Raw genomic sequence first — 144,179 nt, 5'->3', positions numbered from 1 at the left:
GCAAGGCTGTCTGAATTAGACTAAGTATTTGCACTATTCTGGCCCCTGGACCTCAGTAGAACTTCCTGACTGACAAATTTGCATTTGATCTTCTCCTTCTCGAGTGTCCTCCTTCCTCACCTTGTCTACACCAACATAAGAAAATAAAAAGTACCAAGACAAATGCGACAAATGCTTAAATAGAGTTCCTCCATCTCCCATGTTTATATTTTCCCTATTCAGATTAAATAAAAGAATTTAAGCATGGGTGTAAAAGCATACATTCTCAGCCTCCAAACCAGGGAACGTAACTTGGCTCCTTTCATTCACTACACACACAAAGGCAGTTAAAGGTTAAAATCTCATTCTGTGACATTTAACCATCTTTGCAAGGCACCCTCAGAACAGCTTGAGAAGGTCTGCTGCCCCGTAATGATTTCATAGTTAATAATACATTCACATGTGTGTCCACATTTTTGTGTCTCTGTGCATACACAAAATGTTCATGTCAATGTATGGAACAGCTACAGCATCATTTTCAACCTTACTTAACAAGGCAATCTAGTACAGATGACAAGTTTCAGGACTTTGAATTATGTCTCTTCTTGTTCTTAGTACGGTTTTAACTGTCAATGTTAGTAAGTCGTAAATATGAGAATAATGCAATAAGGGCTACCACAGACACCCACTTCTGTATTGCTTTATTTTTGTTCTGTATTTAAAGTGTCTGCACATCTTCATGCATTTCCTTCCTCCTCACTGTCAGACACTGAGGCTCTCAGTTTTTATCTAGGTAAAAAGGACTGGCATTCTCTAAAAAGTCCTAGGTACTTTTACTGAGTGAACTTCCATGTATCTGCAGTCACATAAAGACAGGGAAAAATGGAATTTTAAAACATGCTCTCAATATTCCTAAACATTCTCTTTACCCTTTCTCACTGCTTTCTCCACAAACACTTTTGCCCATTGGCCACAGAGAATATTAATAATTTGCAATATTCCATAGTGTTAGAATCAGCCCCCTAAAGATCAGTGGTGGTAAATCTTCCTGAAGAGCTTCTCCAGCCTTTCCTGAACACTGACACACAGACAAGACACACACAGAGACACAGACACTCACACACATCTGTTTTACAACTAATGTGCACAGTACATATGCAGACCTGCCATGACCATGCCAAATACCCTCAAGTACATGGGATGCATGAGGGTCATGCTGGAGATTTGGCTTTCAAGCCTTCTAAAAATACTTTGCTGGCACTGTCACATCTGTTTTAGATGCCCAGTTCTCATGGCTGACACAGAACTGACCACAGATATTATTTATGTTCACTCACTCTCCACATAAAAACCCACGGTTTTGACATAGAGATAACTTTTGAAATCTTCAAAGCAACTTGCTTAAAGCTGCTTCTCAATCCTCTCAATAATCAAGAAAGTTATTATCTTAATAATCAAACAAAATCCAACACTATCCTAGGTTAATTATGGTGAAACCAATGGGTTTCTGTGAAACCTGAGATGCAATTGGATTTTTATTTTCCAGGTAGCAATGGACACAAGAAAAAACAACACATAAAGCATTCCTTCCTATGCAAAAGCTAAACAAATCTGCCAGAATTTAATTGCGCTAAGGAGACTTTAAAACATAATTTTCTGTCTTCACCTTGGGATTACCTGGAAATAAAAATAGATTAAAAATAAACCAATAAAGTTTGACATATAAAAACACTATGCATGTTCAAAGATAAGAAAACCATATTTTTACTGTTTCATATCCTATACAATCTGTTGACTTCAGAATGCTTGACACTGGTGTACAGGATTTTGCTGCACATCCTGTAGGAGCACTGTGCAACAGAAACTCCATGCAGAAATGGTTGCATGCTGCCTGGTCTGTCTGATATTGCTGATACCTTTGACAGGAATACTTATTAGACCAGGTTAGCAGTACACAAGAGACTCCATTTATACCTATAGTTGTCTTCAGGACACTGATCATATGTTGTAGACAGCAGTTATAGTCCATCCACCACATGCAATCACTTGACACTTTCTGAGAAATTATTAAAATCATTGCTTGAGAATGAGCAAAGAGACAAAGAAAGGAAACACCCTTTTAAAAATGGTAAGAATGAGATCACATCCTAGATCAAAAGTACATGGGAGCAAATTGTCTGACCCCAAATTATAGGAATAATCTCTCTTTACTTCTCCACTATAGTCTAGCTTGACCTGTGATCCCTGAAATCAGCAGGAATTCTCATAATTTATTTTATAAAGGGAAGGAATCAAATGTTGAGCATGTCTCTTTTACGGGCATCAGTAACTAATGTTGAGGGGAGATTCTCAGCATCCATCTTAGTTCTATGTGGCAGTTTCATGAAGGACTAGAATGTTCTATCTCAGCTCAGTAAACACTAAGGACTATGGTCCTACTCCACAAGTAGGACCATACACCTACTAAAATTTTGCTACCAGGGATAATATCTCCTCAGGGAAATGTACCATATAGGTACATTTGCTCAGGCTAAGGGTGGCAAAACCTGCTCTGCAATCTCTGGATGTGATTATGCTCTCTAGTTTATTCCTACACAACCCACTTCAAAAAGGTCAGGAGATTCTGTCCTGATTCTGGAAAGTATCCATTAGCACAGAATTAGAACCCTGTTCTTGCTATACATTAAAAATGAAGGAAATTCCTCCACTATGAACTACACCCACAGTAACATCTGTGTAAAGTAAAAAGAAGTAACTGATGTATTTTCTTCAGATCGCAGTGGTGCCTGTCATTTTCACTCTTGAATTCTGGTACCTGAATGAAGTCTCTCAATGATCTTTGCTAAGATGGATTTGCCTTTTTTATTTGTTTGTGACATTTAAAAGCAATTTAGAGTTGCATGAGACTGCTTTGAGTTCAGCTTTATCATATTATGGAGACTCAGGACTTTGTTGCATCTTTCCATTCCCTGTCAACAGCAGCCCACAACTACAGGTGACTGCCTATTTTCCAAGCATAAGCACAAGAGAAAAAGAGCAGAGGTGACTGGACGGGGGGCAGCAGAAAAGTAAGTTAGGTCATTCATCAAAATGGTGAAACTCTTGACAAGGTGAACTCTTTAAAAGCCACACAGCTCTGTATATCTCCTTGAGCCTTTTCTGGATACTTTTCACTGACAGTGCTGAAAAAAGTGTATATGCTGTGAACAGAATCCTAAGGCAAATTAAAAGTTTAATTAGAAGATCAGTTTCTCAGGAAAACATGGTAACTTGGAAAAATGTCACCATATCCTAGATCACTACAGATAACAAGAAAGCAGAATCTAAAGTACAAAATCATAAAGGAGAGAGGAGAAACAAATAGTTACTAAGCTATTAGGGAGAAAGGCTAAGTTTGCCAGCATCTGAAGCTTTTCATGCTAACAAAAGGAAAAGGATTTTTCAGCAATTTTGAAGTGTCCAGATCTTTTGAAATCAACAAGTTAGACATCTAAATACTTATATTGGCCCACAGGTTTAACCAGCCTTTTATGGAAGAGCAAGTGAGAATAAAGATTATTAATTCACTCAATGGGGCAGCCACGATAGTGATGGGGAGCTGTGATGATTTCACAATCTCAGGGTCCCAGCCTATGTCAGTGTGGTAGCAAGGTATGACTTTGCTTCTCACTACCTTGTAAGTGAACCCACCCATTTTTAACAACCATTTTTTCATAGCAAATATCTGTTTCTTAAGTCTGCCAAGATCAATTGAGAAACTCCATACAATTTTCTTTTGGGAATTGATATCTTTTATGCTCATGGGCCTCTTTGAAAAAAAACCAAAGACATTAATTAAAAAAAAAGACTTTTTGAAAAAAACAAAGACATTTATTAAAAAAATCAGTCATCTTCCCAACACATAACATACAATGCTCCAGAAAAATTCTAAAACCTCAAAAGGACTTCAGATTATCATGACAATAATGTAGTGGGATCCAACCCTAACTGTGTCTGTATTTTAAAGTCAATAGAATATAATGTGTAACATTTAATTATTCTTTAACTAAATAAATGCAATTATTATTTTCCCAGTAATTTTTCTGAACAAGCTGAAAAATATACCTCATACCTACCCATGCATTCCTGCAATTACTGATGGGGCTGTTGACGGAAGATTAGAATTTGCTGGGTGAGTTGCTGACCAATGAACCCTGCCAGAATATCCAAGAATATCTGGAGTGCTAAAGGAAATAGTTAAAAGGGGGATGGGATAGAGAAAAGGTAAATTAAATGACTATAGGCTTGACATGTGACTTATAGATAAGTTCTAAAATGGATAAGGTTTATCAAAGATGGATGGGGTAAAATCTCTTAATAATAAAATGAGAAGTGCTTAGAATGTATAAAGTGTCATAGCTTCTTTAAAGTCAGGGAAACAACTTTATAATGATCTTGCTGAGATCTGGGCTCAAATCTCTGGTTAGACATTATAAAGTTGAGCTCTTTAAAGAATTCCTTTTTCTTCAATCTTTAGGTTTAGTATCTGTATAATATTCATGATTAGAAGCAATATTTAATCACAAAGAAGAAATGAAATCACAGAGTTTGCATAGACCACAGAAAGCAAGGACATATTCTTTAAAAATGTGATACAGATTTAGCTCATATTTAGTTTCCAGCTTCAAATATCAAATTTACATAACAGATTTCAAGCCAACAGGTGTGATTTCTCATGAGCTAAAACATAAATGATTTCCCAAATTATTCTAAGGTTCTCTAAATTTTCCTTAAGAATTTATTAGGGTGTAGTAGTAACAACACTTCTTAGACATCAACTTAAATTCTAGTGTGAGTGAACCACTGATCTGAGACAGTATGCACCACATCTTGGAAAATGAAAGTCTTTTGTTAATTCTGATGCTGTTTTAATGTGTGGAGTAAAAAAACTCTACTTATCTGAAGCAGTACAAAGAAAATTTTGATAACAGTTGTTTCAAGATGAAGCAGAGATGCACAAAATTAAAGAAAAAATAGGTAATATGAATTCAGATAAACCATGAGTATTAGAAATAAAACAATATAAAGCCTCAATATAGTACTGTTTTTGCAACTAAAAGTTTTTCAGAGTATCATTGATATTGTTCTGTGTTGACATCTTAAAGTAGGACATTGTTGGACTATACAATTAAACATAGGACACACATATGCATATACATCCAGATTGCCCATACCCATGGAAGTAAAGGCTTACAACAAGCTGTTTCATCAGCTGACTCAACTAAATATTTGGGATTATACACCTCACCTCTGTTAGTCATTTGTGGGTCTTCACACCATGTAGCACTGATAGCAGTGCTTCCTTTCAAATAATTTCTCAAGTATTCTTCATCTTCCCTGAACTCTGTGTAAAAACAAACAATTTCTTTAATTATTAAGTGCATAGAGTTACTACTATCATGCATGTATTACAAGTATCATGCAGCTGATGAGCTCCTACTCTATAACTAAGTTCAGCAGGGGATGCAAAATGGACACATGTGAGAGATACAGTTTATCAGACTTTGTGTACAATCTCTGACTTTTGTAGTGGGAAACTTGGCTCTGAAATTCCTCACCAGAATAGCAGAGGTGATGACAAAAAACTGTATCTACCTACCATAGTTATAACACAGGACTCTGTGTTTGGCATGGGAGCATTGGTGGTATCTGTTGTACTCCTTGCACCCATAGTTAGCAGAAGGACCACCTAATTATCTATTTCAGTTTGGAGTAACCTTGCACTAGCCCATATCTTCTTATGCTGCTACACTCCCTGTGCCCAGCTCCAGTCTATGATTCTCCAGAGAGGATGGCTTTGTAGAATCAGTACAGAGGTTGTGGAGCACTTGGGAAGCTGTTGCCTATAGGGAATCACTGAGTAGTTGGCTGGGCAAGGAACAAATTTGCTCTCTGTCTTGACAGCAGCTGTGCAGGGGCAACAAGTGGCTTGTAAACCTTTTACAGTAGTAGAACATGTTTTCAGAATTGGCCAAAATGGGTTGCATTCAAATTTGCTTTTTCATGTCAAAGTAGACAACTGTTAGGTTAAGTGCACATTACATGACTGTAGAAAATTTTTTCTGTATATCAGGATCCCACCAAGGGACACAATGGATATTGGGTTGTTGTGACTGCAAGCACACAAATTCATCCAAAACTGAAAATCTATCTGAAGGAATATGTACCACTCTGAAGGAATCAGTCAAACTATGAACCCAGTTTTATTACCGTGGTAATAGGCTACGCAGCAAGATGTGTCTGCCACATGTCATGAAATTCCAGTGATTTCCTTGGAAGTGTATGGGGGTCACAGAGAAGTAGATGACAATAAGAAGTCCGGTAGTAGCTCCCAGCATTTTATGAGCCTATTTGAAGTTAAATAATATAATAATTATACTGTTATATTATGATAATTTTACATATTATATTAACTATATACTTTAATATTCTATAAAATACTTTTTATATTTTATATGCTAATATTTCTATATTAATATATTAATTGCATTATTATGCAGTTATATTATTATAATTATAATAATATAATTGTAACTATATAACTGTGAGGAATCTGATTGATAAAATCTTCTCACCTTTGAAACTTGCAAAAGTAAAAGGTAAAAGCGTTATAAATGGGTAAATGTGACCCAAAAGTCAATCTGAGAAATGACCCAAGGTGAAGACTTGTTCTAGACTGTCTGTTAGAAACAACTGACAGAAGCTGGTACATTCATAAGGTGTGGGATGAATGTGGATCTGTAAAAGAAGAGAGCTGAACACAGAGAGGCTAAAGGCAGCAGGAAAGTGAGCAAGGTTACACTACAGCAAAGCAGCTGCTCTCCTGGGAACCTGCAGAGAAGATGCAAAACTGTGCTGCGGTTATGTAGGTGATAAAGCAGAAGAAACTGAGGTTAAAAAAGTACCCCTTTGTGTTTTTGTTTTTTTGGAACATGCCGTCTAGCTCTTGTGCACTTTCTCTGATGACCTGCTAACCTATTGCTGCTGCTGAAGAAAACAACTAAGTGCCAGCCTACCACTGGGCAACACACAAAACTCCTCTGTGGTTGTGCTGCCGTCATCAAGCTTTCTTTCTGTAACCATGACATCTTTCTTGTTCATAACTTCCTTGTTATCATCCTAGCAGCTCTTAGTCAACAGTAACAAATATATAGTGCTGACAGTTGAATCTGTGCAGGCATTTAGATTTTTCAAGTGAATTGTAGTGATTCTGCCAGCCTCTGTGTTGGTGTGCTTCTGCTTTTTATGTCCATTGAATCATGGAGTCACTAAGGTTGGAAAGGACCTCTAAGATCATCAACTTCACTGTTAACTCAGGACTGCCAAGCCCACCCTAAACCATGTCCCCAAGTGCCACATCTACATATGTTTCAAATCTCTTCAGGGATGATGGCTCCTTCACTTCCCTGGGCAGCCATATTTTCTTATCCTGTTGCTGGTTACCTGGGAGAAGATACTGACCCCCTACCTGGCTTTTAGGCAGTTGTAGAGAGGGATAAGGTTCCCCCTGAACCTCCTTTTCTCCAGGTTAAACAAACCCGGCTCCCTCAGCTGCTTCTCATAAGACTTGGTGCTCCAGATCCTTCCCCAACTTGCCCTTGTCTGGACATGCTGCAGCACCTCAGTGTCCTCATTTAGTGAAGGGCCCAGAACTGGACAGTGGATTTGAAGTGCAGCTTTTCCATCTTGGGATGTCTTTGTAGATTTTTATTTCCTGGCAATGATCAGGAAGATCAATATGAATTTAATTTAGTAGACCCTCCATACTGATATTTAGAGCTATTTGAGACCCCTTAAGGTCTCTGAGATAATTTTCTGTAACACAGGACTCACAGGGGATACATACTGTTCAGAAGCAGCAGCTGGAAGTGATGGTCTATAGTGCCTCCAGGGTATTGGATGCCCAGGTTTGCCATGTAAATTCCACATCACCTGTTTGTATGGGAGTAAAATATAGATTTTCCCCAAATAATCTGTAATTTTTGAAAACCTTGGATCTAGCACTTCAGTTTGAGCAATGGAGGTATCCCAGCTCTTTGTGGAAAAATTCTATCTAGTGGGATACCCAGTAGATTCTTACCTTAACACTTACAAGCAAAGAGTTCCTAACATCCTTCTCTTCCTTATAAACACCCCTGTAAAGATGCAATAGAACTAAATCACCATGTGGAGTCATTATACTTCTTTTGGTTTTTGCTACTATAGAATAGGCCTCTCAAATCTCACTCACAGTATATAAAGCTGTATAACAATTGGTTTCCACCTCAAATTCTCTTCCAAATGTAACACATTTGTGCCCTTGTACATCCTTTTTGCCTCTGTGATATTATTTGCCAAACAGAACAACCTGTGGTAAAAATGTCTCAGGCATGATCCTGTGTCAGGAAATTCATACACTCCTTTGTGTTGTGAAAGAACATATCTAAGATTACTTGTGAAGACAAAACAAAGTGCTTTAATGCAGAGCAGAGAATAGGACCGACAGCATTCTGGGTGTCATTTCACACCCATCTCCCTCAGCCATCAAAGCACAATAGGGAATGGGTACTTAAAAATGGGTTTGGGGTTCCTGAAAGATAAAAACATCAAATGGCAACTCCCCCAAATATTTTGAATCATGTTGGACTGGAAAACTTTGTTCCTACAATTTCAAACAATTTTATTCTGCTTTCAAAATTTTCAGTCCGCCTTTGTATTATGGGGCAATATTTTTCAGACACAATAAAGGATTTCAAGGCAGCAATAAAATCTCATTTGGAAAAGGCCAAAGTAGGATATTTCAACACACACTTGCCTCCACAGTCCCCTGAACGAGTCAAACTGGAGAACTACTAAAAAGGCATGTATGGTAGACAAGCTGTCAGCTTCTGAAGAAAGAATACTTTGTGAGAAAGCTCCACAGCCACCCTTGGAAATGACTGTGCAAGGTGCAGGACAGCAGAGGGTTCTGTTCCCAGCTAATTGAGGCCCCTGGGGTTTTTGATAACTTGAATTTCCAAGGGATACATGCACATAGACAGTTGGAAACTGAATACACTGAAGAAATATGTGAAGTCACTACAGATGTACTGATATGATAGTAGCATTTTGCTCAGTGTACTCGAGAAACCATGAATAAAGGGTAGTTTCAGAGAATATCTTTGTGCAAGAACTGCAGGACTTGAAACACTTAGGACTTTGTCTTCCTAGCAACTGCATGTTTCCCATTTCAATCAAATGCTTTTGATCAGATCCTGTTGTCTTCCTCACACACTCAACGCCTCTGGCACTGGACAGGTCACTTCAGTCTTGTCAATCTGTACCTGTCAAAAACCAGCATTGTTACCTGTTTTACCAGCGTTCTGGCAATGCATTAGCTGATGTTTCAAAAACACTGCTGTGTAACTAACCCTTGGTGAGAATGCTCATGCATTGTGTAAGCACTGCCCTCTACCGTGGATTAGGAGAGCTGAAGATTGAGTAGAAAGTTTTGAAGAGATGAGACTGCCCCATTTTTTACTTAATTGAGGAGGCAGAGGCTTGTACTGTGGAACAAGAAAACATAATCACTGTCCGAACTGCTTTTGTCAAATGCCAAGAGCAGATTCCAGTAGGCACAGCAGTGAAACAGGAAGTTGTTGTAACACCAAAGACATACTAGAGAGAGAAGCACAAGTCAGATATAGGAAATAAACCTGGATTGATATGAACTGTTGCTGTGCATGCTGGAACGCACTAAATGTGCTACACAAGTACTACATTAAGTTCTGCCAGCTCACTGAAGGGTGAGGGAGCTCTAACATTATCAGGGAGAAGAGTTATCTGCGCCTGTCAGGCCAGAGCCCAGCCCCTGAATGCTGCAGAGGAAATCCCCACCACCAAAGCGTGGGAGGCTTTTTTCCATTGACCCTTAAAACACCTGCAGAATCTAAAATACCACATAGAGCATAACCTTGTTTCAGTAGCTGACTGGGGAAGAAGTCGACAGAGGAAAAATGCTGGTGGCCAGGGGTGAAGTAGAATTATACAAAATAAAACATGCATATAAATATTTTTAAGAACAGCAGATGATTATGTTGGAAACCCACATGATCCAATAAAAGCAGTTCATCTACAGTTTTCAAAATTGTTCAGTTCAAAATGCACTTCTAAATAAGAAAGACAGTATTTCAAAGTAGTTGTTTATAAAAAGAAACAATGATTTGGGTCATTAGTTATTTTCACTTTTCAATAACATGGCACCTCTGAAAAGTGCTTAGAGAATTTATCAGTCTGAGCCTTCCTGGAAGTCACTGTAGCTCTGCTGCAAAATTTCCTCTGAAAACACAATGTTTTTCCAGTATTTGGGCTGTCCTCCTCTTCCTTGGTGCCTATGTGGGTTGGAGCAGCAGTTAGACACAGGAGATCAGATTGTGGTGTTTGTGGTCAGATTTTCGCAGGAGCTTAGTGATCAACGTGCACCCAGAATGTGAGCTCTTTCAGAATTCTGGTTTTCATGTGTGGTTGCTGAACTATTTTTGAAAGCCTGGCTAGCTGCACAAAACATACCCATTTAGCACTCAGTTGCTTACCTAGCTAATATATGGGTAGTTATGTGACATATAAAGCCAAATGCTGTATTTATCTTCCACAAATAAATTAATATTATAAGGGAATTATTAACAATCAAATTACTAAGAAACAAAGCAAAAATAACCAAGGAAAACAGACACAATCACTTCAGAGTTTAAAGTCTTGTAAAAGAAATCCAAGAGGCCTCAGCTCTGCAAAATATGTGAACAGATTTTCAATCCTATCCTTGATCAGGAAACCTGGTTAAGCAGATACCTTTAATTCACTGATTCCAATGGAATTTACACTTCATGGGTTTGAAAAAACAAGAATGCAAATATAAGAGATTTTACGGTTGGCAGACAAGTAGAGAGGGTAGGAAAAAAAAGAAGAAAAAGAAAGCATGGATTGATAAAATGGTGCATTTCAAAATACCACAAAAGGCACTTGAGCCACTGGGCAACTGTTATCCAGTACATCTATAAAAATCACACAAGCAACATACGTTGAAAATAGAAAAATATCAATGTATTCAGCTTGGAACATACCTCATTAATTGTTGGAATAAAAAGATAAGTTTCAAGCCTACACCACACGTATTCTGACAATGTAACCTGCTCAAGCACTGAGCTGTACAATGGGATTATAAGTTTTCTTAAAAATTTTTTGAGGTCTTTTGGTGAAAGAGGACTCCATCAGAGAGAGATTTTCAGAATGCTCTCCCACAACAGCCTCCTAATTTTTTGACTGCCACTTTCAAAAAAATAACTTATCTCTATCTTACCCTTGACAAAGATATGGTAGAAGATTCCAGCTTTTAGGCATACATTGCAGCGTATCTGGGGATGAAAAAAGCAACAAATTCATTGTAAAGGAAATTCAGTACTGCATATACAAACCATGGATATTAAGAATGATGCTACATTCCAGGGCTAGAACAGACCTCAAGAGACTCTGCCATTCATTATTTTCCCCAAAGACAGGTTTTAATAAAAGCCTGGAAGAGAAAGAGAAGAACTGAATTATGATGCAGGATTTTTGGTCAAGTGCAAAGATGACCCAAAGCTCTCTTTGGGCTATTTTCACTGATTATTCTAGACTGCCACCAGATTACCCACACAGTTATTAATAAGTTCATATACATAAATTTAGCACTTCTAGATGAATCACAATATTTATGGCATGGCTTTTTACATGTGCTGCAAGCTCCCACAGTTATTCCATATCTGAACGACTGAGAAAAGCTGGATGACACATGATTATGATTCCTAAATTTTCATTTTTATTTCAGCCTAATTTTTAAGAAGTATGACCATCACTTTGTCCTAATTGATATTATATGAAACCAAGTTTGAGCAAAGAAATATTTTAAAAGCATAAATATGATATTTCAGTTTAAAAAACAGTGTGTTTGGGCTTAGGATATGTGAAGCCTTTTTCCTAACTGTGCTACAGATTCCCAATGGGAATTTGGTGAATGACCTTATCACATTGCACCTGGATTTACATCTGTAAGACTTCCAACTTGCATGGTAAGGACTTCACAATATAATCTAGAGTGCTGGATATATGTACAGCAGCTCTTCACAACACTGATCTTGTATTAGGGGCTTTTAGGCTCAACTATAGCTCAGGTTAAGACTTTTATCTTTTTTCTAATTCCTTAAGAAAAAAAAAAAAAACAAAACAGAAGATGGTTTCCTGTTCTGCCAAAAGGAAGAGAGGGTGGGTGCAAGGCTACCAGAAAAAACATGCCCAGGTTCACCACTCTTCCTGTTTGTCTCTGCAGCTACATGACAGATGACTCTTAGTGACTTTCAGCTTTGCTTATAATTTGAATGGCAACCACTTTCTTGCATGGTTTGGGGAAGAACAGTGTCTCACTCTGGAGTAATGCCCGGGCACTGATGCTGTTGCCCAAGTGCTGCAAGCAGGAAGTGCTGCTGCTACTCTGTGAGAGTGAAAGTGACTATTTACTAAGAGAGCTTTATACTTTATATTTACGAATCATATTTAGACTTCTCAATTCAAAGTATATATCTGACTTTTCAAGGATTTTGGTTGAGTTTAACAGCCCCTACACACGTTTCCAAAATTACTGGCAAACACACAAAGTGAGAAAAACAAATTATAGGCAAAGTTTATGCCTTCTACTTCCTTCTTTCTTCTGCTCAAAATCACGGCAATCTTTATGTCTGACAGTCATGGATGGATAACAAATGTGAAAAACTTCCATTTTGCAGATGGAATTGAGTTTATTACGACTGGGTTTTTTTGAGCTTTGAGATGTCATAATCCTTTTAATCTCAGAGATCTTGGTCTCCCTGTTGCAAGAAATCAATGAAAACAGAAAAATGAGATGCAAGATTCCAGAGAAGGCAATACAGAATCACTTGCTCAGACTTACAAATCCTCCATGTGATGCAAATAGTCCCAGATAGGACGTCTGCCTGCAGCAGAGTGCACACATCTGCTTCTCTTCTTCAAAGTTCCACCATAACAGCAGTACAACCTAGCAGAACTGAGGGTTAATGACTCTATAACTTCACCGCAACCCAGACAGCACTATGCTGTATTCTGTATGTGCTGCATTTTGAAAGCACAGCCATTTCTCAATAACCATTTAAAAGTGTTTTTGTCATAATTCAAGCATAAAAGTTAGATGTAGGCTCTGAGAAACCAGATGACTTGTGCAGAAGGTGAGATAAAATAATCAGAATGGTGCATTATGTCATAAAAACTTGGGATTAATAGCCTTGTTTGCAGTAATATGGATCAAATGTTACCTTATAATCTTACAATAATTAGCACCTCATTTTACCTGTGAATCTGCTGCTGTATGAAGAATGATGTGCTGTTCCTCACACAGGTAACAGCATGTGATGCACTGCAAAAGGATATACATTCACCCTGAAACAGATGTAAGAAACAATAAATGAACAGATCCAAGCTATAGCTCAAAAATTCCAGCTAGTCACAGGGCAGCTCCCAAGAAGCAGGAGTGTTTAGTACATGCTCTGATGTGAGTAATACCCAGCATCAAGTCTTTCCTTCAGAACAGGGAGGGCAATATTTCTACAGCTTCTGACCCTCTACTTTACCCAGTGAAGTATCCTTCCTGTACTTTCCTCACAAATGTGAACTGGGGAAGACCATTTTAAGGACACATAGGAAAGGCTGATGCAAAGAGAAATCCTGTTTAAATAAAAAAAAAACAAAAAAAAAAGTCTAGTTTCTCTTTTGTTTTATTATTTTAACTCTTATCATTAAGCTGCTATTTTGCCATTTCTCAAAAGTTTGCAAATAAGCACTTAATATCAGCTCAAGCTACTAAAGACAGGTTTAGGAATGGCTTAAAGTGAAAACCTTCAAAGTTAATGATCTAGCTAAAAATATAGTTTTCCAATAGCACTCAGGGAGCTTTTGCACACTCAAAGGCCATCTAGTGACTGAAGTTAACAATCACACACTTTTGACACGGCAATATTCAAATCATATTACTCATCAAACATGCAACAGACCATTATACTAAAGAATTCTGGAAACATTTGAAGTATGAAAGTATGGCACAGTTTCTAAATAAATATGTTTCCATTTTCTTCACCCAAGATCAGATTTTTACCAGTTTTTCCCTTTTCCCAAGTAACAAGAATGCAAGAGGCAATGTCAAAATCATGCTAAGAAGTGAAACACAGTGTGCAGTGCTTGTGTAGTGAGGTTTGGAAGTTTGAACATGGTTAAGTAGGACTAAGTCTACATCAGCATTGCCTTCAAAATTTACTGCAGTAACACAGCAGATAGAAAGTAAATCAAAGGCATGTACATTATTCATAAGACAGCTGGTGGAGGCAGCTGAACCATACGCTGCATGCTCCAAAATTCTAGTTATTTATTAAAATGGTCCACAAGAAAAGAACACAGAGATGAACAACCCTGTGTGCTTGGCATGTCCCAAGATGAAAGCAATCATCTGCTGAACTTGCAGCACATAAAGACTGACAGCTCTAATGCATATGTTCAGAGAGGCTTTGGGGAAAATGGAAATGAGATAGAAATGTGTTATCTCTCGTCTTTCTGGCTACTCTTATCATCAGACGGGGCTACTCTTACAAAGTGGACATAACAGATTCTGAGTTCTAGTTTGGAGGTAAAAAGTTGGAGATACCCACAAGCAAAGGAGACTTAGCATACACTCTTCTCTGCCATCAGAAAATGCCTTCAGTTTAAATAACATAGTTCAGGTACAATTCTTGTGTCAGAAAACGAGAGAGGGACTGCTTGGGCTTCATAAAAAATGGCAAAAGTTGAAACAACCCAAGGACACTGCACTTACATATACAAAGGGATTTGACAGGTTTGAGCACTTTGGCTTACATTTTTAAACACAAAATGGATCAATCACTTTTTTTTTTTCACCAGACAGAACATTCTGATGGAATATTTATGAGGTCCCAAAAGACAGGTGGTGACAAACCAAAGCTTTGCTCTTGGAATGATACAGTGCTCATTTGAATTTGGTAAAAGATTGTGGCAAATATTTAGTTTGGCATATATGCTAAATGAACCAGCTCAGCAGGCAGAATCTTACCTTTTAACCTCTGCTGATATTAGGGCTTCAGTAAATTTCATAGGACAGTATAAGCAAGTTGTCTTTAAAATTTAGCTACTTCCCTCTGGCAACACTTATTTCATTGAGTTCTTGAGAACACAGGACAATTTAACATCAGGTCTAAATTTCTTTCTTGGTCTGTCCCTGCAACCAACTCTCACCGTCCACAACTACATTCCCTTGAAAGAGCGTCATTCAAGAAACCATGATAGCATTATTTATCTATCATCTATCTATCTATCTATCTATCTAATTATCTATCTATCTATCTATCTATGCTTTTATTCCGTCCTGCTGAGGTAACTGTCTTTCCCACTGTATGCCTGACTCTGTCCAGAAACTCACCTATCCATTGAGTTTGCCTGAGCAAACCTTCTGGCTCATATTCTGGAAGGGAGATATATTCTTATTTTTCTATCATACTTTGACCAACTTTTCTTTATTTGTCTCAACTTAGCTCTTATTTGACCTCTTTTAAGACTTCTGTGACCTTTTCTTGGACTCATCTAAAATGCTTCACTCTGAGATAGATTTGAATAGATGAAATACAGAGTAAATAAAAGACACCAATGTAGAAGTGATAGTTTTGGACAGACAGCAAAAACTCCCTTGAGTTAGTGCATGGGTATGATTACCATGGTGTTTTCATAGATGTCATGTCTTAATGCAAACATCAGATGTAGGAAATCATTCCCTTTACACGTTTCTTCTGTTCTGCTTTTTATATTTAACTCTCTCACAGGAGAAGCATGCAGAAAATATTTTTGATACAGTCATTAACTGAATATCTTAATTTCTCTAGTTGCAGAATGCTGCTGAATTTAGTCTGCTGTGATAATTAACTGTCCACAGACCTCGTAAAAGGACTGTTCAGACAACTCCAAGATTCACAAAACCTGAAATTTACAAACCACCAGATCTCTGTGGAGAGGTAAAAGATCTTGTTTGAAATCTGTCCAGAAGCTTCCGACATCCTAAAATCATAATTACATGCTTCTTGTATGCAACATTAGCAAATTAATCTGACTTAACAATTTCTTCAGGCAGCAATCAGAATCAATTGCAAGAATGAATTTTAGTTTTATTAAAAATAATAATTGTTACTGTTAATAATCACACGTAAACCAACTTAATGTGAGATTTGTTAAGGTAGATAATTCGTATCAACCAATTTTTCACCAATATCCTTGTACTTTGTTTTGACATTCTGCATGCATGTCTTCTGTATCAATTTACAGGGAGGGCCAGGGAAAAAATATGAAACATGAAATAATATGAGGCAGTTACTGGCATGTGGTGGTGACCCTTATGTGCACTAGGGATTATTTTTACTTGAAAATATTTTTTGTGCATTTATGTGTATGTCCTACACAAAATTTAGGCTCCCTTTCATTAGCACACCTAAAAACACAGCAAGAAAGAAAGAAATTACAAAGAAATTATTCACTGACTTGGCTTATTTTAGGTTTGGAATTGTATCTCCTTTTTGTGAAATACTGGGAAACAGGATCATCCAACACCTCCCCTGTTGATTTTGGTGTCTGTATTTTGGAAGAAAACATATTATCCCAAGGAACTCCTGTGTAAGCCCTAGATCAACGAATTTTTTAAAGATTAGAGAAAAATTTCCCATATAATCATTAATGAATGACACTGGGAGACAGATATAAGGACTATGTGATGCAGATGCAGAAAGTAACAAAAGTATAGACTTCTTTTTTAATGGGAAATTAAAAGCTGGGGATTATATGTTGCTTGTGAGGGAACAAGTAGTTACTGCACAGGATTTTTCACAGGATTGTCTTCTTCAAAATGGTCTCACTCCCTAAGTGAAAAAGGTGGCTTCCTTTCCAATAAACTTACAGTGGTGAAGGGATTTATTTTGTCTGAACTTGAATAATCAGTTAAGGGAGAGGAGACATAAGTAGAGACTGGATACCAGGCACAGCGTGCTCCTGACAGGTGCTGAAGACAGATGAACAACATGCTCGTTTGGAAATTACAGTTTCTCTTCCCTGTCTACAAGGGAAGTGGAGATGAAAGGCAAAGACTGGATACAAACTTCTAGATAACTAAAGTTCATAGATGAATCCTATGCTAAATGCCATTAAACAACAGAAATTCTGATTGCTAGAAAAGTTTTTTGTAGTCTTGTATATTCTGCTACCTAAAAGTGCTTAGTAGCACCTTATAATATAAAAAAATGAAGTAAAAACAAAAGCAAAAACTGTTTTAAAAAGAAAGAGCTAGTATTTGACTTGTAGACACTGTGCATTGTTTTTGACCCTTGTATTTTAAAATTAGGAATGTTAACTTTAGTAGGCCCAGCAACAGTTAATGCCAAATAAAAGACTTTCAAATTACTTTTCCAGATTCTTTCATTTGATTCTTTGGTTAATTATTCTATTTCTCTTTCTATAAAAATGCTAAAGATATTACCATTACTTCTTGTCTCTCTTTTAGTCTTTTGAAAGAAAAGGCTACAAATGACTCGTTGAAAACTACTTGTAACTAAGCATAAACCTCACTAGTTTATATTGGAGAGAACATGTGTGGCAAAATAAGCAACAGAAAAAAACCTAAGTTGTTTAATTAACAACAAATTATTCTGCTATTGGGCAAGGAAGAACAAATGCAAAGTGAAATATATGAACTGTAAGCATGATAAATAATCTAACCCTTAGTGAAAAAACCGTTGTTTTATTCAATGGCACTCAGCCTTAAAGAGATTATTTCAAGTTTTTTACATTATTTCCAGATGACCTATTAGCTTATTAGGCAGTATGCTATTACACATTTTCATTGTTTTATGGGTATTTAATAGCACAGATATTTTTGAATATGCTGCAGGACATTTTTCACAGAATCAAAAAATAAACTGACTTGGAAGGGACCCTCAAAGATCATCAAGTCCAATTCCTGGCCCTGTACAGGACCATACCCAAGAGTCACTATATGCCTGAGAGCATTGTCCAGATACTTCTTGAAGTCCCTAAGGCTGGTGCTGTTACCACTGTCCTGGGGCCTGTTCCAGTGCCCAAACACCCTCTGGGAGAAAAACCTTTGTCTAATATCCAACCCAATATCCCCTGACTCAGCTTTAGGCCATTGCCTCAGATCCTGTCACTGGTCACCACAGAGAAGAGACCAGTGTCTGCCCCTCCTCTTCCCCTCATGAGGAAGCTGTAACTGCAATGAGATCTCCCCTCAGTCTCCTCCAGGCTGAGAGACCAAGTGACCTCAGCTGCTCTGCAAAAGGCTTTCGCTCCAGACCCTTCATCATCTTTGCTGCCTTCCTTTAGACGCTCTCTAACAGTTTCATTTCTTTTTTATATTGTGGCTTCCAAAACCCCCAGCACTCAAGGGGAGGTCACCTCTGTGCAGAGCAGAGCAGAGCAGGACAATCCCCTCCCTTGTCTGGCTGCAATGCTAGCCCTGATGTCCCCCAGGACACACCTGGCCCTCCTGGCTGCCAGGGCACTGCTGGCTCATGTTCAGCTTGCCATCAAACAGGACCGCCAGTTTCCTTTCCATGGCACTGCTTTCCAGCATCTCATTCCCCAGTCTGTTCATACAACCAGAGTGCAGATTCCATCACTTCCCCTTGTTGAACTTAATTTGGCTGGTCATTGTCTGGACATCTAATTTGTCAAGGTCTGAAAGTTTGTAAATAGTTCACTTGTTGTTTTTCAAGTTGCACATTTCTTTTCACTTTACTTTGCATTTTTTTTGTTTCTGATTAGACTTTCTTCTTTCTATTTCTACAGGCAGTCAGAACTTTTAACTTACTAAGTACCTAAATACTGCCTAAGGTAACTTTCTATCAATATTTGAAATGGAAAAGAGGCTAGAATCCTGCCTTGAGATACCTCTCAGTCACTGTGATGATTACATCTCTAGAGTAATGATTACTGTGGAGAAAATGCTTACTGCTTCAGCAGAGGAACCACTGGGTTCCCTATACAAAGGCCACAGGGAAATTAATATAATGTGACCACAAATATTTCAGTAAGTTCTGCATTAAATTCTCCAACTAAGCCTCTTAAAGATATAGTAGAAGAAAAATAAGATTTTCTCATGGATAAATAATTGGTTAGAAGATCACAAATAGAAGGAAAGGATAAATAATCCCCACCTAGTTTTCTAGGTGGGGAGAGATCACTGGTAGAGAGACCTCCAGATAATCCATCTGGGCCTATGACATTTTTGCCTAACATATTCACAAATTAGCTGTAAGTAGGGAGCTGGAATGTAAGTGATGTGCTCAAAATACAAATGCATATATTCATGAAGACAAATCTTTGAATCCATGACTATTAACTAAAACACACAATCTCCTGGTCATCAATCCCTGCTCAACAAATCATCTCATGACAGCAAAACATTTGGAGGAAGGATGATGACTTTATCAAATATCCACAGTCTTGGATAAAATGCTGGACTACATGGGCTTTTGGAGAAATCAAAAAATCTAGTAGCAGCATGAGTAAACTACTTATATCTTTCAAAAATGGTTACTACCAAGTCTATAAGTTAACTATAGTATTTCCTATTTCTCATTTCCCAGCTTTGGAGAAAACTGTCTCTTCAGATGTGTTAGCTTCCAGCAGGGGCAAGAAATCATCTCTGCTCCTTACCAGACTTGTCAGATAACCTGGTTCATTCTGCAATCCCCATAACCTCTGTGTTAAGGCCTACAAATAGAACAATATTTACAAACTGGGCGGGGGGAATTAATCACCAGGTCTTCAGTACAAATACACCTGCATGGTTAAATTCTGAGGTCATCCTCCTCCTAACCACTGCAAAGAAAATTTGAGACCACAGAGAAAAGGGTAGAAAATTCTGTTGTCATATGAGTGAGAGAAGGGGACTCTACAGGCAAACACTCTTAAGGCCTGGTCTTCTGGCACAGAGCACCTCCCCTGCATGGAATACATGGAGAATAGCTCCTCAGCTGTTGTCCTTTCTCTGATTCTTCAGTCTTAGAGCAACCTTCTTCAACAGCTTCTCACACTTGCTTTGTTATTACAGAACTTCACAGAGTTTGCTTTGTTCAGCAGATGCAAAAGTCTGCTAGAAAAGTTCAAAGTTGTGGACTGCCAAAGCCACGGTGCTACATCTTCTCACAACAGAGAACTCTGTCTGCTGCAGATGTTTTATATACCACAGCTCATCTGTCTCAAAGGCTGCTTCTCTCTTTTTTTTTATGTTCATCCCAGACACCGTGGAGAAAATGACTGTAGAATTTGCTTACAAAATGCCTGACTGATCTCTCTTTCAGCACAACTTCCCCAAATGACTTAGCTGTGGAATGTCTTGGGACTGGTATCTAGAAGGGTAAGCAACTTACATCACATGCCTGAGGGCTGGTAGTTGGGGTCTGAATCATACAGCTAAAATCTGGAATTTGTTTATGCAGTCACATTAAAAATAGTACCTAAAACCCCATCTACTTTTTATATTACTATTTACACATTTGAAGTTAATATCTCAGCATCACAAAAAAAAACCCTTGTAAATGCATATTAGGTTTGGAAGAGCACTTACACCATTTGCTTAAGAAATTTATGCTGCACTATATCTGTTTCAAGGTTTGTCCCTGAGTTCAGTTTGACTTTTCCTGACAACTTCAGCAGGGTCAACATTTCAGTCTAACAGTGACCTTTCCTGAACAAAATAACATCAGAAAGCCACCAGACAGTTTCTATCTACTTCCTGGAACTACTGTCCATTTCAGAGCACTTTCTCGACTGTACCCCAGATTACTGACTTGATGTCACTCAGTTTTAGGTTTTGTCTGTGTTCATTTCAGGTGTGTCTCTATGGGCCAGAGTATGTCTCTCTCTGCCTGCTTTTCTTTGCATTGGAAAAATTATTGGGCAGATAAATTGCTTATCTCAAATCTTCCTTCCTCTTCACTTTTCCAGAGGCTTGCAGAGAAAAACAGAGGAACATTTTTGACTAATGTCTGTGGTCTAATTTTCATATGTAAATGAAGAAAACAGTAAATGAAAAATAAGAGTGAAAATTACATGGTATGGGAAAAAAAAAAAAAGGAAAAAAAGAAAGGAAAATTATGTAGTTTATTTTTTATCCCTTGTGGTTTCTTAGGTTCCTTGCAGTTCTTTTATATGGCTGTATTAAGCAAGAAGTGATTTAAAATGCAAAGTTTGTACAGAAATCAGGAACCAAAACCACTGCCAGAATTTATAGTACTTAAGAGACTTTTTGATTGCAATAACGTGCATAAAGTATTGTTAACTGTGCAGTAACTGCAATATTTTGTAGCAAAATGGAACTAGGAGTTTATTTACATTTTGCCACCATGTTCTAGGAAATGCCTCTCCCCATCTATGAGCATGTAGCACGACATAACATAAAATTTTGTTCTAACCTTAATGAGCATTTCTCTATTAAAGTTCCTGAAATTAACTTCACCATATTGCTTATTGTTAATTATGTCCATCCTTATAAGTCCTGGGCTGGTATTTCTGCTTTCCACTATTTTTGTCAAAAAATTCTGAAACCATCAAGCCAATTTTATTTTATGTTATAAGGAGTGAATTTCCATTTTGGTGCTACAATCGCTACAAAATAATCAGACTCAAATTTATCTCTAAGACAATGATATAAAACAAGAGGGTGATGTGGTACTTTGACAAATATGTAATGGTAGTCTTTAAAAACTACGGTTCTCTGATCAGCCAGACACTGGAACAGATCTCTAAATGTGCTGCACTGCGACTTGTCAGGAAATACTAAAATACACAGAAATATCCAGGGGATTTCCTAACTTTGGAGTCATTTGAGTTTCTTAGTTTGCATTAAAGTGGGTGTTCATTAGAACTATGATAAATAATTTCACATTTTACATAAATAGATTTTTTAAAAAACAGTAATTACCTTTGAAGTTGTTTTGGGTTTTTTTTTTTTTTTTAGCATTATAATTCTCATTATAATTTGCTGACTGGTACCTCTTGGCTACAGCAGGAATAATGAATCATAAAAACACTTTACTGCAGTTGTTACATTCAGTTTCACAATGTAAGATTGTTCCTTTAGTATTGTTCCTTAAACATAAGATTGTTCCTTTAGGACACTGGGGAATGGAGTTCTGAAACTCATTTGATTTATTTGTTAAGCACCACCAGTTTCTTCAGTGATTAAAACACCAGTTTACCTCTGAGTCATACCCTGGACTTCCCCCTTCTGTCCTGGCTGGTTTCCTCCAGGAGGTCTCCGTGGTCAGGCTGGGCTCTCTCACCTGTGCTGGGGACACTGGGGAGGTTCCCTATCTCTGTAGTTTGCCAGGGATTCGATTGCTCTTCCAACACTGGGCTGCTGTTGGTGTGGAAATAAAGGGTATTTGCCCCTACTGGAGGGGTGAATAGATAGAATTTAAGGAAATAAGTACTGTTCTCTCTTCAAAGATGGCACAACTGCGATTGCTCTCAAGATCCCTCATAACAGACATACACATCTCCTTCAACTTGGTTACCCTTGGTGATCATCTTGTGAACTGGTTCAACTGGCAAGGAAGTTGAGGACTTTCCAAAGGCACTTTCCTGCCATTCAGGTCCATCAGACAACAGTCATTCTCTTCTGTTTTCCTTGTGTGCAGTAAACTTAAAAGATGCAACTTGCTCCTGTTTCTCCAAGATTCTGAAGTCCCAGCCAATAAATCACAGTAAAAGCAGAGGCCATTATCCAGAAAAAACAGTGTACAGAAGAGCATGGCAGTGTTCAAGTACTGGATTCTTTACTGAATTCTCTGAAAAGAGATTTATCAAGTATGGTACAGAAAGAACTGGGCCATTGAGTGCTCAGCTTTTTTTCTGTTGCTTGGTAATGATGGAAATCACCTCTTAATGAAATTTCTCCTGGTGTGAAACTTGGTTCATGCCTACCACTGTAATGCAGTCCTTCAAGGGGACACACATAACAAATTGTAGTGACAGCAGAGAATGTTTTATATGCAGTGTGGGCACTGTAAGCCAACACACTGAAAACACAGAACTCTGTCTGACACATCCTATGTCCACTTTCCATCATAATTCTACATTTACCTGAGTGAAAAAAAAAACCTTCCAAAATTTGACTTCTACCAGTAACAAGCCTTTAAATGACATACTGGTGTCTATATTTACTGTCTCTTAGCAATTTCCATATCAAATATTATTAGTTTCACACTAAAAATTACATTCAGTGGTGCAGATTGACTTTACCCTCCCCATCTTCTTACTTCCTCCTGGAAAGCTTTAGAAAGAGACAGCAGAAGAGGTAAAGACATCGGACCTAGGTAAGGCACAGAATGGTAGACATCACAAGGATGGCTCTTGTTTTGTTGCATTCATCTTGTAGAATGAAATGCAATTTAAGCTGTCTTGGATTTTATTGACAGGGATTCTATCCTGTTTATCCTGGTAAGGGAATTTGCCAAGGAAGGCTGAATTACCTCTACTGTCAACATTGTGAAGTGATCCATGCCTAAAGAAGCACATGGATGAACTGGTTTTGTGTCCAAGCTAGTCCTCTCTGCTACATCTGCCTTTTACTTTGCTTCAGGATTCCTGTGGATTATTCTTGATTCTTTGATATAAAGAACTGCTTTCATTCTCTAGAAAAGTAGTAATATACCAAATCTTCCACTAAAATGACATTTTTCCGTCAGACATTATTTGCTCCCCACAGAATTCCTTGTGTCTCTCCCCTCTTTTCCTTGCCTCCATCTTTCAGAAAATTCCTTCTCTCCTGCAGCACAGATTCTAAATACTCAAATGCCACAGGAGAATGCAAATGCCCTTGGATTCCAGACATTTTAACTGTCTTTTTGTAGCAGTGCAATGAAGACGGAGCAGCAGAGCTACGGATGCCCACAACAGTGTCTAGTTTAGCAGTCTAGTTCTTTAGCTCTGCAGCAGGACTTCCCTGTGTCCTAGGGAGACATTTGATGTTTGTATCCCCATTCATGTGTGTTCTATTTATGCTGGATATTACGCTCTCTGCCTTCAAGACTGGCTCTGAAGAGTGAATGGTTTTTTTTGGTTTCTTATCAGCCTACTCCCCCACGGCTGGTGGGACACACAGACGGGGCAGTACATAGTGCTGCTTTTGCTTTTTGCTTTGCTCTTGCTCTTGCTTCTGCTTTGCTTCTGGTCATTAGTTAGTTTAGCTAAGCAGTCCAAATTTTTCCTGGACTGTTTCTCCTTTCCCTTTTTTGGACCTACTCGAACCTGCTCTGGACTGGGACCTGGGAACACCGAGGGTTTGCACCCTGTGGCTGCAGCAGCTGCCCCAGCGCCGGAGGGACTGATAACAGAGTGACCACCCCCAAGAGAGACTTTCTGAAATTGTCGTCTTTTTCAGAGCGGTGAAAGAGTGGTGTCATCCGGTATTGTTCATTTTGTGTGCTGGGGGGTGCTGTGCCTGTGTAATAAATAGGTTCTTTCCATTTCTCTCCAAGGAATCCTTCCCGAACCGGCTGGGGGAGGGGCCGTGTGGGTTTGCTTTCTGGAGGGACCCCCTTTTGGAGGTTTTTTCCCAAATTTGCCCTAAACCAGGACACCCTGGTTTATATTATTTTAAGAAAGAGCTGCCGGGAGCAGCCCGCGCTGCCGCAATTCTGGCTGCTCCAGAGGAGCTGTCCCTGGAGTGGGGACGGCTTGGGACAAGTTAACCAAACCCAGCTGCGGGGCGATTTCGGATGGCACCGCGGCAGCAGCAGCAGCAGATGTTTCCCTGGGCTTTGAGGATGTGAAACCCTCTGCTCCGCTCCCCTCCCTTCCCTGCTTTCGCCAGAGGTGAGGGCAGAGCTGGCGCTGCGGCCGGGAAAGCCCCATGGCCGCCCCCGCCTGGCGCTGCTGGGCAGGGAAGGACAGTGGGCCTGCCCTGAGGGGCCGGGCGGGCCGCGGGGCCGCCACCCCTGCTCCTTCACCTCCTCCTCCTCTTCCTCCTGCCCGCCCTCCTGCCGGCAACCCACGCAACCTGTTCCAGCACCTGACAGCCCTTTCAGTGAAGGCATTTTTCCTGTCATCCCATCTGAACCTCCTCTGGTGTAGCTTGAGGCCATTTCCTCTGGTCCTGTCGCTTGGGAGCACCCCTTGGCAGCCTTGCAGTTTAAAGGCTTTACCCATCTATGCTCACCCAGAGGGATAGAACTTCCTTTCCCTGTATAATTTGCAGGTGGATGCAGGTGTAGCCGTGATATTTTCTGAAAAAGCCTTTCCTTAGGATTTTTTTCTCCTGAGAAGCTGAAAAGCCTCAGGAACAAAATGTAAACAATGGTTGTCTGCTGCTGTGGAATGCACCAGGTGGATCTGTGATTGGTCTCATGTGGTTGTTTCTAATTAATGGCCAATCACAGCTGGCTCAGACTCTCTGCCCAAGACACAAGCCTTTGTTATTCATTCTTTCTTTTTCTATTTTTAGCTAGCCTTCTGATGAAATCCTTGCTTCTATTCTTTTAGTATAGTTTTAGTATAATATATATCATAAAATAATAAATCAAGCCTTCTGAAACATGGAGTCAGATCCTCGTCTCTTCCCTCATCCTGGGACCCCTGTGAACACCGTCACATGCAGAAAAGCTAAAGGATTATTTAATTTGATTCCTTTCCCCTGCAAAAATGAGAAAAGAGTGCTGGAGAGAGGGGTATTTCGCCTTCCCATGTGCCAAAGAAGTTGCATGCCAGGGTGGGGGTGACAGTCTCTGCTTCTAGTGAGGTTTGGAAATTCAAACACAGTAAATTGCTTAAGCTTTCTGGTAGTATTAAACCAGGTTATTTAATTAGTGTACATATGTGCTGGATCTTTTTATTCTATAGTCTGGTTGTGATCAAAGATGAAATTCAAAGTTCCACTTTCTAACAAAAAAGGCAAACCCACAAGCAGTATTTTAGTACATAGTCACTAAAACATCCGAGTATTTATACTATCTTTGGTTTGAGTAGGCATGAAAAACATTGTCTGCTCCAGAAAAGACATTTCCATATTATTGCACTGAAGTGTTATTAGTACAATCTGAGTTTCAGACTGATGTAAAGAACATGAGACTTTTAATTTTAGTTTGTTTATTTGTAGGGGGTTTTGTTTGATTTTTGTTTGTTTGGTTTGTTTTGTTTTTCCCTAGGGGTTTTGTTTGTTTGTTTGTTTATAACTTACTAAAGTTGACAGTCTTGCCATTATATTTTACCCTAATGGAATAATTAACCTTCTTGAGGACAATGTAGAGTGTGTTTCTTCAAGTGTCTTAATTACATTTGAGTTTTCTACGACATCTAAAGGAAGTTTTGGTCTTACTGAAAAGATACTGCATTTTTAACTTTGGCATGCTATATGATAAAGAAGTTTCTTTTTGAACTTAGGAAACACATGAGTGGTGTAGTTGTTAGAAAGAAAATACAGAGATCCACTTGCAAAACATAAAACAGCTTATATCTTGCAGGCTTTTTGTCTAAAGGGTTACACTTAGATGAGACAGATTAGAAACTGAAATAATTTCTCCTGTATGACTATAAAATGACAAGTAATAGTAATGGTAATATTTCTGCACAGCACTTAGCATGAATAGGCAATTTAGAAATGCCAGCAGTCATTAAAATACTTGGATCTAGAAAACCAATCTTGACTATTAGCATGATTGAGAAAAAGAATTTAAAGTAAATAGAATTGCTATTAATATAATCTTTTGGTACAGAGATCTCTTTACTAAAACTATCTCAAAATATATAAAAAACTTTTGGCAGTTACCATGACTTAAATATTTTCCTCTTACTTTATAGAATTTTAATTTCTGAATACATGAATTAAAACAATGCCAATTGAACACTATAATATAATAATACATCAATTTATTAATTAATAAATTGACTTTAATTATTTAAGGCTCATTCTAAACTGTTTCCTGCTAATGAAGGTTCAGACTAAATTTAATTTTCTGATAAATTATTGTGAAGATACTTGATTTTGCAACTCTAATGCTGATTTTAAGATGGAAAGATTCAGAAAAAAATATTTTATGAAATATTAGGCATAGGAATAATGTGAATTTGGTCTAATATATCCTGGTTCCTCCTTTGGACAAGAAGTAGGATGCACTTGATGTGAAACTTTAAGGAGTGAATGGCATTTCCTTTCAACTCAATGGGCATAGGAATAATGTTAATTTGGTCTAATATATCCTAATTCCTCCTTTGGACAAGAAGTGGGAAGAGAGCCTTTTTTACCTGAAGCTGTTGTATCTTATTCCTCAGGATGAAGCAGGAAGGTTTGTTTTCCTGTGTGGGAACAATCCACATACTATTTCTCATCTTGGATTGAGACTCCTCCAACATGCAAAACCCCTTAGAAATACAAGAGCTCAATTTCTCTGTGTTTCAGTAGTGTCTGTACTGCTGCCCAAGTAAATTTTAAATGCATTGAACAGGATGTTAGCATTTTTCACTTGAATTTAACTCACTGCAGGCTCTTTTGGTCTGTTTCCATGTCATAAATTGGTAGCAAAGCAGTTGAATTAACTCAGTCTGATTTTAAAGTTGAGCAAGGAATCCTCAAACAACAGGTGCTTTATATGTCAAAAGTACCTTTTGAGGGCATGATCATATAAAAGTGGGAGGTTTGAACTACCCTGGACTTGGAGTAAATTGCCCCAGACTTCTATGTGTCTGATCACTATGTAAACTGTTTTTCTTCATATATGTTCTTCTGCAAAAGGAACTGCTGTTCATACTTTCTATAATGCCTGTAAAAAGCACAAGCCATTGAGGAATCAGACCCTATATATTTCTAGTGTATTTGGCTGATTAAAACACTTAATTAAGGAGTTAATTCAGAAATTCTTTTTTTTTTTTTTTCTCAGAGAGTACTGAAACAGAAGATTTTTCCTGCTGCTTGCTCAGGATGGTTTCAGACAGAAGAGATGGAATAGCACATTTAATTACTTTAAAATGGGGTTAAAGCAGTTCCCTTGTGCTTCATTTTCTGTGGCTCTTTCTGTGGGACTTACTGAGTTCTTGATACTTTATTTTTTCCCTATGGAATGGGAGTCTTTAACCTAGTCACGTTCACTGTTTAAACAGAGAGAAGGAATGGGAAAATAATTTGTACTAGACACCGCTGCAGCAAGTGCCATTTCAATTCCAAAGGAATTCCAGTAAGAAATCTAAATAAAAGTTTTAAAAAAAAATTTGAAAGACTGTCTCAAATGTGAGGAAAGAAGTGTTTGAGAGTTGGAATTCATTTGTGGACAGGAAGATTTGCAGAGTGAAATGACTGCAATGCGAGTGAAATATGTGTGCACATGAAAGAGAATTTAAACTGACTTCTCACAATATAGCATGCAATGCCATTGAAGATGCAATCCAGAAGTTCTACAGTATCTTCCTTGGGTAACTATATTGCTTTCACTTTTTCTGGTTCTTTTTAAATAAACAGTTCAAGAGCTCCATCTTTGGGTTTAAGGTGTTACTGTAAAAAAATATTTCTTTTTGTATTAATTACTACCTAAACCTTCTACAAGTTATGTAATGTACATCTTCACATATCTTGTCAGTTTGCAGTGCTTAACATTTCTAGATACATTTATTTCATTGCAATTTGGTAAACTTTGAACACTCTCTTTTTAATATTATTGTTTTCAGTTTTTCTTTCATTAACTCACTTGGTTTTGGTGGATTATTTTTTCCTTTTCAATTATGATACATAAATCAATTTGACATTTCATAAAATATTTATGAACCATGACAGAAAATAGTGGCAGATGGAATTTTAAAACAGGCTGTTTTTCAGGTAGGCTTTGTTATTTGTTAGGAATTAGTATGCTTTTATTAAAATGAGAACATATGCTGATTTTTGTCAATGAGGAATATGTTCAAGTTCCTTTGGGAGCAGAATTTTAATGAAACAATAATTTTGCTTCTGCCAGTGGAGCAGAGTTCTAAAAGACTTAAATATTATAGTGAAAAAAAATTTAATCAATTTTATTTTTCAATAAAAAGCATCTAATATTCCACGAGGTCTTTGGGGAAAATAAAGTTATTAGAAAAATTTTGCTCCTCAAACAAAGTTGTGAGAGTGGTACATAACAAAATCATACTGTGAAGCAAATTGAACTGTTAATCACAGAAATCCACCACCTATGAGATATTCTTATCAGTATCTTCTGTCTTTTTTTTTTTCCTTCTCAAGTGAAGTTTTATTTCTGCCTGCGTTCTAGGTATCTTCAGTGGCATACTTTGCTGACATTCTGACATGACGAGTACAGGTGGTTCTTTTAACTTACCCTGTTTGTTTCATCCTTAGAGCCAGAGAATTTGCCTTGCTTCTGTTTTCCATAACAACACTGTAGAGAATTACAATTGCAATTTTTGTAATAGGGGTGGCTTGATGGTTACCCATTATTGCTAAATTATTGTTCAAATCAAGATAAATCATACCTAAGTTGTGATTTGACCCCGTATTTCTTCCTGTCCCCAGCAAATACCTCAATCTGTAACCAGTTCATGTGACTTTTTATTTTTGCTATTAGTTTTTGACTACTGAATCTAAGTTAGCAACAAGCACCAATCTGGTGTCACATAACTATTTAACCTGCCTTCTTAAAATAATGGGAAATATGTTTAGTATTTTATTGTTGCCCTTTGTATTTGAGAGGCTCTCCTCCATTGTTATTTATTTTCTTTTCCAGATTTTTCCAAATGAATTAAAAATCGCAATGCCTTAACTCCCTGTCACTGACATTCTTTCCAAGCAGAAGGTGGAGACAAAGAACACAAAATGCTGAGAGGTTGAAAGCTGTCCTTGTCTTCCTGCTGGCTCCAGTTCTGTACCTCAGAAAACTGTCAGAGAACCTCAGATCTGACCTGAACTGGAATGCCGCCTGAACAAAATGTCAGTTTTCTTCCAGAAGCCTTGAGCATCTTCCAAATCTCTGCAATCTTTAGCAACGTTTTTAATTCTATTTAAAATAAATGCAAATTACAGCAGAAATAAAATACCTTATGTTTCATCTCCTGAAGAAATTAAGAAGGTCACAGTCATGACAGAACCCAAGTTGATTGCTTCATTGAGGGCTGATGTATAAATGGATTGACCTGCTGACTGAGGGTATTGGAACAAGGCAGCTGAATTTTATCCGTGTTTTGGACAGTGCTTTTTCCCCTTTTCCTCATTATGAACAGTCTTAAATTAAAATGTGACACGTCTTTCTTAAAACATGAATATATTTAAAACAAAATTTAATCTTAAGTGTTATTTAGAATAAGGGTGATTTTTTGATATTAGGCCTTTGGCATTGTTTTTTGTTGCTGCAATGAGTCATGGTTTCAAAGATACTAAGCAGACATTAACTGAATTGAAGAAAACAACTATTAAAGAGTGTAGATTAACCTAAAGTATGCTGATCATTTTGTCTTATAAATTAGGTAGTTGTATTAATGTCATTGTTGTCTCTTCCAAGTTCAACTCTTAAAGAGTTTCTAAGTGTGGCACCAGGACAAAACAGCTTAAAAATAGTGGGATAGGTTTAATTTCCACTGTTTTTCTTTAAATATAAAGTAACAAATTCAGTAAGACTATTTTTAAAAGAAAAGGCTCTACTTTATCAAATCCCTTTTTACTGAGTGGTTTTAAATTATTTTAAGTGTTTTGATTAATTGCAATTCTGAACTGACTGATGTATGCTTATTAGGTCATCCAACAGAATATAACTATTTTTTAAATATTTCTTTGGATTCATGCTCATAATTTTAATGAAACCAAGATAATTATTTTCTGTGATTGTTGTAACACCAACATCCTTCTCTCCACTCTTCCACTTGTCTGTAGGACTGCTTCAAAATATTGCTTTTTTTCTACAGTAGGTATTCTGACTTCATCTAACTTGTTATATTCACAGAACCTGAAGCCTGAAGTTTATGTTATATTCTGAAAAAAAAAAAGAAAAGGAAGAGTTAACAATGTATTGCTTTCTAAGTTGCATGTATCTAACTTCAGAATACAAAGTTACCACTTTATTGTCTCATTAAAAAAGCAATTACTGGAAAATCTGACAGTTAAATTTTTCTTTAAAGGTGAAACAATTCTGGGAAATAACTTAAAGATTTCTTTTATTAATTTGTAATATTATTTAATGTTCAATAATGACTCTTAGTGGTGTAAAGGTTTGTCCTATTAGTGTATTTTTTGCCTCTTCTGACTCTAATACCTGTAAACATGACTACTACTTGAATGGCTCAGTGAAATTTGAAAGTGACAAGGTAAGATGTAAATGTTTTATACCAACTCTGTTTCTAAAGAATTTAGTATTAAGAAAGAATATTTTCACTATATCTGGAAGAGACCATTGTGAGTATTCTAGGCTTGGATCCAGCGTTCTTTTGAGATGCAGGGCAGCATCTTTATTTGACAGTGTTTTTTTCCTTTTCCCCCAAAAAATTTGGTTAAATACAATCCTGCACTTTTTAAATCCTCTAATTTTGAAATACCTGACACCGATGTTCTTTTTTTGGAACACTATCTAATCTAAGATAAATATTTTTATTATGTTGAAAATATGAACAAATAAGAACCATAGAAAAGACCTTTTAATTAAAGAGTAAGGCTTTATTTTGAAAGGAAAAAGAAAAGGTTGCAGTTATTTCTTTCAGCTTTCATTTTCTATCAGATGCCCTTCTGTATCCTATGATACATGCTTACAAAACTGTCATGGAAATTTACAGTGGTATGCTATAATTTACCACCTTGGCAGGTTGTGATGATAATGACACAATAATTTTGTTACTTATGGATACGTAGGGATTTTTTCCCGTTGCTCCAAGAGAGAACAAAGTGACTTTGAGGAAATAAAAAAAACGTGAAGAGGGAAACGTGCAACATATAAAATTTTGCCCCAATAAACTAATAATAAACCTGCTGGTTGGTAAACTTTGAGAAAAAGTATTAAAGATTTTTGCATTGGAAAATGACTAATTCAGATTGGCAAATGCATTAACATGTAGAATTCCTAGTACTTTTCATGCCTCAAGGTTAAAAATGGACATCTGTAAATGGCAGATTTTTCCATTATAAGGTATTGCACAATTGGAAATGTATAGTATGCTGTTTTCTGCATTATAAGGAGCAGTAAAAAAATCTGATTATTAGCTAGGGTGGCCTCCTGATCTTAAGAATATCAAAATTCTTTTTCAGAAAGATACCTCTAATTATATCTGAATAATCTAGTATGGCATGAAAACCCCATATCATTGTTTCTACATGGAATATGTTGGGTTACTTGAATATTTGTTGTTTTTCTCATATAATAAGGAGATTGCTTAGAGATCATGACTGCCTCATCAACAATATCTTTTGAAGTCTGAGCAGGGAACCCAAGTTCTGCTTTTTTTTTTTTTCCTTCTATGCATGTCTCAATTACCCTTTAGTGTAATTTCATTTCTTACAAAGAATAAGAAGAATGTTATGATTAAATTATAAGCCTGTTTAATCTCTTACTAATTTTACAATTTAGAATGTGAACCATTAATCCTTTTACAAGGCAAATCCTATCCTATTTGCTTTCCTCTTAGTCTATACTAGCATCTATCAGAATTCTTTCCTTGGTCTGATATTTTCCTATTACACAATCTGAAAAACCATCTATATCATAGTTTTTATTCGTTCTTAATCCTGTACATGACAACCTCCATGGTAGAGCATCTCTCATTTATGTAATTTTTATCTAATACTGCCCTGTGTTTTTGCTCTCAATCTGATGATGGACTTTGTCTTCTGAATTTTTAGCATTCTTTCCTCAAAATGGTTTTGTTTGTATTTAAGGCTGTGGGCAATGTCCTTGTAGTTGAAGCTGCCAATCTCCCTTTGGATGCACACACTCTGGTTTTCTGAGTGCCCTGCACTGTAACTGATATATTTTGATGCCCAGTCTGCAATGCGTGACAGACACAGCCAGGAGTGTTGTCATGTGTCTAAGAACTGAACCTTATCTGATCTGACAGAAGAAAACCTCTGATTCACAATTAACAAAAATTGTCCATTTCACTCCTCTGGCTTCTGTTTACTCAAACTGCAGTTTCATCTGTGTAGAACAGAAAACCATGGAGACCTCAGACTTCTTCCAGTTGACAGGGTTAAATCCCTTAGGGCAGATTGCTTGAGTAGTATCCCAAGTTGCTATGCCAACCTTGGTTCAGCAGCAAAAAAAAAAACCTATGGTGGCAGGGATTCTTGGCTTTGTGGCAACTTCAGGTGTACTGCAGTCAGCAGCAGGAGGGCAAAAACCACTTCAGTAAGAGAAGAAAACTTATGATTCCCTGAATTAACTTTGAATGGGGATGTGTTAAGTTTGGAAAAAAGTATTTTTTAAAAATGTTAATCAAAGGACTTCATCTTCAGCCACCACAACTTGGTAAATACCATGGAGACACTCCTTACTTTGGAGCTTTGATAGATTTTTTTTTAACTATTCAAAGAAAATATAAACAGACAAAAATCTATTTATACTTTCTAGCTCATTAAATGTTTGCTATATAAAAAGAAGAATTTGATCATTTGGCCTCCTTTAACAATGGGTGTAATCCTCTAGTAGTAAAAAAATAGTAAAAAAATCTGGGTTTTTGTGTGACTACTGAGTCTTCTAATACTTGTTATAGCAAGTCTCCATTACAATAAAAAATTAGGATTCATAAACTTTGCTTGATACATCATTTTATTTTCAGTGTGGTTGTAGGAAAGAAAAAATGGAAATGATGAATTATGAATCAAGTTTTAGGAAAGAGTAATAAAATACCTCTTCTTGGGATGCTTTAGAATAAATAAATGCAATTGTTTAAGCATAACATCAGCAGGAAGAGAGCCTATCCTTCATTGTACTGTCAGAGTTAGAAAAATCAGCTTCTCTTTCAGACACATTAGCTCTTGAAACATACACTCCCTAAGAAGGTGTTTTTTGCCCTAAAAGTCTGTCTAGCTACATGCATTCTAACATCATGACTACAATAAAAGCCCACAAAGTGCAATAAACACTTTCCTTTCAAAAGCATTAAAACCCAGTTGTTTTTTGAACAAGCAGCTTTGCTCACATATTGTTCCAATCCTTGTATAGAGTTATGAAAAATTAAATACTGCACGAAATTTAATTTAAAATCACTAAAACTTTAAAATTAGCAAACCATTTTTCTTCAGCTTGCATAGTGGCTCTTTTGTACTGAGATCTGGAAATTGTACTTTGAAGTTTTTGAGCAGCTGTTGGGCTTGCTGAGAATAAGAGGTTTTTAAAATATACTTTGAATGGAGGGAAAAAACTCTTCAAAATAATTGCTTCTTAAGTTCAGGATCTTAAGAGTTTTACTGTATTAACCAGAATTTTTGATCTTCTAAGCAGCCCAAATAGAACAAAGAAAAAGATAATGTTTCACTTTTTATTTCCAAATGCAAACATTGGAATAGGCCTGTTCCAATTGGGTGAAAATGAACATAGGAATTTAGATTTACAGGAAAGCAACTGCTTTTCATACACATCACCCCCAATATATGCATGGAAGGAATATATGTGTGGCAAGATTGTGAATGTCCTTTCACACTGTAAAAAAGAGCATCCTAGTATTTTTTTAAAACAAAGCAAATGAATAACTGAGAAATCAAACACCTGCAGTCAGCTTCTCAAGTACAAGCTAAACCCCAGACATTCTAAAACTTTCTATTACTAAACAAAACAGTTCTTCTGTAGATAGGATACAAAAGAGAATCAAAAAAATATGAAACAGCTTATAGAAGATGGGTCTATCTGTATATTCATTTTATCCTAATAAATTGTACATGAGTTATTTCCTGATAAGACTGTCAGAGTCCTACAAAATAGAGTGTATTTCATCCCTAAGACGCTTTTCAGTTAACTCAAGTGTATTATATATGTACATAAGTACATATATAAATATATACGCACATATAAGTTTTATATGTACATGTGTTACTACATATGTTATGTTTTGTTTCTGCACATGAATAATTAATCACTGAATTTAAAATCTTTATTTATTGATTATTTAAATTTGAGCATGCACAATAGTTTAATCTGAATTTATGGTTTGGATTGATAGCTGTTTCTAAATGTCTAAAAATTCTAATTCTGAAAAGCCTATCAGCGTGATTCTGTTGTCATTTAATTTTGTTCTTATTGTATAATTTCAAAATACAAAAGTTGATCTACCATAAAACTGGTCTGAATGAGAGATGGGGTGAAAGGATGGGGAGTAACTTCATTTTTTATCTGAAAGAACTGGAAGAAGAATCATTCTGTTGGCTTTAAATTGAGTAAACACATAAACTAAAAATAGGAACATTTTCTTCAAATAAAATTATACAAAGTTAAGGGATTCATAAACCTTTCTTGATACATCATTCATACTTGTTCAGTGGGATTTAGAATCCATAACAGAGTTCTCACAGAAGCAGCTCTGCTTTGCATCTTTCTAATTCCAGAGGGGCCTGGGAAATGGTCTAGCTCCCGCTCTATCATTAATTTAAAAAAGAATTTCAGTTTTAAAACATGCCAATTTCCACCAGCTCCAGGGAATCTGAATTTGCATTTGGTCCATGGTGCATGTGAAAATTGTCCTGTGTAATACAGACGTATTCACAGAATCACTGGGTCACAGACTAACCTCAGTTGGAAGGAAGCCACGAGGATCACTGAGTCCAGCTTCTGGCCCTGCACAGGACCATTCCCAGGAATGACACCATGTGCCTGAGAGCACTGTCCAAACATTTCTTGAACTCTGTCATGCCTGGTGCTGTGACCATTTCCCTGGGGAGTCTGTTCCAGTGCCTGACCATTCTCCAGGTAAAGAGCCTTTTCCTGACATCTACAGGAAATGAGAGGCTACATGTAATCCCAAAATCTGCAAGACAGGTTTACCTAAGAGAACTGCCAGAGGTCCATTTCTAGTTTTGTTTTTCTGTCTCTTACAGTGGCATATAAAGGATTGCCAGGGGGAAATGTAATAACAGACCAAAAATGAAATAAAATTTTCATGGTGTTGACTCTTGCTCTTGGCAGTCTGCAGTTTAGAGATACCCTGAACCAAAGTCAGTGACATTAGTTTCTGACATTACTTTTATAATTTTTAACTGCTTTTAAAACAAAACTCTAACAAAAATAAAAACCAACCAAACAAATCAACCTAATAATATAATAATATAAAAAAAAGAAACTAACAAAACAAACCCCCTCACCATTCAAGTATGTATAATATTAAAAATCAGTGGGTTTGGTTTGCTTTAAACTTATTTTCAATTGGTACCCCTCTTTTCTACAGCAAAACAAGTGCTGAAAAAATGTTTCCTTTCCTCCCTTCCTCATTTAGTTTTACAGTTAACAGCATCACAGAATGAACTCAGTTGGAACTAACACTCAAGGGTCATCAAGTGCAACTCCTGGTTCTGCACAGCACCATCTCCAAGAGTCATGCCATGTTCCCAAGAGCATTATCCAAATGCTTCTTGAACTCTCTCAGGCTGGGGCTGTGACCACTACCCAACAGGGGAGCTGTTCCAGTGCCCAACCACCCTCTGGGAGAAGAACTTTTCCCCAATATCAAATCTAAGCTTCCCCAGACTCAACCTCAGAACATTCCCTCAGGTCCTCTCACTGGTCACCACAGGGCACTGCTCACTCATGTTCACCTTTCAATCGAATATATTGATTAATATTTAATCAATATTCACATCACAAACCTGCTCATTTGTACTACTGAACCTACTGCAGAGAAGTAACATGAAAAAAATGCTAGATTTTAGGGAAGGGTGGATACCTTAGTCACTTTAAAAAATTTGCTTTAAAAATAACTGTATCTGAACACAAATTCAGCTGAGTAGGCAGTATTCATTTAGATAATCCCATGGAATAAGGCATTTTAGGTCTGGTTTCCTTTATAGAACTGGAGGGAAAAAACCACATAAACCAACAATGTAACAGGCTCATAATTACATGATACGAAAGGAGATCCCTTACACTCAGACATACCATTAAAATAATTATTGGTTCCCATGCAGAAATTCTGATTTTTTCTGGTATATGAAGCACTCGCTGTTCTAGGTAGGATAAAAATTCTACAATAAAGTCAGGAACTCAGTCCATCAGAAGAATAGTTTACTTTTACATTGCTGCTGATGTGCATTGAAAAAATATTTCTGATTTCTTCATGGATTTCTAAGCTTTGTCTTTTGCAGACTTCTTGCCATTTTTGCAGTTCAGTAACATGTTATAAGTATAGCAAATCTGTCCTTCATACATCTTAAAGGTGTTCCAGCCATCAGTCAACTAACAGTGCTCTAGCTTTTAGCCCACACAGGACAGTTGTGTATGTCAAAGATCAGAACTACATGTAGTTCTTAAATCTGTGCAGTTTTTCTGACAATGTGAATCTATCTCAGCTGTTGCAGCACACAAGAGAAAATGTTGTCTAGCTCACAGGCAGAAAACCAAATCATCATCCAAAACATGAAGAACAGTGCACCACTATTGTAAGAGCCTAGGCAAATATGGAATCCCAAACCATTCTTGCCAAATAACTTGCATTTTCTTTTTAATAGTGCTCCTTTTTACTAGCACTTCAATTTTTTTTTTTAAACACAGTCATATATATATATAAATAATTAAAAGCTTGGTTTCTTGTGGAACAAAGTTGTTGTATATCCTCCTGCAAAGTACTCGAAGACATGCATTCAATTGTGTTATTTTTATTCCTCAATATCTTTCTTAAAATCACAAACCAAGAGAACCAGCATGTGTCTACAGTAACATGTTGTTTTGAATAGGAGTGTGACTTTGAAGTGAATTGCTTGATTGTACCCACTTACCACATTTTGTTTGGATCATTGTCTGGTTTCTTGAGTGCACAAACTGGAATCATTTTGGATGAAGCTTATTGAAGAGGTTTGCTTCAAAAAATATGTGGTCAGCCTGTAAAACCAGATTAGGACTGGTCTGAAGTAAAAGCCCTAAGATATGTGTGATACAGATATTTCATTGATTTTTTTTTTTTTCTCAGTCTAAAAATACACAGCTTTTGCACCACACTAACTGTCTGAGCTTGTGTTGTCTACATAAAAGGTCTGAATTATTTAGATTGTTAAAAGTCTTGGGAGGAGTTTGGTCTGAATATGGAAACAAAATATTTTTTATCAAAATATTTTATGAAAGTGATAATTTTACCTTGAAATCTATTACAACTGAGTCAAATAAAATCTAATATAAGCTTTTTCAACAACAAGATGGGCCGCGTATCATTATTATTAAACCTTTATTGTTACTGCCTGAAGACTTTTGAGGAAAGGATGCAACAAGTGTCATCAAGTGACCCACATGCACGGTCAGTGCTCAACCCAGACCTTTAAGAGTGCTTCTCTTTCAAAGTAAAAACTCAGTTAAGGAGCCATGCTCATGATCTGTCCTTTGAAGCAGAGCCTACTTCCTCTCTGCCTTGAGCTAGGGAGATGTGTTAAGGCTTTGGCCTCCATGACAATGAACAGCTTTTTATTCAGAAGGATTATTTTACAATATTAAACACATTTCTTATTTTGGCATAGAAATACAATTTTTGAAAGTCCATTGTGCAGTACTTGCTTAACATAAACTTCCTGTCTTCCTCACTTTGAGGTTTACTGCATGTTAAACACCACCAGCAGCTAGCTTGTAAAGCAATTCTGAAGACTGAAAGGTTGCTAGTCTGTTTTACTTTATACTACAGAGATATAAAGAGATTATTTACACACTTTGTCCTTTTTTCCAGTAACTTTTTTGAGTAGAGTCTGCATTTTTCCCATTATTTATAAACAGCAGTGAAACCTGATAGAACCCTCATAATAAACTACATCGCTTATATTGTGTTGTCAGTCTAGGTAAGTGGGATGGTCTTGCCTTGAAGAAGTTTTACTTTTTAAAATATGTCTTGTTAATTTAAAATAAATGGGCTTATTCAGAATTTAATATGCAGAGATAGGAACATTCTGTTTCTCTGGGAAATAGTTTTTAATATTAGCCACTACCAGGCAGCTCATTTAATGCCATTTACACAGCCTTAAGTGAAGCTCAGTGGCTGAGAAACTTACGATACAGCTCTTGACTAAAAAAAGAAAAAAACCCCATTAAATGTAACAAACTGAATAGGCAGTAATCCTTAATAACATTAAAATACCATAATTTTAAATAGTTACTCTTTAGGAGATTAATTTTAGCACAGCCACATGAATTCATTTCACACATGTTAATGCCTTGATTATTATCTGATTGTGTTTTTAAAGAACGTATAATTTAATGATGTAATACTTGTAGCTTTTTTTCCTGCTCTGATTAAATTTTCTTCTGTGAGCAGGTAAAAAAGTCTCTGATAAAATGAAATACTGTAAAGGCAACATTATTTATTAATCACTAGCTCTTATTTTCTTCTTTAAAGGATATTGTATTCTAGGGGAGATGTAGGAAAGAGCTTGTGTTGCCCTCAGCAGGAACTACATCTGTTCTTTAATTCACAATGCATACCAGTGCTCATTTAGAAACACCGTGCAGCCCAATAACTTCAGTTAACCTCTGAGGAAGTTTAAAATTTGGTCATGTAGCCTTCATTCAGAATAATCATGATTTTAGCATCTTGACAGAACAGGATAGGAAAAGTTTTATTTGAAACAGTTTAGACAGAAATATTACAGTTTTCATATATACAGCATGTTTCAGATAGAGGTTCTAAAAAGCTGCCTTAATTTGGTACTATGTTTTTGGTGTTCTGTTACTCCTTTTAGCTGATTTGTTTTCTATTTCTTTTATCTTTCTTGACACCCCTTGTTATTTTTGTGACTGTATCCACACCATGGTACCTCTTCTTCATTTACTTATTTCCTTATTTCTGTTTAGCAATGTGTTGGTCTTCAGCTTTGGATAAGTAGAGTGGTTATCATGAAATAACTAGAAAAATGTACATGGTACATTGGATTATTTGTAAAAGATGCTCAGTATGCATTAGCTTCACAGTAAATGTGAAATAGCCAATCCATCCATAAAAGTACATTTCTTACCTATACAGAAACAGTTTCAGTTGCTCACAGAGAAGGAATTCCTGTTAATTTATTAGTTCATCTAGTAGTTAATCTTCTTGCTCTCTGGGAAAGAGGATTCAGTTTTTACGCCTCTGAAAGTACTTTTGTGGTAGTTGACTAAAAACATGTACTATAACTGGCCAAAATATGTGACATGAAATACTGTGCCACATACTAAAGTTTACTTTGCATGTTTCTTAACCTTAGAGTTCATATTCCTGATTCTCTTACTGTAATCTTCTGTTAGTTTAAAAACTATAAAAGAAAAATAACAATAATAAAGAGTAAGACTTACTTATGCATGTAAACAAGAATGCTGAATTGTAAAAATCTCTTTAGTGTTTCCAACTGGCCCAGCATATGCTATTTTATAATTTAAAATTCTGTATGCATTCAAAATAAGTTTAGTTTATACATTGAGGATTTAAACTGAAAATTTTATTTTCAAATATGCAAACACTTTTCTTCTTTTGATTTTATATTTGTTCCTCATCATCTTCCACATTTTTTCTTGAAGCTTATTCTGACTCTAAAATGTACCATGAGTTCATAGCCTGGTATCAAACAGCCCTCTGCAGCAGTTTCCATAACACTTCAGTATTGCTTCTGATACTAAGGAAAGTAGTTTCTGAACTTTGTTAGTGGCCATTAATTAAAGTCAACTTGCCATCATATAAAAATGCAGAGAGGAGGTCTACAGCACCTTACATATTCAAGTCAAAATCTGCCTTACTTTAAAAGCATGATTAGAATTATTATTTTTAACAGTATTTACTGCTTACATGCAGAAAATACTGTAAAGATTTAATAACAAAGATTAATAATAAAGTTTCTCTTTGTAAAAGTAGATTGTACATATATACAAAAGATTGTAAAAGTACATCCCAGTATTGAATGTGAAATTCATGTCAATAGCAAAAGGATAGTTGATCTAGTCAAAAGTGCATATTTGACATTATTTCAAATAGCTTTAGAACTTCTTATAGCTGTGGATAGATGAAGATGTTTCTAATTTTGTATCATAAACCATTATAATGTCCCTTGTAACACAGGAAGGAAAGTGATACAGTGCATTCTTTAACTGCCCCCAGAGCATTCATCCAGCCACGTACAGCAGGTGTATAAATCACTGCATGGATGCACCTTGGTCTTTTTAAACAGCTTCCCAATGATAGACCACGGCTGCATGTCTGATTTTCAAGAATTTAGTTGAATTAGATAAACCTAAATAGTTTCCCCTCTTGAAGTGGCACCAGTCAAAGAGAGAGATGTTATAATTTTACATTTCTTTAAAACAAAATGAGCTTAAAGAAGACTTGGATAAAAATGAATTGTCAGAAATATTGAGTTGGCTTGATTTATGGCAAGTGATTAGGTGTCCTGGGAATATGTCACCAAATTACAGGATATTTAAGGATTCTTAATGAGTGTGATTGTGTATTCTAATAGTTATAAAACTTTATATTTGATATCTGGGTATTTTGATGTTTGAGTTTATACATAAATGAAGACCCTTCAGTGTCTTAGTTATTAATTCGCCTCTGATAGTGTTGTTAAAAATACATTTTTGCTTCAACATGAATTTGCTTTTATAAAATACTTTCATTAAGAGGTTTTCACTAAAGGCTTTAAGTGTAGAAGTCAGAAATCTCAGTGCCATGTCAATCCAAAAGAGATTTTTTTCCCTGAGATTTTTCTAAAACCCTTCATTCTAAACACTGAAGCCACATGAAAAAAAAAAAAAAAGAAGTTTCATTTATGCTTTGAGTTCTGACGGAACCTGTAACAGAGTTCCAATGTAAAATCAGTTCATTGAAGTGCTTTGTTAGTAAAAGAGATATCTAAACCCCAAGGAGGTGCTACTTAAAATTTTTGAGCTGAATGTACATTAGAACATCTGCAGTATTTTCTTGGACTTACTGTTTCTAATTATTTTAGTTCTAAAAAGGCCATTGTTTCGCTATATTGCATTAGATTAGTCACTATGCATCAAGGTTTGCAATTTGAAAAGATCTCTTTCTAAACAAAGTGCACCAATTATCATTCATTTTTTTTCATTAAGGCATTGAAATCTTTAGTCTGTTGTGTTTCTCTGAAAACTGTATTTGTAGTGATGTACTTGAAAAATCTGCTTCCTCTCATAGGTAGTTAGTTAATTCTAAGGTTTTTGAGACTACATAAATGAGATCTGGCCAATGTGCAGGCTTTACAGAATATTGGAATGTTAGTAGGAGAAAGTCTTCAGTGAGAGATTTTGATGAATGTAAACTTTGACATGAGCCAGTCATAAACTGCATGGCCAGCTTCAAGTCTTAGGAAGTATTTCTTGATTTCTATTTAGCATTTGGTATTTCAGAATAACTTCTGTGACAGAGAGAGGTAAAGCTTATAATATAGAATTAAATTCAAATGCTAACAGTTTATCTCATTCTTAATATGGCAGCTTACTTTATTGTCGGTCCTGGAGAGCAGTCCAGCAGCTTAGTTAATAATTCCCCAGGTCTTGACCACAACATGTTGGTACTAGCCAGCTGATAAAGGAGTGTGGGGCCACACAAAGGGATTTCTAAAATGTAATTGTGCTTCTTCTTCAGTCTGTTCTTGAAATCTCCCTTTGTTCCTATGTGTCAGAGACATTCCAGGGAGAATATAAAGGGTTGAGTGCAGGAGGCTCAAAACTGATATGTTTGTGTAGGGGGCTGGAGCAGTGAAAGTCTTTAAAAGCACTAGATATTAACCTGGTTGATTGTTCTTGCGGGAAAACTTGAGTCCATAACAGAAACAGCTAGGAGCTGGAACTGTTATGGTTCCTCTATAACTGCCTTATAGAGCTGAATCTTCATAAAACCACAACAGCAGGGAAGCTGAGAGGGAATAGTTTATTTTTTTAAGCAATTCTGATTATATAAATCTGGGGAGAGGCCAAAATTATACAGTTCCTTGCCATTAGAATTTGCAAATAAATGACAGTTCCCATTAAATACTTAAGTATACTGAAAATTAGGTGTGGATGTGAGATATTTATTAGAGGGATAGATTTCCTAAATACTTGCATCAAAGCTGACTAGAATCTTAAACAAGTAAATAAAAAAATAATATTTCATTGAGTTTGTTCTTCTATAATCAGATTATGTTTTGTTACAGTTGCCTCCTTAGATAGAGAAAAGAAATCAGCCTGTGTCAGCAGAGTGCTTGTGATGCACCTCAGAGACTTAGCAAGGTATTGTAGATGGAAGCATAAAACAGCACCTAACATAATAAGCCACTCTCACAATAAAGAAAAACAGCACTAAAAAAATGAAACTGCCTTTGTTTAGTAAATTAATAAATCGATAGAAAAGTCCTAGTGGATACATAGTTTTATCAGTTACAATTGCTAATATTCTATTGCCATCATGGGTAAAGCAGATCACACTATCAATCTATATTAGGAGCATAAAAAGTGGCAAGCCAACCAGGAAACTTTGAACGTGGGCTATCTTATAAATAACCAACATGCTGTTCTGCAGTGCCTTTCCATCACTTCAAAGTGATTTTGTTATTGATTGGGCAGAATTTTAGCTGCTTGAGGGCATTTGGCTGTTACACTGAAGAAGCAGAAACCAGAGTCCTGCTTACCAAGTTAAGTGATAATTCAAACATTCTTAAGAGGGGAAAGTACAAAGGGGAAGGGAAGTATGGGCGGATAGCAAGAAAGAAGTATACTTTTGTATACCTATTGTGCTTTGGGATTCCAGCAGGGGGGTGAGGGAGTCTAAAATAACATTGTAGGCATTAAGCTGCTTCCATCTTGCCCACTGAAAAAAGTCTAAAAAAGTCTGTAGGGAAAGCTTGCAACCAAACTGAAACTTTTCAACAAAAAGGGATGAAGTTAAGATAGCATGAATAAATTTGTGTATGCCAATTTGTGTGTGTACTGAACCTTGTAAGCATTATAAAGATTTTTTTTTTTTGCTTTTTCCTTTTAGCTTTCTCTCTACATAACTAGACACTTTATACAAACAAAGCACTGTGTGGATTTGCAGCACCAACAAGTTTTAATGTCACTTTCTGTCATATTGCTTTTTGTTTTGTTCTGTATTCCATGTATTTTAGTCAATTGGAAGTCATATCTTCAAATTTAACTGCTATGACTTCAAACTTTTAATATTCAAATGTAAAATAGTGTATAAAAATAGTCCAAAATTCATAAGAAAGTAAAGCATTTTTAAAAACAAACATTGTTTTTGGCTAGGGAGATGGAATAGATGTGACGGAATAGAGCTCCTTTGCATTCTAACATTTATGTGATTCTGTGCTGCAGACCCTACTCTGGTTGAAATGAATGTTTTTCATATCTAGGATTGTATTTGTACAAATATTTTTGAATAAAGGCATTAGTCTTCCATGATTATATTTGATTAATTAAGCATTATCATCATCAACATCATCACCATCATCATCTTAATTTAACTTGGCTTCAAGAGACTTCTGGCATTTTTCTTCATTGAAAGAAATGGCTAATAAAGATGGAAAGTATTTCTGAAATATAAGTGGACATAAACAGTAGCATTTATGCAGATGGAAAGCTCCAAGTCTACCGAGGGTGGGCTCCAGCTCTCTAATGTAGGCAAGGTTGCCTCAGATGAGCTTTGAACGTTCTATTTATATAATTCTGAACACTTTCAAAGACATTGAACTACTTGATCAAGGTTTTTCTAAATTAAACCAAACATATCCAAGAATATTACTTGTCCTGTTTCCATTTAGCCACAGCCCAAAGATTCAGTGGTACATCCTTTACATCCTAATTCTAACTCATACCTAGATGGTTTTGTCTTTTCTTGTATTCTGACCCCTTTAAATCAAAGATTTTAAAAAAACAGTTTGCTTCAATTTAGGCAAAACACTGTACAGAGATGTTTTCATTGTGGAACTGCCTGAAGTCAGAAGGGAAATTCCTGATTTATTCCCTGTAATACACCGCACTGAAGCTACCCTACAAATGGCAGGAGTTGATTGCTACCATCCCAGGAGTACCCAGGGGATATCCATGGAATGAATGTTTTAATACATCCATACTGTTGTCTTAAGTGCCAAATTAATTTATCATTGGAAGTACTAAATGGTACAATGCTTTTTTTCCCTCTGAGTGGACTCAGTACTTTGATACTTCATAAGATTATTATGCCAGACTCTTTTGGGACAAGCCTGTCAAGGTAACAAGCACTAGATCAGGTTAGAACTTAACTAGAACTTTAATAAGACCTTGTTGATTTAGATTTCATGCCAGACCCTAAATTTCTATGGCCTGATTCTAATTAAAAGGAATCAGATTGAGTTCAGACCTCTAAGTAGCAATGATATTTTTTTGTAATTAAGATATAAAATCTGCAATCTGACAAGGTATGTTTCAAGGTCTCTTGTACAATGAGACAAACAAGATAATTATTTTTGTTCTTGAATTTATAAAGGGGATCATGATAATGCAATGCTTTCATCTAATTACAAATTCAAATGCCCCATTCCAAATCTAAGTATAATAAAGATAATAGGTAAAATAATTGCTCTGTATAAATTTGCAAAATAAATCTAAATTTGAAAATCAAGCTTAGAAAAGTAGGGTTTTTTTAGGATCACTTGCTTTGCATGGACTGCACTTTTGTTTTGGGCTTTCCCTCAGAATATTTTACTCAAGACTAAGCTAATTTGCATTCCTTTTTTCTTCAAAACACAACTTTCATATTAGCTCTGGTGGCTGTTTAACATAAGTAGCAAAAAATAACACTGTTTTCTTAGCTTCCATGCTCCATTACATCCTGCACTAGACAGAAACATCACACAGCCCTACCCCAGCATCAGCCCAAGGAGCTGATTCCTGTTCAGCAGGGATTGCAGCAGACACATCTTTGGCAGAGGCTTTGGCAAGCTTTCAGATTTGAAGAACCCTAGAATCTGAAACTGCCAGTCCTGAAACCTGAGTGCTGCTACTTCCCATGGTTGAGGATGTCCCATAGTCTGAAGGTCAGCACGCTCAAAAATTCACCAGTTTCCTCAGCTGACGTCTTGGTAAAATCAGGAATTTCCTTCCCCAGAATACAAATCACATTGCTTATCATCCTCTGCTTATCATTCTACCTCAAGACAAGATATGAGCTTCAGTTATATCTGAGAGATGTATCCTCCATAAGCTTTAAAAACCTCAGTAGGCTACACAGACTCCCAAGGAAATAAAACTCTGTACTGCACCTTCTCACCATTGGAAAGCAAACCTGTATCCTGCATGTCATGTTTGATTTTAATATCCTCACCCAGGGATCACTAGATTGTAACATGGTGTTTCATATGAGCTCTTACCAGTGCCTTTTACATCATTAGTTCTTTTCTCTTGGTCCACGGAACCTCTTTTGCCAAAGATGTCACAGCACACGCTTCCCCTTTCCATTGTGACTGTTTGTGCCCACAGTCCTCTTTAATCAAACAAATATACAGGCCACTCTCATTCTTCTGTTCCTTCCTGCCTATTTACACACTGTCTTTATTCATGGCTTCTCACATTTTTGTGAGGACTGTCAATTGGGACTTTTTCTGATAATCGTGTTAGTGGAAATATTTAGTAAGCCTCTCTAAATTGCCCATTTAGCAATTTCTCTCTCTCATTTCCCTTTCAGGATCATTAATTTTTTAAATGTCATTCTAAACATTGTCTTTTTTGTTTAATTACATGTATATGTGATGCCATACCTGGCACCTTCAAATTAATTACACGTTTATCTTAAATTAAAACCACATCAGATTGTATTTGCTTTACACTTACCTGCATGGTTTTCAGCAGTCATTCATGAAGTCTTTACATATTACATAGGTCTGATCAGCTGGTGTGTGATTTCTTATTTTTCCCTATTCTGAAACTTTTATAGTACATTTCTTATCAGTCATAGGCTATCACCACAGATACATTGAAAACCTCATATTATCATCTGTGGGTCAGTCCCACTTTGGAACATGCAAACAGATGTCACTCAAGAATTTCTAAAGTACCCTAAACTTTGAGTATAGCATCTTTTTCTAGTCTCCATGTCTTGATACGGACCTGAGAGAAGGAAAGAGGTTACGGAGTAGGCCCAAGAGCATGGAAAAATTAAAAAACCTATCCATAGTCTCTGCAGGTTTCATAACCAAGGGTGTTCTATTTTTACTTCTTAATACAGCAAAATAGCTTGATGTTCAGTTACACCTGTTCTCTTTCCTCTATTATTTTTAGAATATCTCTTTCCACGTGGTGTTTCAGCAGTTCTGCTCCTGCATACTGTTGGGCAGTGCTCTGTTGTGCAATGCATCATTTATTTCACACTGCCATCACACAATCCGTGCACTAAGCACGAACCCCTTTCACTTATGCATCATCTGCCAATCCAAGTCTTTGTATCAGAACTTACATTCATCTTCTCCATGCATCAGCCTTGTGCTCCTCAGTATCAAACAACATCCTGATTTGTTTTTTCACCTCTACTTTTCTACTAACATGGCAGGAAACCCTGAGCTATTGTCTCAACTTCTGTTTTCTAGTCTAAATCTCTTTCTGAATCAGTTAAATGTGTTACCCTGGTTAGCCATTGTGTGCTGTACCTATCCATTGAGAAATCTTTTTGGCAGAAAACAGAGGTGGTACAACATATCAAAGTTTTGTTCATCCAGTACTAGATAAGCCTCAGGCCAAGCTTTTACTGAGCAGTTTTGAAAATGCAAAATCTTAAAGACATAGAGTTAATGATGATTAGTAATTCCATTTAGTGTTCTGCTTCTGTAAAGCAGTCTTGAATAAACAGAATTGATAAGCACAAGCATCTGAGAAATTATTTAATATAATTTTGTATTAATTTTAATGATTTTCTACTTTTAAAATCCTGTTTTATGTTAAATAAAGAATGTTATTTTAGAAAAAGTTAATTAAATATTTTGGCAACGTGTTTGATCCACCATTAAATTTTACTTAAGATAAGCAATGGAGTCACTTTTCATGTCATCAAAACTTTTAAATATAATTTGTATGCTTTATAAATATATATTATATATATAAAAATCATGTGCAGCTGTGAGATGAATACAGTACAAAATGTCATATGTTTCTTAGGTCTTCTCTGAGGAGAAAATTTTATATGAGATGCCATAGTAACTTAATGAAATATTTTTATTTTACAGAGCTTGATTTCGGTGTTATTTTTAGTAGACCAGATACTGCAAAGTCAGTTCTAATTTGGTTTTCTTCAGCTCCTGCTCACAGTATGGTGATTATTTTTATTGCAGACATACAGTAACTTGAAAGTTCAAAAGGAAAAGCATTATTCAAATAACATCGAAACAGTCCTAAAAATCAGAAGAAAGTGCAAAATACTATTTAGCCTATAGGATACAAGAACAGATTAGGACATGTCCATTTTGGTTTGTGATGTGGCAAGTATGTAAAATATCCTGTAAAAAGTATTTTGTTAAGATTTTTTATGCTTTCAAAGTAAATATAAAGAAACAGGGGTTTTCCATTACTGAAAAGATTGAATCAATTTAACAGTTAGAGAAAGCTTCCAGTTGCTGGGTAAGCATGCTACTGGTTCTTACTTCTGATTCCTTTCTGTTTTTCATGTTTTCTGATAGATAACAAGCAGATGACACTTCTAAGAAATAAAATTTTTATCCCACTGTAGGAAAAGCCCACCTTCCTACATTTAAAGAAGTTGAAAATTCTGAAGGATTTGCTAGATATGTGCCTATAATCTTCAATAAAAAGACAAGAATTATTCCTCTGGTGCACATGATGGATTTTCCAGACAGAAAGGTTGGAAGATATCTTTAGTTACCTGCAAAGCTTTCTCTTTCCAATGAAGCCGTCTTGGTCTGTCTATACTAATGTACAGCAATGTTCTGACATCACCTGAAGAGAACTCCTTCTCCTTCAAATTCCATAACCTCTAAAACCCTTCCATCAACAGCAGCGGCAAAAAGTGCTTGGTGAGTTGGTAACAGCCCCTGGGGATCCAGGGAATCCTGCTAGCCTCAACAAACAAACTAAACCAAATACTGAAAATCCAGCTGGAGGCTTGTGCAGCAGTGACTGTGATGTCAACACTGAGGCAGAACGCAGTAACAAGGGAAATGGCAACACTGCAAAAGGGAAGAAGGTCCTAATTTTCTTTGCATACTGAATGCAAATGCTGTTAGTTAAAGGTCCATCCCAAAGAAAGGCTTCCATTGCCAAATCAAGGTATGAATTAGGACACTCATAACCAAGTAGTTCAAATCCTGCTTTTTTCTGCCAAGAGCACAATGCTGAGTTATTCTTCTGCAGTGAAGTCATTCTGTAGGTGACTGCACAGACTTTTCCAAATGGCATAACATGAGCCAAGAGAAGAAGATTTCATTCAAAACACTTGTTCTGCATCATACATTGATTTCTAATTTGATGTATTATTTTTGCACTACTTCTTAATAATTACCAGTGTAAATTTCAGGGGTTTTTTGTCTTGTAGCACTTATACAAGGAGCTATAGAAGTGTATTTAAAATATTACTGCATATAGGCCATGTTAAATGCAATTGATGGGCATATCCCCCATAGGTAAATGGAGTAAAAAGTGAAGAAAATTATGGTTTAAGAAATGGATGATGTAGAAAATATATACATTTTTTTCACCATCAACTCAGAATGCTCAAGAAGCCTATTTCAAATAAAGATGGGCTGCTGTAAGGAGTCTGGACTGTAGTTTTCAGCTCCCTGCCCATTCAGTCATTGGTTTAGTGTACGTGAAAGGTCATGAATGATGCCATGTAGGCCCCAATGCAAGAACATCCCAAAGTCTTTCTTTCAGGGTTAATTATATCACCACTCCTGACCCATTGGTAACTTCTTCCCAAAGGATGTAACATATCCACTTGGGTCAGTTATCTGTCCAGGTTCAAGAGACCATGCTGAACACAAGACTTCTGCTCTTACTGGAAGAAAACAAACAGCTACATGAAGTGCTGTGATAGTTTTCCTGACACTCATCTACTTTTGTTAGACTGCTCAGAATTACTAAGTGGTTGACTCAATGCATTCCTTGTCATCATCATTCACTAAGTGCCTTGTTTATGTTGGCATTCACTAGTGGACTCCTGTTTAAAATCCTATTTGTTTTGTATTTGCAAATTGCTTAGTTTTTAATAAGTATTACAGAGTTTATAATCTTCCACTTCTTTTCCATGTAATTCATGTATAACAATCAGCTAGATGTGAAGGTCATTTGTGCTGGTTTTGGCTGGGGTAGAATTTATTTTCTTCACAGTGGCTGTTATGGGCCTCTGTTTTAAATTTGTGCTGAAGGTTGATTATAAAAAGATGTCATTGCTGAGCAGGGGGATAACACAGAGCCAGGGACTCTTCTGCTTCTCACACTGCCATGTTGGTGAGAAAGTTGGGGGTGCTTGGGAGTTTGGGAGGAGACACAGGCAGGACAGATGACCCCAGCTGACCAAAGGGATGTTCCAGATCATCTGACATCATGCTCAGTATATAAAGATGGGGGAAAGAAGGAAGAAGTGGGAACATCTGGAGTGAAGGTGTTTGTCATCCCAAGTAGCCTCTATGTGTGATGGGACTCAGCTCTCCTGGAGATGGCTGAACATCTGCCTGGACATGGGAAGCAGTGAATTAACTCCTTGTTTCACTTTGCTTGTGCATGTGGCTTTTGCTTTCTCTGTTAAACTGTCTTTATCTCAACCCATGTGTTTTCCAGCTTTTACGCTTCCGATTCTCTCCCCGATCCTGCTGATGGGGCAGTGAGCAAACAGCTGCACAGAGCTTGGTTGCTGGCTGGGCTGAAACCATGGCACCATTGTCACCTCTTTGTCATATCTGGAAAATGAGGTTTGCAGGTATTTGTTTTTTCAAGCACAAACATGGACCACACAGGTAAATATGTGTCCTCAGAGACTCTACTCTGAAAAAAAGGACTAAAAAGAAATACTGTCCTACAACTAAGAAATAATTTCTCAATATGATGTATTATATCTTAAGATACTATACTATAAGATACCCACTAATATCCTGTTAACATGACAGAACCTGAAGCTCCAATTATATTGTATTTTGATTTGAAGGATGCCAAACTGAAAACAGTACATTTGAAAGTAACTACTGAGACTGAATTACTTGCCTTTTTTGGTTTGAATTAAGTATATATGAAGTTTTTTGTATAAAACCTAGGCAGCTAAGGCCCTTGGAAGAAAATGGAAAGAATACATTTTCAGCATTCTATAGAGTTACACTGTTAACTGCTCAAACATTAGTATAAATGGCATAACTAGCAGAATATATAAAATAGCTCTTTTTATTAAATGCCATTTGAAAATAAATACCTGGGAAAGAACATTACAAAATGTTTGGCATTTAAGAAATGGAACTGTCTTTTACTGTAACCCTTGGAATGACTAAAGGCCACCTATTCCTTATTCCTCTTGTGATCACCAGAATTGAACAGACCACTGAGTTGTTACATTAGGCAGAAGCACTGCATGTCTGTGTTATCTCCATGATTTCTCACTCACAACAGCACTAAATTAGTTAGAATGCATTTGAATTAGCAGTGGCTAACAAGAAATCATCACATACAGTATTGCTTTTGTGAAAATACAGACTTTGGTTTTGTTAAACAGAACTGTAACAAGTAATACAGCACATGGACCTTACTGAGCTGTGGATAGCAAACCAATTGGAGAATTTTCCTCTGAAATGGATGCAGCTATTTAAGGAAATAGCCATCTAGGTTAAGCAGCACCTTGACATTTTTATAATTTGCATTCCTTTATATCAGAAATGGAAAGCTCTAGTTGGCAGATGTTTTCATCAATTAAAGACATTCATAGATTTTCATCTATACTTTGAGAGAGAAAAATAAAATGGATGTATTTTTCACTGGAGTATTATACACACTGGAATATTGAATTTCTTCTCCATGCACGCATTTATGGATTTTCGCAGAGTGTAGAGATAGCGGGAGTTGGTCTTCCTGACAGGTGAAATTCACCTTCTTTCACAAGGTTTGCACAACCTTTAGGATTTACTGGAAAAAGCAAAGTAAATGGTTATCAATAAAGGTTTGTCTTTAATTCTGGCTACTATGAACAAAGGCACTTTACACCAGGATTTGTGAATGTTCCCTCTCATTCACTGACTGTAGTCAAGTACAGAGACTTTATTATTTCTACCTGTGGAAGAAATACTTATCTCAGTTTTAACAGTGTTTACCTGGGCGTCTGAAAAACTCTTGTTTTATGCTGATTTAGCTGAGAAAAGAACTTTTTCCTATTGCTGATAATTTAGTATTCTGTATCATTATTTCCACTTCTCTGTAACTACTGAGTGACACAATAGTTTGGAGTTTTCCTGTATTTCTTTTACAGGCATATTAAATAAATAAAATTGTGTTTATTTTTTGTCTGCTATGGAAGCTATTTAAAGTGACATTTCAAGAGACTACAACTTTTCATTTTCAGTGTGGCTGAGCCTAAATATATTTTCAAAGGAAAGAGAAATCTGGGAAGGAGTGGCTGTCAAAACTGAACAAGTGATGTACTTTCTAAAGCAATACTTACCTTAACCAAAAAGTGATGAAAATTTTGAAATCTTGGATAGTGAGGAAAATAGTCTGTGATATTCACTGCTGTCTCCCAAGTTTGAGTTTGGTTTTTAATGCAGTAGGAAGTTGTATTTTTGCAGAGAGAAAACCCATGTTAACACAGGCTGTGAAGAAAACTCATTGCCTGATAAGGGGAATAAATGGAGCATTTAATTGGATTACATTAGATTCTTAAATAATGTGTGCCTTTAAAAGCTCTCTATGTATCACTGAGCTATGATAACTTTGGTATTAAAGTTAATGTCAAAAGTAACATCAAATAGTTCACAAGCATGACAGTACAGTTCCCCATATGGAAACAGAACACCTGTTTTCCAAAGTGAGGGAACCTTTCATCTTATCTTTTTCTTTCTTGTATGTATTAAAGACTTTAATTCAATCTCATTTGAACCTGGTTTTTAATTTTGCACCTCTGGAGAGCATCCCATCCAATACCCTGCTGAATGCAAGTTCAGCTACAGCAGGCTGCTCAGGGCTGCGCCCAGTTGGAATTTGGCCAACCTCGCAGCATCCTCCAGTATTCATTCACCTTCACTGTGTGATTTTTTTTTTTTTATTTCCAAGTAGAATTTTTTGTATTTCAATTTGTGCCCAAATACTTTTCTCATTTACTTTTCTTATCATATTCTTTGAAAATGTATGTTTGGTTTTTTTTGTTGTTGTTGGACACTCCTATTGTAATGCCCAGCTCATCTGTCTTTCATACTTTCTCTTTTTCGCCTTTTGCCTTTTAAATCTCACATAATATTTGCGTATCAGCTCTTCCATTTTTGTGGCTTAAATGAGTAGAATAGAGAATCCTACTGCACACTAACTGTGCAATTTTATAATTACCTGAAATAATCTAGAATGCAATCTCTTCAGGCATCTGCTTACACAGGCTGGAAGACAAGTTCATGTATAATGCACTCCTACAGAAATGGATTGTCTTGATTTCAACTGGGAAATAAGCAGAAGCAAGTGAAGCAGAAATCTCATATTCATGCCAATGCAACTACATGAGAACATCTGAGAATATTCATTATCCAAGAAACAGACCTTCAAATACAAAATTATTCATGAGTTGTTAGTGTGTCTGGAAATACAGCTTCAATAGACACAACCCACCTGCAAAGCTGAAGAACTCCTCATGTGCAGGATGCATAATCCTGTTTACGCTGAAGCAAAAACCAGCCGAGTATCTAGGCCTCAGTAGGGAAGACAATATTCAATGGAGTTTAGTTCACTGGAAATGATGCAGATGACTTCTCTTATTTTTTAAGGTTACACATGAACAGGTATATTACATAACCAAAGCATAACATTTAGATTGGTACATGTGGCCACCACAGCAGTTCTGGGGTTGTTATTTTATTGCCTTGAGATTAAATTAGTTTAAAGGCAAATGGTTCCCAAAAGCATCCCATAATGGCTAACTTTAAATATTTTACTTTTCCTATTTTTCTTATCAACTCCAATAACAAGAAAATTTTAAACCTGTCTGTGTGAAGTGACATTATACATCAGGCTACAAATCTCAGCTCCCCAGCTTGGCTGCCAAAGGCCCCTGCTTCTTGGTGCAGTCACTGTTGGAGTCTGGATTTTGGGGTCTTTTGGTGTATTTGCCTCTGTGCCAGTATGGAGTTGCTAGCAGAACTACCACAGGCTGGGATGGAATTACTCTCCCTAATAGGCAGTAGGATGCTGTGGTTTAGGCAGTAGGATGCTGTGGTTTAGGCCTATGACCAAAGCAACGCTGAAACACACGAGTGTTTTGGCTATTGCTGAACAGGACATGCACAGCGCCAAGGTCTTCTCTGCTTCTCACTCATCCCCTGTGAGTAGAATGGGGTAGGTTAGGGCTTGGGAGGGCTCAAAACCAGCAGGTGATCAGAACGAAGTAACCAAAGAGATGTTTCATGCCCTATAGTGCTCTGATCAGCAGTGAAATGAAGAATGAGGTTGAGGCTATCTTTTGCTCAGGCCACAGGCCTGCCCATGGGAGGTGGTGAGTGTTTGCAATTGCCATGCTTTTTTTGATGCTTCTTTGTTCTCTCTTTTCTCTTTTTATTTAGTTATTTTCACCTTGACCCAGGAGTTTTCTTGCTTTTACTCTTCCTTTATTTTCCACCATTCCACATGGGTGGGCAGTTGGGGAGTGAGTGGCCATGTGATGCTTAGCTCTCTGTTGGGGTTATCCCACAGCACACTGTGTGGCAACTGGGCAAGACTAGTAAGATCTGCCTAGAAAGAGTCACTCAGCCCATTTCCCCATCTCAGGAATAACCAAAGAGCCCTCATGTGGTAATACTACAGGCCAAAGCTGGATGTGGCCAGTGATCTAGGCATAAAGAAGGTCAAAAACTCAGAATAACTTCTACATCACTCCATAAAAAGAAAAAAAAAACTAAAAATACCTGAAGTTTGCTTCTCACAAACAAAAAAACATTATATAACTCAAAATATAACTTCTTTAAGCAACAACTAGCAGTGCTGGATGTCAAGATGAACATGCCTGGGAAGTTTCACATGCAATCGAAAGGACCATCCTATTACTACAGTAAAAATGACATTAATATGTTGGTACCAGGATTGAAAGACAGAAAAATATTTTTGAAAAAATGCACAATAGAAAACATTTATAAAAGCTACACTAGAAACTAAGCCTTTAACTTTATACTCACTACTTCAACAAAGAGAACTGCCTAAAAGAACAGAAATTCCCCTCAGAAATGGTCTAACCCTTCACAAGAACCTTCAGTAAAGAAGCAACGTGTTACTAGACTGAGGTGAGAATTCCAAAAATTTACTCATTTTGGCCATATATTGAAAGACATAAACTGTGAGTTTCTCACAGTTCACTGAAAACACATATGTCTCTTAGAGTCACCAGGCAGCCCACTTGGAAAGGCAATTCCACGTTGAGCTGAAAGTTCACCTTCTCTACTCAAGTTTCATGGCTGCTTCCCAAATGGGTACTTCCACTTGTCTCGGGAAGTCATTCATGGAAGACCACTGGCACTCATGGCACTCTCTCAGAGCTGGGCTGATATTTGATTTCAGCAAGCAGAAGTCCAATAGCCATGAGGCATGGGTCTAACTGGCTCAGGAGCTAGCTCTCTGTCATATGACTACTGACTCCTATGGAATGGATTGGTTGGTATACTTTATCACAAGTTTTAGACAAAACATACATCCTTTACTCCCAAATAACTCACAGTGATAGAAATATGCTCAAAATAAGGACATAGGTGATAACTGGGATCCACTGAAGTCAGTGGCAAAAGTTCCTCAATGTTCAGAAGCAGCAGAAAGTCATACTTTGTATGGATGCAAAGGTGCCAGCAGGTTACACCATAGGAGAAATTAACAAAGAGCAAGTGGGAATTTAAGCAATAATCTTCTGGTTTCAGAAATTTATTCATCAAATCTTGCCACCAGTAAAAACTTAAAAGTAAATCCATACTTATTGAGTCACTGCCTTAGTAGGTATCCAAAACAGATATATTGTTGGATTTGGTGACAAACTAAACTAAAACTGAAATGAATTTAAGCAAAGGCTGTTGGTGGCTGAAGCAGGGAGATACAATTCACCTCCCATGCAGGCAGGGTAAGATTATGTGCTAGAAATCCTCTGATGGATTCAAAGACAGAGTTTTAAACCTTTCACTTCAATAGAGAGTGTGTACAGATTCTGTACACTCTGCCAAACAGAATATTGAACCAGGTTCCAACAAGGTGGCAAGAGCAGGGCTAGGGAATGGTGCAGCTCTCCTGCTCAAACTCAGCAATGTGGAGCCACATCAGTGAAGGTTTGTTTGGCTGCTGTAGCTCTCCCAAGCTGCACTTCTCCATATCCATTATGCATCACATCATGATGCTCTGCGATTACTTACCGTCACTTCCACCAGCTTGGTGATGCCATAATCTGTCACAGCCGTATCTGTCCTGCTGATAAATTTTATGTCTGAAATGAATATTAAGAACTGAATTCATCTGAATAAATTTATAGTAGCAGCTATGAGAGACCAGTTTCACATTACCCACTGCTCCAAGTCATCTTGGCAGTGGATCAGAAGACAGGAGCACAAGTAAAAGTAAGATATGGAGCTGACTCACATCTACATTACAGCCCATTTATGTTCATAAATGAACATATCTTCTCTGAAAGTCTATTCTTCTCCTCTTTTTTCCAAAATGGAGAATGTCAAGGTTTTCTCATGTGCTATCTCTTGCCTGCCCCAATAAACTCAAAATAAGCAACAGCAAAAAAACCCCAAACCCAAAACAAAACCAAAAAACACAATAAAATCTTCATATAGCGAAACTGGAACAGAAGTGTATAGTTTTAGCCATGGCGCATGTATACAAGAGGAGAGGCAATGCTACAGTACTTCAATCTGTATTGTCTATATAAAACATTTATTTTTAAGCTCTATAATGGTATTATAGAAATACATAGAATATTTTATAGTGTATTTAAGTGTACTCACTGTGAAAATAACACATTTAAGACAGGTATTCTTATGTCCAAATGTTTTAAATATATGCACTTCTTTGCCTTGCAGTATTATGTTACTTTGAAAAACAAAATATCAGTATTTTATTCCTTGCTCCTCGCCAGAATCTTCTCATTTGGATTTCCCTGGGTCATCTCAGGTGCTCACTGCTGTGGGATACTTTATAAAAACCACGAAAAGTCTGTAGATTTGTAGGTTTCCTATATTTGCTTGCATTCATGTCTAGTGCACATGGCTTGCCGTTCAATCCTCCACGTGCCTTCTTCGTAAGTACAGTGACATATAGTGCACTCGTCAGTTTTCACCTCCCGGCCTGCTGGAATCACCAGGGTTTCTGCAAAGCAGTTCGGGCCTGAAAGAAGGACAGAGTTCATTATGTGGGACCAACACACACTGCAACCCAGCCCAGCACAGTGCTGGTCCTGGGCACAGAAAGCCTAAAGCAATGCGAGTAATGCTGGGCACATGACACAAACATGGGCATCGTGCACACGGCATAGGAGCAGCAAAGAGCACAAGGAGCTGCCTGCCCAAGGGGCTGGATGTTTCTGGTATGGACTGTCCCTGCTCCCTGTGCAGGAAGGTGCAATAAAACCTTTTTATGCAGCTGTGACAGAGACCTGGGCACACCCTGATGGTGCAGATGAACACAGACTGAAGCTAGAGGAAATGCCAGCTGTTGATAATTCAACAGTGCTACTGTAAGCTACTAGAGAGCCATTTATACATTTTATTACTTTTTTTCCCACTGGAAGCAAGCATTTTACTTTCTGTAGTAATCATAGTATCACATTAGTTTATCTTCCCTTTCATGAGAAAATAGTTTATTTCCAGCAGAGTGGAATAGCTTCAGCCTCTTCTGAATGAGGATACTTTTCATGTACAAAATGAAATATTCCATTTTATGTAAGACAGTAAGTCTCCAAACACCTCTTTTCATAGTACACTGAAATAACTTCATTTCCAAGGATGAGGCAGGAGAAAAACCCACCAGGACAACATTCAGGAGACCAATCTGGTTCTTTCAAAAAGCAGAAGGCTGTGAGAGCTGGATTATCTATACGTCTGTCAAAAAAGAAGTCTATTTCTGCCTTGAAAATCCACATGCACTTGCAGAGCAGCATTAAACCCTCCAACCATGCATCTATGCACTGTCATGCCCCCAGTGGAACCCGGCCTTTCCATTTAATGAGCACACACAGCAGCAGCTCAGGCACAGCCTGGCCACCTCACAGCACTTTGGCACCACTGCCATCAGGGCAGGATTTGTCAGAGGGGCCAGGATACACTGATCTGATACTGCTGAAATTCTTAAAGGCTAGGGATGCACAAATTGTTGACTGCCAGCCTGTTTGTCATACAAATAAATACATCCCAGATGGGCTCAGCCTTCCATTGCTGAGGGTTTACTCCAAGACCTGCACAAAGAGCATGGCTTCTTCTGCTACAGAAATGTAGCCCACCTCCTGGGCTGTGCATTTTAAAGCACAAACCAAATACTTCACAAATCAATTTTAAATTATCTCATTGAAGCAGGTTATGCCTTTGTACGCACACAACAGCCTGAGAACTAGATGCCAAATTGGCCATAAAGAAAAGCCTCTCCTCATGTAAGAGTTAAATCTAGATGAGAACTGCAAGACCTGCAGAAATTTGTTTCCCTATGCTGTACTTCTTCTTAATGCCCTTAATATTTAAGCCCACACTTTGTTCCCACAGAATCACACACTGTAGAACCATTAAGGCTGGAAAAGACCTCTAAGGTCACTGAGTCCAGCTGCTAACCCAGCACCACTGTGTTCCACACCAAACCACATCCCCAGGTGCCACATTCACATACCTTTCCCACACTTCCATGGACAGTGATTCCACCACTTCCCTGGGCAGCCTATCCTAGTTCTGGAACTGACTGTTAACAATTATCTCCAACATGTGTCTTCTTCCACAATTTTGGATGACTTCCTGCCCATTTGGATGCAGAAAGTGCAGCAAAATACAGCATATCTCATTTAAAATCAGCTGCTTTACTATCCTAATGGTACTATGATACTTCTGTGTTTTCAGTCCCTACATCTGTACAAGCGAAGTGTTACTGAGCTGGACACACTGGAAGGAGAACTTTTGGGGTGGAAGCAATGCTCCTGGGTCCCCCTGCACGCTTGGAGGTGCCCTGGGTTTCAACCAAGGTAAAGCAGAGTAAACCGTGATGTCCTTGGTGGAACATATTTGAATGCTGATCTGTATAATTCTGTTTCTCTAAAATACAGTATTCTTCTTGCAATTAATAAAGTTTCATCCCAAAATGAGTTCACCTGCACATTATGTAAAGATACTTAAATGTTTCTCATGCTGGACTGTAACAGCTCCATGATTCACAAAGCCATATGATATAAAGAGTTAAAACATTAAAAACAGAATCTACTTTCCACGGAGAATTTGTATGAAACCTACAAGACCACCTGAAATTTAAACACTACTTAAAAGGCACCACAGGAAAAACAGTGAAGTCAATCCCCTGTACAGGATTTATTTTATTCTGGAAAAGCAAATGTTATAGGTTATACTTGGTTATAAAACCAACTGGGGAATGAAGTAAAAACAGCCCAACACACCTAATATAATTCACTTGGATTCAGAATGTAAATGCCTCCAGTCACAATTAGCAACACTTTAATGTCATGTATGATGAGTCCTTTTTACACCAGAAAGTTATTTAAGTAAAGATTCAACAAGTAAGACCTCAACTCTTAAACTATTTTATATGGGGCTAAGTCATTGCTTTGGTAAATCTACAGAAGAACAGTAATCATTAACCTGAAAAAAGGACCTGAAAAAAATAAATGTCAGCAACAAATGTTGTTTTAGTACCATGGAAGTTTTCCTTAGAAATTTGCCCATTTTCTGGCTCTGCATTTGCCCCCATCATTACTGTAAGTGAAAATCTTATATCGTACTTAAGCTGACAACAGTCAGCTGGGGCACCCTTGCCCTCACCTTTTTCTCTGCAATATCACACACAACATTGTGGGTAATGTTACAGGAAAGGTCATGAATGAACAGGCTCAACTGACTGGATTACTGCAACATCATGCACATAAATGTCAGTGCAATACTGTGTCCAAACAAGGGAAAATAATTCCACAACTCTTCTTTTATCATTTCTCCAAAGTCTCAGACTTCTAGGGAAAATAACTTTGAGCTTCACCCCTACCCTCATTCAGTTTTGAAGCTGTATGAGCTTGCCCCGGCTCTTGGTGTCCTGTGGCTCCCTTCCCACCAGGCAGGGAATGCTCCTCCCTTTCCCCTTCCTCTGAGGAACAGACACAGAACACAGACTTACACGGCTGGACTGATGAGAGCAGCCTGCAGTGATGGGGTGCACATGGACAGCACTGGTGGGACCCTTGGTGAAGGGCTGCTCTGGTACTCCTGAGCCTCCAGCAGCCCTTCCCTGCCCCTGCCTGTCACACAAGCACAGAATATTCTAAACTGGAAGAGACCCACAAGGATCATCAAGTCCAGTTAAAGGGACAGCAATGATGAAGCCACTAAGGATTCTCTGCCTGTCTGAGGACAGTAGGGAAATTGAGGAATTGAAGATTTTGAACAGACAGTGGGAAGGCCTGGAGGCACAGCAGGCACACAAAGGTTGGTTTTACAAGTGTAAGAGTGCCTTTTCCTCAGTCTCCCTTTGAAGAGGGAGGTCCTCCACATTCAGGGAGGATGAGCTGCCACAATGGCAAGGCACTCGCTGAAAGTACTGCTTTACTTAAAACTTAGCAGTTAATATTCATTTAGCAAGATTTTCAAAAGGTTGTTTTGTTGTTTTTTTTTTTTTTAATTTTTGAGTCTTTAAGTTTGTAAAGTTACCTGACTTAGCACACAAAAAGCATTTCCAAGTAAATTGGGGCTGTTCCAACCCCACAGCAGTGGTGGGCTTTCTCACTAAATTCTGCTGCTGCAGGAGCAGTGAATTTGTTCTCCTTGGTTTACAAAGGAGGTTGCCTGCTTTCTGAGCTCCTTTTTGGCTACACCACTACTCTGCCCAACTTCAGCACCTGATACTTGCTCAGTGCAGTGCTGGCTTGTTTGCTATGTATTATAAACCCCCTGGCCCATCCCCAGCTGTGTACACTTACACAGCACTTATGCAGTCAGTGGTGCTTCACGTCTTCATAGCAGATGAAGATCTTGCTGTATCACTCTTAAATCTGGCAGAAAATTTATTATGACATATTGTATCAATTCTGAGCGGAGCTTGAAATCTACCACGACACTGTTTGTTTTCCTCAAGTGTACAAGTGGTGCTGTCAGACTCCTCTCCCGCCATGCTGTGCTGGTATCAGCACAGATTTCTTTCCCAGGGCTAAGGCACAGTTGCTGCTATTGCAGCCATGTCTAAAAGCAGCAAGTTCAGTGCAAATCCTCAGTTCTCACAATGAGCACCAGACTGGCACGCAGCTCTTGGCTTCCCTGCATCTGAAACAGTGAATCCTACCTTCCAAACGGAACATTTTTACTGAGATCTAGAAAACTAAAAAGCCAGATCTTCGTGGTTAATTCACTGAGTGATTATAAAGAGATCCTCATCTTGGAAACACTTAAAAACTAAGGAAGTTTGAAAATATTATTGGGGTAAGTGCTGCTATTGTAATTTTTTTTAAATAATTTCACTGGTCCTGTGGAAAGTTTCCAACTGCTTATATGCTATGCTTCAGTGTTGAAAAAGGCAACAATCTAATTAAAATGCAAATTTTTTTATCTCAGATGGAAACAGCTGATGCCAGTACTCAGCAGAGAATGCCCAAGCCACTCACCTACAGAAGTACCTGTAACCTTGACAACCTGAGAAGTGCCTCTCTGAAACTACTCCTCCCCTCCTTCCACAAAACCACAGCTGTATGTCACAGAGCTGTTCCTGTTTCCTCTTCCTCCTGTCCTTGCTGTTGCATGGGCACACGTTCCAATCAGTTACAAAATATGAGATACAGCAATTTGGTAAATCATGATTTAATCAACTGTTTTCATCAGATGTTAAACCCAATCATGGACAAAGAAATCTGTTCAACTGCAAGTTAATGTGCTTGCCTGGAGAATAAGTCACAGCAGATTTCTGCCAATTAAAACTACAGTGACAACCTCTCTGTAATACAACACTTCAATGTAAGACTGCCTTGGGCTCTGGTTTGTACTAAACTTCCTCACAGCTGCCTCTCTAATAGCTCCTTGCAGCAAACAGGCCACTTCCAAGGCACCTGACGGCAGTGCCACCTACCCTGGCAGTTCTCTGGCATTCATCACTGGGATCATTCATTCTGGCATCATTCATGTGGTATTAGAGCACTTTGCAAATTACATAACCTCAGTATTTAGCCTACCCCCTTCATTTTATTTACTCTTTTTTTTTTTCATTTGTCACAGAGACAGTTCCAATGATTACAATGTGGAAAGGGAAGTCCTACACTTTGCCCTGGAAGTGTTGGGAACCATGACAGTATACAAGAATGAGCAGTGCTGGGTGGGATCAGAGGTCCACCTGCACAATCAGGAGGCAGAAAGAGATGCATGGGGAAGTATACAGGGACAGAGCAAGCACACGTCCAGCTTCCAGCACTGTCTGCACTGGATGTTTGGTCAATGGCTCCTCCTTACTGAGTTAGTGGAGTTAATGGATGGAGTTAAAAGATTATTTTATGATTAACCTCTCCAACATCCTGCTGAACCAAATTCAGATAAACAGAATTTAGTTGCAAGGAGGTCCACAGCTATGTGCACAGGGTAGAACCATTTTCTTTTCTCGTCCACCCACTACCTCAACTCGATATTTCAAAATCCTCATAGTGGAGGAGGTGGTAACAACCATCCCCATTTCTGTCATGCTGTCATGACCTGTATCACACTTCCTTTCCATCCCATTTCCTCACCTAAGGGTTGAAGAGGCCAGCTCTGCACCATCACTGTCCCTCTGACCTCACCAGACCTCCCCCAGTTCTGCTACCCTTTTTTGGGGCTGTGAGGATCAGACCTGTGTACCATACACAAATTGTACAGACACCATGGATCTGTACAGTAGCACAGTGATATTCCCTGTTCTGTTTCCTGTTTTCCTCCCATTTCCTGACATTTGCCTTTCTGTTGTGAACACTGATGAAAGAGTAGAGCTGACATTTTCATTAAAGTTATGAATTTGACATCAGATAGAAATCTTACAGAAACAAGCATGTCATTGCACTCACGTAAAATCTGCAGCTGCCTGTTATGTAAAAGTTTGGTGTCCAGAAATGCTACTTGACAGTCCTCCATGTACAGCAGAAGTGTTTTTGTTCCTCAGTAGTTTCAGGAACATGCTGGAGAAAGCAAAGCCTCCCTCCCATCTCTCACATCTTTCTTCTTTCTGATGTTTTGAGACTTTCTCCATTGCAGATACCAGGGAGACTAATGAAACACTGAGCTGGAAATTGTAGACAACCACCTGCCTGCATTTCAAGCTGTCTCCTGATGCAGATGACCTGTGATGCCACAATACACAGCCAAGGACGTTTTGGGAGTTCCACTGAGGAGCTAGGACAACTGAGGACCAAACCACAGGCAGATGCTGGCTATGCCTGCCTCCCAGTGCACAGGAACACAAAGTCCCTTCTCACCTGCTTAGCTGTTTGAGATGGGTTTTGAAACATGCTAATGTGGCATGGTGAGACATTAAAATAAGGCTGCTGTGCCACAGAAAGGTCTCTGAGACAGGGGCACTATCTCCCTCATCCCTCTCAAACCTAATCACTTTCCCCAGAGATGGTATCAGTACCTGCTTTGTGTCCTTCAAATCTCTAATCTCTTCTAAGGGGTTTGTATCTCCCTGACTTGATTTTGTTTCCCTCTCACGTGGATGTGTGTGTATATATAATACATCTGTCTCCTGTGAAATGTCAGCTCAGAAGATAGAGCACAAAAAGCAGCTGGAGTCTGTAACCAGGATTACAGCAGACTCTCATTCTCTCACAAAAATAAGTTCATCACCCCTGCTACTGTCATGGTTCTGACTTCTCCCAGTTCACTGAAATCTTTTTGTGATATCTCTGGACACAACTGAACCATCCCCACAAGAGGGTTTTCAACAGAAGAAGGATTCAGATAAACCCAATTTAAAAACCAATTTAAGACCCTGAAAAATCATGTACTATTTCCATAGTTTATCAATGCTTTAAGATAGTGGCAGCCAGAGAACCATGGCAAATATCCTAACAGACTTCCTGTAAATGTGTGTATATATTTATGTATGACAAGGAAAAAGAGAATAAAAGTATATCCATTTTGTGATATTTCCTACCTGCTATGGGAAGTAACAAAAAAGCAGTGGGTGCAATATATAACCTCCATGAAAGGATAATTTTTTCATGCTAGACAGAGCTTTGGTGATTTTAACAATAATAAAATCCTTCCTTCTGTTAGGGCCATATTTTGTTAGATGCATAGGGAAATGACAGATTGGAAGAAACAATTTAAAATAACATTTTGCCAACTAATTTAGAAGGATGTGTACAGAAGTGTCTGCTGTGATTGGACAGATAGAAGAGAGCCCAAGGAAGCTCTTCTGCAACTAACAGGGTGACCATGTCATCAGTGGCATTGCTGTGACAAAGGGGCTACCAAAGCTCTGGCACTTGCTGTAGCCTACTTGTGCCTGTGTGAATGCATGGGCTTTAATCCAGAAGATAAAGCAGCTGTAATCTACTTAAGAGTTGGGTTTTAATGTTCTGCTGATGAGACTCACAAGCCCTGTTTATGACCATGTTCCATTTTACTTTTTCATTTATCACATGTGACAGCACTATTGATGAACATTTAATTCTGGCTCCAGTTTTAGAAATTGCAGTAGTGCCCAAAAAGACCCACAGAACATGAAACAATGCCACCACAGCCACTGGACTGATCCTTTTGACCACTGCTTCTTCCCAGCTCCAATTCTGCTTCACCTTTAACTTGTTGGTGATGTTAACATCCCTGAAATGACAATGCAAAATACTACCAAAATCACTGACAATGTCAGTAGTACCACTGCCAAAAAGGGCTGCACAGTTTTGCACAGATAGAAATGGCTTTAGGAAGGGAACAGTCTGCAACCTGCCACTGCTGCTGTCACCTTAGATTTTCAGGTGTATCCAGTGAGCAGCATTTCAGCTTTTTGTGTACTGAATACAAGGAAGCAAAGGAGCATCAAACACCACACAATCCAATACCACATGAGCAAAATAGTCCTGAAGCATAAAAGGGCCAAATTAAACATGAGGTTTGACTGCCATAAAAATATACTGCATCAAACAACTTCCTTTATCAGAGAAAATACAGGAAGACTCAAATGGGCTACTTAAAATTATTAAATTTCTTGTATAAAAGGATATTGTATTCCACCCAGGACCAGCACCAATTAAACATGAGCTGAACATTGTGGGTATCTCACAGAAAATTACATAAACACTTAGAAGCCAGCGAGCTGCATAGCTTGCTTGCAGGTCTGTCATAACCCAGATGATCAGGAAATTAAAAACATCAGGCTTGAATGTATGGAGAAAGATCATGTCAGATACCTGAGATAACAAAAGAATCATACAAACGCGTATGTTGGAAAAGATCTCTAAGTTCATTTGGTTCATATGTTAACCAAGCACTGCCAGGTCTCCCACTAAACCACATTCCCAAGTGGCACATCCACATGCCTATCAATGTTTTCAGGCATGGTGACTCCACTGTTTCCTGGGCAGCCTGAGCACCCCTTCTATAAAGAATTTTTTAAATATCCAGTCTAAATCTCCCCTGACACAACTTGAGGCCACTTCCTGCCACTTGCTGCTTGGAAGACATGACCTGCACATGGCTGCAATCTCCCTCCAGGGAGTTTTAGAGAGCAATGAGGTCTCCCCTGAGCCTCCTTTCCCCCAGGCTAAACAACCCCAGCTCCCTCAGCTGGTCTTCACAGGACATGCACTTCCTAGATCAGCTCCACTGCTCCTCTCTGATGCTCATAAGTGCTCTCCAGCATCTCACTGTCCTTGTAGTGAGGGACCCAGAACTGGACACAGGATTCAAGGTGTGGCCCCAGTGCTGAGCCCTGGGAACACCAGTGTGACCAGCTGGATGTAACTCCATTCACCACCACTTGCTGGGTCTGGTCATCCAGTTGTTTTTTTACCAAGTGAGCAGTGAAGCAGTGCAAGCCATGAGCAGCACATTTCTGCAGGAGAATGCTGTGGGAGAAACAGGAGTTGTTGGGGGCTGGCACTCCTTACCCTGCTTACCATTGTGCTGCCTGCTGGGCCCAGGCACAGCTGCAGAAAGCTGCCTGCCTGCACGCCCTTGGCTCCCTCCCTGCTTCCCCCTGCGCCACCCACACCGGCCTGTGAGCCAGCCTGGGCTGGAGCCAGCCTGGAAGAGAGGAGGGTGGCTTGGTTTGGGACATGAGCTGTGGTGCAGCACGCTGCAGAGATGCTGGCAATGGAGCGGAGCCCAGGGAGTGTGTGGGCGTAGCACTGGCTACTTGGAAATTGCTTCTGAAGCCCAGAGAGGGCACTCACGTCTAAGAAAACAAATGGAATCATTGCTAATTTTTCCCTCTGTTACACAAACTGCAGAAGCATTTGCAGGCACTGCAAGGACTGGCAGCAGTGATGGGGCAGTCTGCGGGCTGCAGTGGAGTAAAATGCCTGCCTGACCCAGCACTTGTAGCATGGGAGTTTAAAAACCCTTCTGTTGAGGTTAACAGGGCTAATCCTTCCCTTTCTTAAGCTGTTTATTCATCCCAGTGACCCTGCTGGGCTTGGCAAGATAACTGAGGGCCTGGTGAAAGATCTGCTCAGCACTAGGACATCTTCTTTGCACTGGGAAACATCAGCTTACTCTTCAGATTAAGCAAGCCATGTGAAATGCCTTTGTTGAAAGATCCTCAACAAGTTGTCCTAAAAACTGTTATAAGTTTAGAAAGATTCTGCTCTTCCAAAAGCATATGATACAGGCCTCAGAGATTTGCTGCAAACACTGTAACAAAAAGCACATTTTAATTAGCCAAAACACTGCAGCACTGGGGGGCTGTAGTGTCTATCAGTTAGGCTAGTTAGGTCGCTGAGAAGTGGTCAGTAACTTAGACAAAAATGCACATACAGTCAGGATTTTATATGTCCTGGAACACAGGCTAAATGCAGGATACTAATGAAGGATAAGATTTAGAGAATTATTTTGGGAAAATCCCTAAAGCTTACAACTAAATCAAAAGCTGAAGTGGTACCAAAATATAGTATAATTCTGCTTTAGCAATGAAGCAGAATCTAAATCAGTGTATTTTTCCAGTCAGGCACTATAAATCACTGGGTATTGAGAATACAATATGTGAGGATGGCCAGTGGCTACCTGCTACTACAAGGAATCATTCAATTGAACCAACAAAACATCATCAGTTAAGCATCAGCCATTTTTTTCACCACATTTTAGAATAAACACACTGAATACAGCTAAACCAGAGGTTATCTTTCTCACTGAGAATGATTTATATCAAAATCCTAAATGTAGTATCATTCAAGTCCTGATAGACTGTCACAGCAGACAGTGACAACTCTCCCAATTACACAGTTTCCTTGCAAGTTTAGGTATTTTATAAAGACTTGGTTTGACTTTTTGTTCTTATTTCATGTTTTGTGCCATCATTACTGATCCTTTGGGTTTTTATTTTTGTTTTAGTTATGAACTTAGGGGCTTGCATACACAGACAGATTTCTAGCCTCTTTTCACTAGAGTTGATTTGTTCTTGTTGTAGGTTTACAGATGTCCCTAACATGCCTTTCTCTAGGTAATCTGCTGCTGAACTAACACACACCAATGAGAAAAAAGTGTTAACACTGAAGGAGCTGCAGTTTGGGATCTCAGACACCTGTGTAACCCTCTCATACACGCAAGCTGTGAGCACAGCTGACAGCTGCAGAAATAGGAAACAGAGGTTAAGGTTCTTAAAGGCAATACAGTTTCTGCAGTAACAGAAATAAGTGGTCTGTCACATCTGAACTGCTCAGCTTTGTACTTGAGGACTTTGGCCCTGTGGCATTTTCTTGATTGTGTCTGTGATTTTGTGCTTATTTTATCCATTTCTTTTGAGTTACAAAAAGTAAGTACTTAACCGAGACCATCACAATTGTTATTTAAAGCATTAAAAAAATCAAACAGTTCACAAAGGATATTCTTCAATATATGCTGAAGACTGACCACCTTCTTTCCCTCTTCTACCTTTCTCATTTAGAATGTTTCCAATAATCTTCCTCCTAAAACCAGAAAAATAGTACCCCTTCTTACAGGAATAGAAATGTCAGGGATGTGTGCCAAAGAATGAACTACAACTGTCAGCATGCCATGCATCATTTTAAAATACAATGAATTCTAACAACGTCCTTTGCTGTGCATTGTTAGCTTCACTGACTGAAATAAAAAGCTGTCCTTGTGAAAAACAGGTGTAATGCATGGGAACCAGAAGAGGAAAATGAAGAACCTGTTTAGTCACAATATTAACACATTAATTGTGTAGGTGTGAAAATTTACAAAATATACAGTTGCAATTGCTAATTGTTTTAATGTCATACTATTACTATGTGAATATACCTGTAAAAACCTGAGTTTTTAAGTTTTCCGAAGGAAAAAATTCCTTATCAGCTAGCTTTAGGATGAACCTAGGTTACTCCACAGCTGAGAAAAATCACAGTATTTTAAGGAGCAAAAGAGAGGTTACGCTTTGCCCTCCATGCTACTCAATCAATAATCCCAGCTTTTTATCCCCTTTAACGATTTTCCCCTGGTGGTTATGAAACATAGCCCTGGCACAGCTTGCTTTGGAAAGACTGCATTTTGCACCTGTGGAGGAAGCTGAATTTAAAATCACAGGAAAATGTCTCTGTGAGAGCAGGCTGTTCCTGCCCCTGGTACCCCAGGCAGGGTTCCCTGAGCAGCCCTGCTGCTATGGCTGGCCAGGATGCTGTCTGGGGAAAGTCTGGCATCAATTCCTGCTCAAGCACACAGCTTCTGGCCAGACACAGTTCTGGGCATAGGCGCCCAGCTTTGCCACCTAAAAACGAGGGACCTGGTCCAAGCCAGCCACCTACGGACTCCGTATACAGAGGGAAAGGAAGAGGCACCTCTGGGGACAAGTCCTTGTACATCCTGCAGACAGGTGCTGCCACAGGGGCTCTCTGGTCTGGGCTGCAGGCTGAGCCCTGCACCAGCACACAGGCATCCACCTCACATTTCAGCCCCATTTCTCACACGGGCTCTTGGATCACTCCCTTACCTCATCAAGGGCTTGCACAGAGCACTGAGTGAGGTGCTAAAACAACACAATTTGAATGAAAGAAATGCTCAGGATAGAAAGGGGTGCATCAAACATTAGTCATTCTGTTGGTCAGAAACTGTCAACAAGTCAGAGCTGATAATCTGAGACACCATTCCTGAGGAGAATTCACACACTCCACTTAGGACTATGTCTAAAGCTAACTTTTAAGAAATACAACCAGGTACTATGCAAATCTAAATATATTAAGTTGCAACATGAAAATACATCACTATCTGAAGGTAATTTCCTCTTACTTTCATTTGCATCACTCTCACACAACTCATGAATCAAAAACTAGCTAACAGAGATGCTTTGGAGTAGGAAGAGTGAGAAATCAGAAGAGGGAAGGGTGATTCATAGCAAATGCAAGAGATTAGGAAACCATTGGTGTTGGAAGAAACCAAATCAATGTGACTTCAAGCAGGAAGCAAAAAGGAAGAAAGCAGGCAGGGTGACTGGCAAAATTATTTTAGGGAATCATCTTTTTGCTGAGATGGAAGGACGTATGGTTTAAAGTGAGAGACATGAATCAGGAAAGGTATGAGAACCATCTTTGTTAAATGCAAGGATTGCCTCTGTGAGTTATACAAATCCTTTCATCCAAGAGAAGTGCAGCAGCACAGAAATTTCCTGTTACTCACAGGGGCACACATAAAAGGATACACACTACCCCAAAAAAATCTTCCACGTAACATCGCCCAACTGCTTCACTTTTAGAGTCTTAAACAGCATTTATTTTCCCACTTGCTGCAAAGCCAAGAGCACCATTTGATAGTACAGTGCTCTTCTCCCATGACGATGTTAGTGCAGGCTCTTTTTTTCTATTACACAGGTGTGAGAAATTGAGCAGAGCCCAGCAGAGAGCAAAACCCCCTGGGAGCAGACAGATCCATGGCTTCCTGGACATATGCCAGCTGGGCCAGGGGCCAATGAAAGAAACACAGAGTGAGGATGATAAGCTCAATGTTCCCTTCAACATTCCCATGGACTTGCTAAGGGGTATCAATGGATTGAGTCTGCATACTTAGCCACCAACACTAACATCACAGGGTGGGCTATTCTGGCTAGGAAAATTCAACATTTGATCCCAGTCACACAGCAGGATACAGACACCTACAAAAAAAACCAGGGCTCCTGTACAGCCCTCTGGTTTTAGCCAATGTAAACTCACAAAATAGGAAGCCGAAATCCATATAATGGAGACTGCAAAGATGTCTGCTCTTCTAAGGAGAGACAAGATATTCCCAGCGAGGAGCTGAACTATTTAAATGCCCAACCACTAAGTCAAGGCACTAAGCCCAAGAGGAGGCAAGCACTACCAATTATTACTGGGCTTCCTGTTCACAGAAGTAGCCATCAAGCTCCTGCAAAGATGCTCGGGGGAAAGAAAGAAATCTGATCAGGACTTTCATTAAATTAATAGCCCAGAAAACTCTGAAAAAAATAAAATTGGATTCCAGAAATGGCCCCCAAGATGGCCAAGTTGGCACTGGGAAGCTCGGCTGCTTCCTAGAACTTTCTTTTCCTTTTCTTTCCCTAACAGGTACGACCTCTGGAGCACTTACTGAGGCGTGAAAATCAGTCTTTGTATATACAGTAATAGAATTACTGTAAACCTATTCTTAAATATTTCCACATATTATATGCTTCTTCTTGTAAAATTACCTCCCAAGGCAATTATTATGGAAATAAAAGTTCTGGAGGAAAACAGCTGGTGCTTTTATGTTTATCTGAAAGCTATGTTTGTTTTTTTCCTAGGCAAAACCAAAGCATTATGAAACTGTAAATGATTCCAAATACATTTTGAACTGATTTTTTTGAAACTCAGATTAGTGCACTAGAAAAAGAGCAATAAAATAATACAAAAGTGGTAAAACTAAAAATTAAATTTTACTTTTCTAATGAAGTTATTACTCCAGAATGTCCTACAACCAACAATTAAACACTTGGTGTATGATTACAGTGACAGCTACTCAGTCTGTCTTGGGGATATTCTTCTACTCTCTGGTGATAAAAATGATCACTGCTCACATCATAAGTGCATACACATCATAAGTGTAAAGAAGATTTGAGAAATTTGTGTTGAGTAGAAGTTATTATTTTCAAGAACCTCCCTAGAAAAAAAAATAAATTAAAATGAGAAGCTCTTAATTACAGAGTATATGGGAAAGCTGTAAAACGTGAGATTCAGAGATGTGGAAAGGAGGTGTTTCCTGCAGAAGAACTGATGTCCTGGCAAAGGGGGGATATCAGCCCAAGTGGGAGAAAGCAGCAGATCTTCTAATTTGCTCCCTTTTGCAAGGCAATGCTCATTCCTGTCTTGCTCCAGGGTTTAATTTGCAATTACTCCCTTTGCACTTGATATCATACCCATTAATAGCACGATATGGACTTGTAAAGTCTACAACCATTACTGGATTAGTAATTTATTTTCTCATTCTTTATTCCAAGTCTATATGTAATTTATGCATGTGCAATTGAAATCCATGTATTAACATGCATAAAAAATGAACTCTGTAAGGAATCTTTGTGGAACAAAAGCTGTGGATGGGTTTTCAGGGGGGGAGAGAAAATTGGTCAGAACAGGAGGTAAATCAGCAAAGAAATCCAAACCAAAACCAAAATTCTGCAACAGTTTTTAAGGGAAATCTTGACCACAATACTGTGAATAAGACCATGTAAATGGTCCAAAATAGACTAAAACACTTGGGAATGGGAACTTTCATACAGAATATGTATCATTCCAGGCACATTACAACAAGGAATAGAATGCATCAAGGAGTCTCCTTCCTTAAGCATGATTGTCATCTGATTTCTACTGTATTAGGAACACTGCTCCAGGTGAAAACATCTAGCAGCGAGGCAAAATAATACAGCTGCAAACATGAGATTTCATGAGGGAATCACACAAACAGATCTCCTTCAAACATCTCTTCAAAATACCAGCAATAAAACCCATGGTTAAATACATCTTCATCTTTGGCTAGTGCTGCAAACACCAGAACTGTAAAAGGATTCTGAAACTAAGTCAAAGTACCCTTATCATGGTTAAATAATTGGATTGGTAAATTTATATTTCAGATTTTAAGCCTTTTTGGCACATTAAGTAATTTTTATCCTCTGGGCACAATGTCTTATCAAATGAAACACCTCTATACCTGTAGTTATGAGACTGATATTTCAGCTAATTATGGCATATTCATTCTTAATAATAAAAACAAAATAATCATGTCAAGTAATGACTGAATACAGATGTTGACAAGCCAGAAAGGGGAAAACTCTTAAAATAGGATAAAATGGCAGCTATAATGGAAGGCAGGAAGATAAACTTTGCTTTTTGCTACTTCCCCTCGTTAGTTTTCACTTCTGTTCAAAGTGGAACTCCTAAAAGCTGCACTCAGTCACTTATTTTTCCCCAATAACTAATCTGTTGTGGGTTCTTCCTGCAGATGACATTCCTTTTAAAAGATCATTTCTAACACAGGTTTCTGGTTAAAAGACAGATTCCACTTCCAGGCTGTTAAAAAGTGAGAAAAAATGTCTAAAGGAAAGGGCCAGCCTGCGTAGCCATATCTGACCACCTTTGACTCCCATCACAGACAAAACACCTTTGGCTTTGCTTCTTATTTATTTGCTTAGTGTTCAGAGAAAGATTTCAAGGAAATCTTCAACCCTCACCATATCTATTTTTCCCCCTTAAGGTACAGTCCTGCCCTGTGTTGTTTCCATATGTGAGCTGTGTGAAAGGATTGTAGGAAGACTGTACAGGGCATTGAAGCATAAGACTTAGGAGACGAGAGCACTTAGCCATACTGCAGTAGAGAGTAATAGGGAACGATAAAAATAATAGTGGAAAAATAAGAAAGCAAGGAAATGAAAGAAACTGCAAGGTTCCCATGCAGAAATGTGCAAGTCTGCATGTTAAGGAAACCAGGCCCAAGGCACTAAAAAGATTCCAAAAGAGGTCATGCAATATAAATGAAACTTAAAAGCACTTTCTCTTCCTCCAGCTATCATGGCATGAGAACATCACATCTAAACAAGTTTTCTCAAATGTACCCACTGCCAAGTCTTTATGTGCTGCAGCCCCCAGCATCACCCTTAGCACACTGCTTTTCTTGCTACCTAAGTCCCTCACCTGCCATGAACACACAAGTACAGTCTGTAAGCAATTTTCTTAACTTTTAATAAATTTTAAAGTTGATAAAATCAAATTATGGTAAGCAAAGATCTCCAAGTTCTCATTCCATTTATCTTTCTGTCTTCACCTCTAGTCTTTCTACCTCCTTCTGCTCCAGTCAGATTTATTTGGCTTCCTTTCTTGCCCTTAACTCCTCCTGATTTCTGAGATGGCTGCAGGACTCCATAATGTGCTGTGCAGCAGCACCGCTTCATGCTGCCTGTTCAAGTACAAACAGCAGACCTGACCAGAAAGGTGCCCAGCATCACATTCCCTCAGACAGGCACCACAAGTATTCCCAGCTGCACATTCACCTCAGGAATTCCACACCCTGGTGAGGGATTTCCTCTCTCCTCATGAATGCTACAGGTTTTATTACAGAAGTGCATGTTGCATGTGTCATGGTTTGACCAGGAAGGAGTGGGAATTCTGGGAAGCTGTGGTCAAACCAATGAAGGTTTTGGGTTTCATACTGACACCTGGTGTAGCCAGTGGGGTTTGGACACACCTCCGAGAATACACAGGGGTTAAAAGCAAGGCACTGCCCTGGCACTTCCTCTTTTGGACATCGTCGGGCGAAGACGTCAGATCTCTTCCCCGCCCGGCCCGCTGCTGCTGGGCGGGGAGGGGCCAGCCATGCGGTAGGCCTGGGGCCTGGACAGAGGTGGGGGTTGAGGGGGCTTTCAAGGATGGAAGGGTGGGGAGCCCCAAGAGATATCGAGACATCGGGCAGCCAGCCCCCCCCCCCCCCCCCCCTCCCCCCAGGAGAGCAGCCAGCCAGGAGGAGAAGGAGGGAGACTGCCCGGCCGGAGCGGCAGCGTGTGGGCAGCGTGCGTGGGAGTCGCTCCGGGACCGACAGCAGAGACTGAAAACTTTTAACCCTTTCTTGCATGATTGGGGCCTTACAAAAATGCTAATCCTCCTCGAAGCTGAATAAGAAGGGAGATGAGAGATGAGATGACTTGGCCCGGAGATTGTGGAGATGATTGGATGGGGAGAGATGATTTGGAGTGGCCTTTTGGCTGGACTTTTTCTTGTAGCCATGGACTCAGTTGTTCCTGTGACACAGACTGCATTTAGGGGGAGGCAGTGCCTCAAAACCAGGAGGGTTCATTCGTGAGGACCCCCCGGCCCCAGGGGGTTGGAAAAATATGGGGGGGACAGTTGTCCCAAAAGCAGAGACTGTGCCTTTTTGGAGTGAGACAAGGCATCCTTGAAAGACAACCCTAAAAGCAGCTCTGATCCATGCACGGTGGTGAGAGCACTGGGCATGGAAGGAACATGTCACAAGCGGCAAAAGGACTTTTTTTTCCCCCGGGCGGTGCCGAAGTGACAAGGAAGCATCCGAGGTTTTCAGTGTGTTTCCAGAAGCCTATGGAACAAGAAGGACTCCTTTCCTCTTCATGAACTGCAGTTTGAGTATACTAAAGTGTCGTGCCGGGCTGGGCAGTTGGTATTTTTGAGAGAATGTATTGGATTGGGAAACTCAGGGAGTGGGGAGGAGGAAAAGTGGTTTTTGTAAGGTTTTCAATTTTTTTCTTTTCCTTATAGTCTTTCCCTATTTTCCTGTAGTTTAAGTAATAAAGTGGTCTTTATGTTTAAGTTAGAGCCTGTTTTGCTTATTCCTGGTCACATCTCACAGCAGACACCAGGGTGAGGCATTTTCATGGGGGGCACTGGCTCTGTGCCAGGCTCAAACCATGACAGCATGAATTCACCCCTGTATCTCCTGAACTCCTGCAGAACATGGATAAAAAAGCTGGTCCTGGCATCTTGGTTGTCACTAACATTCTGAGGTATATTCAAAGCTAATCAAAAATACTGCAACCACTTTGGTGATTTTGAACAGCTGCTCTAAGTTTGCATCTCTTAGAGAGGCATTTTTTTTCCCAGCAGAAATCAAAGAGCCTTATTAAGATCCCAGCAGAAATTTAGAAAAATAATTGCCTCTTCTTTTTTTTTTTTTTTTTTTTTAATTAATCCTAGGTTCAGATTCTTGAAAATTTCTATGTTTCTAATACAGGCTAGTCATTGACTTAAATTTATAGCACAATACAGGAGGTATTAGAGGGGTAATACAGGACTTCTTCATATAATTTCTTTTCAATCAGTAACATTTTCTTTTAATGATTTACCCAAAGTGTAGCATACTGAATACCTTAATAAAGTTTAAATTGTTTTTTTTCCTCCATGCAATATGCTATGTCACTTCACAGTTGTGGGGGGTCCCTGTATGACTTTTTGCCCTGTAGTCATTACATAGATTGAGCTGCTAATTTAGGCATGGAATGCTGCTGACCATCCACATTTTTGCTCATTTTTTTCCTCTGCATTTTGACAGACTTTTCTAAACCATCCAAAACCTTAAGACTCCCTACAGGTTTTAAGAAAAAAAAAAGTTGCACACGCAACTCCAACCCAAAACTCTGATGTTTTTGGGAAACTGCTGTCTTCATGCACCTGTGCACACACATATAAACTATTAACTGCAGAGTAGTTCAGTGAATTGAGGAGGACTCAAATCTCCTTTCCCAAAAAGAATGAAACTGTGAGACACAGTGAATAATTATGGGCACTTGAGCACTTATAACCTATGCTTTTAGATATATTACAGATATACTTATTTGGATGTTCCCTAATTCATGCTTTTAGAATAATGGTACTTGCAGAAATCCCAGGCCAAGCACACTGCAAAGGACCTTTCAGAGCATTAACAGCAGCCTGTGAGCCTTCAAGGAGAGGGCAAACAGACACCTGTCATCTTTTAATAGAGATATCTCAAGGTTGTTTTGATATAGATTTAATGCACATAAGAAATCAAAATATATGATCAGTCAGAGCCCCAGCACCACGTGGCTAAAGCAGCCTGTCCCCCTGCAGAGCCCTGGTACAGCATGGGCAGTGCTGATCATTCCAAGGACCAAAGGGGATGCCAGAATTAGAACAAATCTACACATTCAGCCAAATAAGACCCAGGACAAATGGAGGGAAGGTGTTTCTTTTAAAGAGGTTGGTTAGAAGGATAGAACAGAACAAACTGGCTTCCCAAACTCACGGCATGAAAATTTCTGTACTTCACTAAAATGTTATATATGGCTAAGATCGTTTGAAACCTGATCAATTTCAAATAGGAACACACACTGGTCTTGTTATGGTAATTTCCATATGCATTTGAAACTTTCATTTGCAAAGAATATAACAAGTCAATAAAATTCTACCAAGGCTTTGTAAAGTAAGAATATATTGGAGTCACAATTAAAAGTGGCACTTTGCAGAAAGACTGCTCTCCTCCCTCCCAACATCTGTTCAATAAACAGATTAGTCTTAGATCATACACATAACTTCTGTTGTTGATTCTGTGTTTGGTTGGCACACACACAGACACACACACTCAAATTTCTATGAAATTTCGTATTACCTGTCTGTGCAATATGAAATGAAGCACCTATGCACATACACATAAACAGAGGAGAAGCATGGATGCAACTGAAGAGCAGGAACAATTGCTTCAATGAAAATTATGTAGAATAGTAATATTTATTACTCCAGCAGAGACCTTAATCATGATACAATGCACTACTGTATAATAAAACTTGTTCTGCTATAATTCACATTCAAGCAAGAAAAAACACAGATGAGCCAAGAGAGATTTTCATTCTCATAATTTTAAACACAAGAAAGTTCTAAATTTTTTTTTCAAGGTCATGAGGAAACTCTGTGGCAAAGCAAGGGTTTCTATGAATATGTTTAGTGGTGTTCACAGCATGTGAAAAATGTGCCAGATCCATGGCTGTTATACACCAGATTAACTCCATGGGCCTGGAAGTGTGAGCTTGAATGACCTGTATTGTTGGGCCTTGCTGCCAGCACAGAGCAGTGCTACTTTGCTGCAAAGTATTTAACTATATGATCATCAATGAGGGGTGAGAATTTAAGCATTTTCTTTTGAAGGCAAGACATGTTTCAGCATCTAGCCAACACCTTTGCAAATGGAAATGAAGCAGAGCTGTGTCCAGCCTGAGGGAGATAAACCTACTAGGTGCAGTGATGCCTAACTGGTACAGGGAGTGCAGGACAAACACACAGCCTGGCACAGCGGGAAATGCCTCATGCAGAGAGACTCTTTGTATTAGGGAAAAAGTTCTCTTGGGGAGAAACAATTGTTCTCTTGGGGAGAACAACTGGATGAGCCTTTGAAACGGATCAGGGTAAGACACATAGTGGCCAAGTCTGTGATTAAAAGCATTTCTGGAACATCTTCTGAAACTGACTCAAAGATGAGTCTGCCCCAGACCCAGCTTGCAAGCTCTTCAGAGACCCAGGTGTGCCAGGAATGTCCTCCAGTCCTTCCCAGTGACCAGCACTCCCTAAAGGGGAGAGCCAGAGTGGGACTCATGGCAGGCAAACAGCTGGAGGAATCAGAACTAAAGCAGGGAACCATGCAGGGGCCTCAGAGAGCTCCCCCAGGGCAAAGGGGGGCTTGATGAAACAGAGACTACACAACAGACCAGCTTCTGCACCCTATCATCTTTCTGCACATCCCAGAAGAATAGTGCAGGATAAGCACCAAGCCTTCCAAACCACCCTAGTGTTGGGGAAGCATTTGGACAATCTGGAACACCCACAGAAACAAGCACAGATTGCAGGCTGACTGAGCTCAGCTCTGTCCCCAGCACCTGCAGACAGGATTTTCTGATAATCCTTCTAGCATCTACAGCTGACAATTCTCATCTGAGATTGTTGTCTCACTAGTATATGTTGAATTTTAAATATGTTGAATATTGCTATATGTTTCAAAATAGCAAACCTCCAGTGCCCTGGTTTTATTATTAGAATAATTTTCTGCAGACCTCCCCAAACATGTACCATTTGATTTTTAAAGAAACTTCCCCACAAATTATTCCCCTCCTCCCATCAGAGCTTTACACTGCCTGCAGAAATTACATTAATTCTACAAAGACAGACAAAAGTTTAGTGAAAAAGCAGTCATAATTTAGAACTCATCACTGGATATGCTGGACCAGCATTTGCATCTTAGCTCCTGCTCCCTTGATAGCTGATGCAAAAAGCCACAGATGCCACATAATTTTAGCAGCTGACTATAAACAAAAAAAAAGGCCTTTGAAAATACGTTTGTGTGAAGGATTAAAAGAGAAAAAATATTTTAAGGATTAGAAGACAAATAGTAGGAAACCTGAAACAGTGTCAAATACCTTAAGCTGAATAAATTCAGGTACTGGACAGGGACTTTTAAAACTTGTGGGAAATTTTACCCAGCTAGAGGTGTAATTAAACACAGCTGGAGAGCACACTCAAAAAGTGCCTTAAGGACTCCTGTTGGATATATGAGTTTTGTCCATCTTGCTCACAACATGGAACTTGTCCAAGCACTTTCAGGAAAACACAACCAGGGATCACTCTGCTCCTCAGGCCCAGCTGGCACTCCTTGGTCTCACAATGTGCCAGCTTGTAACTCCTCAAATTGCTGCTCTGTGCTGATCACGCTCTCACAACAACAACAGACAAAATAAAGTTCCTTGCAATGGAAAAAACATGTACTGAGAGCCAGTGCCCTTCAGCCTCATGCTCTTCTACCGATAGCTAGGGACTTGGCCAAAAAAGAAAGATTTTGTGCCATAAAGTAAAAAAGAAAAAAAGCTGCTTGAAGTGTGTCACACATTATTGCATGGTTACATTCTCAAGAGAGTTTTCCAAACATGTGGGACACTACCTAGTCACACTATAAAAGACCCAAGTTTCAGCTCGTCACAGGACATAAGTTCATGTAATTTTCTTAAGCAAGTTGCACAGATCTGTATATGAAGTGCAATTTCAGCTTCTGACACTACTTTGAATTAAGGTGAGATACTATTGAGTAAGAATGCTGATATCACTTTGGGAATTTACACAGATATATATACCACAGATTTTTGGCTGTCAGAGAACTTGTAGAAGACTACTGCGGGACACGTTGTACTGAACAATCCCAGGGCATAGATATATGTTGCCCCTATATTTAATATCTGAAAAGATCTGAGATATTGATTTTCATTACTATTATCATTTATTTTTATTTCAGTTATTAAACTCCTTTAATCTCAACCTATAGGTTTTACCTTTTTTCTGATTCTCCTCCCCATCCCACTGGGGGCAGGGAGGGAAGTCAGTCAGTGAGCAGCTGCATGGTACTTACTTACTACCAGCTGGGGTTAAACCACGACAGAAGCAAACAGCTGCAGCTTACAGTAATAGAGGTCAAAAACGATCATGTCATCAACATTCAAAGGCTCATGAACCTGTGGGTCAAGGAAAGTTAGCTCAACTTATCTAACAACACAAAGAAGCTGTAAAATAAGTTTCTCCATGTCTTTGATGAGTTCTTCCAGCTAACCAAGGACAAAATAATCCTTCTCAAAATCCGTCTATACCACAAATTACTTTGTTTGTGCTTCATCCTATACTTAGCAGACCCACTTCAGTCCACATATTAGCACACACAGTGCCTGTGCTTCTGGTAATCTAACATGTCCAGAACAGCAGTAATTTGGAACATGCAACACAAATGAACCATAAATTTCAATTTATAAATTGAAATTTCATAAATTAACAGCGTAAATGTTGTTAATACAAAGGCTCAAAATCCTCACAGCACTAACAGATCAAAATGCCTTTTTGGTGTGATAATCAATTAGTGCACTTGCAGGCAAAGAAAACTGGGAAATCTACACAGCTGGACAAATATTTATTGGGGAATATACTCCTTTCTGTATTTGTGAGAAGTTCCTATTCATGAAGAGCGCTTCCACTGTTCTCTTGAAGGAAACAGCAATTCATGTGCCACCTCCACATCCCTAAGAGCCCAATGCCTGTTACCAATTAACAGTGCTGCAAACTACCCTGCCTAAAGGAAACCTGATTTACTATCTACTGGACCAGCAGATAGGAGAACAAAGTTGCATCTGGAGACAGCTCCTGCAAGGCAAAAACCTCCTGACAGGACCAACAAAGTACATGGATGGAGCCCAGGGCCTGCGACATTAATTTCCATCCTTTCTTACCAAATCAGTCACAGGAATCATTTAGCTCCCCTGTGGTATTTCATTGCTATCAACAGATACTTACATTAAAATTTTTCCTTTTTCTTACAATTAATTTAAGCAAGCTTGTCTCTAGCAAGCATACACATACGCTCGCTCTATATATATACACGTAGAGATGTAAGCCATCAATAAGAATGTATTTATTACTCCTAGGCTTCCACTGAGAGGTAGTCATCAGGGCCAAATCAGAATCTACAAACAGGCACAATTCAAAAGAAAATCCCAAAATTTATCACCCTAGGCTGTAACAAGCTGAAATTTCTCAGTGAAGCTCACTGACTAAAACAGACTGGGGGAGACACCTGCTCTATTAGAAGCATGGACTGAATTATATTTTCCCTGTATTATGGCGGCCTTTCAGTGGCATTTTCTGCTCAGGGGAGCTAGGAGAGAGACCAATTAAAGCAATTACAGAATATGTACCAAGGGACATTTACTAATGGGACTAAGCTCTGATCCTGCCATTAACTTATTGTAAGCAGATGATTTTATACACAACTTACACTCTCTCCTGGTCAATGAGACGCTGTAATTACACCTAAACCCACTACCCCTGCAGAAGTAGGGTTTTCAAAATAAAGAATATGTCTGTGCACATATACACCTCTGTCTACACATACATATAACTAATATACTGAGTGTATTAAATAGTAAATTATTGTAGAATGTATTGTAGATACAATTATTATATACTACACCATCTGTGTACATTGTATAAAGTGTAAAAGGAAAGACAGTATTCTACTTAGTATTATAAATCAGGGGAAAAAACCTGCATGTATTTGGTTAAAATATTCAAATATAGCTGTAAACAGGAGACTGTCAGTGACAATATTTTCTTCTTTTGTAAGATCTGGATTTCCTGTACCATGCTGCTTTAGAAACAAGGAAATTTTATTTCTAACACTAAAGCAGGATACAAGTTGCAGGGATAAACACACTCTAGCTGCCTGCTAACCAGCTCCAGAAGAGGAACACCAAAGTCTGTGGGAAGAGTGTTGAGGCCACTGGCTCAGCATCATTCATTTAAAGCTGTTACTGAAGAGAGCTCAGCTCTGCCAGTGCTCACCTGCCCACAGTGCAAGATGAATACTTGATCTGGGAGTAAGCAGCTTTGGTTCATCTGGCATGAAAACTCAGAGCAAAGGAAAGCACAAAAAGAATGACAAAGTCTTTGTTCTGCAAAATGAAATTTGAAACTATAGGCTTAATTGTGAATCATTGTTTGTTTTTTAAAACCAAGAGTATGCTATCCAAAAAGCATGAAAACAGAGCTCAGCCTCCCTTACCAAATAAAATAAATGAGTGCGCAAGCCTCCCTTACCAAATAAAATAAATGAGTGCGCAAGCACAGATTTCTTTCTCCACACAGCTAACACACTCCTCTCTCATCCACATTCTGAGAGGTGCCTCTGTTTTGACAGTGCTGTGCTGGAACAAAAAACAACTGCACACAAAAAACAGGAGGAAAATTCAGATGAACTCTTTAAGTCTTTAGCCACTTCTCTTGAATCTTTGCCTAACGGAGAAACTGCAACTGCTTTGAGAGTCCTGTTCAAGAGAATAACTTCAAGGTTTGACCAAGGCTCAGAACTTGGGCTGTTGTGCCACTAAGCCAAAGACAGCAGTGGAGTCTGATCCCCACAATGCATTCAGCTGGATTCTCCACAAAGCTCAGAAACAGGGATAAACTACTTCAGAGTATTTTTACTATTAGGCATGTAATTATGGGCAATTATTACAGAGGTGATATCTGTAGTATCACCTGTCCAGAATCACTGTCATCCCCAAAAGATAATTAGAAGAATCTGTGTTCATCATCCACTAATTATATTATATCCATTTTAATTCTCTCCTCCACTTTTAAAGAAGTATTTAAAAACTCTAATAATAAAATTACGAAAAACAAAAAATTGTGCAAGTGTGACAGCATCCTGTATAGGAAAACACCAGTTTGTGGGTCCTCACCTCTGAAAGACTCAAACTATTTACTGATGTTGGAAACACCTCAACCACAACCTCCATGTGGGGTTTGAACATAGTAATGCCATTCCAAGAAAGCAGCAAGTAAAGAAATTATTACTTACAGGATTCTAATTTTGACTTATGTTTGTAATGCACCAGGAATAGGGTATGATTTAAGGGTGCCTTGCTAATGGAATTTCATATGGTATGCATATTTCCTACAATAGTTTTTATCAAGTTGTAAAACTGAAATCATTATTTTAAACCCTTAAAATATTGACATGATGTATTTACAACCAAGTCTTAAAAATAATTGGATCATTATCATTAAAAGCTCCTTAACTGTCTGAAACTTGAAAGCACTTGCAATGGTGGAGATATGATGTATAAAATGAGCATGTTTTTAATCTTGTTTTTAATCTCATTTTTAATGCTATGTGATCTAAACAACCAAGACATCAAAGACTAGCATTTTCTAATAGGTTTTTTTTTTTGGTTACTTAAATGACATCCAGTTTTCTGCACTTTTCTCTTTGTCTCATGCCTTTCAATTTTCCCATTTATTTAAAACCACATTAGAGCTACAGCAAAGAACAGATGTGCAATCCTAAATGCCTGGGTACCTGATTCTCACAGTGGCAACCCCCAGTTGAGAGCAGCCAGCACCCCCTCTCTGAGAGGTCACTTTATTTCCTTTTCAAATAAACGTCAGCTTCACAGCACAGGCAAATGAGTCAACACATCCTCTAATTATCAGTAATCCAAAGATGACTTGAAGAGATAATGAATGACAACTCTGATGCTCCAACTCTCTGCTGCTGCTTTTGTCCTCATTTCCACTGCTTAACAGAGTTGTCCCTGACCTCGTGAGGGCACACCTGACTATGACACTGCCACATACTAATGTATGTCCTTTAAATTCCAAGGTGGCTTAGAGAGGATTTGCTTCTACCCTGCTCTGTGTGAAAGCAGCTTCCTGGTGCCACAGAGGCTCCTTGGCAAGCGCTGCTGGCTGGCTCAGCTTCCCGAGGCACTGCAGCACTCATTCCTTCAGCTCCAGCCATACGGGCAAACTCCCTGTGCAGTCACATCAGAAAATCTCTTGGTTTCTCCACTGCCAGTTGTTTGATGCTACATGAGCTCCAGAGACTGAGGTTCAACCCTGTTTTGCTTGCTGGGACACCTGGAAGCCAGAAGAGGAGGTAAGAGCAATCCACACGAGAAGAGCTGAGGGGGAAGGGGTTCCTGCCCCTTTGTGTGTGAGCAGGAACTTGAAAAATCATTCATAGCCAGAAAACTGCTGGCCAAAGAAATGAAAAATAGAGAGGCCTAAATGTCTTGGGGAAAACCAAGCAGTACTGCAGGTAACGTGAAACCTTGATTGAAGGAAGAGTGGAGAGACCTCTCCTCAGTCAAACCTTTCCAAGCTACCCACATCACAGCTTGGGAGACACAGGAATGCTGTGGGCAATCTCCTATGGTTGGACACAGTCCACATCACCCATTGACACAGAGCTCAACAGCTCAGGACAGAGTTAAACTCACAGGCTGCAGAGGGGAAAAGTGATGTGAATAGTTCAGCACCTTGAACACTTTCAGCACTGAGAAGTACTGAGTAACAGAGCATCTTCCCACACCATGACAATGTCTGCACAAACTCACCCTCTTCCTTCTCTCGTTCTCCTCATGCTTGCACAATTATTTATTTAAGATGTGAGCTGTTCAGAAGAAGGACCATCTGCTTTCTCACCTCACATCTGCTCTTCCATTATCAAAAAACATAAAATAACCAAACCCCATCTTTACTGTGAAGCACATGGAATATAGAAATGTTGGTCACTTCATGGTGGGTTTTTTCTGTGGTGTTTTTTGTCCTGTGGTGTTTATTATATGTAGCAACAAAAGACCTTGTCCTAGATAGGGATCCTGTTGAAGTACTGCTGTCTTGTTATTTTCTTCTTTAGTTTTTTGGTTTTATTTGTTTGTTTCCTTTTCTCCAGAAGTAAGGTTAGAGCACAGTGTATCCTAGTTTCTGCCTATTAGGACTGCATAACCACAACTGTGCAACACAGCCAAATCAGACTGGGTAACCCAGAGAGCTCAGCTGCTGTATCTAAATTTCTATAACCAGGACAAGACACTCACTTTCTTGCAGTTCTGCTAAATAAAATCTGTAAAATTGTTGCAATGGCAATCTTTATTCTCCTCTTCTGCATAACTGCAAACAGCAGAAGCCCATGGGAAACATTTATAAGAGTGCACTCAAATCAACACCTGCACTGTCTATTCTGAAAGCACTATAAATAGGCAATGACCTGAATGTTACCTGGCTATGGCCTAAACCAGTCAGTCTGAAAGTTGGCAATTAAAACTGTACCAACCCAAGAAAACTACCTGACAAACACTACACTTTCATTCAGATATAAGTCCTTATCCAAAAATGATTCTCATACTTTTTTTTTCCAAAGGAACTGGGAAACATGGCAATATTTATAGCCCTAATAAAGGCCTGAGTGCACATATTCTTAAATGCTTTGAACATTTATGGGGAAGTGGAAAGTTCCCCATTTCCTTAGACATGTACACCTTCTTTGCGGTTTAATAAAAGCAACTAAAGAAACTGAAGTCAGGGTTAAACAAAGACTCTTATTAAACTGGAACAATCATGTTTACAAGTAATAATTATTTTTAAAGGAGTCCCAAATGTTTTTTGTGTCCTTCACTGGCCAAGCTTCAAGATCAATGATTGACACTATCCTCTATTTTTTTTCAATCCTTTCAAAGTTCATATTGTCACAAGATTATCAGTATAATGTACTGAATTGTTCTGATCACGAGTAATAAAATTATTGGATTTTTTTCCCTCCATACTTTATACATATCCTTCAGTGCTATACAAATCCCCTATGTTTTGCGGCTATAAAAGATGACATGTTAGGATGATAAAACCACCCTTTATAAGACAGGCAATTGATATTTTAAGTAATGATAGTGTGGGGAGTATGACATTAAGAACTATATTAATGAAAATAACATACTCCTTATAAGAAACGTGCATTTAGACTGTATACTGGTTAAAGCAGGGATTTTGTTTTTATTCTCCATTCAAATGCTCATGGATTTAGAAACTGTGGTGCTATTGCCAATACAAGGCAATTGCAAATATAGTGAAAGTCTCCCCAAGACTAGAAGTGTCTCTGAGCAAGAGACATTTCTGACAGTGTGGTGTGGGGAAGGAGGCATTGAGATGCTGAGATACATTGCTTGATCTGGTTGAGAAATCTGTGCTAGAAATCCTTTCTGAGTTATGCAAGTAAACATAAAACCATCCAAAAGCAGCTGAGAGGGAGTAATTTTATCCAAGCAATGAATTCATTACCATTGCCAAAAAGTCACATGAGCTACAGGTGCCACCAGACATCAGAAATGCTCATTTCAGAACTTCCTGTTTGAAATGGGTGGCATGTCCTTAAAATGAAAGAGGAAGAAAAAGCAAATAATTCCCCAAACCTGAAATAATTTTTTTTAGCCAATGCCAGCTTTGATGGCTACAAACAGAACTGGGCATCGTGGGTTCCCCTCAACCAACACAGCACAGGGATATCATGGAGTCATACTGGATGAGATGCCCTTGGGGTCCCATTCTGAGTTTTTCATGTTCAGGATGCTTGCCCAAGACACTGAAAATCTGGGAGTCCCTAAAATACCTAACAAAGGATATGATACTGACCTTAGAACAAAGGAATATTTCTCCTCTTTGCCACGCTCTCTTTAAAAACACAAAACAATTTACTTGTAATTTTTGTACTTGCAAAAGATGAAATGCAGCATGGAAACCTGCAGCATGGAAAATCTGCCCACAAAGAAAAGCATCATGTCTGTTCACCCAGAAAAAAACAACTCAGAAGTGAAATTATTCAATCTTTCCTTAAGTTCCTCTGTTGTTCACAATTAGTTTTAAGGTCATGATAAATCTATTATGACCAAAGGCAATAACTAATTAAAAAAATCAAATTACTAACAAAAAAACCCAATCAATTTTCTTGAATACCACAGTGCCTCTATTGACTACAGATCTCTATCACCACATTCCCTTTTTAAAATAAACACTTAGCTGTGCAAAAGTCCTGCTATGTTTCATACATAAAAAATAATAATAATTAAAAAATCTCCTGCCAAAGTAAGAGAACTGTGGTTTGATGAAAGCCACGCTGTCAGACTTAGAAAATCTCAATGATCTCATCAGTATAATGCGTGCTTAGCTCCTATGATGCTGGGAGGAAAGTTTTAGCATGGTGATGGATGACTTTGTTGAAGATGATTAAAACAATTTAATAAATCTGGGGCTGGTGCAGGACAGATTCAGGGAAGACAGAGACACATGCACCACACAGTTTGTGCCCATCTGCCTTGCAGGGTTATGGTCAGCAAGCAGATGCAGGCTGGGTGTGTGTAGAATATATGGCCACCACAGCTCTGCTTTCCATGCCTCCCACTCCCTAATTCTTCACTGGACAACCGTTTTGACCCTGGGTATGTTCTTCTCCTCCAAAGATAACAAGATAAATCAGACTACAATAAAAGCACTTCTTGCCTACCTCACTGTGGGGATAAAATCTTTTTCTAAAGTGTGTGTCTTTAATTCATCTTCTCCCATCTTTTTCGACTCCTTCTCTCTTTCTTCCTCTTAATCCTTCTCTCTCATTTTTAACTCATTCCCATACCTTCCATCTCCTTTCCTTAAATCACTGAAATGATATTTGAACTGAGATGCTGGCAGAATTAAAGACCAGCTTAGATGACCAAGAAATATCCACACCAGACGGGTGCACCAGGACAAATTTATCAGGAAAGGAAAAAATACCACTTTGTTTCATATCCCAGGCTTTTTCTGAGCTTTATTCCAAACAAATGAACAAAATGGTTTTTTGTTTAAATATTTCACATTTCAATGATGATATCAGAGAAAGTGCCCACATTTTCACTGCAACACCAGAAGAAAGGAGTTTACTCTCTTTACAACTCTGCATGTGTACAAGGACATAACAAGGGCTAGCACAATCTTGTTTGAAATTGTTCTAGACAGAGGTGGGGAAAAGAAAAAAAAGAAAGCAAGCTTTCCCTTCCTTATTTCATATTTTCAAATCTCCTCATATCAGCATGTTCTCCTCATATCAGTGTGGGTTTTTTATCCTTTTCTCATTCCTGTACACATAATCTTTATCACAGTTTGGCACAGCTTTGCTCTGTGCCTCTGCAAATAGGTATAGCTCATTCCAGTGGGAAAATGGCCAGTGACAGAATTGAAGCTGCAAACCTCATGGCTACAGACCTATCTCAATCCCACCAGCAATCTCTAAGCTGACAGAGAAAATACACAGACTGCACACTGGTTTCTGGTTAAACAAAGAAAATTGGATTTTTATCAGTTTCACTGTCACCTTCTACATAGCACTGTTTTGTCAAGAGCCACTAATGAAAGAGATTACCAGCAGATGAAGAATACAGTTTTTACTGAATTCATAGATTTATCTAAAACATTTTCCAGCTAGAATTATATTACATTCTTTTCAGAGCTAAAATAGGATTACAAAGCATGGAAATGAATGTCTTAAAATATATATCCATATTATTGCCTATGACTGAGAAGCTTCATTAATAAAGATGTCTCTACAGATTTCAGGTTTGTGCATAATCTTGATGAAGGCTTAAATAAAGTGACAGTACATGCCAGCAATCTGTATTCCTTTCAGCTGGCATTTTGAATGGATGTCCCAGGAAGGAACAGAGGGATTTAGTAGCTCATAGGCTAAGACATAACCCAAGAGTTAACATGCAATTTCCTTTTCCATCCATGTCTCATGTGCACATGACCAATGGCGTGGTACTTGGCCCACCAAAATCCTTCTCCAAACTAGTTCTGTGTGTTACAGAGGCACTGTGTGGCTGAACTGCACTGGAGACGGCTGGGATGACTACATACTGTGCTTGTGGAGGTCTTCACAAACACTTAAAATAGACAATGCTAGCTGTGAGACGATGCAGCTGGAGGACCTGGAGGTCTTTCTGAAACACCTACCTAATTGCTCAATGGTGCAAGAAAAAAGGAAGAAAATTCTGAAAAACTGAAGAGAAATTCTGAACCAACACACAGCTTTTAACTGAGACCAACAAAAGAATGTGTTAAAAAATCTAAGTTATGGGATGAAAACACAAATCCCAATAGCAGAGCAGTACAGCAAACTCTCCCCATTAAACTGGATAGGGAAACTCTTTTCCACAGTCACATATAAGGCTACCCCAGGCAAGGCAGCTCCCAGCACACACCTTCCCATGCATCCAAGGATTCAGAGCTGACTAAATAACGAGGTAACCACATCATTTCTTTGTGCACACAAACTGCAGGAAACTTGTGTGCCTCAAGCGTACTCACCAGATGGGATAATTAGGCTCAGACAGATCACTGACCTTCCTAATAAAAATAACCCAGAAATAGAGGTTGACTGAAGAAATCTGTGTCATGTTACCAAAGTCTTAAACAGTCCATGGAAAGCCATCTATACTGACTCACCCAGTACCTTGGTGTTCCTACAGGTGCATCTTGTGAGGGCACAAATAACTTGGTTTGGGGCATTCTGAAGTATTCCTTGAATTTTCTTTACAGAAAACAGGCAATGAGATTTCACTGCTGGGAACTACTCAGTTGTCCTTCTATGAAAATGATGTAAGCACATATATATGCATTTATGCTAAGCTATTCTCTCTATAATTATCACTGAAGCTGGTTTCTCACACTAAAACCATTTCGGAGAACTGAAGTCTTTCAAACATCACAAAATGCAAATGCCATTTAACCTTCCATAAATGGAAGGCTGGCACTCATTTAAATAACATAATTTTATCTGGAATTAGAAATGTAAATATTATCAAATAATCTGATGCTTGAAAATAAATTCATTACTTTATAGTTTCAAAGGCCATATGAGACGCCATGCTCTCCCTGAAATCAGGGAGGTTTCCATCCTTTCCCCATCAATTCTGTTTTTCCATCCTAGATGTGTATCACAAGCCATGTTGATGAATAACCACATTCACACAAGGCTACTCTGTTATTTTCCAGGCATTGTCACGTCATGCAATTCTCTTCCATGTCCTAAACCAGAAAGGATTAGACACAGTGCCAATTATTGCTAAGCACAATCTGCTACGAACAAAGCACACACCGCAATCCCAAAGACAAGCAACTCTGCAAGTTCACAGGCAGAAGATAACTGCAATTCCTCAAGAGGCTCCTCACTCCCATGGAGATTAGGCCTGGCTCAGTGAGCTGCAGCAACTGGCAGCATCTTTTCTTGTACATGCATGGCCTGACATTCTCAGGCAGCCAAAAATTTAATGTATCCAGAAGCTTTCTATGAACAGAGCCTACAAACACGTCCCCAACATAGACAGGCAGCTCCACTTGGCCAAGCACTGGATGCCCTGGCACAGATGGATCCATATTGCTATTTAAGACTTAGATCTATGTGATTTCCACAAGGAAAAACTAGGCATCAAGGGCTAGTCCTCATTTTATTAAAACACATATATTCCAAAAATCAAACTAACTAAATATTCTAATTCAACTCAGAGCAATACCCGCCTTTTACAAACAGGGCTTCTTTAGGTGGAGATTGAAGGGACCTACACTAAAGTTCAGAGGCAGGGCTTTGGTGAGACAGTTTTAGGCCTCTGATTCCACACAAGATGCACTCATACACATGGACACCACTTCCTATATATCCTTCTTTATAGGAGCAACCTGTGTAATGCAAAAAACAGTGAATCGCAACAGCATCCTGTCAATATCTGTACATTTAACTTCTGATCCCAACCCCTGACTGAAAATTATGTTAACAGCTATTCAATTCAAACTCTGCTAAAAAACTAACCCACACATTTGAAAAGGAACACAGATATTTAATTATAAAGTAGGCAGGTAAGCAGGGAGAGGAAAAGAGAAGATAGTAAGTCAAATAATCTTGTTACTTACCTCAAAAGCAGCAGTCACTCCATCATAACAAGAGATAACAAGAATGTATGAAATGAGTCAACCCAACTATTTAAGCTCCCTATTTTATTCATTTCATTCAAGTCCCACCTGTGTCACAACCACCCACAGCTCGAATCTACAGACAGTTCATGTGGTAAGAATAGATTCGATCTTAAAATTAATGCTGACCTCTAGTGACAACTGATGGGAATTTACCTTTCTATGGGCCTGCCCATTTGGGAATACATCTTTGGGCTTCTCTGTAATTACAGAGCTTGCTCCAACTCACAGCTACAGCCACTGCAAGGAATGTGCAGCCAAGGAGAAACCCTGAACTCACATTTATTACAGTGTCAGGTGAATTAAAGGTGATTCACCACAGTCTGTAGAAATGTTATGATTAAATCCAAACCTCTGATTTCACTTATTAAAAAGAGGAAGCGGCAACAAAATACAAACACTAGATTTTGAGCCTCACAACTGTAACAAATGCATTACAGAATCAGCTACACACAACTAATGACAGACAACTGCCCACATCTCCAGGGGGCAGAGCAAAATGTCATCTTTCATCTCTAGGACCATAATAACAACGCAACCTCTTGTCCTCTAGAACTCTACAGCAAAAGCAGCCCTGCAGCTTAAGCAATACTCCTGCAGCTTTCTCTGCAAAACAAGGGTGTGATGGGCCCCTGGGGGCAGGCATTTCCCCTGCACATCCATTGCAACATAGTCCAGATGGATGGGTACTCAGGTTACAGCAAGTCACCAACCTCCTGATCTCATGAAAGCAGGGAGGAAATGACAGCAGCCCCTTCCAGTGATGGAGCATCAACAACATCAGCATGATAAAAAATTATTCTTTATATCAAGTCTAAATCTATCTTCTAGTTTAAAACCATTACCCCTCGTCCTATCACAAGAGATCCAACCAAAAAGCTTGCCCCAGTGTCTGGGAGGCAAAGTAAAAGGGTGATGCCCGTGCACCACTGTAAGCAACTAGCTTGAGAGGGCTTCCAAAATGGGAAATGTTTCTATCAAGTATGGTGATTGATGACCCTTGTACCATGTGTTTGTGTGTATATACATATCTGTGTACACACACACAGACACACAAAGAATGTACTTAGCCAGGAGGCTGGAAATCTGCCAGCTGGACCTCAGACAGTGAGAACCACCTTTGGTGGTGATCCTAGCTTAGGGTAAATTTAAGTGGGTTTTTGTTATCTGAATCTATAATGTTCCCTTTTGCATTGTCCAGATGTTGTAACTCATGTATATATCATTTACATGGACATGACTGGCATCAGGGGGGATTTTCACATTCTGTCAACCATCCACCCCAGATATTTGTCTCTGGTAGAGTCCTCAAAACCAGAGTAGAGAAATCTTCTGCCATCCTAAAAGCTTGCTTAAAGGACAGTTAAAGTTTCCAGACTGTGCCTGCACTTAGCTGATAACACAGGAATTTTTATGGAAGCAGCTTCTGGTGCACAGCCACGGCCAGGTGACAGCACAGACAGCAGCACAGCCAGGGAGAGAGCCCCAGGGCCCTGAGGAAGCGTGCACCACAACAGAGCGTGGAGCCAAAGACTAATCAGTCAGACCTAGGCACAAACCCATGTATATCAAGATAATTGACTTGACTCTTCAGTCACTCTGACTGGAAAGAATCAGCTGTCACAACAAACTTAACTTCAGAAGACTGGAAATTAAACACTCAGCTGATGTGAAATTAAAAAGTCCACTCATACTGACAAATACATCACCTCATAATGAAGACTGCACAATGGTTAAAGCATCTCTGCTGAACAAGCTATGGGGAAGAAAATTCAAGGAAGTGTTTATATTTCAGCACCACAGACATATAAACTGTACACTTGACATACACCTGCTTGCCAGCAAGCCAGGCAGCCTTTGGCAGCAAACCTGGATCTCCCTTTCCCCAGCACTTGGACATGATGATTCTTCCAAGGTCTTAACAGCTTATCTAATCACAGCAAAACACAACAGTCATGTGGGAAGGAAAGCAAACCTTATTTAAACACACTGAAATCAAACTCCAGCTTGCAGGTTTAACGTCTAGGCTACAAAGTAGGTAAATGAAGCTTCCTCATGTACGCCAGCCACATGTAGCAGTGCTAAAGGATGTACATATATAATTAGACTTAATTATCTAAGAGAGTTGTCAGGGAAGAGTGGAGGGGAGAGAGAAAGAGGGGGCAGGGGCTTAATAATGGATACAGAATTACCTTTAAGTTGTCATAATCATCACCTAGCTTAGACATCAGCACAAAGTGGTCTTAATCATTCGCTCATGTTAGTGGCTGTCAAAGCTCCATCTAATCCATTCATTAACAAAATATCAGGTTAGCAACTGCTGTGGCCAGAAGATAATTAGTTTTCATTGTGGGGTGGCACATTCTGGATCACATTGATATAATAACTTCATAAACTGCTATAATTTATTTGCTTTTGAGCCCATTTTTTCCCATTAGTTCTTCAGCAGATTGTATTAAACACACAGTAACTATAAATACAGGGTCCTTTGACCAATCTCAAAAGTCTCAGCCTGGATAGTTATTACACAAGCAGTTCATGGGTGAGTTGCCTTTAGGTCATTCAAAGAAAGGCTGACAGAATAGCTGAGAGCAGACCATGCCACAAAGGCACCCTCATTAGGTCCCATCTTCATCAGCTGCAAGTACTGAGTAAGGTGCTACTGTGGCCCAGCACACAACACAAGGATTGTTCAATGGCTGGGCAGGAAAAGGACTCCTGCTGTTTTAACATCTCCTCATTAGCTCTGTGCTCTGCCTTCACAAGGAAGTACCCATCCAACATGGATTTGGCTGGGCTAAAGTCAAGATAGCCCAACTCTTTTTCTGCAAAGTAACTTAAAAACAAAAAAGGATGTTCAAAAAGGAAATTGTGAGATGTGGACAGTAGAAAACAATGCTATATTTCTGTTCAAGTGAAAATGAAAAGGTTTCTGGGAGGCTCTGCAGCATGCCACCCCAGCCAGTTTTATGGTAGCTAGGTTAAGGTATTTTATTCCTTCTGTCAAAGACATGATCTTTATTCTAATCCTAGGAAACTGTGTTTCAGCACTATCTTCTGCAGTGAGTTCATGGGTTAATTACATGGTGCTTTAAAGACATCATGTACAATGTCTTTCTGTTTTCTTGCTTCTCCCTTGACTTGTGAGCACAGGGAAGATTTTCACTGGTACTGTTCCTCTCCCCTGGTACCACACTTTATCACATGATTTTTAATTAATGTGCTATCACTACTAGAGGCCTCATCTGTTCTCACAGGGGAATATTCCGGGGAATTTCTTGCTGCTCTTCTCCGTACTTCTGCAACCTCTTCTTGCTGAGTGCTCAGCAAACATGGAAGATTATACAAAGCAGGTGGGAGGAACCAGTTTTCAAATAATAGTGTACTTCTAATACATGCAAGCTTTCTTAATAAACCCTGACAGATGCTTAAATACAATATTTCCCACTGATATGTAAATAAAACCACTTCGCAGAAATCTTAACAAAAGGTCATCAAAATACTCAAGCAATTTCTCTCACTCCTTAACACAGGGATTTGCTGAATTTCATTTACCACTGAGCTGCCTTGCTGTTTGGCTTCGTGAGATATTATTAATGGTCACTACTCCTACTAGTCCTACAGGACTTGTTATTTGTGTATCTTCCCCAAAGTTGTCCAGCTAAACCAGTGATCTCCCTTTTGAATTCAGAATGTTCGAGAAGGTATTAGCAGAAAGAAAAGGAATGGGAACCATTTTGGAGCACAACAAGCTACTTTTTCTGGAAAAAGCAATTAACATCACGCTTCAGTCAAACTACCTCTGAGAAGGGAAATAACACTACAAGTATTTTAAACACAGGAGGCCCAAATGCAATTGTTTGGACAGGGATCTTCTTTATTCAACGCTATTCACCAAATAGTATTTTGAATCCTGCTACAATGCACTGCTTGTTCTCTTCTTCTTGCCACTGTTCCATCTGATCAACTCCACTTGAAAAGAAAACAAAATTTAAAATTAAATAACATGTTGGGTAAGCACACAGTGAAGACATAGTTATCTTTTCCATGGGTAATAAAGAGTGTGTGACTTGCTACTCCCAAGTATTTCAAAGAAAGTTGGTCAGCAACCAGTGTGCAATAGTGAGAAGAAATGATGCAGGAGAAAAAGCACTTATTGCCTACAAGACCGTAAGGTAAGTAGAATTTATGCATGCGGTTCTTTAATGGGCCCCTATCCAAGAGCTAGCAGCACAGAAGTAACCAAACAGAGCTGAAGACTCAGCAAAAGAACAGGGCATTTAGGAGAAAGTGATGTTTACCAGTAGGAAGTCATTCCTCTAATGAAAATTTAACAAGCACTAGTGTAGGCAGAAAAAAAAAATTACTGTTTCCCTAAACGAAAATAGCAATCAAAGTTTTTGATTGCTTATCAGCTTTGAAATGCTAATCATTATGGTAAATGTGTTGGTGAAGGTAAGGAATTACTTAAAGTGTGCTATTTTCTTTTTTTAGTTTTTTTTTTTTTTTTAATCACTGCTGCTCTACAGCTGCACATGCTCAAGGAAACAAAACTGTATGGATAATTACCCCTATGGAAGCAATCTAAAGGTTCATGAAGTAAAAGCTCTTTCCACCTTAAAGATCAAGGCTTTAAATTAGGAAAGTACTTAAGTCTCTAGCTGACAAAGGTGTTTGACCTGCTGGGCAAAGGTAATCGCCAGGGACTTAATTCAGGACTCTCACAGCACACAACACAGGGAGGATCCCCACTGAAGTACTTTGAAACAGTCAGATGTTACCTTAGAGCAACAAGAAAAACAAGCACTGCAATTTTACAAATATTAATAAAAAATAAGATAAGCTTTTAGCCTTTTCCCTAAGAACTCCTCATTCCTTTTCCTTCAGCACCCTTTTTCAAACACTGGCAGAGGTGTCCCAGTTAGCCCCTTGTCAAGCTCATGTCAGGAAAGGAAACAAGTTTTCCTGTTGATCAGATCTTGACTTCATTTACCAATACAGTTCCATTAGGACTAGAAGAAAACTTCTGAGACTTCTGTCATGCCATGGTTAAGATCTTCAACACTCTCAAAAGAAAGAGGAGTTATGTTGAGTTAAGACAAACCTGGCATTAGCAAGCCTGCACTGTGTGGAAAGCTCACAGTTGCAAAGCTCACAATTGCAAAGCTCAACCACAGAAAAGCAAAGTGGTAAGGAAATAAAATCTAATGAAATCAGCTAATTCCCTGTTTCCGTCAACCTGTAAGTCACTTGGATCAATTCACATCTTTCTTAATGCCTAAATCTCAACCTTCTATGAAAAAATAAGCACAGAAAATTGCATTGCACTTAGAACTATAGCAGACTTTGATTATATCGTTAATCATCAGAGGGCAAGTGTTGTTATATGAGAGAGATATACCAACATACCACAGCACTTTAATATAAGCCTCCTTTTCTCCTCAAAGCCAAGCAAACTCTTGGATGCCTCATTGAACATAATGAAATACCAATGAAAAAAATGCAAAAGAACATAAAGCAAAATGAACAAGGTGTGTATCTTTCTTCATTGCTCCTTTTGATCGCATCACAAAATACTAATCAGCCCTGTAGACCTATTACTGTAGCACCCAGCTAGCTAACAGCTTCTATTTACAAACAGGATTATCTGCAGGAACACAGCTAAGAGCTCACATGGGCAGTACAGTGGCTCAGCTGACCCTGGATAATGAATTAACCTGTGGTAACTCAATCTGGGTTAAGACAGAGTTTCAGAATCTAAGAGCTCACAATTAAATCAAATAGTGTAGTGTTCTATTCATAGGGAATATTACCCCAAGGATGCTACATACAGCAAGATGCACACAAGTGTTTCAGACCTTGGAGGCCTACATGCCCCCCAAATGTTTGCCACAATTTCAGCTAGTGATATATACAAAAAAAAATAGATGCCTAATAGCAGAATGGGGGAGCAAAATTAGCAGTGGGAATATTTTCTCTAATGAAAAGCATATAAAGAAATACTGAATGTAGGAGACAAGGCAACTCCCTTAATGTTTGTTTTCTTTGAACAGCAAAGAACTAACACTGGGGGAAAGTGTATGGAGGAGGGGGAGCCTATAATGTGAGATCTGGGATCTATTTTTCTCTTTTTACATCTTACCTATCACCACGTGTGTGGAAATAAAACTGCAATACAAACTCAGAAAACTCTTATATGACAAACTTAAAAATACAAAACAAAAAAGCAAACAAAACCCCAAAGCAATCAATGACTTTATTTGGGGGAGCATGGGCTAGCTGTTCTGCTAGAAACCAAGCAAATGCCCAAATGTGGCTCAGTGTACCAGAGAAAGTGTCAGGAAACACAAATCAAGCAGGAGCACACTGTTTACTCCAATGCTCTGATGGGTACTGGCACAAAGGCACTTTCCTGTCTGGACCCTAACCAGCATCCAGAACTACACAGGATGGCAGATATGTGAAATTGCCATGACAAGCACTGTAAACTACATCAGATACATGAAAATCTCTAGAAAATGTTCTCCTCCATCCCAGGATTTCAGTGTCTGTTCTTTTTCTATCAGCACAGTAAGCATATTCATTTTTCTGGTCCTGAGGCTGACACAAAACACACTTTAAGAAGCCAGGCAGCTGTGACACATGGAAGTTCTGAGCACCATGGGGAACTTGCAGCTTGTTTCCCACACTCGCCTGGGATCACCGCCACTAAACAACAGTTTGGGGCATATCATTAGTGGCTTTAGCTTCAACTCACAGTAAAATGATAATCCCAGCAAGCAGATGTCACAAAAGTGGACTGATACAGTAGAATTTAGCTTTGATATATGACTTAAACCTGCAGTATCAAGTAAGAGGAAAAAAACCTGAATGCTTTTCAGGCTCACTGTAACGGCCTGTAACGGTAAAGAAAAAATATTGCAAAGTGAGTTCTGAAGATTTTATGGGATACACTGCTTTTATCGTTTAATAGGCTCTTCTACATCCTTCTACTTAAGTATAAAGTACCACATTAAATTCCAAGGTTAGTATAATTTCTGATTGTCCTCATGTATCTGAGCAAAATGATGGGATATTATATACTCAGGGGAGTTACAGCTGCCTCTTGACAGCAGAACTGCCAACTGAGAGCATTCTGGTCTCAGGAAGGGAAAAAAATGCACACAATATTTATTCGCAATAAATACATACAGACTATGTAGACTGATTTATCCTTGTAACTGATCTAGGCTCAGTATTTGGATACTAGTGCCGTATGTTCAGACAGAACCTTTTCATGGTCTGATGGGTTTCTATACTTAGGAAAACATGTATACCCTGGAAGTCAACACAACTTGTACACTAAATAAACACCCTTAGAGGCAGAAATAACACACCTACCACTCCTTAGCCAGCTGAACACGAGCGATGCCAACAATGGATCCTATGTCCACGTGCACATGGATGTGAGCTGTAAACAACAAGGCCTCGGTGGTTTTGGCATAAGGTTTTGCTCAGCCCACTTTGCAGTGCTGATCCACGTGCATTTAAACAGCTTTGGATCTAAAATATGGCACAAGAATAAAATTCTGTGATTTCTGCACAGGAAACTTTCTGGATGGCCTATGCAGCCACCAACTTTCCTGCAGGAGAGGTGAAATGAGTTTAAAGGAACTCCTTGAATTAACACAATACAGACCAAACCTCCTCTCAACTTCATCAGCAGCAGAAACCGAGCATAAAAACTACTGCAACTAGTTTACCAACTTCACCTACCAGATTCGGAAGCCACTTTAAACACCCAACGCAGACTAAAAGAAGCAACACTTGTTTTCAATACATGGCTGCCAAAATATCTGCTACAGTTTTTCAACCTACCTGCATAATCTCTAGGCAATTTTAATCAGATATAGCTGTTCATGCAATTTAAATAGTGTTTTTCTCCCTGAAACATTCATTCCCCCAGAACATTAATATTTCTTGGTTAGGAGTCCCATATTATAAATCGTTTTGTGAAATACACTCTATTGAAGTGGAGAGTCCATGCAGAAGTTTTGCTAAGCGACTAATGCACACAGAAACATGGAGCAAATGTAACCCTGCATACACAAGCATTCAAGTCCCTCAAGTTAGAAGGGAACAAATCACATTGGTGCATACTGTCTGGGTGGAACTGGGATTAGTTTAAAATTATTTCTTGTTCATTAGGTTATTACTTTTTAACAAACATCCCATTAAATGGTGCTACTTGGACACCAGCATTATGATACTTTCTTCATTGCTGAGATTAAGGCATTTATAGTCAAGGTCATATCATATTTTATTTAAACACACTGCAGAAGGACATTAAATTTTACAGGTCAGATTCACCATGGTCCGTCCTTGAGCAAAGCTGGGGCTGCAGGGCAGAGCAAGCAGCCAGCTCACGTGAGAGCTGCCAAGGTGCAACTTCCCTTCATGGGTCCAGAATAAACATCCTCCTCTTTCTTATGGCCAGACAGGTCTCTCAGGCCAATGCAGCCTTTCTCCACCTGGATCTCAGAGGGATGACATCAGTACTGCATCAACCAGCACCATTGTTTAACAGACCTGAGTCCTGAGGGGAGACAAAGCCCTGTTTTACCAACAGTAGCAAAAGGAGACAACAGCTCTTCCAGCCATTACCAGGGTTTTGCTGCCTTGAGAGCTCCTTCTCTCAGATGGAAGTCTCCACTTGCCATTCAGAAGCACTTTTAAGTCACCTTAGGCCTAAACACTGCAATTGTATGGAAAGGTACTAAAGTTTCAGTGAGTCAGTCTCAGCACAGGGATACAAAACCATCACCACACACCCTCCCCAGCCACAGCACATTACACCTGCACCTCACTAGCAGCCATCATGTCAACCAAATGATGCATGTATTTCACCCATAACTATGAACACAAAAATCAAATTAGGTCCTGAAATGACCTAAGGCACCTGAAAGGACTGCAATCAGTGAAGTCTCCCTATTGCACAGCCAGTAAGAATAAACATCTCCTGCAAATGTTACAGCCCTGAGAACACACTTGACCCTCCAGGCATCAATGTTTTCATTTTTGACTGTACAGCTATGAGCCTTTGCCAAAAGGAGAAGCTCAGCTCTCCCTGCTGTAGACAGAGAAACAACACTGACACACAGATAGATGAATGCTAGGAGGGCAACAGGATCCACTTCATTTTATCTGGGGCAATCTTTCAGCCATATAATGAAATAAAAATCTCTTGGGGACCTTAGATCAAAATGTTTTTTGGTCTAGCAACAACAATTCCCCCTCAGGCTCCACGTAGGTTATGGGTTTAATCTCATCTTCCTGCAAGCACACCATCAGGAGCAGGGCCACCCTTGACTCCATCAGCTGCTCCTTGGCTGCAGGCTTAGGCCAAGCAGAACTCAGTTGTGTATGTCTACTAGGGCTCAAATGCTGGGAATGCAAGTGGAACACACAACCAAGGTAATCTAGAGAAAGATAATTCACTACCAGTGTTACCCCCCCACCCCCCACCCCAAATGCATCAGTGACAAGCACCCAGACTTTTCCCAATGGAAGAGTGACTGTATGCCCTTGATCTTTACCCTTAACTCTGCACAAACTGTAGAAATTTCTGTACCTGAATCTAAGGTTATTGATATCACTGTGAACAGAGATGTCTTCCACAAAAGTAACCACAATGCTAATACTGTATAGCAGGATGGAGGTCTGAACTGGGTACCTGTTACTTAATGTAACTTTCTGAAGTCAGATTTAACTTTCTGGATTTTTTTCTTATGGCCGGTGCTGATGGTTACCAAAAGCATAAAGCTTAACATGTAATCCACATGAGAAGGAAGCCTCTCCTCCATCCCTCACACTGTCCTCACACTGTTTCCTTTCAGGGCATTTATATAGGATAAACACAAAACAGCTCCCTCAGTTGCAGTGACTTGAGACACAGAAAGCAGGAAAATCCAAAGATCTCAGTGAGGTGTTATCATTTTTCTCTTCTATATACTACTTTTCAGAGCAAATGTTCTTTTAAAGCACTCCCTGTCCCTGCCTATGAAGAAGAAGATACTATCTTCAGCTATGGAAGTATCCAGGTTTCTTTTTGAAAGTCAGGATGTGATATAGAATATTATTAAATACTATACATACAACTACTCTTTAATTCCACAAGTCTTCCATTCACCACTGCTTGCACCCAAAGCAAGTCTGTAGCTCCACATGTGCAGTTGTGTAAGCCCAATGTGCAGTTACACATCCACCCCTCCTTGTAAGGGCTGCCAGCAAATTTGTGAAAATAGAGATGCCAACTACATACCTGCCTTCCTACAAGAGAAAAGGCACAGGGTCTCACACCTGTCAAGATATTGAATTCATTAATTTCTAATAATCACAGGCTTTCACTGGATGTCCTCCATACTTCTTAATTGGGCATTTGTGTATGTTCTTAATAGTGACAGAGGCAGTCACTCAGCTCTCACTGTTGGGTCACTGCCAGCAATCTTCCACCAGGCAAGCTGGGAAGGTGTTGTATGTTAAGAAGTGGCAGGAAAGGCAGGGAAATCAGTTTGACTGTGTGCATTTTCAACACATCAGTGCTAGGAAATGTAAAGGATCCATATGCTAGTAAAGCATATACCAGTGCTAGTAAAGTAGAGAATCCAAACTTCACCTCCCACCCCTTCTTGCTCACTGCACATCGTGATGGCAGTTACCTCACTTGGATGCTTTCTATGGCTCCACATTTCCCACCATTCAGGTTAAAGGCTTAGCTCCCTGCACATTACCCCGAGCTCTTTTGTGTCACTAACACGATGGCATTGATGTCATCGCTGTAACAATCAACCCTGAAGCACAACACAATGATTGTTTCTCCAACCCACATTCACACCACATTTGTTCCACCAGGCTTGAAAATGAGAGGATGAGGCAGGCTAGGCTTTCCTGCTCAGTAGGTTTTTGCTCCAATCTAATTAAAAACATTGAGCAATTCACTGAAGTTCCTAGAGAACTGCATGTGTACCACACTTTAAGCTTGAGTGCATTCTTTTTTTAAATACACTCCCCAAATGGAGGGGTTTCCTCAGAAGTTTCTTTGTGATATTATACTGAAACTGCTGATCCAGAAAAGCTGAGCTGCTTCTGAGCTATCTTGGTCTTCTTGTTATTGCTAATGGTTTTCTTCTTCATCTGAAAGCTAACAAGGAAAGCCACTGCTGGTTCTCTGACATGCAGAGAAGTGACAGTACAGCTGACTAGAAACAGGCAGCTGTGGTCACCTTGGTCTGAAACTGGGTCAGAGATGCCAGCCCACAGTTATATGGGAGAAATACTCATGTAATATTGGGGATTCAGAGGCTGAGGACAAGATCATCCTTTTTTTGCTGGTAGAACTCAGGTAATACAGCTTTACCAGCTCTGAAAAGGCAGCTTCCTCACAACAAAAGGCATCTTTCATGTACAGCTCTCAGTAACTTTTGCTCATTTCTGGGAAAAGTGTCAGGGAACCTGTGTGAACAGCCAAGCCAAACCCTGCACTGCTACACTACCTTAATCCAAAAGAGAGCCATCAATGGGAGATTGCCACTACTGTGCATTATGTTGCTGCTTGTGGGAGAATGTGTGCTGATGGAAGGCCAGCCCAGCTCCAAACACTGTTAAGATCACTGGACAAGTTCAGAGAGAACGACTACAGAGTCTAAACGTATTCTGCTTGTAACTCCATCCCTGATACTGAAAACAGACCTTGTGCCAGCTGAAGTCACTTTGACCTGGGGAACTGCAGCAGATCATGTCATGCACAATATCAGCGACATTCTTGCCATCAAACAAGTGCCAAAGGATCCTTCAGACCAGCTAGCTATGACATCACCAGCTTCCAAACTCAGACTTTTTCAGGAACCGTCCCTAAATGCCTTGGAGTCCTCATCTCCAAAAAGAAGAGTGCCCTTAAGCTGTACTGCCGAGAATAAATTCCTTCAGGGTTGTAACAACCAATTAAGGGAAATGAAGCAATTACTTTTATATCCATACAAATGAAACTCCTCCAATGCAATTAACAATCTCTTATCATCTACTGTTGAATTTGTTGAAACCATATGCTGTACGCTGTCTCCTCCCCCAACTTTCCCACAATTTTAAGCAGTTTGTTTTAGCAAATGTAATGAAACCTACCTATTCAAGAGAAATAATAGATGTGTGAACATTATCTGAGTATTTTTAAATGTCCTTTTTAATTTTAAATATAATTTCATTTGAGATTTTGCAGCTTTCATTTCTATTAATAAATTATCATTCCTTCTTTATAAGTGATGAGCCAGTATGTCATGTAATTTCTTTCGTCTAAATAGACTAAGACTTTGATCTAATACAAGCTCTTGCTGGGAGTAGAGAGACTTTCTGTCTAATTTAGTTACAAAAAAATATTCAATTAAACTTGGGAGTTTAATTCGTTTAGTTATGAAAATTAGGTGAACTCAATAAGGTTTGATTTGCCTTAAGGAAAGAAAAAAAAAAGAATGAAAGAAAGAAGAAGAATATCTGAAAGGGAAACAAATATGAATGGAGAACAAAAGCAGCTTTTCCTGCTCATGTTGAAAGGTGGATAATATGAAGAGTCTGAGAACCGTTTTGTTACCTAGATAAAGCACAACCACAATGAGTTCATGCAAATAACATAGCCAAGAGATACACCAACAGCTGGTATTAACATCCATGTAGGTGATAACTGAGTCCACCACAATCAAGAGAGGTCTGATTCTTCACAACAGGATTACACCATCCACACACACCTCCATCTCCATTCAAGGAAAAAGACAAGTATCTGACTCATGTTTCAAAAGCAGAACACGGCACCATGGATGTCTCTGGCAGAGGAGCTTTGCAGGCAGCACTCACCATTTTTGCAGATGGGGCAGCACTGGTCAGGCTCGTACACGGGATCCACGCACTCGGTCTGGGGACAGGCTGACACCGTGCACAGCACCTCGCCATTGGCCTCGCAGCGACACCTCTCGCACGGAGAAACCTGGAACACAAACCCAGGCACCTTCAGCTTCGCTGCTCAATGCTCTCCTGGAGCGTGCAGTGCTCCCCTCTCATCTGCAATGTTCTTTCCTACACATCTTTCTCCCGCTCCACTCTAAAACAAATGGGTTTTGTGGCCTAAATAATGCAGAGAGCAAGACTGGGCTCCTGCAATGTTTTAGAAGCACAGCTGGAAAAGGTTCCAAAACAAAACAGGTTCTTGTCTGAACCTACACACCAAATGGGAAAGTCAGAGGGATGTTGAAAACAACAACAGTCAAGACTTTTAATACAAATTAAACAAAAATTACCTCACTGAACTTCTAATGAACTTCCTGAAAATTAAGTTCATAATCTAGTTTAGTTCTATTAGAGGTTCAAAAAGAATTTGGAGGAAAAAAAACGTATTTTAAGAAGAAAAGTTTTGCTAAATGAAGTTTGAAAATTCTTTTAACAGAAATCCTTACTGTAATTTTTTCAGGTTTGAAAGTATTTTGGTAGCAGAAAGTTAACATTTTATTGAAAATTGTATTTTTCAAAGAGAAGTCAAGAAAAATCCCCATCCTTTTGAATTCAGGTATTTTCCATAGGTTAATTGGTTTTGGACAATTCTTCTAATATTTGTAACTTTCTGAAAGAAAGTTGAAATTCAAAGAAAGGGGTGAAGGAAAATACAGGTAATCCTTTATACCTAGCAAAATGTTACTGAGTATGAAGAATGCTTACAGAAGAGGAATACCATGAAATAGTTACTTGAAAGACCTACTTCAAAAAAATTAATTCCCAACAAAAGAGTAGCAAGACTCTCTTTAGTAAAAAATGGACTTTGAAATGTCTGCATCTGCCACATGTACAATTCCAGCTGTCCTCCTCACCATTCCTGACCAGGCATATCTCACCTGCATTGCTGATATCCTCATACCACACAAGATGGAGGGAAGCAAGGGTGTAAAGAGCAATAAATGCTATACTGTAAATCTCATTGCTGCACTCCAAAAAACCACATGGGTACCCATGATGATGAAAATGCAGCTGAACGTTATTATTAGTGAGCCTCTAAATCTAAAATCTGTGCAGATTACTGATTTACTTAAGGAGGACATTGTTCTTTTTATGGAATGTTTTTCATTCCAGATTCCAGCTGATGCAGACAATCCCTCATTTCACTTCTCCAATAAGAGAAGAAAAAACGAAAATCTAAAGAAGAAAATAATTATTCGCATTGAAGAATCACCCAGATGTCTAACTTGCAGATCATCTGCTTCTTTTCCCTATTTTTTGGGCAGCCTACCACATTTTTTCCTCAAATCCATTCTCTGCTTGCTTGCCTCTCACATCCTTCTCACTTCCAAAGTTCAAACATGCTGATGCTTGCAAAGCATCATCTCCAACTAAATGCTCATTCATGCTTTGCTACTTCCCTTCCCACCTGCCAAGGCTGTTATTCGCTTATGCACTCAGATATCGCTCACGCCCTTCCCTCTGCTTAGAAAGCCTAAATAGGGTCTCCTGCTGTGTTGCTTTCTGCTTTTATTACTATTATTTATTTCAGGTTTCCTTTGCCGGCTACTCACTTTGCATTTTCTCTTTGCTTTACACTCTACCAACGACAACACCACGCATATGTTTAGGAAATCCCACACAGAGGCTGACAGTCCAGTGCAGAACATCTTTATTGCAGACTTTGGGACAGCTTTGTCCTGTAATTGTTTTTAAACAATCACATTCACTTCCAGAGGCGGAGTGTCAGAACATGAGGAGGTTTCTGATCCAATGCTCAGAGTTGAAAGGCTCAGGTATTTCAAGTAATCACTTGAACCACATGTGAAGTTTTGAGTGTCAGCAAACCCGAACTCCTAAGTATTAAGTCAATAAGAAGAATCCCTCCTTCTAGAGTTATACCTAGAAACAACACTTACTAAATTATAAAAACATGGCTTTTAAGGAGGATTGATTTTTAAAATATTATTTTTAATATATAAATTTTATACAATATAATAATCCTACAATAACAATCCTACTTGAAAAAATACCAGCACTCAGTTCCAAAGATCAGGATGAACAAGGCAAATGTATAGCTTTAAATCAAATTTTACACTTTTTGCCATGACTTGGAAAAGATGCAAATTTGCCACTTATCAAAGCTGAATGAGATCAGTAGTTACTGCAACAGGCATTCATTAGTCCAGGACACTGCTTAGTAGCTGTGCCATTCAATATTGGAAGTGGCGTAAAAACTAGAGTATCTGATGACAATCAGGAAACAAGGCAAGATGTTATTCCTAAAATCTCTCCTCTGTAAAATTTAAGCATATTCTAATTATATAGGTTTACTAGATTTCCAAATTTGACAAAGGCTGAAATTCTCAGAAAAATAAGTCATGTACTATTGGTTGAGAAACAAAACTGATGTAATTCTTATCATAATGATGATCCATGATACACATTTCTGGCCTATACAGCACACACACCTGAAGACTACATCTTTTGTGAACAGAGTGCACTGTTAATGTGATACTATGAAGACACTTCTAGAGTAACAGATCATAGAATTTCAGGGGAATACTTACAGTAGACTCTTGGTAAGTACTGTCATCTGTACAATCCACCAACCTGAGTAATGGCAGTGGGAAGGAGGGTATCCACGAGGTTATGTCTACAAAGCTCTTTTCAGGCATGCAAGTAAACCACAGTGGCTGCTAAAATGGTATCAGTGTCAGCCATTGTCTGTTCATCCTTGGACTAAACAACAGCACATTGCTTTTTACTGATCATCAGGATACAGCAGGAACTGTAGAAACCCCCCACTTTCTGCACCTTAATGGCAGCTTAGTACTTGGAGACAATTATCACTTGAGAGAGAGAGACAATAAGACAGTCCCTGTATGTAACAACAGCTAAATAAATCAGAATGAAAAGCCACATTTGGTCCTTCATTTCCCCTCCATACTCATGCAGTGCAAGCACATTCCCTGCAGTGCAGTTCCCAGTGGCAGTCATTGCAAGGAGTATCCCTCTTGTTCCTGTGGGGAATGACCAGCCCAGCAGCACTCACACTCAGCACTTCTGACATAACCAGGCTGGACTGGAAATAATATCAATCTCTCTCTGACAATTAATGATACCACATCTCCATGGTCTACAGATGAAGCTGTTAACTCTGTAGCAACAGCAGCAGCAGTTCTGGCTATGAAAAAACTGCAGGAAGACAACAAGAGGCAGCAGAAGTCTTGTGTATTCACCAGGCAGCCATAAAACCTGTAGAAAATAGACTACAGATGGCAAAAAACCCCTAGCTCTTTAGAGTTGTTTAAAGGGAAGTTTATGAGCAGAGGTATAGGAGTTGCAGGCACTGTAAAAGAGCAAATGCACTATTGTGCAAACTGCTTGTAAGCTGCTACATTTTCCACTGGTAGGGTGTGAAGAAGACTGTAGCTTAGTAAGGGTAGTAGGTCTATCCAGAAGCTTAATGTAAATTGTCATAATTAAGAAGCAACAAAAATTTGTAGTCCAAAGTTATTTGAGCTTCCCCTACCAAATGTCCAACTTTATTACAAACCAAATAGACATCAAAACAAAACCAACAAAAAGCTGGATTAATAACAGATATACAATCTACATTTGGTCCCTTAAGCCTTGAAAACACCTAAATTTAAAAAAAAAGAAAACCAGTCTTAATCCCAAATTTATTTTCTTTTGTGCTGAAATTTTTAGTAATATTTTCTTGCCACTGACATAACCCAGGAGAACATGAATGGGGTTACACTGATAATAATAAACATATCAGCCATGCTTTTACTCCTCTGTGCCTTCAAAATACCACTGATCTTTCAAAACTCATTTGAGTTTGTTGACTTCCAGATTTCCAAGTAACTTACTCACAAAACAAATACCACTTGTGGTAGCAAGGAAATTCTAAAAGACACAAAGCAACAGGTTTCAAAATTACAGGTCTTTTCCAAAACATTGCACTTCTGAAGATAATTCCTCATTCTCGTAAGACTTTATACATCAGCCTTCATTTTCAAATTTTACTTGGAAGATTTGGACCACGTGCTTTAGAAATCTTCAGCTTCAGAGCAGAACTTTAATACCCATTGCATTTCACCAAATAAAGATTTTGCTACTAGTTCCACTAATATGGACGTTGTGATCACACTGCTATTCTGCACCACAGTACCCACAGGTGACCAGAGTGGTGCTGATGGAAACATCTTTATGAGACTCCATCCTTTCCCTATACTCAAGTTGTGTGTTGTGCTGACATCCACATCCTTTTTGAAAACACAAAAATGCATGCATACATGCACACGCAAGCAAAGCCTGAAGGATGGACTGCAAATCAAAGAAGAAACATGTGAAACGTCAAATCCCCTGTCACACTCAGCTTCTGGCTCCAGTCAGGGCAATTCTTTGCCATGCCAAGCCGTATAGGAATTTTATGTAAGTAGACTCACAAACTTGCATGCATAATTAGACATCTATACATAAATGTTTGTTCAAAAAAATGTCACTTAAATGTTAGGAGGTCACCTTTTTCTTCCTTCAATCATGTCTGGTACTCTTTGCCACAAATATAGGGGCAGATGCAGAGAAAAATCACATCACTATCCATTTATAGCTCCTTCCCTGATCTTAATCAAGAGATTGCATGTTAGTAACCTAACACCATCAAGTTTAAACTCTCAAAATCACCTTTGAAACTGTTGCTTGCATTTTGCAATTGCTTCCACTAAGCAGCAGCAACCTGACTACATCTGCACCTTGTGTTGCCAGACAACTCCACTGATTGCAGTGGCCTGGGCAAACAGCTGCACTTACAGCTTGTGCTCACAATATTGGAACCAGCACTGAATCTCAACTAAAAAACAAGGTTCTCACATAGGAAAATAATCAGGCTGCAGTTCCACTGCCTAATTGCATCAATAGCTTTCCTTGCTTGTACTGAGCAGACATCCCTTCTCACTTGTTTCCAAAGCCAGGTAAAACAAAGCAGTAATGTTTCATTAGAGGAAGATATGAAGCCAAGGGCTAAAAGCTGAATGGAGTTAAAAAGAAAGCTGAAAACCAAATTCTTTTCAGGACATTTCTATAAATGTCACTGTTCAACACTATTTTTACCAAGGCTGTCAATCATATTCAAATGTACCAGGGAACACTGAGGTTCTACACTTACCACACATTTAACACAGTATTTTAGGCTTGCTTTACAGCCATTACTACAACACCTCTACAGAAAAAGGCTAAGAAATGGAAATCCGTAGAAGAGGGTGAATGAAAAGCAGGGAGAAGCCTTTAAAACACAAACCTATGGAGAAGGTGTGGAGAAGCTTCATCTTTTGGCCACTCCTCAAGAATTAAGTTTGCTGGGAAAGAAAGGATCTCAAAAGCCATCTCTGAAAAGGTCACACCAACTAGCTGCTGTTAAGGCAGCTGCTCCCTCTGAAACAGAAAACTTCACCCTGAAGTTGAATGTAATCTTTGAGGATTACATGGAAATAGGGAGGATGATACAATGTTTTCTGCCATACATTGCAATTCACCAGTGCTCTGCAGATTATTGCCAAAGGAGAGCAAATGACAATACTCTTTATTATTATGGAGAAAGTAGCTCAGCTTTGTTATTTATTTTCCCTTAAACTGAAGAACATAGAAAGATATTATGAACAAAAGCTACGTTTTCAGGAATGTGCAAATACCAGAGAGCAAAGGTGACAACTTACTTTCAGCCTTCAAAAATTCACTTTCTATTTCTCCACCCTGAGAGGGGCTCAGCTTCCAGAACCTTGAATTATATTTCATACTCCCCTCAATATATTCAGCATGAAATTCTCCAGTGTATTCAGAAATGGGTTTTGGAACAGCCCTGTATCTAACAGTCACTCACAGGAAATTTCACAAGCCAATCTAAGAGCCTGCTCACAGGTCTCAACCACAATAAAACACTAAATGGAAAAAGACAAGGTAAACAACCAGAAAACTGGCCCCAACTGCAAAACTTTTGAGTGCACTGTAACATCCTGCATTTTCAATGATATCAACCTTGTACAGTAATGCTAAAAAGACCACAGCCTGAAAGGATTTCCCTGAACATGAAGCTTTTCGAGTCCTTTCTTTAGGTATCACTGCAATCAAGACTGCAAACTATGCTGTTATTAAAAAGAAGACCTATAGTAATTCACAGAAAGCAAACATTAGGCAATATTGGCAGCACTACCTAAGCAGTTAATAAGGAAAAAGAAATGACTGTTAAAAAAGAAGGGATCATCACAAACTGATTACTAGAAATAGAGGTCAGCCCACAAAATCCTGCTTGATCCCTGCAAGGCAGAAGTTTAACAGTTAATAGTTAAATAAGGAAACAGATGTACTGCTGAAAATTTTCACAAAATCCATAACACCACTGAGCAGCACCCTTCCAAGTAGCATTTTTTATTGTAAATACCAAAGGAATTAATAAAGATCAGCACCTTCACTTAAAAATGTGAGAGTACCATAGAGCAAGAAAGGTCATGTTTAAGGGGAATATTTTACAGGACTGCAGACGTAATATTAACACAAAAAGGTGAAGAGGAGGGGGAGACACAGAACACCCCCTGAGAAAACAGTTTAAGACCATAATACCACTTTAAAGAGAAAAAGAAAGAGAAAAACCCACAAAAAGACTTTTGGCTTCATTCCTTACCATGAACTCCTCCAGGGTCTGGTAGGTTTTCCCTCGGAACTCGCAGTAGTTCTTCCTCTCCTTGCACTGCGGGCAGCACTGCGTGGTGTCCACATGGATGCAGCGAGGGTGGAGCCTGGGGCACTCGGGCTGGATACATAGCGGGCCCTCCTCGGTGCAGAGGCACGGGCAGGCCGAGGGGCCCGGCGCGAACTTCTCGCCGATGGCGTAGACGAATCCGCTCTCGTCCACGCAGCCCTTGCCGCGGTAGTCCGGGTACGCGTACTCCTCCGGGGGCTCGGCAGTGGCGCTCGCAACAGAGGCTGGCAGAGAGGAATCTTCAGCCACCTGAGGTTCCTCGGGAGCAGCATCCCTCTGCTCTTGCACTTGAATGCTCCCGGATTTACTGCTTGTCCCCTGGCTGCTCCAAGCCTGCTTTTGCTTAGTCCAAGACTCCTTGTTCGAGTAGTTCCTGTTTCCTTTGCTCTTCCAGTCCCTGCCACCCTCCTCCCTCCCGCTCCTGCCGATCTCATTCATTTTCCCTGGACCCGTCTGGCTGTCCCTTGTAGACGTGTGATCTCTCTTTTCCTGGCTCGCCTTTATCTCCTGTTTGTCTTGAGCCTTGGCCAGTTTTTGTACGGGAACGGTGGAGCTACAGAGGGCAACCATGAGGCAGCAGGTTACGAGAAGAGAACTAGAGAAAGCTCCAATTGCCATTGCAGTAGAGCTGGGCATCACCTACTGCATCCCACAGGGGACACTGCATTCACATCGGAGGGAAGCGCTTCGTAAAGCCACAGTCCCTAGGAAAAGAAGGATTAGGAATACTTCAGCTTCTGCACTTCTTCCCCCCCGCACCCCGCCTCGCCTCCACCGATGCAACATCTCAAACAATATGCAACCTGCCTCGGTAGTTTATGCAAAAGGCAAACAGCCTGCTGCTGCATCCCTCCTCCTCCTCCCCCGCTCTACCAACTCTTATAAATAGCAGGGCTCTGGACACGGACCGGGCGTCTTCGGCTCCGAGAGCACCGCGCACAACTCCGGGAATCCGCGCTGGCAAAGGCAGGGGCAGGCAAAACTCAGAGCGCTTGGGGGGTTATTTTTAACTTTCAAATGACAACATGTGAAGAGGACGGTCGCCCGACGAAGTAAATGGAGCTCCCCAAAATCCAGCAGGGTCCGGAATAGAAATTACCCAGCTCAGTGCTATTCACTGTCTGCACACACGATGATTTTTATTAACATCTTATTCAGTCCGAAGTACGCTGGTTTGGGTTCTGTTTAAATACCTACCAGCGAGCACGTTTCTGTAACAGACAACTAAAACCAAGCAGACCAAAGACAAACTAGCTCCCTTCCGAACTACCCGAACCAGCACACAACACCACCTCTTCCTCGCCCGTGTTCCAAAGGCAAGGCAGAGCCGCTCCGAGTTTCAGCAGCCGAGGCTCATTCAACCCACATCCTCCAGGAGTTAGGCAGCGCTCCCGGCTCCTCTCCCTGAAACACTGCACGCCAAATCAGGGAAAAAAACCCCAAAAACCCCAAACCAAAATACGTACACTACTCCGGCCACGAGAAGCAATGCCGCTGCAGCCTCCCGGCACGACCCCACCTCCGCGGTACCGCTCCCCAAAGCCATTTAGAAGCCTCTGTCTCTCTCTCTCTCTCTCTCTCTAGCCGCCCGCCTGGCCGGCTCTCGGCGATGGCATCGCGGGGCACCGCGCTCCGCCCGGCCCGGCCGCTGCAGGGGAGCCGGGGCTCCGCGCCGCCCGCCCAAACTTTCCGGAGGGCCGGGCAGCGCCGCCCGACCCCTCCCGGTGCAGCTGTGAGGGAGCCGGGCCAGCCCCTTCCCCTGCCCGGCCGCCTCCCCCGTGGCCCGGCGCCTCCGTGCCTCCCTCGCTCCGCCGTACCTGCGCTGGCGCCGCACTCAGCCCCGGCGGCGGCTCGGCCCGGCTCGGCTCTGCCCGCGCCCGGCTCCCATGGCGGGGCCGCGGGCGGGCGGCCGGGGCGGCTTGGGCTTGTTGCTGCCCGCTGGGCTCCGCAGAGCTGCCGAGCCCGCAGCGCGGCGCGGCGGCCGCAGGCGGTGCGGCCCCGCCGCCCCGGGGACGGGCTCCGCCGCGGGCCCGCCGCTCTCACATGGCGGTCGGGCGCCCCGGGGCCGGCGGGCAGGACGGGCGCTCCCTGCCGCGCTCCCTGCCGCTGTCCGCGCCGCGGGTGCGGGCGGGCGCAGGGCGGGGACGCGGAGCCCGCCGGGGGGCGGCAGAGCAGCGGCCCAGCCCGGCCCTGCCGACGCCGGGGTGTGCGGGGCGGGGGCAGCCCCAGCCCGCTCTGCCGCAGGGCCGCGCTCCGGGAGGGAAAGCGGGGCAAGGCGGGCACGCTGGGGGCCGGCCCCCGAAACTTTTGGCGGTGTTGGGGGCGTCGGTTCGGGACGCGAGCTGCGCGCTGCAGCCCCGTGCGGCTTTGGGCGCTTTCCCCGCGGTGAGCGGGACGCGGCCCCGCTGCCGGACACACCTGCGGAGCCGCCCCGGGCGCGGGCAGGAGCGGCTGAGCAGCATTTATTCAGTGTGCCCGCCTGATGCTGCCCGCACCGCAGCATCGCGCAGCGCTGCGCCTCAGCGCTCCCCTGCCAGCCTGCCCTAGCAGCAAAGTGGTCCGTGGTTTACGAGTTGAAATACCTACTTGTGCTTTTGCATGGCTGATGGACAGTTCTGAAGTTAAATATAGTTGCGTTTTTCTCCTTTATACTTCTTTGATACAAAAAGAAAAAAAGGACAGCGTGGTCTGTTATGAAATGACTGCTGCAGGAGTGTTGGGACAGAAATACACAAGAAAAGCTAGAGTTACTTTTGTTCAGGATCTAAGCAAGGGCTTGGAGTCCAAAAGGTTATTTATTTATGTAGTTATTTATTTTTAAGCTGCATTGGATGACATATCGGTATAATCTTCTTTTCTGAATTTTGCTTTACAGATGTTCCAGAGCAGTCTCAGCTGCACTAACACTCTGCCACAGTAGCACTTCAACATCCACTGTGCCCTACTCGTGATCACGACTGGATTTTGCAATATATCTGGCACTGCATCTGAAATTTTTAGGCTAGGTATAATTTTCAGGTTTGTTTTGTTTTGGTTGGTTTTTTTCCCCATTGAAATGGTATCACTGCGATATCGGTACTCAAGAGGGCAATGAAAATCTGCTGGGTACTAATGTTTCATAGTTAAATACCTTCATGAGCACCTGTTAATTGTGAGAACCCAAATACTTAAATTGCTCCCCAGGAGGATGCAGGTGCTAAACTCTTTTGGCTGCTGGGTTGTTGCTATTAAAAAGTATTGACTCCTGTCTACTTTTAAAAAATATTTCTCTTGAAATCGCATCATGTCTTCCAGTCAGATGTTCACCGACTAAATAATTCTCAGAAACTTTAAAATACAAGACATAAGTTTTGAAGGATATGAAGGAGTTAAGTTTTTCCATAGTTTGCACTAATAAAATGAAATTCCATATTGCTAGGGGATTTCTAGACAAATTCCTAAGAAGTTAAGATTGACTTTTCTCATTAACTGACTGCTAATAATCGAGTACTTGCTTTCAAACTACCATCTCATTACCTCTGAGTAAAGAATTTAATCTTTGCCATGTCTAAACCTAAAATATTTTATGCCTCATGTAGTTTAAATCCTGACTTGGGGTGAGCAACCAGTACACTCCATTGCTGATGGCAGAAGAGCAACTTAAAATGATGGACCCACCTTTGAGTTCAAAAGTTGTGAGCACCTGCTCATGTGAGCACCTGCACCTGTTCAGCAGCAGCTGCTTGTGGCTAGAGCAAGGCAGAAGAAAAATAAGGGCTTGGGAAGGCAATGTTATGTCTGTGGTAAAGAGCAGAGAGAAGCCAATTTATGGTTCTGACATTTTCATGTGTTCCCAGGTGAAACTCTGGGACAAAATCTGAGACCTTCAGCATGCAGGGCTCTCCTTGTAGGAGCTCTCCCTCTCCCACCCCTGGTTACATAGAACAAGGATCATCAGCTGGAGCTGATGGTTCAAGACACTGCTCTGCAGCAAGAAGGGCAAAGCCTCGGAGCACTTTTGTAACAGCAAACTGCAGCTCATCCTTGCCTACTGGGCAAAGTAAGAAGTAAACACCCTCCTGTATTTTTTGAAAGGATTTCTCATTGGACTTCAGTCTCTATTTAGACAGATTTTTAGGTATATCAAGTGATTAGTTGTATCTGATGTTAGGACCCTTGCAGAAACTGACACCTGACCACTTCATTAATGTCATAGAATCAAATTGCAATATGCTACAGTCCAAATGTAGATAGCAGATATGTAAGAAATGTTTGGAGTTTTCATCAGTGAAGTCTGAACTAGGAGAGAGAATAATGAAAATCTGTCATCTGAAGGCAGCTTCTAACAATATTTTTAATGAGAAATTTTGTACTGTGTGCTGTACCATGTAAGGTCCTGGAGACTGAAATTCTGTTTATTCATAGAAAAAATGCAGCATAAAAATACAGCTCCAAGTTTCCCTCCTCTGATCTCCCCCAAGTCAACTGTAGCAAGGACAATTCTGTATCTGGATGAGGATCAAATTCTGCTTCATATTCAAGAATTTTCTCTGGGTCTTGTCTGCATGATTAGAACTTTCTATTAACTTATTATTTAAATAAGAGTTGTCATGTGCACAAAACAGTTCTCTCTGTTTTAGCTTAGTTTTACTAAGAATTAGCCTAATTTTATAGGATGCAGTCGAATGGAAAGCAAAAGGAAAGTTGGTAGTTGAAATAATGATTGTTCTGGCAAGGAATAAGCTGATCATCTCTATTAGACCAGAATCAAGACAGTGAGAGTGGACATCCATGCTGAAGATGGCTGGCTATTAGTCAAAAATAATTAAACATCTACTCATACAGGTTAGGGGGACTGAAATTTTGATTATTTTTTTTAAAGAGTGACTTTTGCATGAACAACAAGAATTGAAGTGTAGGATCTTTTGCCAAATTAAAATTGTTTCTCTGACTGGGTAATTACAACATAAACTCAAAACCTCGCAGCTAGGCAGATATGTTCTGGACATATAAGAGCACTGAGGGCAACCACTTTTAGCCTAATATATGGACAAAATCTGGGATATGCACACTGGGATCAGTGTAGACACGCAACCCTGCACTCCAGGGGCTCACCTGAAGCATCCAAGTCCCTGTGTTTTCCCACAGGGACTGTTTTATTGAAGGAAGTGTCACCTGCCTCCAGTGAGGAGACAGGGAGAGAAAAGAGGAGGAAGCTCCATGGGACCCTGGAAACTGGGCAGGGGGAGCAGAAAAGGAGCCCCAGTGCAGCTGGGGAGTGGGTGTGGGTGTTGGAAAACCCCCCATAATAGCGAGGTTGGCTTTGGGGACAGCTGTGTGCACAGCAGGGGCAGGACAGGGCGTGCTGGGGGGAGCAGTGCTGCAGCAGCTGTGTGCTGCAGCGCCCGTGTCGGTGCAGCAGCTCTGAAACTCTGCAAGGTGAGAGGGGAGGAGATGTCCCCAGAGCTCGACTCTTCTGGGAAAACGGATGGTTGTGCCTTTTTATTTTGCTTTGTTTCATTATTCTTCCTAAAAGGAAGAGAGTTGTTATACAAAAAGGTATTTTTTATTGTGGTGCTAAAGTGGCAGTTGTTCAGGCAGGTTGAAATCACAGCCTTGAAAAGGTGGCAATTTGTGCAATAGCATTAGTCCAGCCATATAAAATAAGGCCTTCAAATAGCAGTCAATCTGAAGACAGAAAGAGAGCGAGACAAAGCTGAGGTACGTATTACTCTAACAAATCATGTGTATTTGAAAGGCTCAATTATACACAAGCAGTTTAAACAACCCTTAAAAATAAATAAAGAAAAGCAAGCTTTCATAACTATCTTTAAAGTAGGTTAGCTTTCATCTTTTCATTTTTATTTATTGTTTTCTTTATGCCACTTGTCAAAGTACTCCAGACACATTCCTGTTCATTCTTTTTTTCACTTTTCTGATGCTTCTTTAGTTCTGATAAGTAATTATTGAAGTAGTATTACACAGTATTGCACAAGTTGTATTAACAATTGTCTTCATTAATTTTTCACAAATATTGATATGTTATAATATTCTTTTTTCTGCTTTGTGTTCATCAAAACTTAACCCCCCCCCCCCCCCCTGTCATTTAGAGTGTGGGATCTTCAATACTCTCCTACACTTCTGTAAGTCACAGTTTGCATGCTGGGAAATAAATAATGAATTTTTTGTTTAAGCACCTGTAATACCAAAAAAAAAAAAAAAAAGACCAAGGGGAGATTTGAACTTTAGAAGTCATAGGTTTACAAAACATCTTTTAAATAAGATTTTTGCTGCTACTTGTTTATGTTCTAGGAACTCCCCTTTAGCTTATGATTTGTCTCATTGTTAGGAAAAATATAAATCTAATGCTGTGCTGGTTTTGACTGGGGTAAAGTTAATTTGTTTCACAGTAGGTGGCTTTGATTTCTACTGAAAACTGTTGATAGTTCAGGGAAGTTTTCATTGTAGCTGGGCAGTGCTTGCCCAGAGCCAAGACCTTTTCTGGCTCTCACCCCACCCCACCAGCAAGGAGGCTGGGAGGAGACACAGCCAGATCAGCTGATCCCAGCTGACCCCATACCATGCTAAATGGCATCATGGCTAGGGTGGAAGGCTGGGGGAAGAATAATGAGGAATGGTGAAGAATAAATCCGGTGTGATGGTGTTTGTCTTCCCAAGTCAGCGCTACGTGTGGTGCTACGTGTGATGGAGCCATGCTTCCATGGGGATGGCTGAACACCTGCCTGCCCATGGGAAGGGGTGAATGAATTCCTTGTTTTGCTTTGCTTATGTGTGCTGCTTTTGCTTTACCTATTGAACTGTCTTTGTCTCAACCCATGAATTCTATCACTTTTACTCTTCCAATTCTCCTCACCACCCCACCAGTGAGTGCAGAAGTGGCTGCGTGGGGCTGAGATTGCATCTGGAGTTAAGCCATGACAATTAGAAATAAAAACTTAATGTAAAATATCCTAATGAAAGTTATCTATACTGGAAGCTTGTTTCAAAATGTTGGAAAGAAGACTGGTTTTGTTTTAAAAAATCTCTAAAAATCTCTTTGAAAATATCAATTTCTTTGCCCTGCAAGCTGTGCAGATTTTGATGCACATATTTTGCCTTAGAGGGAAGTACAGGTTGCCTTTTTGTATACGAGAAGTCTACAAGTTCCACTACTTTAAATAATCTATTTTCACATGACTGTTGCATCTCTAATAGAGATTTTGGCAATATAGACTGGAGAAAAGTGTTATTACCATGTTAATCATAATAGTTATGTAATATTTAAAATTGCATAGTGAAACCTTTGGAGAGCAAGGAGAATTCAATTCAGGACCTGTGGATATGAGCTAATTCTGAGGAAAAAATAATTTTCTATTTAACATGCAGTGTTTTGTGCTTGTGATTACAGGACATAAGAAACATTGCTAAATGCATTTTGATGTCCCTATTTTCACCATCATTTCAGTAGCCTAGGGTAAATGGATGGTAATCATGGCTCAGAAGTTTTTTTTTATATTTATGTGTTTTTGCTCAAAGAGGGATAAAATATTTTTGCATATATGTACACATAGGCATGCACAAAATAATATGAAACATTGAAATACACAATATTTTGTATAAAGTTTACTTAATACTTTACCTTGTTCTTCTGTTTTGCAAAACCAAAGGATGGACTACCAATGTTTTTAGTCTTTACATTGTCATTGCTTCAGAAAAGTGAGCAAAGTGTTTCTTAGTCTTGTGTTTAGATTTCTTCACAGATAATCCAAAATTTAGCTAAAATTACAGACCATTATTACTTTACCTTTATTATTTATGATTAAATTATTGGTTTATTTATTTTTAATATTTAAGTTTCTCTAGATACATTTTTGTTCACAGTAAAGTTCTTCAATAAAGGCAATATCAGCTTTCAAAAGGTTTATAAAAAAATTTGATTCCTATATTGTTCTACATTTTAAGTTAATAGATCTCATCCTTCCATTGTTCTTTAGTATTATTGGAGAAAAAACAACCCCCTAAAATAAAAAACCCAGCTTTGTTCTCTCTCCAGTTCTCTCAGGATTTCTTGACTTTTATTGTATTAAACATTGACCTAAATTTAATGAACAAATGGAATTGGAAAAAAAAAAAACAACCTAACTTATGTACCTTACAGGAAGATAGGGCAAAATACAAGTTATTATTGGCAAAATTGATTTAGCATTGTAACTCACACTAATATTTATTTCCATTCTCTAACTTTCTTTGGAACTTCTGTAACATGAATTTTCTGTTGAACTATTTGAAAAACAACATAGGTGTTTTCTGAAATATGTATGTATGTAAAATAAAAATATGTTTAATCACATTGCTCTTATTTAAATACTCTGTTAATATTATTAGTGTAGAGTAAAGCCATCTATTATAGGGTTGTTAGTTATAAACTCTTGTCTCCTACCAAGACAAATCCTTAAAAATAATGAAATTATTTCCTATATCAAGAACTGGAAAGATAAGGAATTCACAGTATCTATGCAAAAGCCTCCCTTCTCTCCATAGTTTGTAGGATTAGAGTACAACCTGCAGGCACTTGATCCTATAGTATTAAAAAAAAATCCAAAACAGTCTGCAGACTCAGAGAACCATCATGGAGCTTGATATTCTCCAAAATTTACCAAGCTTAAACCGCTAGACACAATGGCCTCAGTGATATGCTTTCCAGAGGATATCTTCAAACTTTTCCTATTCTTTGCTCTCTTGTTTCCTCATCATTACTCACCAGTTTGTAAAAACTGAAGCTTTTGCAATGACACTTCATGCATAATGCATACATATCTTATCCTACTGCCCTGTCATACACATCTTTTCATTAAAAATCCTTTAGGATTTTTCCTTCTGAGGAGCTGAGAGGCCTCAAAAACAAAATGTAAACAATGGTTATCTACTGCTGTGGAATGCAACAGGTGGATTTTTGATTGGCCCATGTTGGATGTGTATAATTAATGGCCAATCAAAGCCCAGCTGTCTTGGACATAGTCTGAGACAGCTGCCTTTTGTTATCATTCCTGTCTATACTAGTCTTAGCTGAACTAGCCTTCTAAGATGAAACTTTTCCTTCTATTCTTTTTTGTATAGTTTTAGTGTAATGTATATCATAAAATAATGAATCAAGCCTTCTGGACATGGAGTCAACATTTTCGTCACTTCCCTCACCTGAAAACCCCTGTGAACACCGTCACACTGCCCTCCTTTTTTTTTTTGGACCTGCTGTCTAAGGTCAACCAAACTTGGAGAAGGAATTGCATTCTCAAAGTTTCACAAAAAGAGGTGAATTGATACTAAAGAGCAGCATTACACTGATTGTCCCCAGAAATGTGCATTGTTACGCCCACCAGTGACGGGAGATGATACCCATGGAAGTGCCCAGGACACATTAGGCACACTGAGTTTGCACCTTGGATGCTGGAACTAATGCATTTAAAGTTACCCATCTATAACAAAATTCTGCTAATTGCTGTGTTCAAATGCTTTTGCTTTCCTGTCATTATCCTTCTCTACATTACTATAGACGTCCCTGTGTCCCTTAGCAAGTTGCTGTGATATGGCACCAGGTGAGCAAGGGTTTATTTTGTTGCTCTTCTTAAATTACAGGCCCAATGAAGCCTTTACATTAATACATATGCATTTGATAATGTCATCATTTTAAAAACTGGGTAAATTATGATTTGTAACATATTGAAAGTTTCATGAATTGCAGATTCCCAAGTGTTCTGTCCTTAGATCTAATTACTGGAGATGATTACATTGAGGACCTTCTGAAATCACAGGGGCTGGTGATACAGTTTTATCTCTAATGAGAGAAGTTACATGGCTCAAAATTCATGATTTAGGCTTCAAGCTGACAGAGCAGAGCAAAAAAAAGTCGGAGAAGACAATATTTGGGCTAGAACTTGAATTAGGAAACAGACAAACATAAGGTATATTAATTGTTAGTACTGAGGACTGAGACACTCCAGATGGAAACTGGGTGTCCATATATAGGCACTACACAAATGCTAAAAAAATTGGTTGGGATCCCTAGAACTGTACATCCTTCAGTGACCAAGAAGGAAGGAAAAAGGCAGAAATGAATGGCCTGAAGTCATACAGCAGGTATGGGCTGAGAAGTTTATATAAACTCCTGCTTCTCTCTCATCTTCTCTTTCTATTTCACCTTTACCAGTCCATGTTGCCTCTCTTCCCTAGTAGAATATTGACTGCCCTGCTGCACAGCTGGTGCATTACATCTCTTACATACGTACAAAAGTTTAGCTCCTTTGTGCAAAAATCTTGGTGCTTTGTTTGGTTGTTACCACCAGGCCTTGATTTACCATGTCCTTAGGTCAAGTGTAGCAAGGAGGGTGCTCCAGCACTGGTTCAAACATTAATATTAAATTAATGGAGGTATTCTGTAATTGCAATAATGATTGCAAGCTTTTCGTGCTGGCTGAATTTACTGTTTGTTGGAAGAAGATAACAGGGAAAAACATAATGTCCCTTGCTACTTACAGTACTGCTTGAAAGTTTTTACAGATAGGACTTGGTAAGAGACTGACTTTTCAGATTAGGTCCTTGCCAATCAGTAAAGACACTGACAGTCTAGATGCTCACAAAAACTCCCCTGTGACACACTAGTACAGTGAATCAGGCACCAAAAACCAGATGGAACCACAAGTTTCTTCCATCCCTCACCTGAGGCTATTTAACCCCACAGTCCTACCTTCCTTAACCACCAGGCTGCTAGCAATTAATTACTCACTTAATACTGCTCTGCTTTAAATAGTTTGTTGGAGGAAGACTGACCAAGACTAAGTCATCCCCACTGTCAAGGCAACCAACTTCAGCATGAAAAGATGAGCAAACCTCATTTAATGCCCATCTGCAGCTCTGCTCAGAGTTTAGATGGATTCAACATGTGATCCTAGAGGTCTTTTCCAAACTTAGTATTTCTGTGATTCTTTGTGTTTTCTTCTAATAATTCTTACCCTAACCAGAAAATATTCTGTAGGCATGACCCAAATAAATTTTCATGTGAACAGGCCTTGTGCTCTAATTTGTCAGTCCCTTTGGTGTTGCTTGTTCTTCAGCTTGGTTTTGGAGCAGAAGCCACAGACCAAGAACTGACAAAAAAGTTTGGCTAAAAAAAAAAAAAGAAGTTGAATCTTGCTCTAGGATTAAAATGGTTGTTGGAGAAATATAAGGATATTAAATCAGCCATGAATTGATTTGCCTGAATCAACCATCCATAACTTGGTAATCCTCACAGTGTTAAACTCTTGCCTTTAAAGGCTTTCAAAATGCATTCTTCCTTCCTCCATTATTAAAATTCATGCAGATTTAACACAGTTACTGATTTCTAAAGCAGATTCAGGCTGCTGACCCAATGCAGTAATTCCATACAAAGCTATACCTCAGCTTCTGCCTAAGATCAGCAGCAGCAGTAACAGAAGAGAAGGAAGATCAATGCCTGTGGTACCTTCAAGACTCAGGAAGGATTTGGCTGGCTAGGACTTTTGTCAGGCCAAGCAAATAGCTACCAAATCAAGGAGCCTGATTGTCAAAGATTCTCAGCCCGCTGGGCAGCAGCCTGCTCTGAAGAATCATGGAATCAAGGAACAGCCTCACCTTGGAAGGGACCTTAAACGTCATCTAGTTCCAACACCCCTGCTGGGATGTGTTGTGTTCCAACACTCTGAGCAGGGACATCTGTCCCAGAGAAAACAAAACAATAAAATATCACAGTTTTCTTTTATTTCACTGTAAGCTAAAAATATTTTTGCCATTCCTACATTTCAAAACAATCTCAAAAGTCCATGTAAAAAATACTTCCAAAACATTTTTGCTTAATAGTAGTCTAACTGATATCATATGCTAATTTTGCAAGTAGTCAAGGTGTATAACTTGGCACATGACAGAAAAAACACTCAAGATGTGAAGTGGAAAACAATATGTCCATACCCTCTGGAGAAATCAGAAGTAGTTTGGCAATTAGTTTTACAGAAGAAACAAATAAATGTCCAGGGCTTCTGAAAATCTAGTCTTTAGCATGCCCTATAAGCACTGCCTTGTTTGTTGATTCAGTTTCTAGCCACTCTTGAACCCCCATCATCGTTGTCCCCAAAATAGCTATCTGCTGAGAAAGTAATCTAGGTGTTGACATTGACATAAACTTTGCTTTGCTAGCTGTTTGATTTCTGAAACTTAGGTTCATTTTGCTTCATGTCATCTTTTGCCTTTCTTTTCTTCCACTTTTTCCCTGATAGATTCAAGAACAGGTGTTTATGTGCACATATACAATTTTCTTTCACTGCTGGAATAATTCTATGTATTTCATTTTAAAAAGTAATTTTTATTTGACACCAGTAACTACTACATAAAGATCATACAAGGAACTAGGAGCCCAGGTTATTCCTGAGTGCTAAAGCTGTCATACTATTCGTATTACACCTGACAGTCCATTGGAGTTCTCATTTCCCTCCTGTATCTTTTGGAATCAATCACTTCCAGTTGTGAGGTTGTTTTGTTTTGGGGTTTATTTGATTGGTTGGTTGGTTTTTTTAAATTAAGGAGAGCAACAATCGATATGGTTTGAAGCCACAAAAGGAGATGCCCTTGCCATTACTCCATCAAACTCTAGCTCGGGCCTTTGGAGAGATCCTTACATAGCAGCTTGCAGCCACCCCAAGCAGTCATATTTCTCCCTGTAAATTAAATTTCTTTAAAAAGTCTCATTTTATCCTGAGGCTGAAATTCTGTTCCAGTAAATTCTGATCTACAGAGACATCTACTTCCCATTGAAGTTGATGAGAGCTGCAGGTGACCGGTGCCTCTATAGCTCAGACCCTTAGGCTGGATTTCTCCCAGAGTACGAATATGTTATTAATAAGAGCTAGCTATCTTTGGCTGAAAGCCTGGTGAAAAACACTTTTGTGCTTTAAACAGAAGTGAGATGGTTGATTATGGCACAAACTCTCAACTCTCCTGGAAAGTTTTTGCCTGAGTTTATTTTAAAACAATTTTTTTTTCAAGCCAAGCCTTAAATAAGAGGTAAACATAAGAGCAGGCTCCCAGAACTTTTCTACTTTTTGGTTAAACAGAACAGAATGAGATAAACGGGAAAAAAGCAACCTTCTTCTATTGCCAAAGCTTTTTTTTTTTTTCATTTGGGATTAATTTTTCTTTAGACAGATAGAGGTTATAACTGATTTTGGAAAAAGAAAATATCAAGCACACCTGAGGTTTTAAACAAACAGTTCCTGCTGTTAAACAAATCCACAGTGATTTGTAGATAGAAGAAAAATCCCTGAAGCAGAGGCAAAAAATCCAGTAGTAGTTCACTCGATCTGTATCTAGGCTCTTGCTTTGGTACTAATGGGATTTCTTTGATATGTTGACTCAGGCTTTTGATAGAGGCAAGATTTAGTGTGAAAATGTTCACAGCTTCCTTTGCTGCCTTAGTTCATATGTTTGGTTTCCAAGTTTGGTGTTTACATTGCTTTTTAGAGTCTGCCTTGCTCAGCTCACATCTGTAATTTAATTTCTCTGGTTTTTTGTGCTGCAGTGCTCAGAGAAAAAGAGAAAAGAGAAAATGACTCTGTTTTGCTATGTACCTGACAGAGATTAATTTGCTAGTAAGTCGGGTTCAAATTAAAGAATAACTTTTTTCCCTTATTCTTAGCAACTCAAGATTGCTGAACACCCCATATGATGAAAGAAAATGCATGGGTAGCTGTTAGTCTTTTCACTTGCTAGCTGGCATCCGGACAATCAAGGGCTCTTGAATTGTTAGAAATGTTTTGTTGTTTGTTTGTTGATGGTACATGGGTCCCCCAATTCTCCTTCATCTTAAAAAGAGGTTTCAGTAGGTGATTTGGGGAGAAACCTGCTTCAGATTATGCACTAAATTCTTGCCTAGGGGGGAGAAATTGAGTGTTGTGCTGGTGTGGGGAACCCTCAATCCCCAGGGTTAATTGATAGAATTGCTGGAAAGGGTTGTAAAAGCCAAACAGTCAATTACATCTAGCCTGCAGGAACCTGATGACAAGCCTCAGGTCAGATCTCTCAGCACAGATACATGCCACATTTTGTCAGTTGCATTGACACTGCATCATGGTGGGAAAGAGGCAGTAATAAAGGCAAAGCTGGAGCATCACAACTTGGATTCTTTTGTACTCAGAATAGAACTAGTAAAAAGAAATAATTAATTATTTTACCTCAAGTCATCTAAGAGGAGTTTGAAAAATAGACCTGAAAATGTCATCCCAGAATTGTATACTTTAAGTGATAAAACTAAGCAAAATCCCACAAGCCCCAAAAAAACCAAAACAAAAAATCCTCTGCCTTCCCCTGATCTTTTCTCTCCCTAGACAGGAAAATAAAGGATGTCTCAACTCAGCCTGTAGAATTGCTCTGGCAATGCAGCAAGTGGCCTGCCTGAGTGAAAGGCAGGGAAGTGACCACAGGCCAGGCTGAACTGGGAGGGTTGGGCTGGAACATCATCACACTCTGTTTGCAAAATCCTTTGATTTTTGACAAGTATGTGAATTCAGATAAAAGTATGGTTAGAGAGTTTAATGAAGTAACCCAATCTTCTGGTTTACTGTGTCTATTTAAAGTTTTCTTTGAGACCATCACACCGTGAAAGGCAGAATATGGAAGGATATGTTCAGGAGGGAGAATACATCTGAGAATAATTTCTGTGGTGTTTCTGGATGGCTGATGTATAAGAAATAAAGTGATTTTGAATTCTTTTTAAGAAGTAGGAACTTGGATTGTGATCAAATTAAATAATTCATATTAAATTTTGTTTGATGGTGAAGAGCTACATAGCATTCCAGAATATCTGGTTTTCATTCTCAAAAGCCACAATTCAGTAACACTCTTAGTGCTGCATTTTCATATTGTCCAAACCTATGATTTATAGATATCAACATTCTCTCTCCCTATCAAGGATTATTTACTTAAGTGTGGAGAGAGAAATTTATTAATGAAAGTTCAGCTAATGGGACTGACTCACTTGCAACTTGTGTGGACTGTAAAGAATAAACACGAAGATTTCGTGCATCATGTGCAATTGCCACAACCCTTGAGTGAAAGTTATTTTAGCACTACCCAAATACCTTCTGATGAAAATCCCAGTGAAGCAGCTACAATTCCGTGGTTGTATTCAGTCTGACTCAATCAATCAGAACCATTTGACAAAATATCTCATTAAAAAGTCTTCATCGAGCAGAATGCAGAACTCTATTGCAAGACTATCATTTGTGGCAGAAAAGAATTTCCTCATTTTCTTGCTCAAGATAGACTTTTTCTCCTTCACTGGGTGTTTGAGTGTCTGGATTTAGCTGTAATTCTGATTTTTTTCAACTGCTTCACCAGATCTACTCCTGCGTGTATATAAAGTAAGAATAGAATGAAACTTCTCATCTTTCCCATTTTATGCCATACACCCTTCTCCTGCACAGTGTCCCAAATGTAGGTACAACCCAGGAGTGTATGTATGTTCTTGGTACTGACTATAACAGGGTAACCCCACTAGTATATTGTATTCCTTGATTCCCCTCACTCAAAAATAATATATTTTAGTTTTGCAGTGGAAATCGAAGCCTAGGCATCTTTTTGAAACAAACTGCATCAGAAGCTCTTGGAGGAAATGAGGCCATAACAGAGAAGCTAATTTAATTTTTTTGTGTGTGTGTTCACTGTGAAAGAAATTTTTTTACAGGGGCACATCAGAGGTTGTATCTCAAACAAATCCTTGTTTCAGAGCAAAGTTTATATGAAGTACAGCAACCATTTTTTCATCCAGCCATGAGTTTTAGCCTAATACTGAACTTTAACAGCAATGTGCAGTTTCTCATCAGCCTTCATATCAAAAGACTGTACTGATAACTCTAAGGGTTGCATGGAGTCCCAGAGATATCACTTACCAGAAAAGCCTCACATGATGTGAAAATCTGTAGAAGAAAATCTGAATAATGTACTGTCTAAACCAATATTGAAGAACAAAAATAATAGACATATAAGAAAAATAAAACACTATGGGAGTCAAGCAAGATATTTATACCCCACAAATCTGTTGGCATTGTTTGAGGAAGCTAAGAAAGGTGTAGATGAATATGACACTAATCTACAGGGGTGAAGGCTTTAAAAGTCTTTTCCAAAAGACTTGAATTGACATGGGTAAAAAGGAAGGCATCCTCACGAACTAGTAATGGACTAAAACACAGGACAAAAAAAAAAAAGCACAAATAAAGCATTAGTTTTCAAAATGGAAAGAAATAGATATTTATGCTGGGGTATCATCACTCTAGTGCATTCAAAAGTGATCTAGAAAGTGATTGGATACAAAGAAAGTGGTGTGAAGGGTAAAAAGAGAAGCTGATTGAAAATCATTGCAGACGATTTCTTATAATAAAAAGGATTACCAATAAAGAACAGAATAAATTCTGTTTTAGTAAAGGAAGGCAATGAGGGGAAAAAAATTCCAGAAGGTTCCTAATGATGAGCTGTAAAACAGCTGCGATCACTTAGGGAAAAGATTTTGGAGTTATAATTGATAGATCTAAGGCAATATCACGTTGATGCTAATCAAACAGGGACTAGGGTGTTAGGCATTCTCTTGAAAAGTATAGAGAACTTCCAAACAGGCAGTTTTGATTCCCACCATCTCCTAGTGAATGTGGTTGACTGAGGAAAGGAGCAGGAAAATGTGACAAGCAGGAACCCTCTGCTCGACCAACAAGGAGAAGCTCTACATACCAACACTCCTCAACTTATAAAAGACACAGCTCTATGAAAACATGATAGTCAGGAAAGACATAAAGAAGTTGAATATAGAAGGGTGATTCAATTTGTTCATAATATCAGAATTAGAAAGAAGCAAATGAAGTTATATTTTGACCATACTTTCCATATTGAACAGTGAAATTGATTGTCAAAAGATCATGCTGATGGAAATGGGTTCAGGAAATAAACTCTCTTAGACAGATGAGCAATGATGAAGTGTACTGGCTCTACTGTACCCTTGTTGCTAACTGCTGTCCCCTTTCAGAGGGAAAATACCCAACTTTGGAGTTTTAATGTAGCACACAACAGCTGATTTTGCAAGTTATTAATGCACTGTCCAGGAGTTGTGCATCCTCATCTCCTTCAGAAGATCAATGAAGTGGTCCAAGAAGTATTCTACATGTTTTGAACTTTTTTCCCCCAAAGTTCCTAGTTCCTCTGAAATTAGTCTATGTTCAGAGTGGTGAAAGACTTGTGATTTCCATCAAATTTCTGGCAAAATGCAGTACTTCACCTCCAATTTTCTTCAATATACAGTCTTGTCATATTTCCCATGATCAGTGATTTTAGGATTGTCTCAGACAGGCTTACAGTGTTCAGCTATGTAGTAATGTCTGTCATTGTGCTGAGAAAAAAGGGTGAAAACTGAAAGATTTGTCAAGGAGCAGAGAATAGTTTCATTCAAAGTGATCTTGCAGCTGGGAAGACTAAAAATATCAGTATGGGAAAACTCCATTTATTATGCCTAGTGTTGTCTGGTTTTAGAAGAAGAATTCCCATGGAGAGATAACACACAACACACTCTCAGACATGTCCAAAACCTTTTGTTTCAGTGAGGCAGGCAGTGAACCCCCCAGCGTTGCTGGTGAGGTCACTAGATAAATCTACTTTTTGCATTTCAGCTGTGGTTTGGTGGTTGCCCTTGGTTACCTGGATGTGTCCATTCACACATTTTGCAATTTTTCTGACCATTTTTGAAAGCTAGACTACTCCTTCTGACCAATTTTGGCCTAGCTAAATCTGGAGAGGGATTATGATAGATGTCCAAGAAGAAGAATGATATGCCTTTTAGGACTGGTTTTCCTAAATATAGGAAAGAAAAACTCCCAAAGTGGAATGGAACAAAATAATACAGTTAAAATATTAAAGTCAGGAGACTTTGATAATACAGAGTCATTGCATATTAAAATTCCATACTGAGATGCAATCAATATATATTAAATGTGTTACATAAGTTATAATTGGCCACTCAGTCAGGACAATGATAAAGACTGTGTAGAGCTGAAAACAATTACATATACTGTAAGTATAGAATATTCAATGGTAGTAGAACTCATTTATTGTCATTGGTAAGTATTTTGATATATTTTAAAAGAAAAAGTGATGAAGATACTTAAATTTTTGATGTTACAAGGGCTTTATGTTAGACTATTTGTTGGAACAATAAGAATTTACAAAGGCAAAATTTAATGCCAAGCAACAAAGAACCTGGTAAATTTGTATCTGACAATGATCCACCTTGTTACCATAGTTAAAAAACCAAAATATTCCCTACATAACATTTAGGTTCAAAAAAGGGAACTACATAAAAAGCTATGAAACAGGAAAGGATAAAATAATTTTTGCTGTCAGATTAACTGTTTAGAGACCCCTTTTTGATGGGCCAGACTAAGTCGAGATTACTTCTCAAGAAGAAATTACTAGAAGGACAAGAAAAAGATGGTATGCTTTTAATAGCAAGGTAAAGGAGGTTAACAGAATTAGTAAATTCTTCAATGTCTGAAAATGTGTTCAAATTGAGGGAATATGAAACTGATGGTATAAATATAGAACTTCAATAAAATATGAAATAAATTCTGTGCAACACAGAATGTTTTATAGGGATATCTTAACAAAATATATTTATACAATATACATACACAGAGGTGTTACAAAATATGAAAATTCAAAATCATCATGTTAAATGTAAACCTTGAACAGGACAGGCCAAAAAAGGATTTTTGAGGAACACTTGAGAAAACAATTCAAATTTCCAAGGATGTTTTTCAAAACATTAGAAAAAAGAAAATTATTAAAATGCCAAACAGAAAATGAGATACAATGGCAGTAGTTAGGGGGCAAATGACCTTAGGTTGATTTCTGTGCCAGAATCCTTCTTTACAGGATGCTAATTTGTGAAACCATCGCCCAAACTGAAGCATCAGCAAAACAGCCTTTGAAACAAATATCTAAAATTCTTTAAAAGAATTAATTCAGAACAGAGTCCTAAGAATTCCAATTCCATGAATTCTAAAAGAATTTAAATCTGAAATTGCTAGAAGTTAAGTACTGTGTTCATGTACCACTTATGTTTGTCTTGCTGTCAGAGAAATAGGAGATATTTTAGAATGCCAGTTACATATTTTTTAAAAGGTATCCAAAAGTACTTATGGATCATCCCTTTTGTTATTTAAATTATGTGAGGTCTTAATGCGTGTATGGATATGTGCAAACAGTTATGTTCTAATGAGGAATAAATCATGCCTCACAAATTTCTTAAAATTAAAAAAAAAAATCCATGGAAATATTTTAAAGAATAATCTAGCTAGTGAAGTAGACTAAATTTCAGTTTTCCATAAAAACTTAGACAAATTTCTTTACCAGAAGGTGCTAAAAAATAAAGTGTGGTGCAGGAGAAATATCTGCTTGTGCAGAGGAAATTAGCTAAAAGGCAGGGAGCAACATAGATAGACAGGAGTGGAACCATTCCCTAGGGACAACTAATTTCTCTTTTTCATCATAATATGACACATTTGGAGAAGAGGTGAAAAAAGAAGTGACAAAATTTCATATAATGTGACAAGCAACATTAAAACAAAGAGCGAACAACTGATGGGACTCATTTTGGGGTATATTATCACATAAGAAAGACTCCTGAGGCACTGTTGGTAGGTATTCAAAATCTACTCTACAAATCTCACTGGCAGTGAAAAAAAATAAAAAATGAGAAATATTAGGAACTGTTAGGAAGAAAGAGAAAACAAAGAGACACCATCATTATGACATGGCATAAATTCATACCTCAAATGTCATTATGGTACAAGAAGTGCCTATAAAGGTAAACATAAGAGTGAGAATATTTTTAAAGTTACTGAATTATTTATATTTCAGATAAAATAAATACCAATGGCCACAACAGTTTAACATAGAAATTACTTTTGGGCACAGGGAGCAAGAGGAAGGAGAAATCTGTTGGACAATCTAGGCAAATCAGAGGACTGGGCAATCAGCAATCAGATTTAATAAGGGTAAATGTGAATTCTGCACCTGGCATGGGACAACCCTGGATGAATGTACAGACTGGGAATGAGATGTTGGAAAGCAGTGCCATGGAAAGGCACCTGGGGGTCCTGGTTGATGAAATGTTGACCATAAGTCAGCAGTGCTCTGGCAGCCAGGAGAGCCAACCCTGTCCTGGGGTGCATCAGGCACAGCATCACAGCCAGGTGAGGGAGGGGATTGTCCTGCTCTGCTCTGAGCTGGGGTGGCCTCACCTTGAGTGCTGGGGCAGTTCAGGGTGCCACAATATAAAAAAGGCATTAAACTGTAGGAGAATGTCCAGAGGAGGGCAATGAGGATGGTGAAGGGCTTGAGAGGAGGATGTATGAGGAGTGGCTGAGGTCACTTGGTCTGTTCAGTCTGAAGAGAAGGAGCCTGAGGGGAGACCCCACTGCACTCTACCTTGTGAGGGGAAGAGGAGGGGCAGACACTGGTCTCTTCTCTGTGGTAACCAGTGGCAGGACCTGAGGGAATGGCCTGAAGTTGTGCCAGGGGAGGTTAAGGTTGGATGTTAGACAAAAGGTTCTTCACTTGGAGTGTGGCTGGGCACTGGAACAGGCTCCCAAGGGAAGTGGTCACAGCACCAGCCTGAAAGAGTTCAAGAAGCATTTGAACAGCACACTCAGGCACATGAAGAGATTATTGGGGTGTCCTGTGCAGGGCCAGGAGTTAGACTTTGATCATCCTTTCAACTCATCTTATTCTGTGATTCTGTGATTCTGTGATTCTGTGTTTCTGTGATGATTCTCTGATTCTGTGATTCTCTGATTCTGTGATTCTGTGTATCTGTGAACTGCAAAAATAACTAAGGAAGGAGTTAAGGGAATAATCTTTCAGTATTTGTTGTGCTATAGAAAGTAGGGATACCGAATGAAAAGTAAACAAGTTTAAAGCAAAACAAACCCACTGATTTTTAATATTATACATACTTAAATTATGGTTTTCTGTTTTGCTTTAATTTTTTTAAATCAGAGTACTGTCTTTAAAAGAACAGTTTAAAATTATAGAATGTCAGAGACTATTAAATAGGATAGTCCTGATGCAACCACTGGTTCAGGGTGTCTCTAAACTGCAGACTGCCAAGAGCAAGAGTCAACACCATGAAAACTTTATTCCATTTTTGGCCTGTTTTTACATTTTCCCCCTAGCAATCCTTTATGTGCTACTCTGAGAGATAGAAAAACAAAACTAGAAATGGACCTCTGGCAGTTCTCTTAGGTAAACCTGTCTTGCAGATTTTGGGATTACATGTAGCCTCTCATTTGCTGCAGAGATTTGTTTTTAAATTTTATTTATAAGACATATTCTTCAGTTTTCATGGATTCAATGCAGCTGGCTGCCAGTTTATTTTAAAATAAAAAAAGAACAACAGAAGTATCTTGATATTTCTTTCTTTTCACAACTTTGAATTTCTGGATTTTACTCATGTTTTTGTTACAAAATGATAGCTCTAGACTATTTCTCCCTAAAAGGACACTGGCAACTTGTATTAAATAGTTTTAATTCCCTCTAACTACTCCCCATAGCCCAAAACATTTTCTGAGATCCTAGGAAACACCATTTCTTTCCTCATTGATTTTTTCTTTACTATAAAACAAAGCATTGATTTTCTTCCTTCTGTCTTGTGTTTCTAATGGTACGTAAATTAACAGGGTTCATTTGTATGCCACCTTACCAGGACTCCTTGTCAGACCAGCATCACCAATAACAGAATGTAGGACCCTCCACTTAATCAGCAACCTGATAAATGCTGCACCAGTTGACAAGAACAATGGTTGGATTTGGTCTTCCTCTATGCCCTTGAGCAAGACACTTAATCCAGCCTGCCTTTTAATTCTATGTGTACAGCATAGGGAAACTGTTTATTTATGCCATACATATTTGAAGATGATTCAGACCCATTAGTGAATATTACATGGGCTCAAATACCTCTCACAGAGGCAGAGCACACCATCCCATTATTTGGATTCAGAAGGATGAACATATCACAGCTTCACCTGTACAACCTCTCTCGTCGCTGCAGTAATCAATACGTTCTTGAAGCTGTACTATTCATCCTCTCTTGCCGAAAAGTCTTCTACTTGCACAGGTGTTATTCAGCATCACTAAATAAAATTTGATTTTACAGAATAAGCAGGATTCTTAAACTCAAAAAGAATTTGTTACCACTTTCTTTGACTCTGATTAATTTCTTGCTGCTTCCTTGCTGTGTAACAGCTGCTAAACAGACCAACATTGCCATTATGCCTTATTAGATATACTCATGTTTTATTATATAATCATGGCCTCTTTGCTTAACATTTCTGTGACTCCCCAGTACAAACCAATGCTTAACTAGGCTTCATTTATTTGCTCCATTATCTTTATCTTGAGCACGCTGGGGTTTTTTGAAGAGCTTTTTGTTTGTTTTGATTTGGCGCCTTTTTTTGTCCCCTTCTTTAATTTACAGTAACACTGATGTATCCAGATGCAGAGCAAGCCAAAAGGACACAAATGTGAAGGGTTTTGAAACAGTTGTGAAGACTACCCATGGCTCAGGCATTTGGCACTAAAATAAGGGTGTTTTATATCTCAGGACAGTGTTCCTCAAACAAACAAGTCAGAACTGAGAGGTGGAAGAAACATTTCCAATAAACAAAGTTCTCTTCCTGCCAATGCACACCCTGCCAAAAGAAAACATCTGCAGAGCTGGATTTGCCCCCAGCCAGCACTTAGAATCTGAACGAAGACCTAGTGTTATAGCATTCATTCATTCAGCACTACTCAAAGCCACATAGGAAGTGCATGAAGAAATGAAATCTGTTGACCGTGGCATTGGAGCTCTCCCCTTTAAAAGAGTAGTTTCTGTGCTGGGGGAAGACAGGTGTAGAACTACACAGTCTAGTTATAACAGCACTTGGAAATACATTGGCAAACAGGACTTCTGTCAAGCACCACTGGCCTGAAAATGTTCCTAAGCAAAATGCCAGGACCAGATTTTACAGACAAGTCTCCAGTAAATAACTTAAAATTATCTGTCCTTAGAGTTAAATGTTTCTAGAGCTGCATTTTCCTTATGCTTATGTTGTGCAATACTGCTAAGGCTGAAGTTCCTAAGCCTAAGAGTGAGAAGAGACTCCTATCCCTATGAATGAGATGTGAAGATAATTAAATACTCTATGAGATAGAAGAAAGCTTATTATTATTTTTCTGTCAATAAATTATGTATCAATTCAAAATTAAAATGTTAAAGTGAATATAAGTAAAGTAAACCACACAGAAGAAATCAATGCTAAAAGTAAACTGAACCATTCAGGCAAATTTGCAACATGATGACTAGCTTGTTTTAAAGACAACTTTGCCAGTAAAACTGAGCATCAGGAGAATTGAGTACTACACAGCAGAGAAATACAGTGTAAGTGAATCACTCATACTTGTCAGAATTTGCTGATTCTCTGAATGTCTTCTGAGCCTGAAATGTGTTCTTAAAGAAATGAAAAGAAGTCTTCAAAGCTGCACTCTGATTGACAGACACCATATTATCTTTTTTTTTCCCAAGCAATAAACAAAAGACTTAGAGCTCACTAGCCACAAGTACTTAATAAACAGCTTATTAAAAAAGGCAGGCCTAAAAGTGAAAGAATCTCACACACAAATGTTCCAGAGAGATGTGCGATCTTCAGCAGTACCTGCCAAAGGAGGTGGGCAGCATGGAGTGAAATTCTTTTCAGAATGAGAACAATTCCATTAGAAAACTATTTATTTATTCAATTGCTTATGCTTGATACTGAACAGGGAAACCTTTACAGACATCTTAATTTTTCAAGAGTTGATTCAAGCAGATGAAAAAACCCTATTGATTAATTGTTGTGAAAGAGGTTGGTGATTTCCCTCATAGTAATTAAAATTAAATAAACCACCATTCACATGAACCATCACTGACATTAACTGGCATCCCTAATTATATTCCTAGTAAAGCCAGTAGGAATCCAAATGGCACTAAAAGCTGAAAAATGTTCCCATTTTGTGTACCTCAGCCAGTAGAACAGGAGGAGAACCATGTAGGCATGTTGATCTGTTATGCAGTTTGAAAGGATTTTTCCATATTAGTCTGAAATGCTGTACGAAGACTAAATTCCTAGCAATATTTAATTAAAGGGAAGCCATATTTGACAGCTCTGTTAATGGTTCATGAAGCACCTCTTACAAGTGACTCTGCTGTGCATAAGCCTGAGGTTTCCAAGTGTTTGTAGGTACATAGAAAGAAGCTGGGTTGATGAAAATCTCTCAGCTATGACTAGTGAAGCTGTTTGAAAACATACCACCTTGTGCCCACAATGAACAAAGATTTTTACCTGCTCACTGCAGCAAATGAAACACATTGCAGGATAGCAGTGTACAATCTAGATAGATAGTTTGGGATGTAATATTAAAATAACAGAGGAAAAAAAGCAGATGAGTGAAGAAAGGTATATTCAACAGGTCAGCAAGCTTACCTAAGGAAGTCTCAGTCCTGGGAGTGGAGACAGTTCAGACTAAATAATCTCCTCTGATCTCTCCCCAGCAAGAAGAGTTTTCCCCCTTTCGTTTATATGGATAAACAACACACAATCACAACTTCAGTCTGGTTAAAATTGAAAACAGTCAATTCATGTGAAATGAATGAAGTCCACTTGCAACAAACTTCCTGGGCTAAAGGGAGAGAATGATGTAACAGAGAGAAAGGATCAGATTAACATGGTAGAACTTTGTAATAAAAGCAAAGAAGCTAGCAGCTGGAGAGCCAGGCTGTTAAAAAGGGAAGGATCAACACTTTCTCATCTGAAGAGAAAAAAAAAGGAAAAGAAAAAAAAAAGAGGTTACATAACACACTGCAGCAGCTTTGATTTTTTTCCTCTTCCTGGCCAGAAAAATCCCTATGGGGAGGAAAAAAAAATCATAGTGAGCTTCATCCTGCTGTCCACAGGTAGGCAGAACAACAGGGCTCTGAAACTGAGATCAGGTCATTAAAATAGGGCATGAAGACTTGTGCATTTCTCTCTGCCTTGGAGGCTGCACAACTCAGAGAGCACTAGGAATGTTTAAACTCCAGTCATCTCCCTGGAGTTGTCCCATGTAAAACAGATTCACTCTAAAGCTCTGTAGTCTTTGATACCTGTCTCTCAGGTCCTACAATTAACATTTCCAAATTTAAGTTTGCGTGAAATACTCAAACAACAACTCCATGACTGCTGTCTGCTGGGCATGGTCAGAATTGCTCCCCTGTTGTTATTGGCAGGGATATTTGAACATCTTCATACCTTTTTCACTTTGATTTTGTGTAAAGGGGTCAAAGCAAAGCTGTGGATTAGCATGGGAGCTCTAACAGAATGGTGTCTCCTTGAATTAGGTGGAGTGCATGTATTTGCATTAATGTTCAGTATAAAAGGCACATGTCTTGCTATGTGAATGTGTTTGCAAAATCAAATAATTTCCATCTGACTGACAAACTCTATCCCAAAGAAAGTGCTCTGAATAATCCATTACATAAAAGGAAACAAAAGTGCAGCATAAAAAAAGTGATGTATTTAAAGCTTGTTCATTTAAGAGACATTGAAACAAGAGCAGACATCTAACACTCCAGCTTTATACCTAGTCAAAGGCATTTGTGCTTTACTGGCAGTAAACAATTTCAGAATGCTTTTGAAATGTCATTGATCTTGCTTTGTACTCCTCAGAACTGCAGCTGTCTTTTACTGCCTAGCTGGTGCTGGGTGCTTGACTTCATTCACCTACACTTTCATTTCAGGTGCCCACCTTGTGAGTTCACTGGGTAGGAATTGTGCAGATACCATGCATGGAACAGCAAGTTGTAGCCATTCACCAGCAAGTCGTGAAGCAGACTAAGAAAATACTATTTTCCTCCAACACTCAGACTAAAAATTTGCACAATGGCAGGTGAATCCTTTATTGAGCTTTAGTTTAACAACAATAGATTTTACAATATAGTGCTTCCTGCTTCTGATAGCCTTAGAAGCCTCTGAGGAAATGCTTTTTACCCTGATGTTTGTAATGTGTCCTCAGTCAGGAAGTTCAGAAGAAAAGAAGCAATTAAATAATTACCAAAGTTAACCAAACTAGACAATAATTTTATTCTTTATAATAATTGCAGGCATCTGCTCACTTAATAAAGTATGCAACAGCTTAGGGCTGTTTTGGGGATTAGGCTAGGGATTTTTAATTGATGGCCTGATCTGTACCTGTCACAGTAAACAGCAAAGCTGCCCTTCATTCACTTTTTCAGTGCATAGCGACACTAAATAATACTCTTTTCTTTACTTGCTAAAATTTCCAGTTATCAAGTAGAAAATCCCTAGAGTTTCAATAATTTATCTATACTTCTTGCATTCTCAAGTCCGAAAATCCACAATTTCAGCAACCAGAGGGCAAAAGGTGGAAGAGAAAGTATTTTCTTTGGGTAAAAAAAAATAATAAATAAGATGCTCTTTTTGAGCAGCATCACAGACAAATCATGGCTTGAAGCCCAACCCTCATAAAGGTGAACATTTTTATTTTTGTAGAAGACCAATTTTTGACTTGAGAATTAGGGTTTTGTGAGAATTGCTTGCTAATGGTGCACAGCAGATCAATACAGCCCCTTCTGCAGCATGTTTCGAAAGCATATGGCTTCTAAAAAGATGAAGGCAGTGTTTGGTACCCAAATCCAAGTGCTGTCTTCCCCAATGAAATATCCAACTCCTTCAGCTTTCTTTGAAAGTACCCTTCCTGTGCTAGACACATATGTGTGACTTGCCTGTGTCTTGTGCTTCTCCTCTCCTCGTTACAGCTGACACAGCCCGAGACTCAGAGGTGGATGTTCCAAAGCCATATGCTCATTTCCTGAAAACTCAGTGAAATGCAGGAACTCGGGGATTGTGTGTGTGAACCAAAACATTTTTGTTCTTCTCCCCATGCCCCCAAAAAACCCCAAACAGCCCAGCACTTCAGGCCATATGCAGCATTTGAGTTGGCACCAAAATGGTGTTTGGCAAGATTTCTATGGATGCTACTTAAAATAAAATTGGAAAAAAAGCACAACCTCAGCAGGCAAAGTTTTACACACAGCCTGGTTGCACAATCTGCTGTAGAGGAGCATGTACCTGAAGAAATTTTTATATATTTATTCACTTTCAAATTATCTTCCTTTCTATAATATATATTAACCCTGCATAATCTTGTTCTCTACAGAGAAGTGAATCTGGATTTCTTTCACATCAAACCCCCCCAAATTTGCCACACAAATCTTGCAGAAAGAGGGCAAAGGAGGCCTTGCTTTGTGGAAAAAATGGCTCTCTAATGTCTAGCCAAAGGTTTGTTAAGCAGAAGCACTGACAAATTATTTTCCTTGTCACCAGGGCTCGGAAGTCATTAAGGGAGAAGCGGTTTCTACCTTTTCTTTCTCTGCTGGGCAGAGGGCAGACAGGAAGCTGTGCTTCCTTCATCAGTACTGCTCTGGGGTGTAGTTAACGCAGCTTTTGGTACAGACTGCTCCCTCTCTGCACTTGCAGGACAGCCTGGCTGCAGTGTGAGCCAGAGGCATAAATCTCTCCTCTGGTGCCATCAGAGCAAGTTTATCAGGTTTGCTTTTCCAGGAATCCCAGTTTGTCTTTATATTTTTAGTCTGTCTGTGGTAGGCTACAAAACCAAGCAGACTGGCCAGCATCTCCTTGATATGAGGAGTGGGAGGGTGCCAGGGATATCCTTGTGTGGCTTGGGGACTTGGACTTGAGGAGCAGAAAAAAGTACTGCTTAGCTCCTGGCTCCCAGCACAGCAAAGAGAGTGCACGAGGAAATCAGAGGACATCCAATTCCATGAATACATGCAAAAATCCCTGTGTTCAGTAAACAAAAAGCACTGTGAAATGCAAAGTCTTGACTTTTTGATATAAGGAAAGGAAAAATATAATTAATCTTTAAAATTGTGTGTGTATGTATATATATATATGTGTCTCTAATGCATGTGTTCATAATATTTTTGTATATAGACATCTCTATTATATCTGCAGATTTTAATGGAAATATTAACAATCTGCACATATAAAAGATATTTCTAAATACATAAATATTATGAACACATGCATTATAGGCATATATATACACATATATATGTATATATATATATATACACAATTTTATATATACACACAATTTTAAAGATTAATTATGAAGATGTTTCATTTCTTTAGACATACTAATCCTTCTTTCTCTAATGAGTACTTCTGTGTAGGGGAAAGTTTTAAATAATGCAAATGGATAAATATGTCCCAATTCCAAACAAACACAAGACTTGGAAATTATTCTGTTCAAAGCTAGGCATGTTGTAGCTGCATTTATGTATGTAGATTGGCATCTGTGTAATCTCTTTTAGAAAAAATTGACTGTGATTGTTCCTATATTTCATCATCTATTACAAGAACAGTGAGATGACATTTTAGGTGGTGAAAGAAACCACAGTACAGTTACATTTATCCACTGATAAAATATATGTTAGCAAATGTCTTTCAGAACTTCCCTGTCATGATTTTACTAAAATCCAGAAGTTTGTTTAAATTTCCTAGAGATGACTGAGCTCCTCTGGTTCCTCAATCTGTGCTCTCAGATTTTGCAAGGAATTAGAATAAAGGATTTCTGTCTCAGCAGCTGCAAGCTCAGAGCAGACGTGTATATATCACAACTTTGTTTAGCAGTGTTCAGTGCATGAATCACAGAACCACAGAACCATTAAGGTTGGGAAAGACCTCTAAGATCACTGAGTCCAATTATTAACCCAGCACTGCTGTGTTCACCACTAAACCCTGTTGCCAAGTGTCACATCCACAAGTGTTTTGAACACTATTCTAGTGCATGACCACCCTTTCAGGGGACAAATTTTTCCTACTATCTAATCAAAACCTCCTTTAGTGTAACTCGAGGCCATGTCCTAAACCTTGACCACAGCATTCCTTTGGCTTTCCCTGCCTTTCCCCTTCCACAGATTCTCACAGCTTCTCTAGTGGTTCCCAGTCAATAAGGAATCTTAGCTCTGCATCCGTGGAAGAAAGTTTCCTCTCATGGGGCTTTCTACCTAGGAAACATGGCTACCTGATATTTCTAGAAATGGCTTCACATCAGACAGCCCACAGCATAGAATATGTCACTGCAGAGGTGTGTACCATGGGACGAAGGGAGGTCTAAGTTGAGACTTTAAAATGCTGATCATTTAGCTAGTCCTGCCTGGTGACAGCAGGGCAGCAATTTTGCAAGTGTTCAAAAAATGAAGAAAAGGACATTTGTGGATGTTTGGTCCATAACTGTCTCTGGGGCGATCTGGCAAGGAACACAGAGCTATCAGTTATATTTACCTTGTTTCTTCATTTTGTGATTGAAATTTTATGAACAAATGGTTGATTCTGATTAGCAACTGTCTGTAATAAAAAAAGATACCAGTGTTAATTGAGGGCACTGCTCTGCTAGATCACCTGGAAGAACCTGCTTAGAGCTCATCATACCTATGGCAGTAATCAGTAGTCATTAGATAGTCTCTAATGACTATTGACCGAATGAATACAAAGAGGAGACAAATTCAAGCACAATAACCTCTTAATTTTCAAGGGCTGCAGTATTATCAAGACCTTTAAGTGAATGACAATAAATAGGTCTAACTGATAACTCCAAATATATCACACTTTATTTATTTAGAGGCTGAGGTGCTTTATATGCGGACACTCAAAGGGAAACTCAACACTACAGAGCAAAACCAAGGTGATGAGTTGCTGCAGGATGCAGTGCCTAAGGCTGCCAGGGCTGGGTAATTTTGATCTTTGTGCACAAGCCTCAGCTCTTGGGCTGTGCAGCTTGGATGCTCTGAGCTGCAAGAGCTCTTGCTCTACCATCCTCAACCTTCTTCAAACAACCCCACCTTGTCCCCTCTCTTTTCACTCCTCCTGAACTGGAAGTGAGCTGCACACACTGTACCAATACCATAGCAGAAATAAATTCCTTTGCTTGGGCGTAGCTTGCAAGGAATGAGGGAAGGAAGGAGATTTTATCCTGATGATCTGTGAACCAGGGAAGCAAGCCAAGGTTTAGAGCAACAGCTGTCATGGCTGACCTGCCAGCCCAGAGCAGCCATCTGTGACTGACCAGCTGCCACATGCCCTGAGAACATGATCACAAAAACATGCTTCCCTACTTTTTCTGTATCTTTTGCTACTGTGTCTGTTTTGTCAAATGTGAGAAAATTATCTCTGTTCTCACAGCATTCAACTTGAAAAGTCAATAGCACAGCCTTCTTTCTAGCTTTATTTTACAGCCTAGGAGACTGTCTGGCAGCCTCTTTGGGCCAAAGGGGCTTGCATAAGCACCAGTAGCTGGTCTTGCATTACTACTCAGCTCCAGTATCAGAATTAATTGTGACTTGATTTTGGTTTTGCCTTTCTTGTGTGTGTACTTTAAATAGTTCCAAAAGGCAATGTGTGTTTTATAGCCTCTTCTGGTAGAAAAAGTAAATTGAAAAAATTATACTCAAAGGCCGAACCTTGTTGATTAATATTTTAGGAAAAAACAAGATTTCACAATTTTAGCTCCTTGCATCTAGTTTCTTCTTTTAAATTAATTTCTGATTAGTTTCTACAGTATCAAGGAATTGTCTATTATGGAAGATGAAGTTTCTACTTGCAGAAATACAGGAACTAGCTATATGAAAAATAAACACCACCACTTACCAGAAAAACTTTAGCAGCCATTAAGGCCTTCTTCCCTCTTTGCAGTTTGGGTTTCAGGAGGTAAACATCTACTTGCCGTATCATTTTCCTTTTGTCTTGTCTGATGATATCTGCTATTATGTCTCCACCAACAGGTAATTCTGGCACAGCTGCTCAGATAAGGAGACTTTCTCTACAAAGCTCACTACACTGGAATAAATAAAGCAGATGCAAATCCATGGTATATCCTGTGTGTGGGTAGGAAAGGTATGAGATCAAGCACATAAAGAGAGGTCCATAGAGAGTTACTGATGAAAGGCAGAGAGCTTTTCCCGCTTATCTTTAGGCAACTAATCAGTGCATTCAGCTGGCCTCTTTGTGTTCTCCAGGACCACAATAGCCTGCCCTCCAGGTCTCAGGTGCCTTCAGGCCAAACTGCCTCCAGCCCCTAGGCTAATCCAAAAATCATTGTTCCTTCATTCTTTAGTAGCCAGTTAGGGCACACTGTCCTTGAAAATTGGGACTAAAAGACCAATTTGTGTTGCATGGTGTTGCATGTTTTAGCACAGAGGTGTCAGCTTCATGTGAGTTCTCATTTAGGGATAGAAGAACCAATGCAGGAGATACTGCTGGGAGTGTATTTCCTGCCAAAAATGGGATCCTTGTTTTACACATCTTGTATATACCCAACTGTCATGGGAGGAATTGTGGGTAGAAACCTCAGGCAAATGAAATTTTTTTCTTTAAGCTCAGCATTTCCCTTTCCAGTATCAGAGAATGCTGTGTTTGCCTTGTCTTTGGAGAGTCAGTTTTTCTGAAGTTTTAGGTGAGTTCTGGACCCACACAGAGGGATTTGCTGAAGCTCCATAGGACATCACTTTATTTCATGGCTTTTCTTTCCTACCCCTCCCTTTTTTATTAATAAGCAAACATAGCTTACAAAATGTGTGAAGGACTAATATTAATGTAAGCTATGGGGATTAATACAACTACAGTTCATGAAAACTCCTTTCAGTTTTTTTTGTTAATGGGTGCATATTCAGTGCTTGTGTGGTCCTATGGAGAAAACATTCTATGCAAGCAAAAGAAAATGGAAGGGATTTGCCAGATGCCTTGCTCCTCTCCAAATGGTGCCAGCCCCTCTCCTGCTGCTGGTGGCCATGCTCACAAGGCAGTGCCATGGCATGCAGGGGGGATGGCAGATGTGGCAGACATGAGCATCATTTCCCACCCTCAGAGGGGCTGCCCTGTACAGTCTCATCCTCATTTGTCCTCCACTGAGCTCCTTTACCATCAACCAATGCTAGATGTTTAAGAAGTCAAAGGCCTGCAGTATTATCAGTATGGAAAACCCATAGCACTTTCACAAGAGTTCTTCTTGCCTGGGGAAATGTTTTATGGCAAACAGAGACCAGAGACTAGATTCCCTACAAATGTAGCCCTCTTGCAGTAAGGCCACTGCAGATTTTATGTTTTGCAATCATGGTTAAATGGAAATAGAGATCCAGACAGAATCTATATCTGAAACTTTTATTTGCTCTGATATAATTATAGCCTCTTTTTTCCCCCCAATATTTTCATACTGCCTGTAGCAAACCAATAAAATAGCTATAAAATGACAACATTTTACCATATGTTATGGTATGTTTGTCAGATACGAGACCAAACTCATTCTCATCTGGGTTTAAGATCTGGTTTTTAGATCTTTTGAACTAGAGTTGCCCCAGAAGAGTGTTTCCCATACTGACATCTGAAACAGCTCCACTAACAGGAATTCATCTGTCAGTTATGTCACGTCAATTTTGGTCCAAGCATATTTGGCTGATCCTGATTAGTTTTTATTATAGGATTCATTAGTTACTTGATAATAATTTGCACAACTAGGAAAAAAAGTTACAGTGTATTAATTACGTTGTTAATGAAGGTTTTGACCCAAGCTTTAGGAGAATTCATTAGTCATTATTTATGTTGCATATCTTTTCCTGTTTATTGCAAATAAAGTATTTCTAGAGGAACGTGGTGACTCAGAGAGATCCTGCTTCTGGTTCATCTTAATTGTCATTCTTCCATAATCCCATGTGTTTTCTCTCATATACCTTAAATGAGACAGTTTGCACTTTGCATCACAAAGTCAGCAGAGAGTCTAGTCAGGCTATTTTTCAAACTCCAATGTTTATGCATTTCAAAAGAGAGTGAATAAAAATAAAAATAATTATTTTGATAAAGCCTTAATAGAAAGCTAAAAAAAATGCAAAACAAATGAGATGTGTTAGAAATGAATTATTAAACCTCTCAAGCTGAAAAGTTAGTCAGCTAGGATGTGGGGGACATGGTTTCAAATAACTGCTTATTTCATTTTCCTGGTGACTGTTCATATTAAAGCAGTAATAGAAATGGCACTGGAGGTTGATTAATAAGACATCTGAGAGGGTGAAAGCTCACATTCAAGTCCCTATTTTTAAACTATAAAAAAAAGCTTTTTTTTATAGTTTAAAAATCTGCGGAACAAAAAGCTTTCT

The 144,179-nt window shown here is 39.1% G+C and overlaps 1 protein-coding gene and 1 long non-coding RNA gene across 6 annotated transcripts; one reads left to right on the top strand and one right to left on the bottom strand.

Annotated features, from left to right (window-relative positions):
* Window positions 1-57,265: 57,265 nt before the first annotated feature.
* Window positions 57,266-112,815, bottom strand: VWC2 (von Willebrand factor C domain containing 2). 5 transcript variants are annotated; one of them, XM_064705553.1, is made up of 4 exons: window positions 112,672-112,811; window positions 110,777-111,558; window positions 103,963-104,092; window positions 57,266-57,743 (listed from the first exon to the last, which is right to left on the bottom strand). In XM_064705553.1, the coding sequence occupies exons 2-4, from the start codon at window positions 111,488-111,490 to the stop codon at window positions 57,592-57,594; spliced, it is 996 nt and encodes a 331-aa protein (XP_064561623.1). In that variant the 5' UTR covers window positions 111,491-111,558; window positions 112,672-112,811; the 3' UTR covers window positions 57,266-57,591. The 5 variants fall into 5 exon arrangements, with proteins under 5 accessions (XP_064561623.1, XP_064561624.1, XP_064561625.1 ...); XM_064705554.1 differs by lacking the exon at window positions 112,672-112,811 and adding an exon at window positions 112,321-112,501; XM_064705555.1 differs by lacking the exon at window positions 57,266-57,743 and adding an exon at window positions 83,563-84,174 and having other exon boundaries at window positions 112,672-112,815.
* A 614-nt stretch (window positions 112,816-113,429) lies between these two features.
* Window positions 113,430-116,302, top strand: LOC135444225 (uncharacterized). The gene is made up of 3 exons (XR_010439180.1): window positions 113,430-113,644; window positions 113,730-113,872; window positions 114,691-116,302. It is a non-coding gene; the product is annotated as an uncharacterized LOC135444225 (long non-coding RNA).
* Window positions 116,303-144,179: the final 27,877 nt, after the last annotated feature.

Source organism: Zonotrichia leucophrys, chromosome 2, assembly GCF_028769735.1.
Source record: "Zonotrichia leucophrys gambelii isolate GWCS_2022_RI chromosome 2, RI_Zleu_2.0, whole genome shotgun sequence".
In the NCBI taxonomy this organism is placed as follows: Eukaryota; Metazoa; Chordata; class Aves; order Passeriformes; family Passerellidae; genus Zonotrichia; species Zonotrichia leucophrys.
This window is presented reverse-complemented; position numbering and strand designations above follow the sequence as displayed.

What these genes read in the sequence shown, in the direction of transcription:
- VWC2 (XM_064705553.1), bottom strand. Translation starts at nt 111,490, where the DNA reads ATGCCCAGCTCTACTGCAATGGCAATTGGAGCTTTCTCTAGTTCTCTT. An exon ending in AGACCCTGGAGGAGTTCATG is followed by an intron (nt 104,093 to 110,776) that starts GTAAGGAATGAA and finishes TTTGTGTTCCAG; the next exon opens with GTTTCTCCGTGCGAGAGGTG. An exon ending in CTGCCCCATCTGCAAAAATG is followed by an intron (nt 57,744 to 103,962) that starts GTGAGTGCTGCC and finishes TCCTTCTTTCAG; the next exon opens with GCCCGAACTGCTTTGCAGAA.